The sequence below is a fragment of the Symphalangus syndactylus genome, chromosome 11 (assembly GCF_028878055.3).
Source record: "Symphalangus syndactylus isolate Jambi chromosome 11, NHGRI_mSymSyn1-v2.1_pri, whole genome shotgun sequence".
In the NCBI taxonomy this organism is placed as follows: Eukaryota; Metazoa; Chordata; class Mammalia; order Primates; family Hylobatidae; genus Symphalangus; species Symphalangus syndactylus.
In genome coordinates, this window is record NC_072433.2 from 49,756,326 (window position 1) to 49,885,239 (window position 128,914).

General features: G+C 43.4%; 3 protein-coding genes, 1 non-coding gene and 1 pseudogene across 4 annotated transcripts; 2 read left to right on the forward strand and 3 right to left on the reverse strand.

The window, feature by feature from the left end:
* The first annotated feature begins 25,447 nt into the window (after positions 1–25,447).
* On the forward strand, positions 25,448–27,557 carry LOC129492803 (proline-rich protein 23D1-like). Its single transcript, XM_055298108.2, is given in 4 exon segments — positions 25,448–25,560; positions 26,322–26,383; positions 26,629–26,696; positions 26,925–27,557. Coding segments are annotated over 4 exon segments (840 nt in total). The 5' UTR covers positions 25,448–25,483.
* A 6,016-nt stretch (positions 27,558–33,573) lies between these two features.
* On the reverse strand, positions 33,574–34,637 carry LOC129492805 (protein FAM90A5-like; the record flags this gene model as incomplete). Its single annotated transcript, XM_055298109.2, has 1 exon — positions 33,574–34,637. A coding segment is annotated over one exon (957 nt), but the record flags the coding sequence as incomplete, so codon positions are not given.
* A 6,191-nt stretch (positions 34,638–40,828) lies between these two features.
* Positions 40,829–115,376, reverse strand: LOC129492625 (golgin subfamily A member 2-like). Its single transcript, XM_055297866.2, is given in 18 exon segments — positions 40,829–40,997; positions 42,603–42,752; positions 43,223–43,585; positions 43,637–43,764; positions 43,850–43,951; positions 44,032–44,139; positions 44,227–44,330; positions 44,362–44,458; positions 44,715–44,789; positions 45,272–45,378; positions 45,459–45,708; positions 46,237–46,325; positions 46,328–46,558; positions 46,933–47,020; positions 47,202–47,309; positions 49,332–49,448; positions 51,264–51,498; positions 115,238–115,376. Coding segments are annotated over 15 exon segments (2,166 nt in total). The 5' UTR covers positions 47,307–47,309; positions 49,332–49,448; positions 51,264–51,498; positions 115,238–115,376.
* Positions 87,117–87,222, reverse strand: LOC129457854 (U6 spliceosomal RNA). Its single transcript, XR_008649407.1, has one exon. It is a non-coding gene; the product is annotated as a U6 spliceosomal RNA (small nuclear RNA).
* Positions 107,711–121,563, forward strand: LOC129492626 (golgin subfamily A member 2-like; annotated as a pseudogene).
* The last annotated feature ends 7,351 nt before the right edge of the window (positions 121,564–128,914 follow it).

Here is a 128,914-nt window from a genome sequence, read left to right on the forward strand (position 1 = left end):
CGTGATCCGCCCACCTCGGCCTCCCAAAGTGCTGGGATTGCAAGCGTGAGCCACCTTAGCACACACGGAATTCACTGGCCAGAAGATACTGAGGCAAATAGTTTTGTAAGAGTGAAAAATGATACATTTATATAGCTAAGAATAGAACTAGCAATTATAGTACCTAAAATAAAATTATAAGGACTATAAAACTTTATCCTTTAGGGTATACTGCTGGGATTAGAAAGAAAAACTACTTATAATTTATGGTCTTAACAGTTCTGAGATTTCCATGAGTGTTTTTTCTTTTTCACTTCTTAAACTTGCTTCGGCCAACCTTACTATGGCACTTGGAGATTCCATTTTATAGTGGAAATATACCATGTAACCATGATCCATGTTCAGTGTCTCAGTAACAAATATTCCTTGTTAACACATATTACCAAAATACAGCTTCTTGTGAAAAATAAATTTGAGTCTAAGTATCTCAGAGTATAGCAACAGGAAATGCAAGAAAATGCGGTCCACTATATGTGGATTGAGGTGTTTTATCAGTCAAGTGAGAGTCGGTAGACTTGGCTTAAAAGCACCATGTCATAAAACACAATAGCCAAGTAAATCTGTGTAGGCAGGTTATATATAGACAAAGCATAGCATAGACTATTGCAAAAATATAATGAGAAAAAGGGATGCTTTCTTTAAGGTCATTTATCAACAGCCCTTAAGCTCGATCTATAGAGAAATTAAAGTGCTGAAGTGAGACAATTACCTGGAAAGACTGGCTAATAAAAGTTTAATTTTTTAAGTTATTCCAGCTTTATCTATTTTGGTTGTTTACATTCAGATCACTGAATAATCACCCAATTGCCCAGGTAGCTTTGAGTTATAAATGAGCATAAGTTGTTTACCCAGGGCAAAAATAAATGAGTTTTCCACTGTAAGACGGAGCTAGGAAATCAGAAACGGAGTTCATCAGAACTAAACGTCCTAAAAAGCTTGATGCAGAAATAGTCAAAGTTACAGTGGCACACGAGTAGAAGTGATGTAAAAAAACATCTAAAATGAGAGAAAAAAGATTAATCTCGTGGTGAAATTTCAGTATTTGTGGAGTCTGAATGGAAGAGATATTTTTGTTCTCTTAAAAAAAAATGTTTTTGTAAGCCCCTGAATTTCCAAGCAGGCAATTTAAACCAGTCTTGATGAGAGGGCAATAATTTAAAAACAAAAATAGGAGCAGAATTAGAATAGATTAATAATAATATGAACTAGACCTGTGACCTCTAATATTTGCATTTCCTGCTCTTAAAATTTTTGATCTTGATTCCTTAACCATCTCAAAGAAATTCTGAAGAAAAAATGGTAAATGAAGGAAAAGCTATTCACAACACATATTCTCTGAGGCTGTCTGTTGATTATAGTCTTATATTCTTTATCTGGGTGGAATATGCCTCATCAGTATAATGTCCATGTATTTCATTTCTGACCTCAAATTTTTTTTCACATAGTCTGATAAACGTTTATTCCTTACAAAGAGCCATGATACATTTTATGCCATTAAATTCTAACAACACCTCTATGAGATGTCAAAGTGGTTATTAAACCTATCAAGTAGTATACAAAGAGTTAGCAAAACAGAGGTCAGCCTGAGTTTGAAGCCAGGTTCTGCCTCTTACTAACTGTGGAAGTTTGAGAAGTTACTTAACCGCTTGATGCCTCAGTTTACTCATATATAAAGTGGGGACAAAAAATATTCCCTCCATCAAAGGGTTGTTGTGAGATTTGAGTTAATGCTTGTAAAGTACCTGGAGCCATGCCTGGAACATAGTAGGTGCTAAATAACTAGAAGTTGTTAGTACTCTATTTAGAGTTAGATCTAATTTTGAAATCTCAATTCTATGTGTCTTGTAGCTGTGTGCCCTGGGAAAATCCCTTCATTTATTTGATGGCTTCTTTCATATTTGGATAATTTGGAGATTTAAAAAAATCAAAAAGAAATTTCACAGGGATGTCATGAAGACTTAATGGGATAAACTGTATCACAGTTCTTTGTAATGTACAAGGAATAAAAGTTGACTTAGATGGCTAAGAAGTTTTGGTGCCAGAAATCAACTGTATGTATATAATACTAACCTACTTGGACACCAATGTTCACTGACTTTCTGACTCTGGGAGTACATTCCAGATTTGTTTTGTAATAAAGGAAAGTAAAATTGATCCTTAACCCATCAAGGCTAACCTGTACTTACCATGGAAAATGACAAAGTTAAAAATTACACTTCTGGCAAAAGTTACATGTTAACAATAGCTTTTCTTTTCAGTATGAGCATCATTCTCAGTTATGTGATAGTATTGTAATCAAAGGTTCAGAAAAGCAAATGAAATACTATAAAATGTCAACTGTAAAATTAATTTTGGTGGAACGAATTGGCGAAGTGGAAATGACAAATTGGTTGGGAATAAGATCATCCTAATAATTAGCCATCAGAAAATGGTCTCACTGAGCAAAATAAAGGTCACATGGGGGTCAGCTGCTAAGGTTCTGAATTATGAATCAGAAAGTGGATAATATACAGAAATCAATGGAGAAACTAAAGACTTTAAGCCATGCAACATAATCAACGATGAATTACACTTATATAAACACATTCTTCAAGTCTCCAAATACATGGCAATCGTGACAAATGAGGCAAAAGTAGGTGGAAGGTTGAGGAGGGAAGAAAATTGGCTTTACATGTGGTGATGGGGCAATTTTAAAAGTCCCTCTTCTGATATGGCTTTTAAATATACCAAACAGGAAATGAAGATCTTATCCTGAATTCAATGGCATTTCCCTCAAACGGCAAGTGATTTCTCCAAGATTGTGTCTAGACAAAGGAATCCATGACTGGGTGTGGCGGTACCTGGGCACGTCCTTGTTCATCATTCCTTTTGTTCAGGGGCTCTGACGAGGTTGTCCTTCTGGCTCCTGAAGTGTCAAGGATGGTTTTGCACAGTAGTCAGTAAATCAGTGTTTAATGAATGAATCTTCATACATGTCTTACTCAGTCAATTATTAAAATCTTGACAGAAAAAAATAATCTTCTATTTGTTTATATTCTTCACAGTATATATGGTATAATAAATGTAAACATAGACAAGTGTTAAAAATTTAATCGGAAGAGTTTTTATTTGTATTTTTGAGAAATTATGGTATTAATACACACTGTTGATCCGTTATTGACTAGGAAAATTGTAAATTAAGATCATTTATATCAATTATAAGAAATAAAGCAAACAGTAAAAATTAAAAAAAAAACTAGACAGAAGCATTCTGAACAACTTCTTCCTGATGTATGCATTCAATACACAGAGCTGAACCTTTCTATTGATTGAGCAGTTCGGAAACACTCTGAAGAATCTGCAAGTGGACATTTGGAGTGCTTTGAGGCCCATGGTGAAAAAGGATATATCTTCCCACAAAAACTACACAGAAGAATTTTGCGAAATTTCTTTCTGATGTGTGTATTCATCTCACAGAGTTAAAGCTTTCTCTAGGTTCAGGAGGATGGAAACAGTCTTTTTCTAGAATCTGCAAGTGGATAATTAAGATTATTTCATCCAATGCGGGTTATGAAATATCTTCACGTAAAAATTGGACAGAAGCATTCTGAACAACTTCTTTATGATGTATGCCTTAAATACACAGAGCTGAACCTTTCTATTGCTTGAGCAGTTTGGAAACACACTGTTTGAAGAATCTGCAAGTGGACATTTCGAGTGCTTTCAGGCCTATGGTGAAAAAGGATCTATCTTCTCACAAAAACTACACAGAAGCATTCTGCGAAATTTCTTTCTGATGTGTGTATTCATATCACAGAGTTAAAGCTTTCTCTAGGTTCAGCAGGTTTGAAACAGTGTTTTTCTAGAATCCGCAAGTGGATATTTGAGATTATTTCATCCAATGCGGGTTATGAAATATCTTCACATGAAAATTAGATGGAAGCATTCTGAAGAACGTCTTTCTGATGTATGCATTCAATACACAGAGCTGAAACTTTCTATTGCTTCAGTAGTTTGGAAACACACTGTTTGAAGAATCTGCAAGTGGACATTTGGAGTGCTTTGAGGCCTATGGTGAAAAAGGATATATCTTCCCACAAAAACTACACAGAGGCATTCTGCGAAATTTCTTTCTGATGTGTTTATTCAACTCATAGAATTAAAGCTTTCTCTAGGTTCAGCAGGTTTGAAACAGTCTTTTTCTAAAATCCGCAAGTGGATATTTGAGATTATTTCATCCAATGCGGGCTATGAAATATATTCACATAAAAACTAGACAGAAGCATTCTGAAGAATTTCTTTCTGATGTATGCATTGAATACACAGAGCTGAAACTTTCTATTGATTGAGCAGTTTGGAAACACTCTCTTTGAAGAATCTGCAGTTGGACATTTGGAGTGCTTTGAGTCCTATGGTGAAAAAGGATATATCTTCCCACACAAACTACGCAGAAGCATTCTGCGAAATTTCTTTCTGATGTGTTTATTCATCTCAGAGAGTTAAAACTTTCTATAGGTTCGGCAGGTTTTAAACAGTGTTTTTCTAGAATTGGCAAGTGGATATTTGAGATTATTTCGTCCAATGCGTGTAATGAAATATCTTCACATAAAAACTAGACATAATCATTCTGAACAAATTCTTTCTGATCTGTGCATTCAACACACAGAGTTGAACCTTTGTTTTGATTGAACAATTTTGAAACACTCTGAAGATTCTGCAAATGGACTTTTGGAGTGCTTTGAGGCTTATGGAGAAAAAGGATATATCTCCCCATAAAAACTACACAGAAGAATTCTTAGAAATTTCTTTCTGATGTGTGCGTTCATCTCACCGAGTTGAAATTATCTCTAGGTTGAACATTTTTGAAACAGTTTTTATGTAGAATCTGCATGTGGATATTTGAGATTATTTCATCCAATGCGGTTAATGAAATGTTTTCACATAAAAACTTGACAGAAGCATTCTGAACAAATTATTTCTGATCTGTGCTTTCAACACAGAGTTGAACCTTTCTTTTGATTGAGCAGTTTTGAAACACTATCTTCGCAGAATCTGCCAACGGACATTTAGAGTGCTTTGAGGCCTATGGTGAATAGGATATATCTTCCCATATAAATTACACAGTACCATTCTGTGAAATTTCTTTTTGATATGTACGTTCATCTCACAGAGATGAAGCTTTCTTTTCATTGAGCAGGTTTGAAACAGTCTTTTTGTAGAATCTGCAAGTGGATATTTGAGATTATTTCTTCCAATGCGGGTAATGAAATATCTTCACATAAAAACTAGTCAGAAGCATTCTGAACCACTTCTTTGTGCTCTATGCATTCAATACACAGAGTCGAACCTTTCTTTTGATTGAGTAGTTTTGAAACCCTCTGAAGAAACTACAAGATATTTGCAATGATTTGAGGCCTACCGTGGAAAAGAAATCATCTTCCCATGAAAACTACAGAGAAGCATTCTGCGAAATTTCTTTGCGATGTGTGCATTAATCTCACGGATTTGAAGCTTTTTTTTGGTTGAGCAGATTAAAAATTGTCTTTTTGTAGAATCTGCAAGTGGATATTTGAGATTATTTCATCCAATGCGGGTAATGAAATATCTTCACATAAAAACTAGACAGAAGCATTCTAAACAAATTATTTCTGATCTGGGCATTCAACACACAGGGTTGAACCTGTCTTTTGATTGAACAGTTTTGAAAAACTCTGTTTGAAGATTCTGCAAATGGAAATTTACTGTGCTTTGAGGCCTATGGTGAAAAAGGAACTATCTTCCCATAAAAACTACACAGAAGCATTCTGCGAAATTTCTTTCTGATGGGTTCATTCATCTCACAGAGTTCAAGCTTTCTCTAGGTTGAACACATTTGAAACAGTCTTTATGTAGAATCTGCAAGCGGATATTTGAGATTATTTCATCCAATGCGGGTAATTAAATATCTTCAAATAAAAACTAGACAGAAGCATCCTGAAAAAATTCTTTCTGATTGGTGCATTCAACACATAGAGTGGAAACTTTGTTTTAATTGAACAGTTATGAAACACTTTGAAGCATCTGCAAATAGACATTTGGGGTGCTTTGAGGCTTATGGTGAAAAAGGATATATCTCCCCATAAAAACTACACAGAAGATTCTGCGAAATTTCTTTGTGATGTGTGCGTTCATCTCACAGAGTTGAAGCTTTCTTTTGGTTGAGCAGGTTTGAAACTGTCTTTTTGTAGAATCTGCAAGTGAATATTTGAGATTATTTTGTCCAATGTGGGTAATGAAATATCTTCACATAAAAACTAGACAGAAGCATTCTCAATAACTTCTTTCTGAACTGTGCATTCAACACACAGTGGTGAGACTTTCTTTTGATTGAACAGTTTTGAAACACTCTGAAGAATCTGCAAATGGATATTTGGAGTGCTTTGAGGCCTATGGTTTAAAAGGATATATCTTCCTATAAAAGCTACACAGAAGCATTCTGTGAAATTACTCTCTGATGGGTGCGTTCATCTCACAGGGCTGAAACTTTGTCTAGGTTGAGCACATTTGAAATTGTCTTTATGTAGAATCTGCAAGTGGATATTAGAGATTATTTCATCCAATGTGGGTAATGTAGTATCCTCACATAAAAAATTGACAGAAGCATTCTGAACAAATCCTTTCTGATCTGTGCATTCAACAAACAGAGTTGAAACTTTCTTTTGATTGAACAGTTTTGAAACACTGAAGAATCTGCAAATGGATATTTGGAGTGCCTTGAGGCCTATGGTGAATAGGATACATCTTCCCATAAAAACATCACAGAAGCATTCTGCGAAATTTCTTTGTTGTGTGCGTTAATCTGACAGAGTTGAAGCTTTCTCTTGTTTGAGCAGGTTTGAAACTGTCTTTTTGTAGAATCTGCAAGTGGATAATTGAGATTATTTCATCCAAATTGGGTAATGAAATATCTTCACAAAAAAACTATACAGAAGCATTCTGAACAACTACTGTCTGATCCATTCTATCAACACAGAGAGTTGAAACTTTCTTTTGATTAAGCAGTTTTGGAATACTCGGAAGAATCTGCAAATGGATATTTGGGGTGATATGAGGCCTATGGTGAAAAAGGATATACCTCCCCATTAAAACTACACAGAATTCTGCGAAATTTCTTTGTGATGTGTGCGTTCATCTCACAGAGTTGAAGCTTTCTTTTGGTTGAGCAGGTTTGAAACTGTCTTTTTGTAGAATCTGCAAGTGGGTATTTGAGATTATTTCGTCCAATGCGAGTAATGAAATATCTTCACATAAAAACTAGACAGAAGCATTCTGAACAACAGCTTTCTGATCTGTGCATTCAACACACAGAGGTGAACCTTTCTTTTGATTCAACAGTTTTGAAACACTCTGTTTGAAGAATCTGCAAATTCATATTTGGAGTGCTTTGAGTCCTATGATTAAAAAGGATACATCTTCCCATAAAAACTACACAGAAGCATTCTGTGAAACTTCTTTCTGATGTGTGCGTTCATCTCGCAGAGCTGAAACTTTCTCTAGGTTGAGCAGATTACAAACAGTCTTTATGTAGTATCTGCAAGTGGATATTTGAGATTATTTCGTCCAATGCGGGTTAATAAAATATCTTCACATAAAAACTAGACAGAAGTATTCTGAACAAATTCTTTCTGATCTGTGCATTCAACACAGATAGTTGAACCTTTCTTTTGATGGAGCAGTTTTGAAACACTGTTTAAGAATCTGCAAATGGATATTTGGAGTGCTTTGACGCCTATGGTGAATAAGATATATCTTCCCATAAAAACTACACAGAAGTATTCTGCGAAATTTCTTTGTGATGTGTGCATTCATCTCAGAGAGTTGAAGCTTTCTCCAAATTGAGCAGGTTTGAGACAGTCTTTTTGAAGCATCTGCAAGTGCATATTTGAGATTATTTCGTCCAATGCAGTTAATGAAATATCTTCACATAAAAACTAGTCAGAAGCATTCTGAACAACTTCTTTCTAATCCATGCATTCAACACACAGAGTTGAACCTTTCTTTTCATTGAGCAGTTTTGAAACACTCTTTCTGAAGAAACTACACGTGGATATTTGGAGTGCTTTGAGGCCTACGGTGGAAAAGATAATATCTTCAAGTAAAAACTACACAGAAGCATTGTGCGAAATTTCTATGTGATGTGTGCGTTCATCTCACAGAGTTGAAACTTTCTTTTGGTTGAGCAGATTGGAAATTGTCTTTTCATAGAATCTGCAATTGGATATTTGAGATTATTTCATCCAAACTGGGTAATGAAATATCTTCACATAAAAACTAGACAGAAGCATTCCGAACAAATATTTTCTGATGTATGCATTCAACACACAGAGTTGAAATTTTGTTTTGATTGAACAGTTGTGAAGCACTCTGTTTGGAGAAACTGCAAATGGACTTTTGGAGTGCTTTGATGCCTAATGGTGAAAAATGATATATCTCTCCATAAAAATTACACGGAAGCATTCTGCGAAAAATTTCTTTGTGATGGGTTCGTTCATCTCACAGATTTGAAGCTTTCTCTAGGTTGAGGAGATTTGACACAGTCTTTTTATAGGATCTGCAAGTGGATATTTGAGGATCATTTCATCCAGAATGAGGAATGAAATATCTTCGCATAAAAACTAGACAGAAGTGTTCTGAGCAAAATCTTTCTGATCTGTGCATTCAATATACAGAGTTGAACCTTTCTTTTGATTGAGCAGTTTTGAAACCCTCTGTTTGAAGGATCCGTCAATGGACATTTGGATTGCTTCGAGGCCTATGGTGAAAAAGTTTTTATCTTCCCATAAAAACTACACAGAAGCATTCTGTGAAATTTCTTTCTGTTGTGTGCGTTCATCTCACAGAGTTGAAGCTTTCTCTAGGTCTAGCAGATTTGAAACAGTCTTTAGGTAGTCTCTGTAAGTGGATATTTGTGATTATTTCATCCAATGTGGGTAATGAAATATCTTCACAGAAAAACTACACAGAAGCATTCTGAAGAAATACTTTCTGATCTGTGCATTCAACACACAGAGTTGAAACTTTCTTTTGATTGAGCAGCTTAGAAACACACTGCTTGAAGAATCTGCAAATGGACATTTGGAGTGCTTTGAGGCCTTTGGAGAAAAAGGATATATCTTCCCATAAAAACTACAATGAAGCATTCTGCGAAATTTCTTCGTGATTTGTTCATTCATCTCACAGAGCTGAAGCTTTCTTTTGGTTGAGAAGATTTGAAACAGTCTTTTTGTAGAATTTGCAAGTGGATACTTGAGATTATTTCATCCAATGCGGTTTATGATATATATTCACATAAAAACTAGACAGAAGCCTTCTGAACAAATTCTTTCTGATCTGTGCATTCAACACACAGAGTTGAATCTTTCTTTTGATTGAGCAGTTTTGAAATACTCTGAAGAATTTCCAAATGGACATTTGGTGTGCTTTGAGGCCTATGGTGAAAAAGGATATGTCATCCCATAAAAACTACACAGAAACATTCTGTGAAATTTCCTTGTGATATGTGTGTTCGTCTCAAAGAGATGAAGCTTTCTCTAGGTTGAGCAGATTTGAAAGTGTCTTTTTCTAGAATCTGAAAGTGGATATTTGAGATCATTTCATCCAAAGCGGGTAATGAAATATCTTTACATAAAAACTAGGCAGAAGCATTCTGAACAACTTATTTCTGATCTCTGCATACAACACACGGAGTTGAACCTTTCTTTTGATTGTGCAGTTTTGAAACTCTCTGTTTGAAGAATCTGCGAGTGGACATTTGGAGGACATTGAGGCCTATGGTGAAAAATGATATATCTTTCCATAAAAACTACACAGATGAATTCTGCGAAATTTCTTAGCGATGTGTGCGTTCATCTCACAGAGCTGAAGCTTTCTCTAGGTTGAGCAGGTTAGAAATTGCCTTTTTGTAGAATCTGTAAGTGGATATTTGAGATTATTTCATCCAATGCGGGTAATGAAATATCTTCACAAAAAAACTAGACAGAAGCATTCTAAACAAATTATTTCTGATACGTGCATTCAACACACAGAGTTGAACCTTTCTTTGGATTGAGCAGTTTTGAAACACTGTGTTTGAAGAATCTGCAAATGGACATTTGGAGTGCTTTCAGGCCTATGGTGAAAAAGTGTATATGTTCCCATAAAAACCACGCAGAAGCATTCTGTGAAATTTCTTTTTGATGTGTGCATTCATCTCACAGAATTGAAGCTTTCCTTTGTTTGAGCGAGTTTGAAACAGTCTTTTTATGGAATATGCAAGTGGATATTTGAGATTATTTTGTCCAACGTGGGTAATGAAATATCTTCACATAAAAACCAGACAGAAGCATTCTAAACAAATTATTTCTGATCTGTGCATTCAAAACACAGAGTTGAAACTTTCTTTGGTTTGAGCAGTTTTGAAACAGTCTGTTTGAAGAATCTGCAAATGGACATTTGGAGTGCTTTGAGGCCTTTGGTGAAAAAGGATATATCTTCCCATAAAAATTACACTGAAGTAATCTGCAAAATTTCTTCGTGATTTGTTCATTCATCTCACAGAGCTGAAGCTTTCATTTGGTTGAGGAGATTTGAAACAGTCTTTTTGTAGAATTTGCAAGTGAATACTTGAGATTATTTTGTCCAATGCGGGTAATGAAATATCTTCACATAAAAACTACACAGAAGTATCCTGAGCAACTTCTTTCTGATGTATGCATTCAACACACAGAGTTGAAATTTTCTTTTGATTGAGTAGGTTTGAAACACTCTGAAGAATCTGCAAATGGACATTTGGATTGCTTTGAAGCCTATGGTGAAAAAGGATATATCTTCCCATAAAAACTACAAAGAGAGCATTGTGCGAAATTTCTTAGTGATGTGTGCATTCATCTCACAAAGTTGAAACTTTCTTTTTGTTGAGAAGATTTGATACTTCTTGAAGTATATACAAGTGGATAGTTTATTTTATTTCGTACAATGCGGGTAATGAAATACCATCACATAAAAACTAGACAGAGGCATTCTGAACAAATTCTTTCTGATCTGCGCATTCAACACACTGAGTTGAACCTCTCTTTTGAATGAGTAGTTTTGAAACACTCTGTCTGAAGAAACTGCAAGTGGAAATTTGGAGTGCTTTGAGGCCTATGGTGAAAAAGGAAATATCTTCCTGTAAAAACTACACAAAAGCATTCTGTGAAATTTCTTTGTGATGTGTGCATTCATCTCACAGAGTTGAAGCTTTCTTTTCCATGAGAATATTTGAAAAAGTCTTTTTGTAGTATCTGCAAGTGGATATTTGAGATTATTTCATCCAGTGCTTGTAACGAAATATCTTCACATGAAAATTAGACAGAAGCATTGTGAACAAATTCTTTCTGATCTGTGCATTCAACACACAGAGTTGAACCTTTCTTTTGATTGAGCAGTTTTGATACACTCTGTGTGAAGAATCTGCAAATGGATATTTAGAGTGCCTTGAGGCTTATGGTGAAAAAGGATATATCTTACAAAAAAACTACACAGAAGAATTCTGTGAAATTTCTTTGTGATATCTGTGTTCATCTCACAGAGCTGAAGCTTTCCCTAGGTAGAGCAGGTTTGAAACAGTCTTTTTGTAGAATCTGCAAGTGGATATTTGAGATTATTTCATCCAATGCGGGTAGTGAAATATCTTCACATAAAAACTAGACAGAAGCATTTTGAACAACTACTTTCTGATCTGTGCATTCAGTACACAGATTTGAACCTTTCTTTTGATTGAGCAGTTTTGAAGCACTCTGTCTGAAGAAACTACATGTGGACATTTGGAGTGCTTTCAGGCCTATGGTGAAAAAGGAAATATCTTTCCGTAAAAACTACACAGAAGCATTCTGACAAATTTCTTTGTTATGTGTGTATTCCTCTCACAGAGTTGAAGCTTTCTTTTTACTGAGAAGATTTGAAAGTCTTTTTGTAGAATATGCAAGTGGATATTTGAGATTATTTCCTCCAATGTGGGCAATGAAATATCTTCACATAAAAACTAGACAGAAGCATTCTGAACACATTCTTTCTGATCTGTGCATTCAACACACAGAGTTGAACCTTTCTTTTGATTGAGCAGTTATGAAACACACTTTTTGTAGAATCCGCAAGTGGACATTTGGAGCGATTTGAGGTCTATGGTGAAAAACGATATATCTTCCGATAAAATCTACACAGAATCATTCTGTGAAACTTTTTTCTGATGTTTGCATTCATCTCACATTGTTGAAACTTTCTTTTGATTCAGCAGTTTTGAAACACTCTTTTTGTAGAATTTGTAGACATTTGGAGCGCTTTGTGGCCTAAGGTAAAAAACGAAATATCTCCCAATAAAAACTACACAGAAGCATTCTGTGAAACTACCTTTTGATCTTTGCATTCATCTCACAAAGTTGAACCTTTCTTAAGATTGAGCAGTTTTGAAACACTTTTTGTAGAATCTGCAAGTGGACATTTGGAGCACTTTGAGGCATATGCTCAAAAAATGATACATCTTCCGATAAGAACTACACAGAAGCATTCTGTGAAACTTATTTCTGATCTGTGAATTCATCTGACAGAGTTGAACCTTTCTTTTGATTCAGCAGTTTTGAAACACTCTTTTTGTAGAATCTTCAAGTGGCCATATGGTGCGCTTTGTGGCCTATGGTGAAAAATGAAATATCTTCCGATGAAAGCTAGGCAGTAGCATTCTGTGAAACTTCTTTCTGATCTGTGCATTCATCTCACTGAGGTGAACATTTCTTTTGATTGAGCAGTTTTGAAACACTCTTTGTAGAATCTGCAAGTGGACGTTTGGAGCGCATTTCAGCCTATGGTAAAAGACAAAATATCCTCCCAGTAAAACTATGCAGAATCATTCTGTGAAACTTCTTTCTGATCTGTTCATTCATCTCAGAGAGTTGAACATTTCTTTTGATTGAGCAGTTTTGAAACATTATTTTTGTAGAATCTGCAAGTAGACATTTTGAGTGCTTTGAGGCCTACAGTGAAAAATGAAATATCTTAACCTAAAAACTACACAGAAGCATTCTGTGAAACTTCTTTCTCATGTGTGCATTCATCTCAAAGAGTTGAACCATTCTTTTGGTTGAGCAGTTTTGAAACACGCTTTTAGTAGAATGTGCAAGTGGACATTTGGAATGCTTTGAGGCCTGTGTTGAAAAACGAAATATATTCCCATAAAAACTACACAGAAGCATTCTGTGAAGCTGCTTTCAGATCTGTGCATTCATCTCAAAGTGTTGAACCTTTCTTTTGATTGAGCAGTTTTGAAACACTCTTTTATTAGAATGTGCAAGTGGATATTTGGAGGGCTTTGAGGCCTATGGTGAAAAACGAAATATATCCCCATAAAAACTACACTGAAGCATTCTGTGAAACTTCTTCATGATCTGTGGATTCATCTCACAGATTGGGAACTTTCCTTTGACACACCAGTTTTGAAAAACTCTTTTTGTAGAATCTGCATGTGGATGTTTTAAGCGCTTTGAGGCCTGCGGTGAAAAATGAAATATCTTCCCATAAAAACTACACAGAACCATTCTGTGAAACTTCTTTCTGATCTGTGCATTCATCTCAGAGAGTTGAAATTTCTTTCGATTGAGAGTTTTAAAACATTCTTTTTGTACTATCTGCAAGTAGACATTCTGAGCGCTTTCAGGCCTATAGTTGAAAACAAAATATCTCCCCGTAAAAACTAAACAGAATCACTCTGTGAACCTTTTTTCTGATCTGTGCATGCATCTCACAGTGTTGAACCTTTCTTTTGATTTAGCAGTTTTGAAATACTCTGCTTGTAGAATCTACAATTTCTCGTTTGGAGCACTTTGAGGCCTATGGTGAAAAACGAAATATCCTCCTATCAAAACTACACAGAAGCATTCTGTGAAACTTCTTTCTGACCAGTGCATTCATCTCAAAAAGTTGAATATTTTGATTGAGGAGTTTTGGAACACTCTTTTTGTAGGATCTGCAAGTTGACATTCGGAGTGCTTTGAGGCCTATGCTGAAAAACGAAATATCTTCCAATGAAAGCTACACAGAAGCATTCTGTGAAACTTCTTTCACATTTGTGCATTCAGCTGACAGAGTTGAAATTTTCTTTTGATTGAGCAGTTTTGTAACACAGCTTTTGTAGAATCTGCAAGTGGACGTTTGAAGCACTTTGAGGCCTATGGTGACAAATGAAATATCTTCCCATAAAAACTACACAGACGCATTCGTGAAACATCTTTCTGATGTGTGCATTCATCTAAAGAGTTGCACCTTTCTTTTGATTGAGCAGATTTGAAACACTCTTTTTGTGGAATCTGCTAGTGGATCGTTGAAGGGCTTTGAGGCCTTTTGTAAAAAAATAGATAACTTCCCATAAAAACTACACAGAAGCATTCTGTGAAACTTCTTTTTGGTCTGTGCATTCATCTCACAGAGTTGAACCCTTCTTTTGATTGAGCACTTTTGAAACACTCTTTTCGTAGAATCTGTAATTTGAATTTTGGGGTGCTTTAAGGCCTATGGTGAAAAACGAAATATCTTCCCTTAAAAACTACATAGAAACATTCTGTGAAACTTGTTCCTGATCTGTGCATTCATCTCAGAGATTTGAACCTTTCTTTTGATTGATCAGTTTTGAAACACTCTTTATGCAGAATCTGCCATTGGACATTTGGAGTGCTTTGTGACCTATGGTGAAAAACGAAATATCTTCCCATAAAAGCTAGATAGAAGCATTCTGTGATACTTCTTTCTGACCTGTGCATTCATCTAACAGAGTTGAACATTTTTTTTGATTAAGCAGTTTTCAAACACACCTTTCGTAGAATCTGCAAGTGGACGTTTGGAGGGCTTTGAGGCCTATGGTGAAAAATGAAATATCTTTCCATAAAAACTACACAGAAGCATTATGTGAAACTTCTTTCTCATCTGTGCATTCATCTCATGGAGTTTAACCTTTCTTTTGGTTGAGGAATTTTGCTACACTCTTTTTGTAGGATCTGCAAGTGGACATTTTGAATGCTTTGAGGCCTTTCATGAAAAACGAAATTTCTTCCCATAAAAACTACACCGAAGCAATCTGTGAAACTTCTTTCTGATCTGTGCATTCATCCCACAGAGTTGAAACTTTCTTTAGAGTGAGCAGTTTTGAAACACTCTTTTTGTAGAATCTGCACCTGGACATTTTCAGCGCTTTGAGGACTATGGTGAAAAACAATATATCTTCCGAAAAAACTACACAGAAGCATTCTTTGAAACTTCTTTCTGATCTGTGTATTCTTCTCAAAGAGTTGAAACTGTCTTTTGATTGAGCTATTTTGAAACACACTTTTTGTAGAATCTGCAAGTGGACATTTGGAGCGCTTTGTGGCCTATGATGAAAAACGAAATATCTTCATATAAAAACTACACAGAAGCATTATGTGAAACTTCTTTCTGCTCTGTGGATTCATCTCACAGGTTTGAACCTTTCTTTTCATTGAGCAGTTTTGAAACACTGTTTTTGAAGAAAATGCAAGTGGATGTTTGGAGCACTTTGAGGTCTATGGTGAAAAATGAAATATCTTCCCATAAAAACTACACAGAAGCATTCTGTGAAACATCTTTCTGATCTGTGCATTCATCTCACAGATTTGAACCTTTTTTTTTTGTGGAACTCATAATCTTTTTTTTGAAACTGCAAGTGCACGTTTGAAGTGCTTTGAGGCCTATGGTGAAAAACTATATATCTTCTGATAAAAACCACCAAGAAGCATTTTGTGAAACTTCTCTCTGATGTGTGCATTCATCTCACAGAGCTGAACCTTTCTTTTGACTGAGCAGTTTTGAAACACCCTTTTTGTAGAGTCTGCAAGTGGAGATTTGGAGCACATTGAGGCCTGTGGTGGAAAATGAAATATGCTCCCAGAGAAACTACACAGAAGCATTCTGTGAAAATTCCTCCTGATCTGTGCATTCATCTCACAGATTTGAACCTTTCTTTTGATTGAGAAGTTTTGAAACACTCTTTTTGTATAATCTGCAAGTTGAAATTTAAAGCACTTTGGCGTCTATGGTGAAATCAAAATATCTTCCCATAAAACATACACAGAAGCATTCTGTGAAATTTCTCTCTGATCTGTGCATTCATCTCACAGAGTTGAAGCTTTCTTTTGATGGAGCAGTTTTGAAACACTCTTTTTTTATAATCTGCAAGTAGACATTCTGAGCGCTTTGAGGCCCATATTGAAAAATGAAGTATCTTCCCCTTAAAACTACAAAGATGTATTCTGTGAAACCTCTTTCTGATGAGTGCATATATCTCACAGAGCTGGACCTTTCTTTTGATTGAGCAGTTTTGAAGCCCTCTTTTTGCAGAATCTGCCAGTGGACATTATGATCGCTTTAAGGACTATGGTGAAAAAGGTAATAGCTTCCCATAAAAACTACAACAGAAGCATTCTGTGAAACTTCTTTCTGATCTATGCATTCATCTCACAGAGTTGAACCTTTCTTTTGATGGAGCAGTTTTGAAACTCTTTTTTTAGAATCTGCAAGTAGACATTTGGAGGGCTTGGAGGCATATAGTGAAAAACGAAATATCTTCCCCTAAAAACTACACAAAAGTATTGTGGGAATCTCCTTTCTGATCTGTGCATTGATCTCACAGAGTTGAAACTTTCTTTTGATTGAGCAGTTTTGAAATACTCTTTTTGTAGAATCTGCAATTGGACTTTTGGATCACTTTGAGGCCTATGGTGAAAAACAAAATATCCTCCCATAAAAACTAAACAGAAGCATTCTGTGAAACTTCTTTCTGATCTGTGCATTCATCTAACAGAGTTGAACCTTTCTTTTGATTGAGCAGTTTTGAAACACTTTTTGTAGAATCTGCAAGTGGACATTTCGAGAGCTTTGAGGCCTATGGTGAAAAATGAAATGTTTTCCCATAAAAACTACACAGAATCATTCTGTGAAACTTCTTTCTGATCTGTGCGTTCATCTCACCGAGTTGAACCTTTCTTTTGATTGAGCAGTTTTGAAACTCTGTTTTTGTAAAATCTGCAATTGGAAATTTGTAGCGCTCTGAGGCCTATGGTGAAAAACGAAATATCTTCCCATAAAAACTACACAGAAACATTTTGTGAAACTTCTTTCTGATCTGTGCTTTCATCTCACGGAGTTGAACCTTTCTTTTTTGAGCAGTTTTGAAACAATCTTTTTGCAGAATCTGCAAGTGGACATTTGGAGCACTTTGAGGCCTATGGTGAAAAACTGAATATCTTCCCATAAAAACTACACGGAAGCATTCTGTGAAACTTCTCCCTAATCTGTGCATTCATCTAACAGAGTTGAACCTTTCTTTTGATTGAGAATTTTTGAAACACTCTTTTCATAGTATCTGCAAGTGGACATTTCGGGCATTTTGAGGCCTATGGTGAAAAAGGAAACATCTTCCCATAAAAACTGCACAAAAACATTCTGTGAAACTACATTCTGATCTGTGCATTCAACTCACAGAGTTGGACCTTTCTTTTGATTGAGCAGTGCTGAAACAGTCTTTTGGTAGAATCTGCAAGTGGATATTTGGAAAGATTTGAGGCCTATGGTGAAAAACGAAATATCTTCCAATAAAAACTATACAGAGTCATTCTTTGAAACCACATGCTGATTAGTGGATTCATCTCAAAGAGTTGAACCTTTCTTTTGATTGAGCAGTTTTGAAACAAGCTTTTTGGTGAATCTGCAAGTGGACAGTTGGAGCGCTTTGAGGCCTATGGTGAAAAATGAATTATCATCAAATAAAAACTATGCAGATCCATTCTGTGAATTTTCTTTCTGATCTGTGCATTCATCTCACAGAGTTGAACCTTTCTTTTGGTTCAGAAACTTTGAAATACTCTTTTTGTAGAATCTGCAAGTGGACATTTGGAACACTTCGAGGCCTACGGTGAAAAACGAAAGGTCATCCCATGAAAACTAGACATAAGCATTTGGGTAACTTCTTTCTCATCCGTGCATTCAGCTCATTGAGTGGTAACTTTCTTTTGATTGAGCAGTTTTGAAACACTGTTTTTGTAGAATCTGCAAGTGGATGTTTGGAGCGCTTTGAGTCCTATGGTGAAAAATGAAAAATCTTCCAATAAAAACTACACAGAAGCATTCTGTGGAACTAATTTCTGATTTGTGCATTTATCTCACAGAGTTGAACACTTCTTTTCACTGAGCAGTATTCAAACACTCTTTTTATAGAATCTGCAATTGGACATTTGGAGCGCTTTGAGGCCTATGGTGAAAAACGAAATATCTTCCAATACAAATTACACAGAAGCATTCTGTAAAACTTCTTTCTGATCTGTGCATTCATCTCACGGAGTTGAAACTTTCTTTTGATTGAGGAGTTTTGAAACACTCTGTAGAATCTGCAAGTGGACATTCTGAGAGCTTTGAGGCCTATAGTGAAAAATGAAATATCTTCCAATAAAAACTACACAGAGGCATTCTTTGAAACTACCTTCTGATCTGTGCATTCATCTGACAGAGTTGAATCTTTCTTTTGATTGAGTACTTTTGAAACACTCTTTTTGGAGAATCTGCAAGTGGACATTTGGAGCCCTTTGAGGCCTATGGTGAAAAACCCAGTATCGTCCCATAAAAATTACGCAGATCCATTCTGTGAAAGTTCTTTCTGATCTGTGCATTAATCTCACAGAGTTGAACCTTTGTTTTGATGGAGCAGTTTTGAAACACTCTTTTTGTAGAATCTGCAAATGGACAATTGGAGCACATGGAGGCCTATGGTGAAAAACGAAATATCTTCCAACAAAAACAACCCAGAAGCACACTGCGAAACTACTTTCAGATCTGTTCATACATCTCACACAGTTGAACTCTTCTTTTGATTGAGCAGTTTTGAAACATTGTCTTTGGAGAATCTGCAAGTGGACATTTTGAGCACTTTGAGGCCTATAGTGAAAAACAAAATATTGTCCCATAAAACCTACACAGAAGCATTCTGAGAAACTTCTTTCTGATCTGTGAATTCATCTCAGAGAGTTGAAGTTTTCTTTTGATTGAGCAGTTTTGAAACACTCTTTTCGTAGAATAGGCAAGGGTACGTTTGGAGTGCTTTGAGGCCTATGGTGAAAAACCAAATATCTTCGCATAAAAACTAAACAGAAGCATTCTGTGAAACTTCTTTCTGATCTGTGCATTCATCTCACAGAGTTGAACCTTTCTTTTGATTGAGCATTTTGAAACACTCTTTTCGTAGATCCACAAGTGGACTTTTGGAGCACCTGGAGGCCTATGTTGAAAAACGAAGCATCTTCCCAAAAAAACTACACAGAAGCATTATGTGAAACTTCATTCTCATCTGTGCATTCATCTCTGAGAGGTGAATCTTACTATTGAATGAGCAGGTTTGAAACACTTTTTTAGTAGAATCTGCAAGTGGACATTTGGAGCGCTTTTAGGCCTGTGGTGAAATCGAAATATCTTCCCATAAAAACTACACAGAAGCATTCTGTGAAACTTCTTTCTGATCTGTGCATTCATCTCACAGAGTTGAATCTTTTGTTTGATTGAGCAGCATTGAAACACTCTTTTTGTAGAATCTGCAAGTGGACATTTGGAGACCTTTGAGGCCTATGGTGAAAAACGGAATACCTTCCCATAAAAACTACACAGAAGCATTCTGTGAAACTTCTTTCTCATCTGTACATTCATATCACAGATTTGAATCTTTCTTATGATGGAGCAGTTTAGAAACAGTCTTTTTTTAGTATATGCAAGTGGACGTTTGGAGTGCTTTGAGGCATTTGGTAAAAAATGAAATATCTTCAAATAAAAACTACACAGAAGCATTCTGTGAAACTTCCTTCTGATCCGTGCATTCATTTCACAAAGTTGAAACTTTCTTTTGATTCAGCAGTGTTGAAACACTCTTTTTGGAATATCGGCAAGTGGGCATTTGGAGCACTTTGACTCCTATGGTGAAAAAACAAATATCTTCCCATAAAAATTACACACAAACATTCTGTGAAACTTCTTTCTGATCTGGGCATTCATCTCACAGAGTTGAACATTTCTTTTGATTGAGCAGTTTTGAAGCACACTTTTTGTAGACTCTGCAAGTGGCCATTTGGAGCACTTTGAGGCCTGTGGTGAAGAACGAAATATCTTCCCGTAAACACTACACAGAAGCATTCTGTGAAACTTCTTTCTGATCTGTGCATTCATCTCACAGCTTTTAACCTTTCTTTTGATTGAGCAGTTTTGAAACACTCTTTTTGTAGAATCTGCAAGTGGAAATTTGGAGCACTTTGAGGCCTATGGTGAAAAACGAAATTTCTTCCCATAGAAACTACACAGAAGCATTCTGAGACACTTCTTTGGGATGTGTGCATTCATCTCACAGAGTTGAAACTTTCTTTTGATTGAGTAGTTTTGAAATACGCTTTTTTTAGAATCTGCAAGTAGACATTTGGAGAGCTTCATGGTCTATTGTGGAAAAGGAAATATCTTCACATAGAAACTAGACAGAAGAATTCTGAGGAACTTCTTTGTGGTGTGTACATTCATCTCACAGAGTTGAAACTTTCTTTAGATTGAGCTGTTTTGAAACACTCTTTTTGTAGAATCTGCAAGTGGACATTTGTAGCACTTTGAGGCCTATTGTGGAAAAGGAAAAAAACTTCACATAAAAGCTATAGAGAAGCATAGAGAGAGTGTGTTTTCTCCTAATTTTTAGATTTGTTTCTCACCTTTTTTTTGGGAGGAATTGAGCTGTGGACTAGAGCTTTTGTGGAGTGGGTTAAAGTGTGCCTCTTGTGGGCAGGACTTCAAAATGTGTCACCACTGTGTCACGCCTGCCCACTTATATGTCTCAATTTTTCTCTCCAGAGGTCTAAGTGCCTCCTCAAGTTTTTTAAGAGAAAAATACTTGAAAATATGGAAACAATGCAACCTGTTGCCGAAAAAGGTAATATGTTGTACAAGATCTAGTTTTATTTATGCTGCTCTAACTCTTAGAATTCCTTCTGCACTCTTCGGCATGTGGGCAGAAATTCCACCCCTTTCTTCGAGTCCCTGCCTTCTTCAAGAGTTTTTTTATTTTTGCCACACAGCCCGTGTCCCCTAATTCTAACTTCCAACAAAAATATTTGTCTCCATCCATCCTTGGAGTTGTCAGATCAAGGATGTTCATGCCAGGTTTCTCAATGAGCCATTACACAGATATAGCAGGGAAATGGGAGTAATATCAAAGACACCTTGTATAAACCATTGGATGACCCCAGCCCTTGTCTCTGCCCATGAACAGCTCCCAGGGCAGAGAGTCAGGCAGCCCTGCTCTTGTATCCCTCAGCAAACTCTTGAGATTTTGTTCCTAGAGCCTCCCACAGTGGGAATAGGAAAATTCGTCTCATGACATCCCACTTTTCATTCAAATGAGTAATTGCGTTATGACACAGAGAAGGACACAGCATTGCTCCCCTTACTATAGCCTAGCAGATAAAGCACCAGCAAACTAAAACACCCAAACTTCTCAGTCACCATGCAAGCCCTTTTATATCAGATGCAATGGACTTTTCCACAAGCAAAACGAATGTTCTGACCAGTGGGCACCTTTGCTTTGACTCTAGGGCTTGGATATATTGTGCATCAACAAATCTCAGTACTGAATATAAACAAAAAGGAGAAGTGGTCCCAGGAAATATACTGAGATGACTTTGAGCTTTTACCAAACTGCACAACCCCCAATCACAGAACTTACTGAAGCCAATTAAATTGGCTAATTCCTGGGTGTAAGTGAAACATCATAATGTTTAAAAATCTGTCCAACTGTTTTTACGTTAAAGCCAGGTTTTATGTCAATTCCCGTGTGAGGATGAGGAGACATCAATTCAAGCCCATGACAATCTGCAAGGAGAGTCAGAGGCGGTGTCCAGGCAAGACTCACATTATTTATATTTTAACCTATTTAATTAAATATGTAATGTTCTCCAAACTTTAGATGTCATTTGCTGTAATCCTGACCCACTAAGATGTAATATTTGTGCTGTAATATTGTATTGTATTTGACAAATGCATAGTGGCAGATCTCTGGCATTAAAACATCACACAGAATGCTTCTCTTATTCGAGCTCCTCTTTCCTCCATATACAGGGAATCAACAGACTATCTTATATGGACTTTGGACTTTGATTCTTTATTTCCATCCTCTTTCATAAAAGAAAAAGAAAAAGAAAAAAAGAAAGAAAAAGAAAAAAGATACCGTGCTCCATTTGCATTTGATCTTCCAAAAGGAAGGTACCGATAAAACCGGAATGTCACTCCGGGGACTGTTGTGGGGTTGGGGGAGGGTGGAGGGACAGCATTAGGAGATATACCTAATGCTAAATGACGAGTTAATGGGTGCAGGAAATCAACATGGCACATGGATACATATGTAACAAACCTGCACATTGTGCACATGTACCCTAAAACCTAAAGTATAATAAAAAAATTAATTAATTAATTAAAAAAAAAAACGGAATTTCAGCGATTCAGACGCAGGTCAACCGCTAAACAGTGAAGGCCAAGAGTCCAGCGCTGCAAGCCCATAGCCAGCAGAGGGCAATGGAACTAGCTTTCTGGTCGTGCGGGGCGCATGCGCATGCTGCTTGCTGAAGCAGGGCCAGATCTCCAGGGAAGAAGGGAACTTCCCTTCCTCAGGCCAGGGAGGAGGAGGCGCAGGTCTGGCTTTGGGGCAAATCGGGCTGCATCCATCTTAAGGAAAACGCTCCTGTTCACAGCCCTACCTGCTAAGGAGTGAGATTCCATGCGCGTCTCCCGGATATTTTTTTGAAACAGCACTAAAGACTTCATTTTCTGGGCTGTTCCTACGTGTTTTCTTCTGCATGGTCTGTTGGGACATATTAGCAAGAATTATTTTACAAATATATGTATTCCTTAGGGATTTTCATTGATAACCATAGCAGGCTGTAATGTGTCTTCCTCGCAACCTCTGTCAGGATTGATTATGAGGAGAAACACAAGAAGAATTGTGAGGAAGATCTACAGAATATGGGGACCCTGCAGAGGAGGGAGTATGTGGCCCGAGCACGGCGGCGCAGTGTCGCGCAGCTCGCGAGAAAGGAGCCCCTGCAGGCAAACCCGGCACTCTGCATCCCTGCATTTTCACATTGTGAGGGACTCATCTTTCCTACAGTGTCAAAGTCACTGATAAATAGTGAGACAATGAAAGGGAGGGGCACTAATGCATCCTTAAATTGTTGCTATTAAAACGGCAAGAGCCACGTCTTTGATTTTACCATAACACTGCAGATTTAAAAGTGATTTTCATTACACATGCAACGGGAAAGCTACACTTTTGTGAAAAATAGTTTCCACTCCAATGAAAACATATTGCTTAAATATTTCTTCAAAAATAAGTTATTATTCTGTGTTACAGGATATATCCTGAGACTTTTATGCTGCAAATTTATTAATTTATCTATTAAAACATTTTGTTCATAATCAAAGCTATTATAAAGTTAGAATATTTATTTGGCGAGTCCCTCATATTTTTATTCTTGTACTGGTTTGCAGTCCATAGGTTTTCAGCTAGACGTGACACACAGAAACTCACAATGAGGGGCCTTTCTCTTTCTTGACTGTAAAATATACATACTCCAGAATCATCAATAGAGGCTATTTCTTCAATATCTCAACCTGAACCCCTCAGCCAGAAAGAATGTAGGCAATTAATCCAATGTTATAACTGCATCTGATATTCAGCCCATTACCTGCTGTTCTCCTCAGAAATTATCCAAGCCCCCAAAGCAGAGAGTTCTCTGGATAAAGGCACTAATGTTCCCCTTGGAGGCTTTTAAGACATTGGCAAAATTAAAGGAATCTTCCAGTTTTCCTTTTATTCATCTACATGATTTATCTAACTGGAGAGGAAAGCTTCAATGTGAAAGGCATTTGCTAATTAGATTCAATTTTTTTTTTAACATTTAAGGGAAACAGGGTCTATACTTCACCTAATAAAACTGACGGAATTATCAGCTAAATGCAAAGAGAATCCACAAACAAATTTATACAAGTTCTAGAGAGAGAAGGAAGCCCTGAGCTCAGGGGCCTGTTAGAGATGGCACGCTCAGTAATGGTGCACACTCACAGATTTTCCTTCCAGTTCAATTCTGGTGATTACTGGATTACTGTTTTCTCCCAATACCATCTATTATTCTTTATATTGCCAAATAATTTTTAATCTTAAAATGACTAATTCTGGGTTCAGGCATATGGTGTCTGGCCACCTGCAAGAAGTTTAGGTGACTTTGCCAATAAAAATAATGGATTTGTAATTAATAAGTACTGTTGAAAGCAAAACTTGCATTATAATTCTGAATTTAGTCCACAGGGGATACAGGCAAGAAATAAATTAACAGACAGATTAATACACAATGATATATTAGAAATTAAGTAAAGGTTCTTTTTGTATTTTCCCCAGCTTGTCTTATAATATTTGCTTCTTATGTTTGGAGAACTTTCCCCAGGAGATTCATTTTAAAACTTAATTCACTTAAAATACGTATTTTTTTATTTAAAAATACTGTCAGCCCTCCACATCCATAGGTTCCACCTTCATGGATTCAACTAATCTTAAATAGAAAATATTCGCAAAACATTTGCACAAGTTTCTTCAAAGAAACCTTAAATTTTCCATGCATCACATTCTATTTGAGTTCATATAAATGACGTGACGTCTGGGCATTGCATTAGGTATTGTAAGTAATCTAGAGATCATTTAAATTATATAAATTAATGTGAATATATTATATCCAAATTCTACACCATTTTATACAAGGGACTTGAGTATATACAAATTGTGGCATCTTTAAAGTTTTCTAGACTCAATCTTCTATGTTTGCTAAGAAACGACGTACACATGAACTTTACAGAAAATAACTGTCCTACCAAATTACTGAACAGACTACAATAGAAAGTAAATATCTATCGCTAGTTTAGAGTACTGTTATTTTATATCACAATTATATGGTGAATAAGAGTAGAGATCTTAACTTTGATTGAACTAGGCTAATTCTGACAGGGTCACACTCATATTGATTGAGTTTTGATAAAACCACTCCCATGCTGGCCCCTCATGTTGTTTAATCAGCACCGCTAGCTAATCGCTTTCATCCATTTTGACAAATCCCATGGCTCCACCTCTTATAAGACCCTTGGAGGATTTCCCCAAGGGCCCACTCTACCAAAGCACCATTTGGCCGGTCCCAGGCCAGGGCACACTCTTCCATGCTCTGGCTGTGCCGTGCTAGGGGCTGATAATTTTTCTCCAGGTAAAGTAAAATATCAAGGCATAAACTATATAGATTTACAGAAAATAGGCCAAAGATTGAGATTTTTTTGACACAAGCAAGTCCAGAGAACGTTTACTATGTATGGTTACCGGCGCCCAAGAAGCCCCAGGGATTCCCAGACAGAACCACAGAATGACAATGAAGGAGAGACCAGGTATGTCGGAGTATGTGGCTACTTTTGGTTGCCAGGAGGTTGACATGTGACTGTGTGTGACTCTGTGTGTGTGTGTGTGTGAATGTATGCTAAAGGGCCAAACTAGGGAAGAGAAGACACCCTGGCCTGCCATGACATTGAATGTTATAAATTTAGAACACATTGGGGAGACATGAGACCCACAGTGGAGGCCACAGGATGGAGCCAGAATAGGGGGTTTCTGGAACCTGTCAGGGGGCTCATCTCATGTTTCTTCCCATCGTTAATCTCTGTCCTCTGGGTAAATAGAAGTTGCCTCTTGTGTGGAGACAGGTAAACTGTGGGCATGATCTAAATTTTTTCCTTGTGCTCACTAGAAAATGGAACATTTCGTGTCATTTATCACTCCATTCACACTGTAACTGCACAGACACAGGGGTTAGATACCTGGAAAATCAGCGTCTTCTCCTAAAGTCCTCGGGCCAAATTAGATGTCCCTCCTTCTCATGTGGATGAGCTCCTGAAAAAGCAAACTGTTTCCTGTGATCACCATCTCTTATCACCCACATGCACCAATAGGAAAAGTCTCAAGAAAAGGAGAGGGTGGGAGATGAGTGTTAGGACTTTCTGGATGCAGGTAGGATTTGGAGCTGAACACAAGTGCATGTGATTTTGGGCCACAGCAACAATGTGTGCAGGGTGACTAATGAAGTTTGGGGCTTGTGAGAATTGGACTTTGTGTCACTATGTGGAAGATTGATGGGTCCCTTTCTGTCCTGCAGTTTGGCTACCACACAAATGAATCCACCCAAACGTCGCCAAGTGGAGCAGGGTCCCAGTACAGGTAAGGCACATTCCCCAATGTTTCTTAAGATTCCCATGCCTGGAAGTCAATGTCATGTCTCGTGATACCATAAATGGAGAGAGTGCTTTCTGCAGGATGAGTGGAAAGTCATGCTTGAGTGTTGGGGGCTGGTGTCCTGAGGCTGGCCAGTGCTGGGTGGTGGATTTCTGAAGGTCACATTCTGAAATGCAAGAGACTCTGTCTGGAAGAGAGCCTTAACCTCCCTCACTGTGGTCTCTCTGCAGGTGCAAAAATACCCTCAATTTCAGGAGCTCCACACCTGAATTCATGCCAGTCCCTGGAACCTCCCCAGGTAAGTTTCTGTGTCCTGGCATAGCAAAGATTGGACAGTGCTGCACAATCTTCAGGCTCAAGGGACATCCAGCAGATGTATATTTAGGTGGGTTGGAATGACAACCAATTCTGGGAGGGAGTTTGTATTTTAAAGTTGTAAAGGATGAAGCTCCTAGCATCTCCCTCCCCATGAGCATCATTTGAAGCCTTTTTGGAGGGCAGAATACTGAGGACTGTCTTTCCACAGGAGCAGCAGGATTCTGGCACTGAGGAGCTCATCATTGTCCTGGAACAAGGGACAGAAGTGAGGCTTAGCCTGGAAGAGGGCATCCTCATCCTGGCCCCAGAGAGAGCGCTGCAGCTGACCCTGGAGAACACAGTCCTTGTGATTGTCCCTGGGCATGTCCTGAGGTCACAAGATGGCCTCCAGTCCCCTGTGTAGATCCAGTACATCGTGCCTTCCGTTGATGACTTCAGCTTAGAGTTCCATGCTCAAGATGGAGACATCTCAGACATGAGAAGAGAAAATGTGGCTTTTTCACCTGCAGAAGAAAGGGAGGCAGCACCCCTGTATCATCAGCCCTTGATGATACCCCCAGCAAACCACATGGCTGGGATCAGCCCCTCTTTCCTAGTAACCCCATTGTGCATTCCACGCTGTCTCTCAGCCTTCCCCCAACGCTACCCTCTACCACCCACACCTAGTCCCGTGGGACGCCCTAGACAAGCTGACTGAAGTTTCATCCTTCATGGTATGGAGCTCTTGTGCACCTCCTCCCTCAGACCTATGCCCCCTTCACCAAGTCCTTGTCCCCAGGTCTATCACAGGGTTCACCATAGGCCTCCCAGCAGGGCACGGAGATGTTTCTTTAGGAAGTGATTTAACCCAAGAGTGACCCCCTGCATTAATAGGTCAGAGATTGTCCAAGTCCTTAGTCAGTGCATTCTCTGAAATGTGGAGAGAAAGTAATTCCAAGGACCGCTTGCTTCCCCTTTGCTGTTTCCCATCATCACCCACTGTCTTCAACAGCGGAGGGTCCCAGATGCTGCAGGGAGGGGGAGAACTGCAGGGAGTTCAAATAAAACATTCACATTTCACTTCACACACACTGTCCCTTAGACTTTCTCTTCCTATTTAACCAGATACATCCAACCACACTCAATCGAATCCCTGACTGCTCCATGTGAGAGTTCTGCTTCCAGCATGACGTGGCCTGAAAATTCATCTCAAGATAGTTGCTCACTCCCGGGGCTAACACCGCCCCTTGAATGCTGATGTCCTTTTAGTCATTGGTCTGATGCCACAATAAATAATTCCTAAGGCTGGTGCTCTATTTCTGCCCTGAGACTCTCCCCTTTTTCTCCAAGATGTGCCCCATCCGTTGTCTTAATCCAGGTTCCCTACACTCCCCAGGCCATTGCTTTTGAATAAATCTTGACGTAATTGAATGAAGTAGTGGTGACTGCTGTGCTTGCTTCCAACTGAGACACTCTTCTGCTCTCACTCATCACGTTTCCATTCACATTTGCTTTTGTTTAGTTTTGCTTTCCATTGTTTGGGTTTATTATTCATGTACTTATGAAATAACTGCCACATTTCTGACAGTTTTCTTGGCAAATTTGGGGCTTTTCCTGTGCTCCTCCTTCCAAGTCCTCGGTGGGGTCACTGTTTGCACCTCTGGGCCCTGGGATTGGTCTGGCTTGGCAAATGATTGAACAGAGCTTGGCTCTGTGTGTTGGGATGGGCACCTGCGCTTGCTCACAGCTGCTCCCCGGCTCTCCCAGTCGTGCCTGGGTGTCCCTGTGTCTCTGGAGTGTCTAGGAAGTCCAGCAGTCCTCTTGAGGGCCCAGCACCTCTTTGTTGGCCTGCATGTCCCAGCCTGTACGTCTATGGCCAGCTAGAGCTACCACTACCTTTTCCTGGTCAACCTGGGAGCCCAGGCCTGAGTCCGGGAGGCAGGGGAGATGCGGGGATAATGTCCTGGCCTCCCGGAGCCCAACTCCAGTAGGCGGGGAGTGCTCATGACCCTGCAGGGAGTGCAAGGTGTTTGCCTTTGACTTGCCTGAGCCTCTAAAACCTCACATGTCCCGTGGAGGTGGGTGCAGCTTCCTCCTACTCTGGCCTTGCAGGCCTGGGAAGGGCGTCCTTGGTCCCTTGAACCCTCACAGCATTTTCTCTTCTACTGAGGTTTCAGAAACTGCCTTTCCCCTCTGGGAAAGAGGACAGGCACCCTTGCAGGTTTGATTCTCCTCAGGGTTTTGGACCTCGGCTGAGGTGGAAACTGCCTTTATCCACATGAAAGGCCCAGCCAGGGCAACCTCACCAGCCTGGGCCTCCGGGTAGTTTCTGAGTCTGGTCGCTGGAGAGGCCACTTCTCTGAGGCCAAAGACAGCAGCCTCTGGGAAGGCCATTCTCCTCTGTGTCCTCAGGGTGTCAGGACCCACCTGTGTCCAGGAAGTCCCCACTGGGACTAGACTGTCCTTGGTGCAGCCCTCCAAGAGCTGCCCAGAGGCAGATGTGGTGCACTGGGCCTAAGGAAGCAGTGGTAGCGGGGGCCAGGGAGGACCCAGACTCTAGGGCAAGGGAGTGTCTAACCTGGGTACAGCTGGACCCCATTCAGGGAGTGGCACTCCAGGGTTCTGTTGCAGGTGGAGCTGGGGCCAACTCAGGATCAAGTCCCTCTCCTTCCACCTCCAGGACTCACCCAGGGGCAGGTGGGAGCTCCAGGTTCTCCTCCTCCTGCATGTGTTTTCTCTTGCTTTATTTCTGTGAGTCGAGAAATTGGGGCTGTCCTTCATATTAGTGAATTTCGACACTAATCATCATGACTTGTTGTGGAAAAGAGTCATATTCTGCAAAATATTTGAAGATATTTATTCTGAGCCAAATATGATTGACTATGTCGTGTGACACAGCCCTCAGGAGGTCCTGAGAACATGTGTCCAAGGTGATCAGGGTGCAGCTTGGTTTTATACATTTTAGGGAGACATGAGTTCAACTAAGTGCACTTAAGAAATACATTGATTTGATCCAGAAAGGTGGGACAACTTGAAGGAGGGGGACTTCCAGCTTATAGGTAGATTTAAAAATTATCTGGTTGATAATTGGAGGAGTTTATCTAAGACCAGGGATCTATTGAAAGGAAATGTTTAGATTAAGAAAGAGAGTTGGGGAGGCCAAGTTTTATTGTGCAGAGGAGACCTTCAGATAGTAGACTTGAGAGGCAGTAGGTTGTAAAATGTTTCTTATTGGATTTAAAAGGGAGCCTGGCACTTTGTTGATTATCTCCTGTGTCTGGAAAGAAAGAAAGAAGAAAAAAATTGGGGAGCCTTAACCTCCCTCACTGTGGTCTCACCACAGATGCAGAAACACCCTTACTTCAAAGAGTTCCTCACATGAATTCATTCCAGGCTTGGAACCACCCCAGGTAACTTCCTATGTTCTTGGATAGCAAAGATTGGACTGTGTTGCACAATCTCCAGGCCACGAGACACATCCAGTGGTGGTGCGTTCAGCAGGGACAGCATGACTGCCGCTTCTGTGAGGGAATTTATATTTTAAAGTTGTAGAGGGTGAAGCTGCTCCATCTCCCTCCCCAGGAGCATCGTTTTCAGCCTTTTTTGAAGGCAGTGGACTGAGGGCTGTCTTTCCACAGCAGCAGCAGAATTCCAGCACAGAGGTGTTCATCATCGTGGTCCTGGAACAAGGGACAGAACTCACACTGAACCTGGAAGAGTATGTCCTCATCCTGTCCCCACAAACAGCCCTGTGCTGACCCTGGATAACAGGGTACTTATGATTGTGCCTGAGCATGTCCTGAGGTCACTTGATGGCCTGCAGTTCCCTGTGCAGATAGATTACATCTAGCCCTCTGTTGATGACTTCACCTTGGAGTTCCATGTTCAAGACAGAGACATCTCAGGCATGAAAGAGACAATGTGCCTAACTCACCTGCAGAAGAGGGGGAGGCAACACCCCTATATCAACAGCCCTTGATGAGATCCCAAGAAAACCATGTTGCTTGGCTCAGCCCTTCTCTTTCAATAATCCTATTGTGCATTTCATACTTTCTCCTGTGTGCCCTACCCTCTACCAACCACACCTAATCCAGTGGGATTTCCTAGACCAGCCAATCTGAGCTTCAGCCTGTATAATACAGAGCCCTTGCCCAACTCCTCCCTCAGACCTATGCACCCTTCACCAAGTCCAGCACTCAGATCTGTCAAAGGGTTCACCATAGTTCTCCTAACAGAGCACGAAGATTACTTTTCAAGAAGGGATGTAGCCAAGATCCACCACTTACATTGATAGATCAGAGATTGGCCAAGTCCTTAGTCAGTGCATGCCCTAAAGTGTGGAGGGAGAGTAATTCCAGGAACCTCTAGCTTCCCCTTTGCTGTCTCCCATCATGATCCATTGTGCTCACTAGCAGAGGAGCCCAGATGCTGAAGGGAGAGGAAGAACTGCAAGGTGTTTAACTAAAGTGCTCCCATTTCACTTAGCACACAATGTCCCTTAGAATTTCTATTGCATATTCAACCACTTAAATCCAACCACACTCAATCGAATCCCTTACTCATCAACGTGAGGGTTCTGCTTTCAGCATGCTTTCAGTAGCCTGAAAATTCACCGGAAGACCTCTGCTCACTCCCAGTGCTAACACAGCCACTTGACTGCTGGTGTCCATGTAGTCATTGGTCTGATGTCTGGATAATAATTCCTAAGGTTGATACTCTATGTATACCCTGAGACTTTCACCATTTTCTCCATGCTGTGAGCCAGTCCTTGCCTTTGCTCAGGTTCCCCACACTCCCCAGGCCAATACTTTTCAATAAATATTGAAATTATAGAATGAAATAGTGGAGACTGCTGTGACTGCTTCCAAGGGAAACACACTTCTGCTCCGGCTTATCGAGTTTACATTCCCACTTGCCTTTCCAAAGTTTTGTTTTCAAATTTTTTGGTTTGTATTTCATATACCTATAGAATAAATGTCATGATTTTGGCAGCATGTTTTTTGAAAATTCAGGGCAATAACTTTGACGAGGACAGACTAGTTTCTGTCTCCTTTATATAGAAAAAAAGGCAATCAAACTGGTGATATCAAACTTGTTGGATAAAATAGTAACAAGCCATGTCAGGTGTGTAGACTGAGATGCTACTGTGACTAGAACCACAAAGGAAAGGCTCCTGCACAAGTTATCTTGTGAGGAGAGACCTAAATGTAAATTTAAAAAATAGTTACAGTAGTGTATCCCTGCAGATACATCTAAAAAATAATGACAACCACATAACACAAGTGAGCGTCTATGTTCCTTGGAAGGGAAGAGACAGGGAGGAGTCGGAATGCTGAACCTGCAAACACTGGGGCATTTTCTCATGTGGCCCAAGTGACCCCATGGTCTTCTTGAGCTTTGGAACCAGTCGCGTCCCCCTTGACACTGCACCCGACTCCCAGTTTCTCAATCTTGCTGGCCCTCCGGCGACCTCCCGTTGGATGAATTGCACCCGCCCAAACTCGATTCCCCTTTGATTTGCGCTTCATTAATTATTCATAATTCAGGTTGGACCCCCTGCTTGCGACCCCCTGTGGCCGTTCTCCGAGCTTTCCGGTCACATCCTTTCCTTCCACGCTCTTTGGTTCATTGTGGTCATGCTCCTTCTGCTGTCAGAGGAGCAGAGAGTTGATCTTATTGATTCTGGATACCGATACTTTCTAGGTGATCTGGATAATCAAGATAACGACCCTCGACAGTGGCCGAAAGGGAGCAGCCATCTGGTGTGTCTCAGAGAATCCCGCTCAGTTCCCAGGGCTCCTAGATGGGGAATCTTGGTCAGAGTTATTCCCAGGTCAGAGAATGGAGGTAGCCCGTGCACGATGGGATATCCCTGCCTAGATCTTTCACTGAGTCTCTACCTCAGCTGCTCTTAGGATCAGGGGGAGAACCACGGGAAAGGCCCGGTGTCAGACATCCGGAAAGACCACGGGATGAATATTTTACCTCTGAAGTACATCCCAAATCTGGGAGTTAACTTCAGCTTTGCTGGGGTCTATGTGGGGAGTGAAACTGTGCCTGGCTTATATGCACATCCGGAAGCCACTTCCTGGTGGCCGTCCCATTTGGAACCACACACTTGGCGTCGGCGGTTGAGCCAAATGGGGACTCGCGGTGCGAGCAACGCTCCCCACGTGTTAGCGTGCGTGAGATTCGGTTGGTGGAATTTTACTAGGTGCGTGCCGGTAGAGTGGGGCTGAGGTTTTCTTGCTCCCGTGGATGTGTAAGAAGTCAGAGGTCCTGCCCCGCCCAGCGGTCCCCTCAGTCAACTCTGTTTCGGGGACATAACGATTTGGATTGCTAACAAGTCGGGAAATTCTCAAGCCCTTGGAAAATCAGTTCAACACAGACACGGAATGAGAGTCAAAAGACAACATGTCATGTTTTTGAGAATTTTATTCACTTCAAAACAAATTAAACACACATATTTACAAAGGCATTCCAGAGCCCAGTTTTCGAGGCTGAGGAAGGACTCCGAGAGCGCTTTGCGCAGCACGCTTCCCAGCTTCCCAAACACTGCTCTCTGGGCGGGGCACAGCGGAAGGGCTTCACCTCTCAGGGTTCCCGAACTTTTCCCTTATTCAGTCATCTAGAGAGCAAATACACAGTCATTCCCCAGTTTCCTACTGACGTCCCAGCGGAAGTCTGACCCCTGCGCGTCGCCCAGTTTCTTAGGCAACGAATCACTGGCACGGAAGCTTTTCCTGGCGCGTTTCCGGGGAGCCAGGCGAACTACAATGTCCCTCACCAGAATTCAATGAGGCAGAGTCCCCGCATCTGCTCCCTGCCTGACCTGAGCTCCCACATCCGCAGAAGCGCCACAGCCACAGCCAGGGAGCTTCGGAGTCACCGCACAGAGTTCGCTCGCCTCTCTGCGCTCCTGGGTCCTACAGTCCCCTCCCAGTCACGGGAGCTGGAGGCCAAGGAGCCCCTGCCACCTGCAGTCTCACTCCAGGTCAGAATCGCTGTCCTCTGAGGAGGAGGAAACCTGAAGGTCCTCATAGAGGACACTCGTGGGGAAACGAACACAGGGACCCTCAGACTTCTCTGAGACATGAGGGCTCTGAGCGAGGAAGGCTCCCGGCTTCTCAGGAGAGTGAAATGAGGGAGCTGTCAGGAGGCTGGAGCTCCACCATCCGTTTTCCAGTCTCCGGAAGAGCACTCTGAGAGGCCGGGTCCCATCATGGCTGGCCGCTGGGTGATGGGACATGGTGCAGGCCTGGGCAGTAGGCAGGCAAGGTCTGCTGTGCGGAGGCTGCCGGTCGATGCTGGGCACCTGGGCGGGTGTCCTCCTGCCCATCTGGGGCGACGTACTTGGTCCAAGGTCGGTTACGGCTGGCGCAGGTTGGAGAGTCTCCGGGGCCCCCAGCTCACCTCCCTGGATGGCGTTTTCGGGGATCTGGAAGGGACCCAGTCTCGGTATCTTGGGGAAGTTCAGGCAAGCCTGAATCGGAGCCTGGACAGGCCTCTTGGCTCCTGGCCTGAAGCTGAGATTGGAGCCTAGGCCCAAGCTGTGCGTGGCGGCTGGTGGGCAGGGCTGTGAGGTCAGCGCGGGACATTTGTCTTGTGCCTGGGGGCTGGTGACCTGGAGCAGGCCGTGGGTTTTGGAGGCACCCTGGGGAACTTCTCGGCAGCCACCCTCCTGGCTGCTGTCTGTCGGCTTCCCCACGAGGAGAGGCCCCGGACCCCGGTGCCTGACTGCAGGCTGAGGGATGTCGGCCGCAGCCCCTGTCTGTCGTTCCTTTGGTCCAAGACCTGAGGAGGAGCTCAGACTGGCGTTTCTGAGGGGAGATAGTGAAGCCGAGACGGAGCCCCTGTCAGACATTTTGGTAGCTGAGCAATCAGTGAGGACAGGGTCCACGCGTGGCCTCTTACTGGTTGTGTGGAGCGGCACTGGCCTGCTTGCAACCTGAAAGACAGGAAACCACACACGTTACAAGTTCCTCTGCATGGAGCCGACACGAAAATCAGCCACATCCAAAGACGAGGGGCACGCGCCATGAAATTCTCAATACAGAATCGACAGGCGGTCCTTGGAAGTAGGGACAGACCCTCCACCTGAGTGCTGATCAGGACAAGACTCATGAAAGATGTGCTCTCGAGCTATGTGTAGCTGATCCGAGCACACCATTGTTCGAAAGAACAATGTCTTGGGCATTAACTGGATCAAAGCACCTCCACTCAGCCAAACTACAGCTCCCCAGGGTCCCTCCAGGTCCCCCTTCAATCCGTCATGCTCCCCTCAAAACAACGGCCTCTCCTGGGAGCCCCTGCCCAACCTGTCCAAGGGCCGGGCCCTGGTTCCTCCAGCCCCCCTCACACTGCAGGTATCGTAGCATCCTCAGGATCGGGAACACACACTCAGCTGGTGGGACCAGAGGTGGCCTTTGCCCAGTGTTGCCCCTCTCTCAGGACAGGGGTTTGCAAATCAGTGGAGCCCCTGAAGCCCCCTTCCATACAAATGCTCAAGGCACCTGGTTTGTAAAACCCACAGGCAGAACTACTCCAGGTGAAGCAAGGAAGGGTCTGAGTGCAGCGCCCCCCCACCCCCACCCCCCAACAGGCTGACAGCCACAGGGCACGCAGCACAGCCAGAGCATCTGAGAACCACAGTCTGGGGGCCCTGCCTGACTTCTTTACTGCCTTACTTTCGCTTCCTTCCTTCCTTCATTTTTAAAAAATGTTTTAACTTTTATTTTATTTTTTTGAGACAAGGTTTCACTCCTCTTCCCCAGGCTGGAGTGCAATGGCATGATCTCGGCTCACTGCAACCTCTGCCTGCTGGGCAAGAAATTCTCCTGCCGCAGCCTCCCAAGTAGCTGAGACCCCAGGTGAATGCCCCCACACACAGCTAACTTTTTTGTATTTTTTTCTGTAGAGACGGGGTTTCACCATCTTGCCCAGGCTGGTGTCAAACTCCTGAGTTACAGTGATCCACCTACCTCGGCCTTCCAAAGTGCTAGGATTACAGGTGTGAGCCACTGAGCCCCTTCATTTATTTTATTCTTGAGACAGGGTCTCACTCTGTCACTCAGACTAGACTGCAGTGGCGTGATCATAGCTCACTGCTGCCTTGACCTCCCAGTCTCAAACAATCCTCCCACCTCAGCCTCCTGAGTATCTGGGACTACAGGTGTACAGCTAATTTTTTTTGTTTGTTTTTTTAGAGGCGGGGGTCTCACTTATGTTGCCCAGGCTGGTCTCGAACTCCTGGGCTCAAGTGATCCTCCTGCCTCAGCCTCCCAAAGTGTTGGGGTAACAGGCATGAGACATCACACCTGGCCTTTAAACACTTTATAAGAAAGCCCCAGTCAACCCAGCTATACCAGAACTTGGGCACCAAGGTTCCCCTCACTGGCTCACCACACCACTCAGCAACCCGTCTCCACACACTTTTCTCCAGTTCAATGGTGGACAGGCTGATGTCTGACCTCCAGGGCCTGCCTGCACGCCCCAGCCAATCAGTCATCACATAGGCAAGGCCCTGTATCACCCTCAACTTGGAAGAGGAGGCTCAAACTGTTTTACAAAGACCCTCCTATGAAATCTCCCTGAAATCCAAGACCATGGGAAGGGCACTTATGAAAAAGCTTCTGGCCAGTGCTGGCAAGGAAGTTAGGCAGGGGGGCTTGGCTGGGTGAGTCTAACTCTCTCAATGGCCTTCCCCGCCAAGCCCTACACACAGATACGAGCAAACTGTGCTAGCGACCTACACACACAATCCCACACATGGGATTCCCGGGCCCATCCATAAGCCCTTTTCTGCTCCATGTGTCCGAAGCCTTCCCTGGACACTCACTTCGACTGTGGTGGGGCCGGGTGCAGTGGCTTACGCCTGTAATCCCGGCACTTTGGGAGGCCGAGGTGAGCGGATCACTTGAGGCTAGGAGTTCAAGACTATCCTGGCCAACATAGTGGAACCTAGCCTCTACTAAAAATACTAAAATTAGCTGGGTGTGGTTGCACACGCCTGTATTCCCAACTACTCAGGAGGCTTAGGCATTAGAATCCATTGAACCCAGGAGGCGGAGTTTGCAGTGAGCCCAGATCACACCACTGCATTCCAGCCTGGGTGACAGAGTGTAACTCCGTCTTAATAAAAAAGCCTGTGGTGAATTTGAGGGTCTCTGTCCATTGCTCTGGGCTCCCATCTGAGCCCCAACTCTCCCCTGCGGGTTTGCAATTTCAAGCAAGCTCTGTCCGTGCTGCAGCTGCCAGAAGACACCCTTTCCTGGGACTTAAGGAGGGGTTTCCTCCTGTCCTAGAGGACACCTCCTTGGACTCCAGTGGAGCAGCCTGACAAAGCTGAGGCATCTTCCATATGGAGTAATGGTCACACAGTACCCACGGGTTCCTGGGGACTGAATGTTCAGCTTGGGGGCCCTTAGCAGTATCTATGGAGAAAAGCATAGTTCCAGTCCGTATAGCAGTTTCCAGGCTGCCAAGCTGGGGAAGGCTGGCCAGAGAGCCAGAGGCTGCCAATCAAGCCACAAAAGCTGCAGTCAGCCATCCCTTCCAGAATGCCAAGAGTCCTGACAAATCCTTCTCCTTGGGCCTCTCGAAGTGACCCCCGGTCCCTCTGTCCCATGAGACCAATCCTGTCCCAGGCTCAGGCACATTTACAACTACCAGGATAGCAGCTGCGCTCCACCTCCCAAGCCCAAAGCTAAGATCCCTTCACCCTGCCCCTCAGCCAGCCTCTGAGAAGGCAGGTGAGCCTGCCAAGTCCTCCCCCGAGAACTCCTGGCAGCAGGGCTCCTGTCCTCCCTCACCCCTCCTGAAACAGAAAGCTGATGGCTGCTGTCATTCCATTTGAAGAACCTTCACAGCAGTCCCAGATCCAGAGAGAAGAGGAAGAGTGTACGCACAGGCACACACACACAGTTAAAGGCAGCTAGCTGTGGGAGCTGGGACAGTCGGAAGCACCGGGTCTCATTGGTAATCTCCTCTCTGTCCCCAGGGCGGTGGAGATGGCAGCAGGGATGGGAGGGAGCCTTATACTTTCTCCTTGCTCTCTCCTGGGCTGAGAGAGGCACACAGCCGCCTCTGTCCACTGGCAGGCTGTGGCCAGCACAAAGAGCTAGCCCCTTCCTCATCTCTCCCCTGGCTTTGTTCCCCAAGATGCAAGGTCAGGCGACATACAGGGACAGAGGAAACACCCCAACCCTACCGCCAAAACAAGCCCAGGACTCTGGGCCATGACTCCTCAGTGGGCAGCCCGGCCTGGCTCCCTCTGCTGGTGACCACGCCCACATAAGCATGCCTCACAGATGTCTCTGGGAGAAGCCCCTTGCTCTCCCACAAATCCCTGGCTTCCGTGTCCCAACCCCCACTGCAGGAGAGTTGAGTCCAGAGCAGAGCTGACAGGCTTCCATGGGAAGGGGTGAAAGGAGGAAGGGCTTTCATCAAAGAGGTAACATCAAAACCAGGCAACTTGTGAAGCTGTCAGGGGCCGGGAAATCTGGAAAAAGGTGTCTAAAAATGAACACCTGGGCTGGGCGGGGTGGCTCACACCTGTAATCCCAGCACTTCGGGAGGCTGAGGTGGGTGGATCACAAGGTCAAGAGATCGAGACCATCCTGGCCAACATGGTGAAACCCAGTCTCCACTAAAAAAAATACAAAAAAATTAGCTGAGCGTGGTGGCACACTCCTGTAGTCCCAGCTACTCAGGAGGGTGAGGCAGGAGAATCACTTGAACCTGGGAGGTGGAGGTTGCAGTGAGCCAAGATCGCGCCACTGAACTCCAGCCTGGTGACAGAGCAAGACTCAGTCTCAGAAAACAACAAAAACAAAAAACAAACAAACAAAGGAAAACCCTGAAGCCAGGAAAAGGCTCTGGTGGCTGAGTCGCTCGCCACCACACCACAGGACACATGCCCTGTTCAAAGGCCTGGAACCCAAGAAGTCTCCTCCAGGGAGCTGTCTCTCCAGATGGGCCCTTAAGGTCGAGGATGGCACAGATGGGATGGGAGACGCCTTCCTGGAGTGAAATGGGGAGGGCTCCCCAGAGGTGGCATGCTAAGCAGGCCTCGGGCACTGATACCTTCCTTCCTGCCATCACCGCCAGTGACATACCCCCGACCTCTAGTCCAACTGCAGCCGGCCAAGCACATCCTGCTCAGCACCCATTCCTGCCACCACCCTCCAGCTCATCAAGGAAACTCCCTCTACCCTCCCCGCGCCCTGCCCTCCCCGCATGACAGCCCTCCCCTTTCCAGGTCTGCTCACTCCCAATGTTTCAATCTTGTCCTTGACCACCAAGGCCACAGCTGGTGACCCAGGGCCTCATGGATTCACTCCTCAGCCTTGACCGAAGAATCCAGGAGCCGTCTGAGCTTCCATTTCCATCCCCACCGCCCTGTCCCTTTTCCCAACGTGCTCTGGTGAACAAAGTTGCAAGGATCCTCCAAGTGTGCCAAGCTCCCACTCTCACAGACTCTCCTGTCCTGTTCCCTGCCCCAGCCACACTGACCGCACCCTCTGCCCAGCCCTTGCTGCCCCAGGCTGTCCATGGCCTACCTGGCCCCACAGAGGCAGGGGGCACAGGGCAGCCTCCTTGGTCAAATACCACCAGCAGGCTGATGTCCCCAAACATATCCACCAGGCCAGTCCTTTCTGAACTCCAGACCACACATACCATTGCCTACTCCACACCCCTAACTTGGATGTATCTCAGGCAGCTCCACTGACATAACCCAATAACCTGGCTTCCCCCCAAACCAGGGCCTCCCTCAGTTCCCCACACATCAGTGAAAAGCATCACTACATGCTTGCCCACCTGCCCAGGCCAGAGATAAGTGGAGCTCACTGTGACTCCCTCACTGCCTGTCCCCACAACAGCCAATCCACCCGAAGTCCGTGAGTTCTATTCCAAAAGTGCCTGTAAATCTCCATCCTTGTCTGCATCTCTACAGCCGCTGGGCCTGCCCAAGCCACCGCCACTCACACAGGGATTCATGACAGCCTCCTAAGCACCTCTACCTCACCCCAGTTCTGTGGTCCAGCCCCTTCCTGCCTGCGAATGGGACAGCCCACCTTGTAAACACATGGCTCCAACTCTCTTATTTTCCTGGTTGGAACACTGTAGTGATTTCTTGCTGCATTTAGACCAAAGCTCTGCCTAGAATGTTCTTACCTCCTCTCTCCAAAGGCTCCTCTAGGACTCTGCCTTGAGGTGATCTCCCCGAGAGGTTGTCCCTGACCATTCTGTTCAAGTCGGTTCCCTGACTTTTCTCACCCTCTCCTTCTCTAACACATGTCCCATTTTTGTCTGACATTGATTACCTGTCTTCACCACCTCACTGTAAATGCCTGTTTCATGCACCAAAGTTTCATTCACATTGTGCCCATTATAGCACCGACACACAGAAAATAAACAGGTTAAATGAATGAATCAACAGTCATTTCCAAGCCCAAATGGGTCATTTCCCTGGTTTCCAGGTTTACAAAACATTTGGAGGAGGGATGCTTAAAAGGGCAAGTTTTAAAAAAATCTCTGTAGACACACAGACCTCTGTCAGACAGCCTGGTGGCTGGCTCCCCTTCCTCCAGGAAGGTTGTGCTGCCAGCATGGCCAGTGACCAGGTTAGGAAGTAAAGGAGAAGGGCCTGCCATTGCTGCTGCAGCTCTGGGCTCAGGGAGCAGGTGCATAGCAGAGGCAGGGCCAAGGGCAACTCGTGATTACCTGGTGCCTGCCCAGCCACGGGGAGCCTCAGGTCCTTGCTTTGCAGGCCTCTAGCAGTGGGAGAGAAAAGTGGACTGTCCTTGCATCTGAGCCAGGAGTGTGGGATTAGCACTAAGGATGTCTTTGGTCAAACGCAGAGCCAAACCATCCAGACCAGGTTCATGAAGGAGCTCTCCATGCTCTTGGGAAATGCTCTGGCTCCCACAAGGTCTTGGGCATCTGAAAGAGATGCCAACAACCTCTGCCCATCTTCCTGGCCCCACAGGTACCAATTCCATGAGGGCCCCAGAGTGCTGCTCTCCCCAAGAGGTGATTTACCTCTTCCTCCCACTCTGGGCAGTCCTACTCAGCTCCACCCAAGGGACCTGGCTGTCCCCAACACACACACTCCAGGCCTGTGCCTCACCTTCATGTAGGTGTCCAAGGCAGAATGGACATGGTGGGCAGCCGCCCAGTGGACAGCATGGTGGTATAGGGGAAGGTGGCTGTCACCACGCGGCTGGATGCCTGGAAGTCAAATTCCTGGTAGATGTGGATGAGCTCAGGGGAGGGAGATTCCTCACCTTCACTCAGGAGGCTGCCCACGACACAAGGGCACTAGTCAAGAGGAACCGGGGAAAGGAAGGCATGTGCATGAGAGCTGATCAAAGGAAGGAGGCCCTAAGACCTCCTACCTCCTGGGTCTGTCCAGATTAGGCCTGAAAGAACCATCAGCTCTGACAAGCCATGCAGACCTGGATACCAGGACACAGCTGGCTGTTTTCCTACTGGAACCCACCTATGCCCCGCCCGTGGCATCCTACTGCAGGACTCTCAGCCATTCCTTCATTTATTCCTTCCACAAACATGCCACACCCTCTGGAGAACCAGGGATTCTAGTGAGGGGTTAGACTCATTCTTTGCCCTCCAGGAGGCCAGGAGAAGGAAGGACAGAGAGGACCTCTGAACCATCACCCTCCACGTGTCCACTGACAGCACCAATGAGGAGGCGCTTCCACCTCCCAGTGAGACCCTCTGTCAGCCCCACTCCCCATGGCTACCAGCAGGACTGTAGCATGGCTGATCCTGCAGCCTGGGCCCAGCACATCCCTATTAGCTCATGTTCCTCCTGTCTCCTGAAGAAGAGCAGGCTTCACGGGCACAGAAATTATGGCAGGAAAGGGAGCAAAACGGAGGAGTAGGAATAAAGAGCTCAGAACCCTGCAAGGTGCTGCCTGAGGAAAGCAGGAATGTATGTGTGCACATTTACACACGTCCTTGCAGGGTCACGACCTGGCAAGTGGCTGTGGAGGGGCTGCAGGAGGCACCTGTCAGGACATGGGATCGGGATCGCTGACCTCAGGGCTGCTGATGAATTTCTGTGAAGAGATCATCCTCCCATCCCCCAGGGAGGTCAGCGACCATCCCCAGAGCCTCTAGATTTCTCCAAACCACAACCCACCAGGGAACGACCCATTTCCTAAGTCCCTTCCTGGCTGAAAGTCGAGACTGCTGGCTCCCTCCAAGTCTCTAGGCTGCTAGTACCTGCACTTCTCACTCTGCTCCCTCCAGACCTAACTTCCCTCCTCTGGCTCCCAGAAACCCCAGCCAGGCAGGGCTCCTGTGTGAGCCTCCAGCACTTCCTAGGATGGACCCAAGGCCACAAGGCCCAGCACTCACTTCTCCTCCTGGCATCAGGGACCCACTTTGTCTCACCTGCTACCTGTTTCCCATGTCAGCTTTCCAGGTGCCCAAGTCTGTTCCAGCCTTCCGGCTGGACCCTCAGGGGATATAATCCTGAATCCAGGAGGTTCAACACAGACCTCATACCCTCAATCCTGGGTTTCGCTCACTCTAAAGGCTTGTTTCTCCCCTATCAAGGGCCTACTGACCCCTAAGTTTATTAAGTTTTACTTTTTAAAAAACTTTTTTTGCCAGAAGTTCATGTTCATAAGGATGAGCCCCAGGTTTAAACAGGCTACTCCCTCCACCTCCACTTACTCCCTCCCCAGCCCCCCGCTCAGCACTGTGACTTCATCATCCCCTCCTCACCTCTGCACTCCCATTATGGCCCTTTCCACGCCCTCTCCGAGATCCCCGGGGGATTCTCAGCCCTGAATGGCCTCCTCTACTCCCAGCCACCCCAGCCCTTCCTTTTAGTCACAGTTTGCCTTGGATGTGGTCACATACTCCAGGCTGTCACCTGAGCAGACCCCAGTGGTCACCCTCAGCTGTCTGCAGCTCTGGACCCCTTGCCGCCCCCTTGAATCCTATGGCATCCAAACCTGCCTCAGAGGTTTCGTGGTCGTCGGAAGCGGTGAAAAGTCCATATCCTTTCCAAGGGACTCTTTTCCTGGAAAGCCCCTGGAGATTGGCTGGCTCATCCTGTGAAGCCAGCTCTGGCCACTAGGAGCGGGGCCATGAGGTCAGCCTGGAGGGAGCCTGTGGGGCACCTGCACTCTGGAGGAAGGGACAGAACAGGCCACCAGGCACAGGCAGGTGAGGGAGGCAGGGGGATGGGACTGAAGTCACCTGGGCTGGATGGAAGTCAGTGCCCTTGGGTGCTGGCACCCTGCCTTCCCAGGCACCGAGAGATCAGGCTTCTGAGCCTGTTGGCCATTAGGGCCAGACTGTCCCCAATGGGTGCCATTCCACCTGTGGAATCCCCCAGGTGTCACCAGGCAGCATGCAGGTAACAGGCCTGGAAGGTCCCCAGCAGCCCAGCTCAGACATTCTGGGGTCCCCATTCAGTGGCACAAACCACAGGACCCAGTGAGGGAAACAGGATATGCCAGGTCAAGAAGTATGGCTAAATCCATTTACTCTAAGGGTAAAGGGGTGACTGGAAAGGGGTAGGAGGGACATGGTGGGGGCGGGGCCTCCAGCCCCCCTTCTCCTGGCTTTGCTGAAGGCAACTGGCTTTCCGATGAGGGTAATTTTACCTCATGGTTCTTGTCAGCCTGGTAGAAAAACAGAATGCAGGGGATGCTGCCCAAGCCTGGGCGCTCCTGAGCGTTCTGCATCTCACCAAACAGCTGCATGATCTGCAGTGCAGTGGGGTTGTCGCGGGGAGAACCCTCCCCGGCCTCTCCTTGTGCAGGCTCCACGCTGCCGGTGAGGCTCACCTGGCAAAGATGTTTGGAGAGAGGGAGGAGGGCTCTGAGCACACTGCCAGCCTCCCTTGCTCTTGCCTGCTCACCCCGCCTGAGGGCACTACTCACCACCCTGCTTGTCGGCAGCCCTGAGCTCCGGGGGGCTGGGGCCCCTGGAGCTGGCTCATGAGCAGCTGCCAGGAATCTGCCATGGCCCTCGTTCCTGTTGCCCACAAGCCGCAACACCAGCTCCTGCAGCTCCAGCAGCTTCACCTGGAGGAAAGGGTGTTCAGCTGCCATGCCTGAACCCACACCCAGCCCACAGCCACCCCCCAGGTGGAGAAGCTCCACGCCCTGCCTTGATCTCCTCCTTGTCCTGGGCTAGCCTGTGGATGTGCTCCTCCTCCTCTCGGTGCTGCTCCTTCAGCGCTGCCCCCTGGCTGAGAGAGGGCGGTGTAGTCTCCTGCCAGAGGACAGGGCTCAGATGCTGGGTTCCTTTCACCCGCTGGGCAGCTCCCCCTGCTGTGCCCTGGCCTCCACCTCACCGATGGTGTCTGTCTCTCCAGAGAGCTGGATGCAGCGATGTTCCAGCTCCTCCACCCGCTCCTTCAGGTCCACCTTTTCCTGCGTCAGCTGCATAAAGCAGCTCTGGAGCCAAAAGAATGGGGTCACATCTCGGCAGCGAACTGCCTCGCTCCTACCCTTCTTGGCCCATGCCAGGAGAGACTCACTCACCTGCAGTTTCTCCATGGCCCCCTGCAGGGCCCGGTGGGTCTCCCCACACACAGAATCGATCCCAGTCCCTGGGGCTGGGGCTGCTGCTTCTGGCTGCTTCTGGGCTGGCACCTTCTGGGCTGGCACCTGGCTCACCTGTTGGCATGGGCCCAGAAGCAGGCTCCTTCAGCTGCCCACGGAGCCGAGCCTGCTCCCCGTCTGCACTGGCTACAGCTGATGTTAAAAATGCCACCTGCAGGCAAGAGGTGTGCATTCTTCTTGGGGGATACACAGGACCAACGGGGCAGGGAGGTGGAGAGGAGCCCTTCGCTTGGGGCCTCAGAGTGTGCACCTGTTGGTCACAGGTCAAATGATATCTGAACACTGGCTCCCCAGGAAAGGGGTGAGGGTCCAGATAAATAAGAAAGCAGGAAACCAAAAGCATAAGAGGGTCTGGGAAGGACCACAGAGGGAGGGGGCAAAGATGGGGCAGGGGGAGTCAGGCTCACCATGGACTCCTGGCTTTCCAGGTCCTGCAGGATGCTCGGCATGGGCCAAGGTGCCTCCTCCTCCTTCTCCTCCTTCTCCTTCTTCTTCTTCTTCTTCTCCTTCTCCTCCTCCTCCTCCTCCTCCTCCCCTCCCCTCCTTCTCCCCCTGCCCCCATCCAGTCTATCTCCTATGGTGCATAGCCAGAGGGGTCCTCATGCAACCCAACAAGGGAATTAGGGTGGGCCCACCTCTGCCTCAACCCTCACTGGATAACCTGGGCCAGTCCCTCCCCAGAGGGGAATGAGCAGCTGTAATTTATTATTATTATTTTTTTAGAACCAAAGTCTTGCTATGTTGCCCAGGCTCAGTCCCACTACCGTGTGGCAGGGGAGTTCTGACCTGCTTCATTTCTGACCTGGGCCAGTTCACCCATCCTTAGGCCACCTGGTGGCCCCTCTACTCCCAGGAGGTCACCGTTTTGATGCCAAACTTAACTCAGAAACCCGGTCGGCATAGTGTCCAGCTGTTCTAAACTCCTCAATCCTATGCTGCTAACAGTCCCCCCTTCCTCCTGGGCTCCCTCCTCTTCCTCTGAGTGGTCCCCCATACCTTCCCCAGGGAGAGTCATGAGGCTCAGCTGGGCCTGTAGCTGCTGGTTCTCTGGCTGGCAGCTTCCAGGTGCTCCTAAGGGGCCAGGAAAGAGAGTTGAAGGCACAGAGGCTGCCAAGTCATCCCCCTCGGGCCACGCCCTCAGCAACTCCCACAACTGGGCCCCCCCAACTCTTGGTGGGCCATCTCGGCCATCGCTTCCTGCTGCTGCAGCTGGTCCATGAGCTGGGTCTGCAGCAGTAACTGTCTGTGCAGTGTCTCCATCTCAGAGCTCAGCTGCTGACAGGCAGCCACGTACTGCTGCAGGTGACCCAGGGACTGGTCTTGCTGCTGCTGCACACTCTGAGGCTCTTGGCTTTTCACCTCTACCTGCAGGAAGACCTGGGCGAGAGGGCAGGTGGTGGCCTGCTTCCAGATTCTGGGACCATGAATAGGGTAGCGAGGGCACTGCAAGGCTCTGTCTCCTGCCCAGGCCTGTGGCCCCTTGCTCCAGGCCTAAGTGACTGCCTAGAGCCCCATGCCTCTTTCCCTGCATGAAATCTCATACTCTTCTTCCCACCACTTAAACTGTAGGCCACAGAATGCTGGAAAAGCAGAAGGAGCGAGCCATCATCTCCTAAGTGTCCAGCATGCCTAATGCTCTCCATGTATTATCTCATCTAATCCTTGGCACCTCTGCAAAGAAGATGCTAACTTCATTGCAGCTGGAGAGCCCAGAACTTGGTGTCTGCCTCCCATGGCACCGGGAGGGGTGAAGTCAGGTTAGAAAAATCATCCCCACCTCCCCACAGCCATTGGAGCAGGGCTCTGGTTCACAGGTGCCTTCAGAAGTGCCATTTCACGCGAAGGTTACACCACCCCATTTGACAGGCGGGAAAACAAAGGCCCAAAGGGCTAGGGAGGAGGGCTGGCTCCCCAGGTGGGGCCGTGCACCAGCTTTATGAAGCAACTCTGCAGCTCGGCCAGCTCTTCCTTGACCTCACGGGTCTGGGAGAGCGTGTGGCTGACAGCAGTGTGGTCCCCATGGTCTGTAGGATTCGTCTGCACTCCTCCACTTGCTTCCCCAAGGGCTCAGCCACCCGCTCCAGCTCCTCCTGCTCCCAGTTCAGGTGACTCAAGCCCTCATTGTCCTGTACCTGGGCTTGGAGCTGTCCTGCCAGACTCTCCAGCTCCTCCCTCAGGTGCTCAGCCTCCTCTGGTAGCTGCTGCTCCACCTCGGAGGGCCTTGCTAGGGGTGCCAGGGCTGGGAGTTCAGCTGAGAAAAAAAGCAGACAATAAGGGCCTCTGGATTCTTAAAAAAAAATCTTCCTCTTGGTCCACAGCTCCTCTCAGGCTCCACAAACTTGGCCTCCCTGCTAATGATTCCCCACACCTGGATGGTAGGGAATCTTCCAAGCCTCTTAAAGATACAGACATTGTGTGGGTGGCTGACAATGGGCACTCCTCCCTCTTTGCTGACTGGGAAACTGAGGCTCATGGAGATTACCAGACTTGCCATCTCCTAGCACATACCTCTTTTCCTCTGCCTCAAAGTCCTTCCATCTACCCACCTCCCTAGGACATTCTAACCCACCACCCATGGCCCTCTGATGTCAGTCCTCCTCCCAGGTCACCCCAGTCTCAGCTTACTCATCTGTTTTCTCAATCCCACCAAGCTTGTCTCCATCTCCTGTAACCGATTCATAATACACTCCTTCTTCTCCCTCAGTGTGCGCATCTGCACAAAGCACAGGGATAAAGGGCCCTGGAGAGGGGGGCTGCTGGCTGGACAAGCTACCATCTCCCTCTCTGCCCCCCTCCTCCACAAAGCCCAGACCCATGACCACCTCTGGCTATACCCCTCCCATTTTACAGATGCCCAGAAAGATCTAAAGTGGGGCTGAAGTGTCAGGTCTCACTTGCTCCGACATCTGATTCATCCTCTGCTGCCACGTGACTCTCTCTCCTTTAAGAATCTCAGCAAATGTATCTCTCTCCAGTTGTATTTGTCTACATGCCTCCATTACCTGCAAGAATGGGCATAGAATTTAGGAAGGGCTGTCACTGGTCCTCACCTGCTCCTGGCCACCTGAGGTCATCTTCCTTCCACATCCCTCCCTCTGCAAAGCCTCACTGCCCCAGGTGTGCTTCCACCTGTGCCCGCTCCTCCATGGCCTGTCATAACTGCTGGTTAGCATCAGGGGCTTCACACCAGCTTGAAAACTGGATGGTGAAGCACAAGAAGTTCAGGTCTGGGGACCCCGGGCTGTTCCACACAGTGCCCCTTAAAAGGGCTAGGGCTAGGGTTAATGTACAACCTGTCAATAAAGATCTCTACTGTCAAGTTACTTTGCTTTAGAAATAAAAACTTAAATAATTTTTTAAAAATCTCAGGCTTGGCATAGTGGCTCATGCCTGTAATGTCAACATTTTGGGAAGCTGAGGTGGGTGGATCACTTGAGCTCAGGAGTTCAAGATCAGACTGGCCAAAATGGTGAAACCCCATCTCTACTAAAAATACAAAAATTAGCCAGGTGTGGTGGCGGGCGCCTGTAATCCCAGCTACTCAGGAAGCTGAGACAGAAGAATTGCTTGAACTTGTGAAGTGGAGGTTGCAGTGAGCTGAGATCACACCACTACACCCCAGCCTGGGTGAGAGAGGGAGACTTTGTCTCTAAGAAACAAAGCCCCAAATTCCATATGTCTGCTCTTAAAGTTATTCCCAAATTACCTCTAACCTTTAAGATATGTCTCACTTTCTCCAAGATAATAAAAGATGTGGGTGAAGGGAAAAAGCCCAATCAATCAAGCAGGTGAAGAAGCAGACATAAACAGGCAGAAGGGAAATGGTAGCAACATAAAATAAGCCAGAGGCAAAGTATCCCCCAAACCAGAGGAGCCTCAGGGGCATGCCCAGCTGGAGAGAGCATCTGGAGAGGTATGGTGTGAGGGTGGGGCCCTCCTGGAGCTCCTGTCTTCTGGACTCCAGGGGCTTGGGTGAGGAGGCTCTTCCCTGAGTTGGCACTGTGGGTGTCAGGATATGCTTGGCAGAGGAAGGAAGGAGAACCTACAGGAGGCCAAAAGGGTAGAACAAGGGCAGGTGGACAAAGACAGAAGAGGCTTAGAGAGAGGCAAGAGATTCAGGGGAGGAGGAAGAGGTGGCTTCAGGGACATGAAATGTTGAAGGAGAACGGAGGAGATCAAGACCATGGCCTGTGCCTTCCAAACGGCTGCCTGCTGCCTTGCCGGGGGCAGAAACAAATAGATAGAACAGTCCCCTGAGTGGTGCAGTCACACAGGTGGAGTCACCTGACAATGCTGCTCTGAATACTCTCGTTGGACCCCTCTCCTCAGGCCCGGGATGTGGGCATAAATCTGGTAGAGCACCAGACCTCCACCTCCATTTCAAAAACCAGACTTTTGAGTAAGGGTTCGCTTCAACATAGGAGTCTCCAGCTAAAAAACAAGTCTGAAAGACACTGATCTTATCCAGTGTCATCTTACAGAGGAGTTAAAGAGGCCAAGGGGAAGAAGTGATTTTTCTGTGGTCACCCAGCACGCTGGCAGCAAAGATGAGCTCAAAAGTTAGATCTTCTCCCAACCTTGGTGCTTGGGGCTCTCCTCATCACAACCTTGGGCCCTTTCAGTCACTCAAAAAGAGACAGCCTGATGGCAAGTGGCTGTTCCCATTGGCCTGGCTTTCCCTTGAGACTGGGGATGAGGAAAATGAAACAGCAATTACCATTTCCTGGGTGTCCTGGGTCTTTATGGCAGGCCCTGTACTTGGCATTAACATAAAAATAATAACAAATCTCATTTAAGCTTCACAAGTGTAAGTCAAACAATACCACCTTTATTTTACAGATGTGAAAAGAGAGGCCCAAAGAGCTCAAGCAATTTGCCCTACATCATATCCCTAGCAGATGGAGAGGTAGGATTCAAATCCAGAATTCTTAACCAGGACCCAACAGTTCTTCCACAATCTTAACAAGTACTCTCTACTTTCCTTGGGCCCCCTGTCCCCAGGAGCCTGGCCAGCCAAGACTCACATCTTCAGGTGAGTGGCAACCACCAGAAGTGGTTGTCTCGGGGTTACTGCAATCTTTAATTTTCTTTTTCACTCCTGTAGGAACACCAGGGCTGTTCCTCCACTGATAGTCTCTCAACTGTGGAAAAGAAAAGCAGGAATACTCATGAGAAGTCCCTACAGTCATATCTGCCTTTACAGTTTTTACAAAACTTTCTTTTATGCCATCTGATTTATTGCCACAAACAACTGTACAAGGTGTTGTCTTAATGACTTAATGACTGAAAGGGATTGATACCACGGCTTAAAAAAGGGCAAAAATTGAACTTGAACTCTGTCTTCTGACCCCAAGCTCTGGGGTTTCACCACAAATCAGCAGCTGCCAGGGCCCAATACCAGAGGCAGAGGTAGAAAAACAGACACTAAGTAGGCAGGAACTGGGCACTGTGTGGTTTAGAGTCACACATTATCACACGTCTGTTAGTGTAGGAAGTGCGGCAGCACCTCTCAAACTTTTACATCAATGAGTCCTCATGGCAGAAGGCAGCCTTTCTGTTACAGCTGGGAATTGAACAGTAAGAGGACAACCTAAGCCTCTTTTCAGAGTGAATTTTGGTATACTCTTAGAAATCTATGGGACTGTCATCCCTAAGTCCATGAACGTTTTTTCTCTCTCAAGAGAATCAAGGGAAACTGATGCTTCAGAAAGATGCCCCATATTACCCTGTGGCACTCAAAGTCCCCTAGGTTGAGATATCAGGAAGATTCAAGTGTCAAGTTCAGTTTCCCAAGATGTGTTTCATGGTAAATAAGCAAATCTCACTGCAGGCGGGGTCTGGGCTGTTGAGGGGAGGGGCTCACTGACAAGACTTTGGTAGAGGGAACCCAGAGGCAGCTGGGGGCCCAGCCCAGTGAGACCAGTGGCATGAGCTCTGGCCACGGTCCTGCCATCAGACAGCACCTGGGGCTGGGTCCTTGGGCTGCCACCAGGCGCTTCTACCTTTTTCTTTGCTGCTGCCAATTTGCTCGTCGGGTTTCTTCCGACATGGCAGGGCGGGAAGGGAGGTCGGTTTGGGGCCACATCAGCTCTATCCCAGTTACCACTGTGGAATAAGTCCTGTCTGCCACCGGGCAGCTGTGAGACTGACCAGAGGAGGTGTAACCAGGGCCAACTAGAGCAGAGATGGGGGGACGTGGCCTCCATGCTCCAAGCCCATTGGTTGATGCGAAAGATGACAGAAAAAGGAAGCACAGCCAGGCAACAGGGCATCCAGGGGGATGTGAGACATCACAAGGAAAGCTGAGCAGGCAATTGCGGCCCCGCCCACTCTGGGAAGAGGGGCGGGGCCGCTGACTCCGAGAGAGGGCGAGGGGCGGGGCCGCCGGCTTCAGGGGGAGGAAAGGGGCGGGGCCGCCGGCTCTAAGGGTGGGGAGGGGAGGTGCCTCCTGCTCCAGGGGCAGAGGGGCAGGGGACTTTCTCTGGGTGAAGTCTAAGCTTCCTGGGCTACCCTCATGCTCTAAATCAGAGTTCCTTTACAGGTGGACCTGAGAGGTGACTCACCAACTCCTACCCTGGACCCTCCTGTGCCACTGAATCCCTGACCTGGGGGCCTCGGAACCTAGGGCTCAGGAAGTGGGTGAGGAACGGACTCAACAGTTTCTTTCCTGACTCCTCACAGCCCTGCCCCAGACTTTCCCTTCCCAGAAATCACCTCTAAGGACCCCTAGCCAATGTTCCAGACACACCCCCTCTCGGAACGTCCCATTCCTAGAGGGTCCCTACCATGATTCCGGGAGAGCGTCTACCCCCTTTCCAGCTAGATCCAGTCCCGGGCGCTCCTGCTTCCCAGCTCCTCCTCCTCCCGCACCCCACCACACCCCTTTCTTCTCAGAGCGGCCGTGGGTCCCATCAGGCTTTCCCCTCGGATCCTCTCCAGGATGAACCAGGACTTACCCGAGGTTACCAAGTGAACTTCTAGGAAAAGTCCAATGCTCAGATGCTAGATGTCTTCCAAAAATGAAGCAAATTGGTAACTTAGTAGCTGAGTCAAGTATTCCTGTTAGATGGTCAACATCAATTTTTTTTTATTTGAGTATTTTTAAGTGGCAACTCTAGTGTGTAAGAAAATGAATGCGACAGCTGAATTTGTAGAAAGCTGCTCTGACTCTCTTGGGCTCCGTCATAAGCCCTGAAACGAAATAAAAGTCTAGTGAATACAGGGAAGCCCCCTTCTTTTTCTCCATATTTACCCCTCACCTTAACCATAATTTCACATAATTAACCACATTGAAGGTGGCTGATAATAAAGTGAGAATGTACAAGATTCTCTTTAACCTTGAATTAGCAATCCAAAAATTAGGATTTGTTGCATTCCTAGAAGTAAGCTCAGGGTTCCTGAGCAGGTACTCAAGCAGACACAAAGACAAAACTTCCATTTTATTTCAGAAGAGCCTCCATAATCCCATGAGTCAGTTCCCTTAGTAAATTATCTTGTCTATCTATCTATGTGTCTCCTATTGGTACTGTTTCTTTGGAGAACCCTAATACATACACTCTTTTTTCCTGGCTCTTTGAGTATAAGATGATTGGCCAGGATTAAGAATGTAGCCTCCTCGAAGTTAGCAGTGAGCTGAGATAGCGCCACTGCACCCCAGCCTGGGTGAAAGAGGAGACTCTGTCAAAAAAAAAAAAAAAAAAAAAGAATGTAGCCTCCTGTAGCCACTAGCTCATTCGTTATTTAATGAGTCCCCCCACCCTCCCAGAGCACCACACTTTTTGTCCATTGATCATTTGCCTTGATATACTTGACAAATGTCATTGTCACGCATGAAACACCTCCATATACAATAGCGTGTATACTAAAAATAACTCTTCCTCCTCTTCCACTCAAAAAAGAAGAATTCTAACGGTTATAGATAAGGAACATTTTGAATCTGAGTTTACTTTTAAATTATATTAAACATTCACAAAGTGCAACACTTTATTTTTTATAACAGATTGTTTGTGAGGCACCCTTACCACAAAATAGGACAGTCCATTGTGTCCTGTCTAACCCAAAGATTAAAATAAAATCAATACATCTCAGCAAAAAGAACCATAGACAATGAATGCTGTTTGTCAGGAAGATACAAGTTCATACAAGGAAGTTTTTTTTCCTGATTATTTTACTCTAGGGTAAAATAATTTCCTCAACCAAAATCAGTTTCTCCTGGAATACAGTCTGTCGTGTTTAAGTCATGGCAGCTAAGCCAGGACTATATTCTTCACTACATCAAGCAAGATGAAGGAGCTCCAGAAATACTTTAAAGCAGGAATTTGAAGTTTGGATAGGATGGCTACCATTTAAGTCATATTCAAGCTGCTCCTTTATAAGGCTTGCAAGGCCCTTTGGAATCTGACTTCTGCATCCTTCCTTTCCAACCTCATTCCTCATCAGTTCCCCACTTCCCTCCTCTAACAACCTCCATCCATCCACATCATGCACTTCAGCTATTCTGAACTTCCCTCCTGAAACCAGTCACTCACAGAGCAACACTATTCAAATCCTGCCCCGACTTGTGTAACCCAAGGCAGGTTTCCAAACTCTCTATGTCCCAGTTTCCTCATCCTCATTCCTAAATTTGGAACAATAACATCCAAGTCACAGGGCCATTTGGAAGTAATAAGATATATCTTTCTACATTACTTTCTTCCTTCTAAATTTGTGGTTTCCAAATGCAACTTTCCATAGACCAATTACTTTAAATACATTTCATTATATAAGCCTCTTCCTCATGTTATATTATAGGCTCCCATTCCATCAAGGTTGAATATAATTCAGAGTTTGATAGTGTCTCAAGTTTATTAAAACAGGACTTAATTTTTACATAATACAGTCTTCTCTGAAAACCAGGCTCTTTTCAAATAGCTGTGTGTAGTCAGTGAGCCAGGCCTAGGAGCTAAGAACCACACAGGATGGATTATTGTCCTTAGGGCTGTTATATCTGCCTTGAGCCGCGAAGAATCCACAAACACTTGCCCAGCTGAGACACTATCCACCTTGCATCAAGGCCTTGCACATAGTAGGTACTCAAGAAATATTTTTTCTTAATTAGACCTGAGGTAATTTTACAAATCCTTCAATTGTCTTATGGTTTTTTTCATTCTCTTTAAAATCTGTGCTTCTCAAACTTTAATTGCATACAGTATGCATCACCTAAAAATCTTGCTAAAAAGCAGATTCTATTTCAGTGGTGCAGGGTGTAGCCTGAGATTCTGCATTCCTTACAAGCTCCTAAGTGATGTCTGTACTCTTGGTCCATGATACACACGATGAGTAGGAAAGTTATAAATCTTATTTCAAAACACGTTAGTGTTTATATCGTTGTCCTCCTGGAGCACCCTGTGCCTTCCCTAACTTAACCATACTATTTACAATCTTGTATTTATTTTTCTATATACCTTTCTAAACTATAATCTCTCTGGTGACAGGAACTAAATATACCTGGTTTCCTGTTGTATTCTCAGTGCCTAACAGATAATTAACACTCAGTAAATACTTATTGAATGTCAATTGACCAAATGAATGCATATATACCAAAGACATACTTTTATACACACCCTTGATCACATGCAAACACTCCCCTGCTACCTGTTCATAAAAATGTCACCATAGCTTTGGGAATTTTTCAAGGTCAGAGTAAAATTTATTATTATGATCATGGCTAACATTTATTGAGTACATTATGCATTCACTCACTGAGTCCGCACTACAGCCATATAAGGTAAAATTATTATAATTCCCATTTTATTTATTTAGTATGGTTTTTGACATTTTTAAGTTGACAAATAATAATTGTACATATTCATGGGGTACATAGTAGTGTTTTAATACATACAATGTGTAGAGATCAGATTGGGGAAATTAGGATATCCAACATCTCCAACAGCCATCATTTCTCTGTGTTGGGAGCATTTAATATCCTCCTTCTAGCTATTTGAAACACATATTATTGTTAACTATAGTCACCCTACTTTGGTATGGAACCCTAGCACTGATTTCCCCTATCTAGCTATAATTTTGTATCCTTTAACACAGGGATCCCCAACCTCCTGGCCATGACCAAGTCCCCGTCCATGGCCCGTTAGGAACCGACCACACAGCAGGAGGTGAGCAGGGGGCGGGTGAGTGAGTGAAGTTTCATCTATGTTCACAGCCACTCCCCATTGCCCGGATTCCCACCTGAGCTCTACCTCCTGTCAGATCAGCTGCAGCTTTAGATTCTGGTAGGAGTGTGATCCCTATTGTGAAATGCACATAGGAGGGGTCTAGCTTATGTGCTCTTTATGAGAATCTAACTAATGCCTGATGAGTTGAAGTGAAACAGTTTCATCCCAAAACCATCCCCATCCTCATCCAAGGAAAAATTGTCTTCCACAAAACCAGTGCCTGGTGCCAAAAAGGTTGAGGATCGCTGCTTTAACAAATCTCTCCCTCTCACTTCCTTCCCCATAATTTCCATTGTAAGGGTGGAAATAGAGGCACAGAAATGCCAACTACCTTATCCAAGTTGACATAGCTAGTAAATGCCACTGCTAGGAGTCAGGCTCCACAATCCATTCAACTAACGTCTACACCATGAAGATGAAGAAACTGAGTCATTCTGTGACTTAGTCAAATTCTTTAAACTTAATACTCTTTAAATCTGCAGAACAGAGATTAGATCCCATTCTAAAGAGTACCCTGCCGAATTCCATATCTAATTGTCACTCAGGCATTCTCAGATTCAGTTCTCTTCTTGAGCAACCCCACAGGTTTATGTCACGAAGTAACCTGTAATGTTGCTAAGATACAAATGTGAATGACAAACTCTGTCCAAGGCTGGTCCACCAGAACAAGATGCTGGCTGGTACAGGAAGGGCAACCAATGAGGAAGCCAACATCTCCATGAGCATGTAGCTTTACATTCCTCTCCTCTTGGTACACATTGAAATTCCAGAAAAATGGTGTGCCACAGTGGTATTCTTAAATTTGGAATTTGTAAATGTTGTCAGATATACCCCAGACAAATGTCAAGAACCCACTCTATGTTCCTGGGTGACATTCTCTCCTGTGGTCACTCACCTGAATTATAAACTTTTCCACAACTAAGGAAAAGCAGATATTATATGCATTTAAACATATTGACTATATTTACAGAGTGATAATACATAGCAATTTTTATGAAGGGAACAAAATAATACAACTACATAAGACACAAGTCGCTATGGTAACCATTTCTTGGCTTAAATTTAGAGAGGCAATGCCTTCCACTACTGAAAGATTCTCTCAGCTTTTAACAGCAAGTATTATGTATGATTTTATATATTGGGCCTGGTTTTTGTCTTGTACTAGATAAGTTTCAATGTTACCTTACGAAATAGGAAATGCTATATCATTTCATAAAATGAGTCATATTGGATATTTAATCATTAAATGGTCATCTCATTGGGTGGTGCATCCTCAATGACAAATAAAAATTATGACCAAATTTATCACCCAGAATGTTAACAGATGGTCATACGTAGCTTGAAACAACTGTGTGGTTCTATCGTCAATACTTTCAATTGTCTGTAAATGTTATTTATTTCCAGAAAACTATTTCCTAAATTAATAGAGAAAAGTTAACACATAAAACTCTGTATTTCACACCAAGATAATTTTTTAACCCACACTATTTTCTTACATATCATTGGCAGATCCCCTTCCTGCTTTCCCATTCAGTGATGGATGTATTATAACAAAAAAGGCTTTCCTAATCAGTGGCAAATACTTTCCAGATTTCCTGCAAACAGGAAAGATAGTTAATTTTGTTATACTTTAACAATGCTTCCTCCAACCACTTTTAGCCACTTGCTTGTTGCACTGGCCTGGAGAACTACAATTTCAGAACCACAATAACAGCAGTAATAATAATATCACCCATTAAGCTCTTGCTTAGTATCAGGTCTGGTTCTAAGCACTTCACATGGGACACCAAATATACAAACTTAGCACAACCAAGGGAATCTAGAGACAGTATGCATTTAAAGATCTCATATTTGTTTATAAAAAAGAGATAAGACTGGGCGTGGTGGCTCATGCCTGTAATCCCAGCACTTTGGGAGGCCAAGGCGGGGGGATCATGAGGTCAAGAGATCAAGACCGTCCTGGCCAACATGGTGAAACCCCGTCTCTACTAAAAATACAAAAACTAGCTGGGCATGGTGGCGCTTGCCTGTAGTCCCAGCTACTCGGGAGGCTGAGGCAAGAGAATCACTTGAACCTGGGAGGCAGAGGTTGCAGTGAGCTGAGAGCGTGCCACTGCACTCCAGCCTGGCAACCGAGCAAGACTCTGTCAAAAAAAAGTAAAAGTAAAAATAATAATAATAACATTTAGCATTGACTATAAAGGTTTCCCTTTTAATCCTTATAACAACCCTATGAGCTTGCTTGCTAATGGATACTTTGGATACTGTACAAATCAGCTTCCATGTCCTGTAAGTCCTCCCTGATTTGTACAGATTAAGAAACCCAGTCATTTTCTCTTAGGTGTCATAGTTTATGAAATGAAATAAACAATGCACTGAATGTAAATGTATTAATAAGATTCAAGAATAAATGGCTGCTACCAAATAAAGACAGAAAATTGGCAAGTGAAACATGTCATAAACATTCAATGCTCCAAATCACAAATGTGCAAGATGTCAACATTTCCTGTAATAATACATTAAAACATAATTTCTGCTTTTGTCTTTGCAGTATTCCTGGTGTTGTGCATTTATACTTTATGTAAGTGATGACATTATGAATACTCTATTTATACCTGAGGAAGCCTAGAACTTAAATATTTCGGCCGGGCGCGGTGGCTCACGCTTGTAATCCCAGCACTTTGGGAGGCCGAGGCGGGCGGATCACGAGGTCAGGAGATCGAGACCACAGTGAAACCCCGTCTCTACTAAAAAAGACAAAAAATTAGCCGGGCGTGGTGGCGGGCGCCTGTAGTCCCAGCTACTCGGAGAGGCTGAGGCAGGAGAATGGCGTGAACCCGGGAGGCGGAGCTTGCAGTGAGCCGAGATTGCGCCACTGCACTCCAGCCTGGGTGACAGAGAGAGACTCCGTCTCAAAAAAAAAAAAAAAAAAAAATATTTCATACACATCAGAGGAACATACTGCTGCCAGTTTTTACTGAGATCTCATTTTCTTTTTGTAAAAAGGTAGATGAGTAAATCATAGCAATAAAAAAGCGGCCAGGCACAGTGGCTCACACCTGTAATCCCAGCGCTTTGGGAGGCTGAGGCGGGTGGATCACGAGATCAGGAGTTTGAGACCAGCCTGGCCAACATGGTGAAACCTCGTGTCTACTAACAATACAAAAATTAGCTGAGTGTGGTGGCATGTGCCTGTAATACCAGCTACTTGGAAGGCTGAGGAAGGAGAATTGCTTGAACCTGGGAAGCGGAGGTTGCAGTGAGCCAAGATAGCACCATTGCACTCTAGCCTGGATGACAGACAGAGCAAGACTCTGTCTCCAAAAAAAGAAAAAAGCAACTTAAGTTAAAGGCTTTGCTTATGATTTAGATAGTTTGTTACATAATGCATTGGTGTATGAAAGGAAGTCAAATTATTTAACTGACTGGATTTTCTATTCGTCACAACTATTTCTGGTAAGCACCCCCACAAACTGTTTATACAGTATGAGTGAGAGGATATAATGAAAGAGCAATAAAATAAACTTATCACTGCACTTACTAAACACCTGAAGTGCCCCAATGTGAGGAACTTTCAGTGATAAATGATTTACTGTATCCACAGCATTTTCAAAATAGCTGATAGACTGTGTCACCTCACACTTAGACTATTATGGCACTTAGTTTTTCCTAATTCTTCTCCAGCCTTCAGTTTAAAAAGAAAATAGCTCTGTTTAACCCTGTGAAGAGGCAGACTGGGGATGGAATGGATTTTTTAGGCTTTTAAGTAGATAAAAATGGACACTCTTAATTATTCCATGTGTCTGTTTTACCTCAATCATTCCTCATACCCTATAAGCCCTGATAGTAAGGCCCATTCTGCCAAAAAGACATTATTTGAAGTCTTTTGTTCACAGGTAAATTGTTTTCTGCAGTCAAATCCCAAAGAGCTTTGCAAGATTTCAGCTAGTCAGGTGAGCCAAGAGTAACTACTACTTTCTATAAGTTCCAATAATCTTTCTGGCCCTATGGGAGCATTCAGTTTATGAGTTAGGCCTAAATACCCTAAGGAAATGGAAATGAGTAATTTTTTTATTTCACTAGTATTGGTTCAGATCACTCATTATGTTAATTCTAATAATTCTCCCTGGAGGCAGGGAAGAGGCAGCCTCATTAGTAATGCTGCCCAGACAAGGGCAAGAGGCTCTGCGGCCTGCGCAGGGACTGCCTGCCAGGCAGCTGGCATCTGACACCTGACCAGAGGCCCATGCGTTTTTGCTGAACACACTAGCCACTGACACTGCTGTTTAATTGGCTTAAATGAGCTTGTTTATTTTCCATTTTTCTGTTTATTGAAGTAGAAGTGGAAATCGGCCTTCAAAGACCAGCCTCTCAGCATCTCCTTCCTTGGCTCACCTGACCTTCAGGCAGTGCAGCTACCTGAACTGAGTTAAAAATGGACTGTCAAGCTGGCTTTCATTTCTCTTGCTCTGCCTGCAAATGTCCTCCCACTGGTCTGCTTCTCACACTTTTCATACCCCTCTGTTGTTGTTTCTTTAATGAGAGTTTTATGCCAGGACAGCTGAAACTGTGTTTCAAGACTGTAACCTGCAGATCCTTCTACAGGTGATCCTAGAGGACCTGGAAGCCAGCACCAGAATCTCTACTCTAGGCACAACCTCCCCTCCAGGCATCCCTAACCCACCCCAAGCTCACTGGGAATTCCCCCTCTGAACAGACCCGTGTCCTCTTAGCAAACCGCAGCAGGAAAACCGTCTTTTAGTCACTTTGGAAGAAAAAAATAAGATTTGGCTTCTTGCTAATGGCTTCTTGCTAATGGCTTCTTGCTAATGGGTTGTGAGGGCACAAGTTCTCTTTCCAGAACTCCTCTGCCCCTCCGAGTGTTCCTGGGCAAGACCACGCGGGAGATCTCACAGGGATTCTCTCCAGCAGAATACAACGCTCATTATCTTCCTTCCCTGAAACCTCTTCAAAACATCCCAAATCCAAGATCCTCCCCACAGGGCTCACCAGAAACTTCTGCCTCCAGGAATGACAACGGCTCCCAGTGATGCATGGATGGAAGAAGTACTAAGGTCCCACTCAAGGTTTTGCTTAGCTTCTTGGCCAACTCCCGCTCAATTCAAGCTCCCCACACTCTGGGGCAAGGTCTAATGAGAAAAGCGCCAGGCTCGCCCTTCCTGCAGAGAAAACGCTTTAGTCACACATGGAAGGGCAGGAAGGATGCGGGGAGCCAGGGAGTGCAAGGGGTGAATAAACGCTGGGGGGCCTTTGGTGAGGGAAGGAAAACTAGACCTGACCTGGCGTACAGGTAAGAAGGACCCAGAACCCTGGGAGGTGGAGTAGAGTTGACCAAGCTAGAGGCTGGAATAAGTGCATCAATGATGCCCAGTGCACGTTGCAACAGATTGAAGCCACGTGTTCAGGATGACACAGCAGAGCCTCGGGTTATGGAAACACGCACACATCGCTGGAAGCTTCCCGCTGCCTGCCGGTGGCAGCCTGGGTGTGCAAGCGCGCGCTCGGGAAGGGTCCGGTGGCACTGGAGCATCGGGGTCAGGCTTGGACCAGTCGGACCCACGGAATTGCGGTCACAGTGATCGGGGCCTATCCTGGAAACAGCAGGTGTCCGCCCTACCGCAGGCTCATCCTCAACACCCAGGGCAGCCTCGGGACCGCTGGAAGTGTCAGGGTTGAAAGGGTCCCGACTCGGGAGGGGAGAGGAGGGAAGGGGAGGGGAGGGGAGGGGAGGGGAGGGGAGGGGTGGGGAGGGCGGCGCAGGGCGCGGAGAGGGAGCTGGACCTGGAAAGTGCTCGCTGCCCCCACCCCCCACCCCGCCCCGGGAGACCTGCTGCAAGGTAGAGCCGGCGCTGGTGGGCGGAGTGAGCAGGGGCCGCGGGCTGCGGGGTCTGCAGGTCCCCGAGTCCCAGGAGAGGGGATCCTGAGGGAACTGCCCGTGTGTCCTAGCAGCGGGAATTCGACCCCGCGGACTCCCGGCAGGTGAGCGAAGCTGCGGCCTCGGCGCGGGCAGCGCGGCCGGGGCAGCTCCGCGGGGCCAGTGGCTTCCCAGTTTGCCATCTGTGGAGGGAGTTTCAGGTTGTGGCTGCAGCTGGAGGCGCAGCTCCCAGGGTTTGTCAACTTGCGCTGCAGAGGCCGATGCCTCCCCTTTGGAAAAGGAGCTCCTCCGCTCGTTCGCTCCCGACGCTGGCATTTTAGGAGCCTCTGCACTAACCTGCTTTACAAATCCGTCCCTTCTGGCCTCCTTTTTCCAGCGCCCAGGAAAGGCCGTTTCGCCCTGCGAGGGACACAGAGCCGTTGACCGTGGTTGCAACTGGCATTTGGCGCAGTTTCAGATTTGCTGGGCCGTGGCTGTCACCCAGGGAGCTGCTAAGGGGTGACTGTTCCCGCGGCCTTCCCTCTCCCCACAAAGGTCTGTGCCCTCGGTCTATGGGGTTGGCGGGCCTGCAACCTCCTCCCTTCTTCCATGTAGGGGGTGCCACAAAATCCATCTGAGGACACTCCTTTCCAGATTTCCTAACATCTTCTGTCCATGATAGAAACAAAAGTAGCAAAAGTACCATACCCGAGGGCTATCTCTCTAGTCTGGTGCCAATAGGCTCTGTGGGATGAAGCTCCTTATCTTACGTGATTGTGAGGAACACAGTTCTGCATATTTCAGCAAATGTATTTGTCCCTGGAATCAACATCACCCCTTCCCCCGAATTCCCAGGCATCCACGTGCCTCTGTTCCTCAGTCTCCCCTGACCCCAGGGAGCTGCTCATCTGATTTTTACCACTCCAAGTTCGTGTTGCCTTTCGGTAACTGCAATCATACACTAGGTAGTCTTTTGTATCTGATTTCTTTCTCGAAATGCAGTGGGATAATTTAGGAATCAGAGAGACCAAGGGGTTGAGGAGGATTTATTATTATTATTATTATTATTGTTATTATTATTATTATTATTTAGGTGCACCGGCCCAGTCAGATTAACATCTAAAAAGACTGAGCCCCAAACAAAGAGTCAGGTTACCTTTTAAGCATTTCGTGGGGTCCGGGGAGATCTGTGCAGGGGGAAGCATATTACAGAAGCGAGAAACAAAGACAGTTCTTCAACTGAGACATGCATTACATTATTTCTTACTTTTCAAGGAAAAACATGTTTTAAAACTTGAGTTTATCTGCCTAGTGACCTTGCAGCTGCACAGCTAGAGAAACAGGGTCTTCACAATGCCTGGGAAAGGGAGAGATAAGGCTCACTAGCCACAGACAGAAAAACAGAGAGTTAATTTTTAAAGGACTCCACCTCTTTTTCTTCCTCAGGGGGAATTGGGTTTTCTTACATACAACTGAGTTTTTGCTTACACATTCTTTAATTTCTTTTAATTCCTGTTTCAGCAGCCTAATGCTTTTGAGCTCCTTTTATGTTATTGCTTAAATCAGTGTGTTCATGCTTATTACTGAGTAGGATTTCAGTCGTGGATACACCCATTATTCATTTTTAGTGTGAGAAGGAAACTGTTAAACAGCAGCGGTGCTGGACTTGCTGTCACTGGCTATTTTATTTTATTTTGAGATGGAGTCTCACTCTGTCACCAGGCTGGAGTGGAGTGCAGTGGTGCAATCTCGGCTCACTGCAACCTCCGCCTCCTGGGTTCAAGCGATTCTCCTGCCTCTGCCTTCTGAATAGCTGGGATTACAGGTGCAACCACTGCACCTGGCTAATTTTTGTATTTTCAGTAGAGACGGGGTTTCACCATCTTGGCCAGGCTGGTCTTGAACTGCTGATCTCATGATCCACCCGCCTCGACCTCCCAAAGTGCTGGGATTACAGGTGTGAGCCACCGTGCCCGGCCGTCACTGGCTATTTTAAACAGCAGTTTCTAAGTGAACACACTGCTCTGCCACTAAAGACTGTAAGAGCATAGATAAATTGCCCAAGCATTTCGTGTTTTCCTCCTCTCCGGGTGATGTGGTTGATCACCTGATTTATAGGCCAGAACTCTAAAAGTCCCTGTCTTCAATATATATTGAACATGGAGTCCTTTTTCTTTGGAATGCATTTGTTTCATTTAGTTGTAACATGTTTAAAAATGACCTAAGTGACCTAAGTGCCGATGCAGGCGGAACACTTGAGGTTGGGAGTTTGAGACCACCCTGCCCAACGTGGTGAAACCCCGTCACTACTAAAAATACAAAAATTAGCCAGGCGTGGTGGTGGGTGCCTGTAATCCCAGCTACTCAGGAGGCTGAGGCAGGAGAATCGCTTGAACCTGGGAGGCAGAGGTTGCAGTGAGCTGAGATTGTGCCACTGCATTCCCGCCTGGGTGACAAGAGTGAAACTCCATCTTCAGAAAAAAAAAAAAAAAATGACCTAAGTGAATACATGAAGTGGAGAGGAAAGCGCAATAGGTGATGAGGTGGAACTGGCTTAGGGAGCCGCAGGGCGTGTGACTGTGTGTGGGGTGGCATCCTGCCAAGTGGTAGGGTTAATTTGAGGGGCAGGTGACCAAATGCAGAGATTTTCCGTTGGGCCAATCTAATTTTATTTCCCCAGGATTCTTTTGTTTTGCTTGGCTAAGAAAATCATCTCAGCCAGTTGTAAATATCCTCATGAACCTCAACGATCTTCTGTGCACAATTTTCAATCAAAGAACTTCAAGTTAAAATTGAGATCTACAGGTCACTCCAGTAAAGACTTTTGTAAAAAAGACACAAATTTGATAGATCTTTAATATAACTCGTCAAGCTCATGGACTCATTTAAGAACAATAGCAAAAATTTTTTATTTTACAATACATGTATTCCTACAGTTAAAAAGTAACAGCCTCTTAGTCCAAAAAAGAAGTTATAATGATTTTTATTCCAGAAGTAATGCACGTTTTCTGTAAAACAAAATTAGAAAACCCCCAGAAGCAAGTAGTCAAGAGAGAAAAAAAATCACCAGTAATCTAGGATAATCACAAGTAGATTTTTGATGCACGGTCCTTATAATTGTGTGTGTGTTTTGTGTACACATATAAATTTAAAGAAAAATGGTTATGTCCTATCCACTCTATTTATCTAAACCTTTATTTCATACATGAACTTTCCGTCATGAGATGCTAAATGATTCACTGTATTACTTAGCTAGTCAACAGCAAACTGACGTCAGCTGACTGAAACAAATCCTAGGAACAGGCAGGTGTGGTAGAGAGAAGTAACCAATGTTGATATCTTGGTGTGTTTTTTTCTATTTTAAAATTATTTTTTCTTTTATCTAAAAAGAAAACTCCATTTCCTACAGATTTTGACTACTGGGATTATGTTGTTTCTGAACTCAACCTCAACGAGGTAATATTTGAGGAATCAGCATACCCGAATGTGTTTAAATGCTGGAGAACTGTCTGTCCAAATCAAAGCAAATCGAACTTGGTTGCTCAAAAATCCTTGTGCAAATAGTTTGAGAGGAGACCTCAGAAATGCCTTGCGGAGGAGAATTTAGTAAAAAAAAAAAAAATGTTAATTGACTCTAACAAAATAGAAAGTCAGTCATCAATTTTAATAACTCTCTAGTGTTAGTAGTCTAAGGAGTGAGTGAGCCTCAGAATTAGAACCAGTTCATGCTATACTAAGAAATAAATATTTTCTTAAATGACAATATGGTGTTATTAGGTTACATTCAAATGAGGAAGACTCATATTGCTTCAATTATAATTATGATCATTAAGGCATTCACAATGAAAATACCTGGAATTGATTCACACAGATATTTACATTAGTTGCCAAACACTCACTCATTTGATAGTCAGCTGCATTAAAGAAAAAATATATATTATAAGGATTACCTTAACTTGATTACTAGAAACACATGCCAGGGTATTTCTGCTTTCATGAAACAAATAGCGAATAAAAAGTGTCCAGATTTTGGAAGGCCCAACACACTATGATATTGTAGTCAATAGAGAAAATAAGCCCGTGGCGTTTCCTTCTGTATCATAATTCTGTTGCATTTTAATTATTATTGTAATAAATCATTAAACAGTTGCTTTAGGTTTTGCTGTGATGGTAGAATTGACTTTCACATTGCTTTGCTGTCCCATGAACATGACCTCATCCCTCATCAGTGTAGCTCTAACCTTGAGATGTCTCTTCATTTCCTTTTTTTTTTTTTTGAGATGGAGTCTCACTCTGTTGCCCAGGCTGCAGTGCAGTGGCATGATCTTGGCTCACTGCAACCTCCACCTCCCAAGTCCAAGCAATTCTTCTGTCTCAGCCTCCTCAGTATCTGGGATTACCGGTGTGCACCACCACACCTGGCTAATTTTTGTATTTTTAGTAGAGACGGGGTTTCACCATGTTGGTCAGGCGGGTCTCAAACTCATGACTTTGTGATCCGCCTGCCTCGGCCTCCGAAAGTGCTGGGATTATAGGCCTGAACCACTGTGCCCAGCCCATTTCCTTTTAGTAACTAGAGTCTAAATCCCTCAGACACATTCTAGAATCCAATGCTCTATATGTATAATGGATTACAAGCTCTATTAGGATGTAATAAGGTTTTAGCCACATTCCCCACAGCACTTTAGGGTACTGCTGCTTCATGAGATTTTTTCTCTGAAGCAACCTTTCAAAGTCAGCCACAAAAGCTCTTATTCTAGATCATGCTGGCATCTGACCTTTGTAAACTTACAAGAAAAAATAGGAAAAACGGAGATGCTAAGGGAGACACAGTTATCTATTTCAAAAAGCAGCTCTACCCACAAGCTACAGAGACATCATGACCTATAAAGTTCAGAGCCGTGTTGATTCTAACAGTTACCCACAGCTATTATGATTTCCTCCCGTCACTAAAACTGTCATTGCTAAGATAATCGCTCCAGTTAGAGAAGGTAGAAGATTTAACAAGTAACTAATATCTAAAGGGCAGGGAAAAGAAGGGGTAGAGGGTGGTATGATCCCTGGCTTTTCACACTGTTAATATGCCAGGTGATAAAATGTCTCATTCACTTGGAAACTCTGTCACTAGTCAGGCACTCCTTACAGTGTTTGTTCTCATATGTGTCCTCATAGTTTTTTCTTTTAAATTGGCTCTGAGAAATGGCTAATGTACAATCTAATCATGTGATAATAAGTGTTAATGACAGTATTATCAGGTGATAACTGCGCTTCATTAACGCGCCTCATTATGATTCTCAGTCCCTTGTGGAAGATTGTGAAGAAAGGATCTTGGGTATTCCAGATTATATTTGACTGTAGCAGTTATGGAGCCCATATCTAGAGAGAAAGGAAGATATCAGAGACATCTTTAAGCTCTTTCTCTAACCTTTGCTTCCCCAAACCTAAACATCCATCAATCATTCCTTAAAATTCACCATATACCAGCCAGGTGCAGTGGCTCACAACTGTAATCCCAGCACTTTGGGAGGCCAAGGTGGGCAGATCACGAGGTCAAGAGATCAAGACCATGCTGGCCAACATGGTGAAACCCCATCTCTACTAAAAAAAAATACAAAAAAATTAGCGGGGCATGGTGGCATGCGCCTGTAATCCCAGCTACTCAGGAGGCTGAAGCAGGAAAATTGCTTGAACCTGAGAGGCAGAGGTTGCAGTGAGCCGAGATTGCGCCACTGCACCCCAGCCTGGCGACGAAGTGAGACTCCGTCTCAAAAAAAAAAAAAAAATTCACCATATACCTTCAGCATAATAAAAATAGTATAAGTCCTGATATGACAAATAATATGTATGATCATTTTAATTATAATTGCTGATATATTCTGGTATAAGTATGCAGGCATTTATGTCCAAAACATTACAACCTTAATTATCCATAAGCAGGTTCAAATCGTTTAGAGAGGATACATTTATGTAAAGGTTTGAACATGTTAAACTTTGGTTCAGCTATACTATTCTTAATATTAAGAGTAGTATTGTCAATCTATCACCCAGATTCCATTTCAATTATTTTTAATTTTTATATATCTACCCCATTCTGTGTAAATTTATAGAATGTTTTAATATTTGAGAGCACAAATCTACTGTCACAGTTATTTAATCTTTTGCAATTTTTTCTTATTATTTTATTTTTTAAATTGACATATAATAATTGTACATATTTACGGGGTATGTAGTGATGTTTGGATACATACAATGAATAGTTAAGAGATTAATTAGCATATGCATCATGTCAAACATTTATCATTTCTTTGTGATGGGAACATTCAATATACTCCTTCTAGCAATTTGAAACTGTATATTATTGTCAACTATAGTCATCTCATAGTGCTATAGAACACTAGACCTTATTTCTCCTGTCTAGCTGTAATTTTGTATTTTTTAACAAATCTCTCTTTATCCCTCTCTCACCCACCTCTCCAGCCTCTAGTATCCTCTGTTCTACTTTTTCCTTCCATGAGATCTTCTATTTTTCAGCTTCCACATACAGTGAGAACATGCACTATTTAACTTTCTGTTCTTAGCCTATTTTACTTAACATAATGTCCTCTGGATTCATCCTGGCTGCTTCTTATGATTTGTATTTGAAATATGTATGTGTGCACGTGTGTATGTGTGTACCTGTGTGTGCATTATGTAGCATATATTAGGTAAACAACTAAATAATTGTAAATAAGACTAAATCTTTTGGGGTACGTAGTGATGTTTGGATATATGCAATGAATAGTTATGTTACAAAATAAGCATAAGACATATCTGTCCCACACTTTTGTATCTTTAGCATTTTGAGAAATAGTGTTAATGTCAGGCCCAATACTTTGTTCAGTTGTAACTGAATCAGCAAAGATGTCATGATGCCATAATGGATCCACTCTAAAGATGATGTTAAATGGAATATATCATTATATTTGAAAAGTTAGGACTAGTTTGAGATTTATATTTAAGTTTCTGAGTATCTGTGCTTACATTCTTATATCTAATAAACTTATATCTAAAGAACTTAACATTCTTAAGGCCTAGGGCAAGAATAATAATAAAAACCTATATAGTACATGTTTAAATATTTAAAAGTTATAAATCATGTTAACAAACTGTTAAGTATGCTTTGTTCTCCCACTTTGACACATGTAGCTTCCTAATGAAATTCAAGTTTGAAGCTAGAATTCTTGGGCCCTCAAAGTCCAGTACCAGAATATAAGGGCATGGGGAGAGCTGGTCCCCCAACGTGGTCTCACACCATGACAGGCCTTGCGTGTACACATTTTGGGTACCTCTGTGGATATGTCCAAGCTCAGTCTACCACTGAACCTCTGGTAAACAGCTTTGCATTGGCCCACAGGGCCTCTAGTTGTGCGCTCTCTATACATGGCTCACCACGAAAGACAGAACTGGAGGAAAGAACCATGAACGCTGGAAGCCACATCCAAGCCCTTTGAAGAGAGAATTCTAAGTCTTTATGTTCCACAGCATTATCTAAAAGGTGGTAGGTGGGGGTGAGTAACTTATAAAGGAAAAAGTATAATTGACTCACAGTTCAGCATGGCTGGGGAGGCCTCAGGAAACTTTCAATCAAAGCAGAAGGCGAAGGGGAAGCAAGGCACCTTCTTCACAGAGTGGCAGGACAGAGTCAGTGAGTGCAAGCAGGGGAGATGCCAGATGCCCATAAAGCCATCAGATCTTGTGAGAACTCACTCACTATCACAAGAACAGCATGGGAGAAACCACCCCCATGATCTAATTACCTCCACCTGGTCCTGCTCTTGACATGTGGGATTATGGGAATTACCATTCGAGGTGAGATTTGTTTGGGGACACAGAGCCAAACCATATCAATGTCAAAGGATTTTCAGCTATGTTTTAAATTTGCCTCAGTATACAACTTTATGTTAACAACTGAGGATCAGGAATGAACACACAAAATTGATTTCCCTGGATTTTTCAAGGGAGAAATCTTGGTAAGAAAAGTGAGATGAGAAATGCAATCTTTGAAAGGCAGTACTCTGTACTAGGAAAGGCTTTTTGTAGTGGGGATCGATGGGTCTATATCCTGTATTCTATGCTTGAGATTTTTGACTTTGAGAATCAGTTTTCCTGTGAGGGCTAACAAAACCCGTCAATCTCCGTGGTCAGCAGGAAAAGCAGGAAATCCAATAAGGTAACACAGAGACCAATACACGCCTTCTATTAACATGCCAGATTATCAAGGCAAACCTAAGGCAAGAAAACAAATCAAAAGGCAGTAGTCACTTGATACTTAGTCTTGATTTAGCTTAATGAATCATAGGTTCCCTTTCTAGAAGGGAAACTATGACAATCCGATGGCATTGTAGAGTTCAATTTTGTGAGAAGCCCTGAGATGGTCAATTGCAAATGTGTCACCGTTTTAAAGACCTAGGTCACCCTTCAGGCAAATCATATATTATAAGCACATTTCAGATTTATCTAGAGCATAAAGCATAGCAATATAACAGCAAACATTTGTTAAGAGCTTACTATGTGCCAGGTATTATGCTAAGTACTTTATATGGATTTAATCGTAAGGACCATATTATTATCTACTTGTTAGCATGGGGAAAAGGAAGTTTATAGAGATTACATACTTGATGAAGGTCTGGAAGCTCATCAGAAATGGAGCTGGAATTTGAATCCACCCTTGTGTACATTATACTGCCTAATGACACAAAACTTAGCCTGTTTGATAGCTTTTTTAGGATTGTGCTAACATGACATCAAATTAAATTCTGATCTAGTCTAATTTAATTCAATATCTATGTATTGGACACTCTTCAATCTAACTGAACTAATATTTAGTGAGAGGTTAATATAAACTAGGCATTGGTGTATAGATTTGACAAGATGAAAATTTCACCTTCAAGGAGAACCCACAATTACTAGAAGAAAAAAACACATAAGTAACTGTAATATTGAGTGGTATATTCCAACCTAGTTTTAAACATTGTATTGGTGCTAAGGAAATTTGAAAAACAAACCAGACACAAAATCTGCCCACAAGTGCTTGTCATTTACTTGAAGAACTCAATTCTAACATAGTTTCATCAGGTAATTCAGGTAAATATTCACTCTAGGCCCAGATTTATGGCAACTGATAATTACTGATAATTTCTTTTTCTTTCTTCTTTTTTCTTTTCTTTTTTTTTTTTTTTTTTGAGACGGAGTCCCGCACTTTCACCCAGGCTGGAGTGCAGTGGCGCGATCTCGGCTCACTGCAGGCTCCGCCCCCCAGGGTTCACGCCATTCTCCTGCCTCAGCCTCCCGAGTAGCTGGGACTACAGGCGCCCGCCACTTCACCCAGCTAACTTTCTGTATTTTTTAGTAGAGGCGGGGTTTCACCGTGTTAGCCAGGATGGTCTCGATCTCCTGACCTCGTGATCCACCCGCCTCGGCCTCCCAAAGTGCTGGGATTACAGGCGTGAGCCACCGTGCCCGGCCAATTACTGATAATTTCTTTAGATTTGTTGATATTCTACTTGATGAAACATTCAACTTTTACTTTATGTAAATGTGGCCAAAAGTGTCAGAAAATAACCAATTGTGCTTTTTATAAAAAAAACAACGAACAATGCTTGACTAAAGCCACCACATAGAGTGACTGTCATTATGGATACGCTGTCTTTGAATTTTAAGGTATTAATTACAGAAGAGGAAACTCAGCCCTGAGAATTGCCTATTGGGTGGTTAATCATTTCTGTTAGTTACGTTTTGACTAATCATCCATCCATCCATCCATCCATCCATCCATCCATCCATCCATCCAGCTAATATCCCATCCCACTCCACAGGAATATGGTGGGCATCTTAATATTAGCTATAAGCTGAAGCTGGCTCATATATGCTTGTGAGGGAAGATTGTTAAATTTCTGAAAACTTTACATGCTTTCCATACAACCATTAAAAAACTAAATTTTACAAACTTAAATAAATTATATTACAAATAAAGTTAATAGATACACAAAACTCATCATTTCCTAATAATTTTACTATATCTTGGTATTATCTGTGCTCTTAAGGTTATTCACATTTACTGTATCTGTATGATGAAGTTACTGCAATAATGGTGTGCTACTTTGCATCTCTTTTCAACTCCACATTCTGTGATGTCATGTTAGTAGCTTGAAATGAACTGTAATGGGACTATTTATACCTTGGGAATTAGCAAACACATTTCAGTATATGTCATAGAGTAGAAATAGCTGGAGCAAGTGTTTTAAGTAATGGAGATCTTTGAAAGTACCACTTAGTTCTTTATTTATTTTGTAATGCATACTTTTTACTTTACTAAACATTTTAAATAAACCAAGTACATTTAATAATTTTAAAAAGTACATTATCTCTGGAGGTTTTATAATTTTTACAAAAACCCAGTCTGATACACAGCCATACTCTGTGTAGCAATCCCTTTAACTCTTAACTGTTTCTTCTGGCAGTTGTTTTAACATTTAGAAACAATATTCTTACATTGCTTTTATTTGAATTACCAATTCTGGACATTATATATTAATTTCCTATTACAATAAATGAAAACATTGCTCTTTCAAATTCCTTTCTTTTCTTCATATCGTCTTCCTAAAGTCAGTGACCTCAGTATTTTTAGTTAAATCTATCATTGCTCATCTTACTATTACTATATGTATTTTGGTAACGGTAGGTGCAACTAGTGTATGCCAAATTATTTTTCCATTTTATAAAGCATTTTTCCCTAAATTTAATAATTGATTCCTTGTATAATGTTTTTAGTTGCATAATTCTCTCTACCAATGTATGTTAGCCATTATCACTGTTGTTGTTTCGCTTATTGTTTTCCATATATCCTTAATTATATTGGAATGTTTAATCATATAATCTATTTTAACAATGAGTCCAATATATATTAGCCGTTATCACTGTTGTTGATTCTCTTATTGTTTTCCATATATCCTTAATTATATCGGAATGCTTTATCATATCATCTATTTTAACAATTCCTGAAGTCCTCCTTCCTGAAATCTTCCACCCTTCTCCAATTTGTGCTGGTTTCTCTCTAGCCTTGTTGCTGCACTGGTGTCATCCTAGGACATATTTACGCTTTGTGGTTGGAGCTATTATGTTGGGAAAACATGTCTTCCTCTTTCTTAGTTTAAGGCATTGCTTTACTATATTACATCTACCAGTAGTTTTCTAAGAAAGGGTATATAGGAGATAGATTTTATGAGACATCAAAATACTTCATTCTACCACATTTGATTCCAGAAATTGAAATTGAAATTATTTTCTTCTGGAATTTTGAAAGCACTTCTTTGTATTCTAGCAGCCTATGTTGTTATTAGAATATCTGTTGTCTGGTACCTTTGAATTTCACCTTCTTGTGTGTGTGTGTGTGTGTGTGTGTGTGTGTGTGTGTGTGTTTTAATTCAGTGAGCTGGACATTTATTGAGCATTTTCATTTTCCTTTAGTTTTATCATGGAAGAGTACCTTGAATTTATCTTCCAACCATGGTATTATTATTATTTTTTAATTTCAGGAACCATATTTTAAAATTTCTAAAGGGCTTTATAAGTCACTTTGTTGTAAATGACTCATGCTACATTTACTTATGTTTTACTCTATGTCCACTCTGAGAGTCTTTGTGTTATAATAGGTGATTTCTATACCATTTATTTATTAATATAATATATGGATAATTAAATTTGACCTTTTATTTTATATTATGTTCTTTACTTTTCATTCATTTTGCTAAACACTTGATGGGATTCTTCAATCTGCACATCATGCCTCTAAAAAATACTGCATGGTATTCAAGTTTGTTAATTTCATAATCTAATAACTCAATCTTCTTTTATTTCTCCGTACTTCTTCCACCAACCCTACAGTCTTGGAATAATACTGAATTTATGTTGTATATATTTAATAAATATTGTTTACTTGACATTCCACTGTGAGTTTGCTATATAGAGACTGTCAGGAATCTAATTTATTTAATTTCCTCAAGTACACAGCGTTATTAGACATTATAAAAATATTTACTGAATAAATCAATGGTAGGATTACCTCAGCCAGAGAATAGTACCTATTGCTCCAAATTAAATTTCATTTGTGTAATATATGGTGGAAATACATTAGAAAACCCTACCTCTTGGGCTGTAACATTATGATCTAGGAGAAACGTAGTTGTAGGCCCTTCTTGAGTTATATTTTTTTGAAAGGAGATGCTATTCTCACTTACCATCATACTATTATTTTTCTCTGGGAATACTTCTCCGATTTATAATAGAGGTCAGTGAGGGAAAATAGTCTTTCCCTTACAGAAATTTATTTTATGATCAAAATCGATAGAGCCTATCTGTTCAATAAAAACAAGATGCCTACAAAAAAAAACCCAAAAGAAATCCATTACACAATTTTTCATTCTTATTACTAGATTTCTTTCAAACAGGAGATGGTTAAATAACACAGCTTAAAATATATCCTAAGACTTCCCAATTTAGTCCTATTTTGCTTTTTTTTTCAGGCTCTCTTTAATTAGCCTGATGGAGCGAATTTGAAATCGTAAGTGTCATAGGAGCCTGAGCCAAGTTCCCAGCTCATCAATGTCTCAGTATTTCTGAATTTCTCACAATGTTCTTTAAGTGTAATACAGCTCTGTATATCAAACTTTTTAGAAAGAAGAGATTTAACACAGTTCAGATTTCGATTTTAGTGGATTCAAAATAATGTGCTGTGTAGAGTTTATTGAGGCTTTTTACGTGAAACTGATTAGCACTTGTAACTAGGTAAATACTTAGCAATGTTCTACACAATTATCTCCAGGATTGATCTAGAGAATTTCACTTGTCTATCCTTTTCTTCTTTCATATTTCCTTCCTTCATGTTTTAATGAGAAGAGACCAGTTAACCCTTGACTCAGTCGTTGACAACGTTTCCTTCACTTTTCCTTGTTTTCCGGAGACTGGGTGTAGTTTGACTGAGTAATAAGGCAAAACAAGGAAGTTGGCAAGGAGGTAAGAGTAAGGTGAGTGGGTTGCATGTATGCCAGTCCTCAAAAGACACATCAATAGCTTGTGCCAGGCCGGGCATACCATTTATTATGGATTTAAATGGACATTACAGTCTCGGGATTGCCATCTGGTTCTAACACTAGACCATAAGGGCTTTGAGAAGATCATATAGCCAATCACCCTGTCTGCCTTCCTTCCTTCCCTGCAAACATCACTGTGTGCCAGACACCATTCTAGTGAACAAAACAGATGGAAGGATACTGACAAAGACAACATACACATTAGATAATTTATAAGTCTAGTGTCTTAGAAAGTAATAGGTACTGTGGAGAAAAGTAAAGCTGAGAAGGGCATAGGGAATGCTGGAAGCAGGGAGTGAGACCATAGGCTTTGTCCAAATCCACTGAATCAGAACATCCAAAGATGTGAGGAGCAGGTATCTAAATTATAAACAAGCTCCCCAAAGGATCATGATACCTTCTAAAGTGTGAGAAACACTGATGTAAATAAAATTCCTACTGCTGCACTGCATCTCAGAAGTAGAGGAAGCACATTCTTCTCCAAAAGTTTCATAACATTTTTGTTCATTGAGGCTATTTTTCTCTATTTGAGTTTCCTTTGAACATATACTAAAGTCTTCTTAGCATCCACATGCTTATTTCCATGGCCCCCTGCTAATGGGAGGGCATACTGGGTTTTAAACTGTTGAAGCAAATATATTCTTTTTTTGCTCTAGAGAGCCTGGTCCTTTTTTGAATGATCCCTAACTTTGAAATTGCTAGTATTTTGTTACAGGTCTTGAGGAGCTAAACAAATAAGTGAGAGGCATCTTGACACAGTGAAAAAAGTTCTTAAGTTGGGTTCAGAAAACCTGAGTTTGAATTTATGTTACTACTAACTACTTGTATAGCCTTTCTGGGCCTCCATTTTTCATTGGCAAAAACTGGAGTAATGCATAAATCCCAGGACTGCTGGAAGGATTAAATACAATAACATGTAAAATCTGCTAGCACAGTATCTCGCACATATGACATGCTCAACAAATGCTAGTTCATATAATATGATGTGACATGGTATTATGCTTCATCCAAGGACCAGTATACATGACTCAGTTAGTGAAGTTTTCTATGCCTGTAGGAGGAATCCTATATGAGAGCATTTATTATCAACGATATTGGTAGAAATTTTACACTTACTGGGAAATTTGGATACTGTATTTGCTGGAGATAATTATACCAACAAAATGCCAAGACCCCTGGAGCAATATGCCTCAACAGAGTATCAGTACACTTTAATAATTCTTCTCATAAAGTAAAGGTCTGCTTCAAAAGATAACCTTAAGACTCTATATCGTTGATTCTGTTAGTTTCTAAGATAGAAAAGAAAATGTTGCTCAGTTGTATGGGTAGGTAGTTGAAGAGGCTGATGTATGTGTGTGGGAAGGGATGAGACATTTCTCAGGATTCTGGTTTTAAAGTTTTATTAAATATGTGAAGAACCAGAGGAAGATCACAATGCTGACTGTGAGAATACAACTGTTCTGTGTGGACTTACTTTTTTAAGCCTGAGAGGCTGTTAGCAACTCGGGGTTCTGCCCTGGAAAGCAGCAGGTTTACTGTTATGGGATCCTGTTGGTCTCTGGCTGCCAGAGTCTGTGTGACAGCAGACTGAAATTGATCTCCATTCTTGCAGACCATGATGAGCCTTACTGGCTCGAGCCAGGACTTCTCAAGAACATGGGATGGACACCCTCTCTTGCTCCTTCTCATAATTCAGGAAATATACTTGTCCCTGGGGCAGAACATTGGCTTACATGTGGGGCAAGAATATGAAATGTTCGCCTTCCAAACCAACAGAACCTTCATGTGACTATGACTATCCAGCTACAGCACTCACGTTTCCATGCTACAAATCACTAAGCTTGGCACCCTCATGTCAGACTAAGAAGACAAAGAGTTTATAATGTGAGGACAATTTACAAATTGTTTCTTTAACAAAGAAGAGTCTCACAGGGTATTTAATAAAACATCGTATTATTCCCTTTTCTTACATACTATTTTTACATAAAGTCGAGCCAGCAAATCTCTTTTAAAATTAGTCTTTATTTATTAAACATATCCTTAATCCTTTTCAATGAGAGAGAAGTAAACTTTAAATGATCAGAAGTGGGAAATGAAATGAATTAGTACAATTCTAGGAGAATACATTATTCCTGAATCCAATAATTTCACAAGCATCATTATTGCATTTTCCACAGCCCATTAGTAAGACAGTAGTGTACATTCAGATTTGGTTTTTAATCACTCCTTGGGAGAAATGTTGTTACAGTTGGGATCTTTTTTGAAAAATTTGCCTATGGGGCGAGAATATAAACTTATAAACAGTCACAGAACCAATCTGTCTGAAGGCATTTTTTCTATAAAAGATGATAGTCCTAGGAACTTGTTGGCAAGATGGCTGCATAGGAACAGCTCCAGTCTGCAGCTCCCAGTGAGATTGACGCAGAAGGAGGGTGATTTCTGCATTTCCAACTGAGGTACCCAGTTCATCTCATTGGGACTGACCAGACAGTGGCTGCAGCCCACAGAGAGTGAGCTGAAGCAGGGTGGGGCATCGCCTCACCCAGGAAGCACAGAGGATCAGGATTTCCTATTCCTAGCCAAGAGAAGCCATGAGAGACTGTACTGGAAGGAACAGTGCACTCCCGCCCAGATACTGCACTTTTTCCACAGTCTTTGCAACTGGCAGACCAGGTGATTCCTTCCAGTGCCTGGCTTGCTGGGTCCCACCCCCATGGAGTCCAGCAAGCTAAGATCCACTGGCTTGAAATTCTGGCTGCAAGCACAGCAGTCTGAGGTCCACCTGGGATGCTCGAACTTGGTAGGGGAAGGGTGCATGCCATTGCTGAGGCTTGAGTAGGCAATTTTACCTTCACAGTGTAAACAAAGCTTCAGGGAAGTTCGAACTGGGTGGAGCCCACCACAGCCCAGCAAGGCCACTGAGGCCAGTCTGCCTGTCTAGGCAGGGCATCTCTGATTAAAAAGGCAGCAGCCCCAGCCAGGGACTTATAGATAAAACCCCATCTCCCTGGGACAGAGCACCTGGGGGAAGGGGTGGCTGTGGGTGCAGCCTCAGCAGACTTAAACAGCCCTGCCTCACAGCTCTTAAGAGAGCAGTGGATCTCCCAGCACAGCATTCGAGCTCTGATAAGGGACAGGCTGCCTCCTCAAGTGGGTCCCAGACACCCATGTATCCTGACTGGGAGATGCCTCCCAGTAGGGGCCAAGAGACACCTCATACAGGAGAAGTCTTGCTGGCATCTGGCAGGTGTCCCTCTGGGATGAAGCTTCCAGAGGAAGGAACAGGCAGCAATCTTTGCTGTTCTGCAGCATCCACTGGTGATACTCAGGCAAACAGAGTCTGGAGTGGACCTCCAGCAAACTCCAGCAGACCTGCAGAAGAGGGGCCTGACTGTTAGAAGGAAAACTAACAAACAGAAAGGAATAGTAGCAACATTGACAAAATAGATGTGCACTCAGAGACCCCATCTGAAGATCACCAACATCCAAAACCAAAGGTAGATAAATCCAGGAAGATGGGGAGAAACCAGTGCAAAAATGCTGAAAACTCCAAAAATCAGAATGCCTCTTCTCCTCCAAAGGATCACAACTCCTCGCCAGCGAGGGAACAAAACTGGATGGAGAATGAGTTTGACGAATTGACAGAAGTAGGCTTCAGAAGGTGAGTAATAACAAACTCCTGTGAGCTAAAGGAGCATATTGTAACCCAATGCAAGGAAGCTAAGAACATTGAAAAAAGGTTAGATGAATTTCTAACTAGAATAATCAGTTTGGAGAAGAACATAAATGACCTGATGGAGCTGAAAAACACAGCATGAGAACTTCATGAAGCACACACAAGTATCAATAGCCGAATCAATCAAATGGAAGAAAAGATATCAGAGATTGAAGGTCAATTCAATGAAATAAAGCAAGAAGACAAGATTACAGAAAAAAGAGTGAAAACAAATGAAGAAAGCCTCCAAGAAATACGGGATGATGTGAAAAGGCCAAATCTATGTGTGATTGGTGTACCTGAAAGTGACGGGGAGAATGGAACTAAGTTGGAAAACACTCTTCAGGGTATTATCAGGAGAACTTCCCCAACCTAACAAGGCAGGCCAACATTCAAATTCAGGAAATACAGAAAACACCACAGAGATATTCCTCAAGAAGAGGACACCAAGACACAAAATCATCAGATTCATCAAGGTTGAAATAAAGGAAAAATTGTTAAGGGCAGCCAGAGAGAAAGGTGAGGTTATGCACAAAGGGAAGCCCATCAGACTAACAGTGGATCTCTCAGCAGGAATCCTACAAGCCAGAAGAGAGTGGGAGCCAATATTCAACATTCTTAAAGAAAACAATTTTCAATCCAGAATTTCATATGCAGCCAAACTAAGCTTCATAAGTGAAGGAGAAATAAAATCCTTTACAGACAAGCAAATGCTGAGAGATTTTGTCACTACCAGGCCTGCCTTACAAGAGTCCCTGAAGGAAGCACTAAACATGGAAAGGAACAACTGGTACCAGCCACTGAAAAAACATGCCAAATTGTAAAGACCATCAATGCTGTGAAGAAACTGCATCAACTAACAGGCAAACTAACCAGCTAGCATCATAATGACAGGATCAGATTCACAATATTAACCGTAAAGGTAAACGGGCTAAATGTCCCAATTAAAAGACACAGACTGGCAAATTGGATAAAGAGTCAAGACCCATTGGTATGCTGTATTCAGGAGACACATCTCATAGGCTCAAAATAAAGGGATGAAGGAATATTTACCAAGCAAATAGAAAGCCAAAGAAAAGCAGGGTTTGCAATCATGGTTTCTGATAAAACAGACTTTAAACTAACAAAGATCAAAAGAGACAAAGAAGGCCAGTACATAATGGTAAAGGGATCAATGCAACCAGAAGAGCTAACTATCCTAAATATATATGCACCCAATACAGGAGCACCCAAATTCATAAAGCAAGTTCTTAGAGACCTACAAAGAAACTTAGACTCCCACACAATAATAGTGGGAGAATTTAACACCCCACTGTCAGTACTAGACAGATCGATGAGATAGAAAATTAATAAGGATATCCAGGAATTGAACTCAGCTCTGCACCAAGCAGATCTAATAGACATCTATAGAACTCTCCACCCCAAATCAACAGAATATGCATTCTTCTCACTACCACATCACACTTATTCTAAAATTGACCACATAATTGGAAGTAAAACACTCCTCAGCAAATGCAAAAGAACGGAAATCATAACAAAGAGTTTCTCAGACCACAGTGCAATCAAATTAGAACTCAGAATTAAGAAACTCATTCAAAACCACACAACTACATGGAAACTGAATAACCTGCTCCTGAATGACTACTGGGTAAATAATAATATGAAGGCAGAAATAAAGATGTTCTTTGAAACCAGTAAGAACAAAGACACAATGTAGTAGAATATCTGGGATGCAGCTAAAGCAGTGTTTAGAGGGAAATTTATAGCACTAAGTGCCCACAGGAGAAAGCAGGAAAGATCTAAACTCGATACCAAACATCACAATTAAAAGAATTAGAGAAGTAAGAGCAAACAAATTCAAAAGCTAGCAGAAGATAAGAAATAACTACAATCAGAGCTGACCTGAAGGAGAATAGAGACATGAAAAATCCTTCAAAAAATCTATGAATCCAGGAGGTATTTGTTGAAAAGATTAACAAAATAAATAGACCGCTAGCCAGACTAATAAACAAGAAAAGAGAGAACAATCAAGTAGACACAATAAAAAAATGATAAAGGGGATATCACCACCGATCCCACAGAAATACAAATTACCATCAGAGAATACTATAAATACCTCTATGCAAATAAACTAGAAAATCTAGAAGAAATGGATAAATTCCTGGACACATACACCCTCCCAAGACTAAACCAGGAAGAAGTTGAATTCCTGAATAAACCAATAACAAGTTCTGAAATTGAGGCAGTAATTAATAAAAAGCCTACCAACCAATGAAAGTCCAGGACCAGATGGATTCACAGCCGCATTCTACCAGAGGTACAAAGAGGAGCTGGTACCATTCCTTCTGAAACTATTCCAAACAATAGAAAAAGAGGGAATCCTCTCTAACTCATTTTATGATGCCAGCATTATCCTGATCCCAAAACCGGGCAGAGACACAGCAAGAAAGGAAAATTTTAGGCCAATATCCCTGAAGAACGTCAATGCAAAAATCCTCAACAAAAAACCGGCAAACTGAGTCCAGCAGCATGTCAAAAAGCTTATCCACCACGATAAAGTTGGCTTCATCCCTGGGATGCAAGGCTGGTTCAACATATGTAAATCAATAAATATAATCCATCACATAAACAGAACCAATGACAAAAACCACATGATTATCTCAATAGATGCAGAAAAGGCATTCAACACAACTCAATCCTTCATGCTAAAAACTCTCAATAAACTAGGTATTGATGGAATGCATCTCAAAATAATAAGAGCTATTTATGACAAACCCACAGCCAATATCATACTGAATGAGCAAAAATTGGAAACATTCCCTTTGAAAACTGACATAAGACAAGGTGCCCTCTCTCAGCACTCCTATTCAACATAGTATTGGAAGTTCTGGCCAGGGCAATCAGGCAAGAGAAAGAAATAGCGAGTGTTTAATTAGGAAAAGAGGAAGTCAAATAGTCTCTGTTTGCAGGTGACATGATTGTATATTTAGGAAACCCCATCATCTCAGCCCCAAATCTCCTTAAGCTGATAAGCAACTTCAGCAAAGTTTCAGGATGCAAAATCAAAGTGCAAAAATAGCAAGCATTCTTAAACATCAATAACAGACAAATAGCCAAATCATGAATGAACTCCCATTCACTATTGCTACAAAAAGAATAAAATACCTAGGAATACAACTTATAAGGGATGTGAAGGACGTCTTCAAGGAGAACTACAAACCACTGCTCAAGGAAATAAGAGAGGACACAAACAAATGGAAAAGCATTCCATGCTCCTGGATAGGAAGAATCAGTATCGTGAAAATGGTCATACTGCCCAAAGTAATTCATAGATTCAATGCTATCCCCATCAGGGTACCATTGACTTTCTTCACAGAATTGGAAAAAAACTACTTTAAATTTCATATGGAACCAAAAAAGAGCCCGCATAGCCAAGACAATCATAAGTAAAAAGAACAAAGTTGGAGGCATCATGCTACCCAACTTCAAACTATACTACAAGGCTACAGTAACAGAAACAGCATGGTACTGGTACCAAAACAGATATACAGATGAATGGAACCAAATAGAGGTCTCAGAAATAACACTACACATCTGCAACCATCATCTTTGACAAACCTGACAAAAACAAGCAATGGGCAAAAGATTCCCTATTTAATAAATGGTGTTGGGAAAACCCGCTAGCCACATGCAGAAAGCTGAAACTGGATCCTTTCCTTACACCTTATACAAAAATTAACCCAAGATGGATTAAAAACTTAAACATAAGACCTAAAACCATAAAAACCCAAGAAGAAAACATAGGCAATACCATTCAGGACATAGGGACGGGCAAAGACTTCATGACTAAAACACCAAAAGCAATGGCAACCAAAGCTAAAATAGACAAATGGGATCTAATTAATCTGAAGAGCTTCTGAACAGCAAAAGAAACTATCATCAGAATGAACAGGCAACCTACAGAATGGGAGAAAATTTTTGCAATCTATCCATCTGACAAAGGGCTAATATCCAGAATCTACAAAGAACTTAAACAAATTTACAAGAAAAAAACAACCCCATCAAAAACTGGGTGAAGGATATGAATAGACCCTTCTCAAAAGAAGACATTTATGCAGCCAACAAACATATGAAAAAATGCTCATCATCACTGGTCATTAGAAAAATGCAAATCAAGCCACAATGAGATACAATCTCATGCCAGTTACAATGGCGATCATTAACAAGTCAGGAAAAAACAGATGCTGGAGAGGATGTGGAGAAATAGAAGTGCTTTTACACTGTTGGTAGGAGTGTAAATTAGTTCAACCACTGTGGAAGACAGTGTGGCTATTCCTCAAGGATCTAGAACTAGAAATACCATTTGACCCAGCAATCCCATTACTGAGTATATACCAAAAAGATCATGAATCATTCAACTACAAAGACACACGCACATGTATGTTTATTACAGCACTGTCCACAACAGCAAAGACTTGGAACCAACCCAAATGCCTATCAATGATAGACTGGATAAAAAAAGTGTGGCATATATACACCATGGAACACTATACAGCCATAAAAAAGGATGAGTTCATGACCTTGGCAGAGACATGGATGAACCTGGAAACCATTATTCTCAGCAAACTATCACAAGAAGAGAAAACCAAACACCACATATTCTCACTCATAAGTGGGAGTTGAACAATGAGAACACATGGACACAGGGAGGGGAACATCACACACCGGTGCCTGCAGGGTGGTGGGAGGCTAGGGAAGGGATAGAATTAGGAGGAATATCTAATGTAGATGACAGGTTGATGGGTGCAGCAAACCACCACGGCACATGTGTACCTATGTAACAAATCTCACCATTCTGCACATGTACCCCAGGAATTAAAGTATAATAATAATTTAAAAAAAGATTATAGTCCTATTCAGTAGAGCAATTTACTTAAAATGTATACAGGATAAAGCACTATGGGAGGGGTAAAGGGAAGGAGGGGAAAAACCACCAACATAAGCTGAGGTCTGACTTTACACTTGACAGGCCCTCAGACTCACTGGGGAGGGCCATGCATGAATAGTTCACAATTAAATGGTAAAGCAAGGCAGCGTTGGAGGATTTCCTGCCAGAGAAATTGTGGAGGCAGAGTTTTGGAAACGGATGACAGCCAGCCAGATCAGTTTCTTGGTGTAGTAGGAGTTAAAAATACATCTTCCTGAGGCATTTGGGCGTGGTTGAAAACTAAAGGTGAATGGACTCAAGCAGGTGGAAAGTGCTGTGAGCTTTATGGACTTGGCATAGCAACACCTCTAAGGACTTTCAGATCCTAAATGCCATGGTGGGAGTTTTCCTCAAGCTGTGCTTAACCCTTCTGAGTCTCTTAGGAGACTGACACAGTCCCTTTATATACCTAAGTGGGCATCGTTTTCTCTGTAACTAAAGCCAAATTCATATCAATGATGAACTGAACAGTACAATGACTGTTTCTCTGCTGAATACTACCAACAGGGTGAAATGAATCACTCTGAGTCTAACTCATGAAAGCAAGCATTCTGGGAGAAATGATTCCCATTTCCTTTCATCCTACCCCTAACGGCAAGTGTGCAAATCCCTACATAGCAACCAAATGTGTGCTCTTTAAAAATAAATTAACCTTAATTACTCTGAAAGTCAAACTGAAACCTCACCGACTTCACCTCTTATTAAAAGAAGTTGCCCTAGACCAAATCTGGAAGAAATGCTTCATTTTCCTTGACTGTAGAGTCAATAACAGAAGATCTATTATTAGATGCATTTCAGAGATTGTTAGAAGTTAAAAAAAATCTATAGAGCACACAGTATCCAAACAAATTCAGGATTCAGTGGTTCTAACACCTGTGGGTATTAGAAGATTGCTACTGAGCATAGCCTTCAACAAGGTAAGACACAAAAACCTTTTTTTCAAGTTGTTCAAAGTTTGTTTCTCTTGGCATATCTAGCTATATCTTAGAGCTCAGTGATGAAAACCACTGAACTAAAATACATTGTCAGCTGGAGTCATGCATGGGGCTCCCTGACACCATGTGAAGCTATGCATCTTTCTTGTGTGACTTAGCCGTTTCCTATAGAGGTTGATGGCCATTGCAAGACACTATGGAATCATGCCAGGCAGCCCATCCTGAATGATCTAAAGAGGTACCATTAACCCCCTCTTGGCTCTTCCTAGTCACTAGCTCTCAGGGAAGAGCCTGGTGTTTCATTAGATAGCTAGGCCATCTTGCCTGATGTTTTTGATTACAGCCTTTATTTTTTATTTATATCCTATAATTTTAATAATATTTGAGATGGTTTTGAGACTCTTTAGGTCCTTATAAAGATGATTCTTTCTTAAAAGAGTAGGCAGTAACCCTTTTCCTTTCAAACTTGATGTTTCTTACCTTGACCTTGACTCAGAAAAAAGGCCAGAGATTGTTGTAATGTAAGGGAACATGCTGCAACATCATTCTGAAATAACAAAACCAGGTGACAATGCTTATAGTCATTAGCAACTGAAACTAATAAAAAGTTCTTTGTAATAAGCCACCTACACTAACATAAAACTTTTAACAGAGAAGGTGTTAATATATGCTTTGTTATTGCTTGGAATTTGGAAGTCTTTTTATAATTTTTTTTCCAGGCATGATTTCTACTATAAAGGAAATAGCCCTTTCCAATTTGCATTCATGTAGTACTTACTGCAGCATATAGTAAAAAATGTAGAACTTTCCTGTATTTAAATGAAAATTCCTTCATTTCTCCAAATGAAGAAAACCAAAGGGGATTCACATTTTAATTGAAATGAAAATATATATTACAGTTTAGAAAAAAGTTATCCTCAAATAAATTTCATCGCCAAGTTCTAGACATTTTACTTTGCTCACAAAATTTTGTGTCAACATAAGAGATCCGAAAGACACAAAAGCAAAGAGAAAGAGAAAATATATGTCAGAAATTGCTGAAAGAAAAATCCACATTTCACATATGGTTACGTGAAAAAACACTTATTCACCCCTGTGGGCCATTGAAACCAATTGTTGAGAACAGGACCTTGTCTTGGTAAAAGGAAAATATATATTCCACAGTTTAGGTAGAAGCTGAAAATGATAAACAATGTGTCCGGGGAAGAAGTGGGAGAAATTTTGTTGCTTCCATATGAATATGTCCATGCCATACAGATTGTGGGCCTTGGGGGTGGTGCAGAAGGAAAGAAATTCATCTGCTATCAGGGGTCCAGCAGCACCCAGGGTCAGAGCCAAGGTCTCCCTCTAAAGATGTTTCTTGACGTACATGATGATGAATATGTTGACTTTATGAACTCTGCTTTTTGGGGAGCATGACAAATGCAGTATTCCTCTGTGTACTCATCCCTCAGTTTCTGGAAATTTTACATCCAGAGATTAATGATCCATCACATAATCTACCAGGCCAATGGATTTATTTTTCAAAAGACTTGCTAGATGATCCTGATTTAAGTCATTCACCTAAAATTCCGATTCACAGCCTCAGTTTGATCATTAAGCTATTACCACTGCATCCCCAAATGGGTTTGCTGGTCATCTCCATAGTGAAGCCCAGTAAGATTCTTTCCTTTTCATTGCTTTTTTGTCTAGCAACACCTCTGACTGTCCTAACTAGGCCCACGAGAGGCCTACCTCTAGCAATAATGCTCAGTGAGCATGCTCAAAAAAGGATGTGTCTCTTCCATGGAAACCTGTGACACTTCAAATGCTTACCAACCTATATTAGATTACCATATTACTATATTAGAAGATTAGACTTATAAGTGATTTTTAGTATATTAGGATGATTAGTAACATATTAATATCTTCATGGTATATTCGATTATTCATTCAGCAATTTTTGAATACCTACTATTTGTTAGACATTCTTTTAGTCCTGTGAACAAAACCATTAACAAAACAGACACAAATCTTTGTGAATGTGGAAGGTTACATTCTATTAGGGGAAAACAAAATAAACCATAACCGTAATAAATAAGTAAATTAACTAAATGCTATGGAAACAAAAGTAGAACAGGACAGGTAAATCGGTCATGCTGGAGGGGTGGTTATAGGAGGTAGATGACAGTTTTAAATAAGGTAATCACCACTGAGAAATTGAGTTTTGAGCAAAGGCTGAAGAGGATGAGGGAGATACCCTGAGGGACAGAAAATCCAAGTAGAGGGAACAGCCCCTGCAAAGATCTTAAGGCAGAGAACTACTTGGCATATTCAACAAACAGCAAGGAGGCTCTACAGCTGGAGCAGAGGGAGCTAGGTGAGGCTGATGGAAGATGAGGTCAGGAACTAGAAAAGAACAAAATCTATTTCTTACAATTCTGGAGGCTGGAAGTCCAAGATCAATTGGGGTCAGCCAATTCAGTTGCAGTTGAGGGCTCTCTTCCCGGCATGCAGGTGGATGCCTTCTTGCTGTGTTCTCCTGTGGTCATTCCTTGGTCTGTTGGAGTGGAAAGCAAAGCAGAAAGCTCTGGTCTCATTCTCTCTACTTATAAGAACTCTAAGACTGTCTTATCAGGGCTCCACCCTATAACCTCATTTATCTTTCATTACTTCATTAACGCTTCTATCTCCAAATAAAGTCACACTGGGGATCAGGGATTAAATCTATGAATTTGGTGGTGGTGAGGGGGTGGGGGGAGAACAAGCACAACTTAGTCTATGGCAGGGTCTGTACTGTGATTCTTCTTAAAACCGGGATCTATTTATTGAATTATTGAATATAAATTTTCTTTATCTGTAGGATAACGCTCTGACTAGTAATTATTTAGTAGTGATAGATCTATTTCTGGAATAGCTGTGTGCTGTATTATTCTCATTTTAAGATGAAATAAACAATAATTTTAATGATGAAGGCAGATGTCTAAAATTAGCCTTGGGGGACTGACTGCTACTGTGTAGGGTGTCATCAGCAAATCTTATTAACAATTTAGAAGGTGCTTAAAATAATAAGTTAAATCTATTCTACTATGAGCTCTAGGATAGAAAGAACTGTTTTCAAGTATACTAATTTCCTTTATTGAACACACATTATATGATACTACTATTCCAAACTAGCTCATAATAACAATTTAACTAAAACTACCATATTCTTTGCTTTATAATATAGTCAAAATAAAGTCAGGTCACTAAGCCAGGAACGTTAGGAGGAAAAAGAGTATTGTTGATCCCTATTTAGGGATCTGAAATAAAACCATCTTTACCTCACCTAATTTATGTCTATATGACTTTCTAAACAACAGATTAGTTTTAGTAAATTTAGGGAAGTAGGTTGCCAATACAATAAGAGGGAAAATAAGAGTAAACGGTATTTTTGATCCAATACATGTGGTAATGACCGTACTCTTTATTAATCTACTTGAGTCAGACACATAAATTGTGACTTTAATGGCACATTTGGAATATGAGCTGCCAAAATCAGATGCTTTTGATAGCATTCTGGAAAAGAAGAAAGTACAGAAGCTTCGGGCTCAACCCCTTTTTGGTGATTAAAGCCATTACTCCAGAGGGACAATAGGAATGTAGGAGGTCATGCCTAGCAGAGTCTGGACTAGAATTTGAGACCAAGTCTTTTGTTTTTTAAGTAAATTTTAAGTTTATTTTAAAATTTAAAGTATTTTTTTTCATTTTTTTAAATTTTACTTTCAGTTCTGGGATACATGTACAGAACATGCAGGTTTGTTACACAGGTATTCATGTGCCATGGTGGTTTGCTGCACCTGTCAACCCGTCATTTAGGTTTTAAGCCCTGTATGCATTAGGAATTTGTACTAATGCTCTCCCTCCCCTTGCTTCCATCCTCTGACAGGCCCCAGTGTGTGATGTTCCCCTCCCTGTTTCCACGTGTTCTCATTGTTCAAAAACATATGGAACACTTCACAAATTTTTTGTCATCCTTGGGCAAAGGCCATGCTAATCTTCACTGTATTGTTCCAATTTTAGTATATGTGCTGCCAAAGCGAGCACCAGACTGGGTCTTTTTAAGTTGTATCAAACTTCTCACATGTACCACCCCACTGGAGATTTGGATTATATCCAAAATATACTGCCATGTTCTCGACCTAATAAAACATTGCTAAGAAAGGATTACCTGAGATATTTCTTGACTAAAAGTATTTAAAAATCCATAGAAGTACTCTTCAAAGAATATGAGAAGTAGCCTTTCTTGTCCTAAAAACTGTGTAGGCACAATGCTAAAAATTGCTATATTGAAATTTTAAGAAACTTATAGTAACAAAAGTTATCATTTTTAAGTGTAAAGAATTTTCGGCAGGGTGTGGTGACTCATGCCTGCAATCCCAGCACTTTGGGAGGCTGAGGTGGGTGGATCCCGAGGTCAGGAGATCAAAACCATCCTGGCCAACATGGTGAAACCCTGTCTCTACTAAAAATACCAAAAATTAGCCAGCATGGTGGCATGCACCTGTAATCCCAGCTCCCCGGGAGGCTGAGGCAAGAGAATCGCTTTAACCCGGGAGGTGGAAGTCGCAGTGAGCCAGGATTGTGCTACTGCACTCCAGCTTAGGCAACAGAACGAGACTCCGTCTCAAAAAAAAAAAAAAAGAAGAAAAAAAGAAAAAAGAATTTTCCTGGAAGAGTATCTTCTGTTTTCTTTACTAGTTCCATTCCTCCATTTTAACTATTTTGCTTTACATTTCTTTCTTGAATTTGTGAAATGTTACTTCCTTCTCTCACTAGCCCTAAAGAGTTTACTCTTACTAACCAGGTACCATGATTAGTGCAGGTGAGAAAACCATGTGTGCCTATGCACATGTCTTCAGCAAGGAATTGGTGAATCATCATTATTTTCTTTTGAAACTTATAGAAATACAAGAATATACCTGCGTACCATATTTTTAAAACCATACTGCAATCATTTCCTACTTCTAAGTAGCATGTGATGTGAAACAGCTGAAATGTTTCAAAACACCACGTACATGAAATGCTTACATTTTCTATCGAGTTTGATAAATAGCCTGAGACCTTGGGAAAGTCAGAATGTTTTCCAATGTGTCTGATATGTCGAGTGCTGTCATATTCATGTGGTTGCATGGTCAAATTGAGTGTGAGAAATGGCTTGGTTTTCTCATACAGAATGGTAGAGTCAAAACATTGTGTAACTTATTAAGACATGGTATATACTAAATGTATACATACACACATATACATCTATATGCACACACCACTATACATATACACATAAATATAAATCTGTACACACATAACAATATATATAACCTACTATGTATAAACAAGGATACTAAATTCTATGAGAGCTACAAAGACAATTAAGACAGTGCCCTGGAGAAGACGGCATGTAAATGTTTAAATAACATTGGTTAGAAAATGTTCAGGCGTATGACAATAGGCCAGAAGACTTTAGATGATTTTAACGAAGTTCTAGAAAGGGTAAGGAGACAAGAAGGTCAATGTTATCAAACAACAAAGAAACCCTCCAAACAAAACAAAACAAAACAAAATCCACTGCGTCTCCTTCACAACTTGTTTCCTGGGACTGGGTAAGGACAACCTCTAGGAGACATGAACACAAACAGGGCTGCCTGGAATCAATTCCTGCTCTACCCTTACTAACTAGAGACCAGGGAAAACTACTTACCTTCACTGTGCCGGTTTCTTCATTTGTAGAATGGAGTTGATCATCGTGGATACTTAACGGTATTGTCATGAGGATGAAGTGGGTAATTACATGTAAAATGCTCCAAAGCATGGAAGCCACGCACATCTTAGAAGGTCAGCCTAGGCCTAAACACAGGGATGGGATCACTTGGTGTCAGGAGAGGGAAAGAAGTGCTTTCTCTTGCTATTCCCAAGGTCAGTACATTTTCCAGCTTTAAAGTCTATAAAAAATAAAGTGAGAAATACTACATTGGTTCAACCTCAAGCTTACAACTTCAAAGTTAAAAAGTCCTAGAAAGTTTGAGTCCAATGAATCTCATAATAGTTATGTCACAGAGGCCCCCTGTGTGCTTTATTGGAGTTAATAATAACAACTTAATTATTTTCCAAATCAAATTATGAGGAACAGATGAGTTAACATTGTTTTGTAGACTTTTTCACTTCCTGATATTTGGGTCAGGAAAAAGAAAACACCTGCATTTATGTTGCTTTCCTCCTGCCCCCATCCCCAGCCCTTCTCTGAGGACAGCAATGCTCCTTCTCAGGTTAGTTGTGATCTCTGAGTGTACAAACTGCTTCCTGGGCTGGTGGGCACTTTCAGGAGCAGCCTTTAGGTTATTGCAGCAAAACACCATGAGATTTTATTTTTTTAAACTGATGTACTTTATAAGTAGCTGTCATAAGCATTATAAAAATTCTACTCTTTTAAGATGTAGACATCTCAGAGCGCTTTCTTTTCAAGATTTTTCTACAGAGTACTTTGAAAAAACACAACAAAAACAACCACAAAACCCTTTCAGTGATTTCCAGATAAGTAATTCCACTAATGTTTGTGTTTGGGTCTTTGACGCTGTGTCACTAAACTGGAAATTATTTTCTCCTTCAAAGATGCTAGAGTTGTTTGTCGTTAATTTTTCAGTTTTATTCCTCTCTCTCCTTAACATGTCAGACTGAAACAATAGATGTTTTATGCCTTTATGATATTGAAAAGGCATCAATAGTTTCTTTCCCTAGTGGACCTATCTTGTTTTCATTGATTAATATTTCCCCCAGGGAGTCCAATGAGGGTAGGAAAGGATTGTAGAGGGACTGGCCAGGCCTAAGCAACAGTGCAGGTAAGCTTGCCTGAAAGATCAAGTTGAGCCTTACACTATTCTAGAATGGGGCACTCAGTAATTAAGAACTGCAGGAATTAGGGGAAGAGCCTTTGCATTGTTAAAAGACTGAGTCACCTGAAAAGACAGAAATTGACTTTTGTAGTAAACAAGTTACATTTCTGTGCACCCAGGTCGACTGCAAACTGTTGACACCTTTGATTTATTTTTTTGTTTGAAGTCTCTTGATTGCTAGGGAGGCTGAAAGTAAGGGGAAATTACTGCTTCCAGGAAAGGGAAATTATTTTTCTCAACCAGTCACTGATGTGGATTGGTGGAAAAATGCCCACCTACCTCACCTTTTGAGTGATAACTCTGAGGTGAGTGTTCTATACCAATTCCTGGTGCTCCAATTGCCTATGGTGGAAACTGGCATGATCATGCCCTCTTAATTGGCTTCCTTCCTTTCCTTGCCTCTTTTCTCTACCCTACCAGGGTTTTCCTGTAGCACCTCCCAAGTAAACTATTGGCACATAAATCTTGTCTCAGAGTTGGCTTCTGGAGGAACCCAGACTAAAGCAACTCAATCCACCAAAATACTTGGAGAAGAAGAAAGCATTTTATGTCGGAAGTTAGAAAATGGCAATGTTCCCAAGTTTTCTTCTTTCTCTCCAAGAAGACCACCGATGGGTACAGATGGAAAAAAATCGATAGCATCAAAGTTTAATTTTTCCCTAGGTGCTACTGAAGAATAATTGACAAACAAAAATTGTATACATTTATGGTATACAGTGTGATGGTTTGATATACATATGCATCATGAAATAATCATCGCAATCAAGCTAATTCATATATCTATTACCTCATATATTGGCCCCCCCTTTTTTATTATACTTTAAGTTCTGGGGTACACGTGCAGAACGTGCAGTTTTGTTACATAGGTATACACGTGCCATGGTGGTTTGCTGCACCCATCAACCCCATCAACCCATCACCTACATTAGGTATTTCTCCTAACGGTATCCCATCCCCAGCCCCCCACCCCCTGACAGGCCCCGGTGTGTGATGTTCCCCTCCCTGTGTCCATGTGTTTTCACTGTTAAACTCCCATTTACGAGTAAGAACATGTGGTGTTTGGTTTTCTGTTCTTGTGATAGTTTCCTGAGAATGATGGCTTCCAGCTTCATCCATGTCCCTGCAAAAGACATTAACTTATCCTTTTTTATGGCTGCATAGTATTCCATGGTGTATATGTGCCATATTTTCTTTATCCAGTCTATTATTAGTGGACATTTGGGATGGTTCCAAGACTTTGCTATTGTGAATAGTGCCGCAATAAACATATGTGTGCATGTGTCTTTATAGTTGAATGATTTATAATCTTTTGGATATATACTCAGTAATGGGATTGCTGGATCAAATGGTATTTCTAGTTCTAGATCCTTGAGGAATCACCACACTGTCTTCCACAGTGGTTGAACTAATTTACACTCCCACCAACAGTGTAAAAGTGTTCCTATTTCTCCACGTCCTCTCCAGCATCTGTTGTTTTCTGACTTTTTGATGATCGCCATTCTAACTTTGCCTTCCTTTTTGTGTTGATAATACTTAAGATCTACTTTCTTAGCAAATTTCAAGTGTGCGTTACTATTAGCCATGCTGTATATTAGGTCTCTAGAATTTATTAATCTTATAACTGAAAACTTATGCCCTTAGGCTAACATCTTCTCATTTCCCACACCCCTAGTCTCTAATAACCATCATTCTAATATCTGTTTTTACCACATGTAAGTGAGTTCATGCAGTATATGTCTTTCTGCATCTGGCTATTTCACTTAGCATAATGTCCTTCAGGTTCATCCATGTTGTCTCAGCGGGCAGGATCTCCTTCTTTTTAAGGTGGAATAATATTCCATTGTATACATACATAACATCCTATTCATCTGTCACCAGACACTTAGGTTGATTCCATATCTTGGTTATTGTGTATAATGCTACAATGAGCACGGGAGTGCAGACATTTCTTCAACACACTGATTTCATTTCCTTTGGGTATATACCCAGTAGTGGAATTGCTGGATCCTATGGTATTTCTATTTTCAGTTTTTTGAGAAAACTACTGTTTTCTTCATGCTATTTTCTGTAATGGCTACACCAATTTATATTGCCACTGACAATGTGGAAGGGCTCCCCTTTCTCCATATCCTTCTCAACACTTATCTTTTGAATTTTTGGTAATAGCCAACCTAACATGTGTGAGGTAATATCTCACTGTGGTTTTGACTTTCATTTCTCTGATGATTAGTGATATTGATCATCGTTTCATATACCCGTTTGCCATTTGTATGTCTTCTTTAGGAATATGTCTACTCAGGTCCTTTGCCCATTTTTGAATTGGGTTGTTCTATTGCCATAGAGTTGTATTCCTAAGATAGTTTAGATAGTAACTACTTATCAGATAGAGGATGTGCACATAAATATTGCATTCCATATGTCTTTTCATTTTGTTGATTGCTTTCTTTGTTGTGTAGAAACTTTTTAGTTTGATGCAGTTCCATTTGTTTATTTTTGCTTTTGTTGCCTGTGATTTTGGTATGATAACCAAACAAGTCATTGCCAAGACGAATGTCATGGAGTTTTTCCCATGTTTTCTTCAAGGAGTTTTATGGGTTTCAGGTCTTACACTTGTCTTTAATCCATTTTGAATTGTTTTTTGTGTATGGCATGACATAAAGATCCAATATCATTTCTTTGCATATGGATATCCAGTTGTCCCACCATTTATTGAAAAGACTATCCTTTCCTTATTGGGTATTTTTGGTGCCTCTGCCAAAAATTTGTTACCATAGGTGGGATTATTTCTGGGCTCTCTATTTTGTTCTATTGGTCTATACTTCTATGTTTATGCTAGTGCCACACTGTTTTGATTCCTATAGCTTTGAATTATAATTTGAAATCAGGAAGTGTGATGCCTCCAGCTTTGTTCTTCCTTTTCAATATTGTTTTAGCTATTCAGGGTCTTTGTGGTTCCATATGAATTTTAGGATTTTTTTACATTTCTGTGAAAAATGCAATTAGAACTTTGATAGGGATTGCATTGACTCTGTAGATCACTTTGGGTAGTATTTAACAATATTAATTCTTCCAATCCATGAACTCAGTATATCTTGTCTTTTTTTGCACCTCAGAATTTCTTTTACTCTTTAACATAAACCATTTATTGGTTTTGTTTTTGTTTGCTTGTTTAGATTCAGGGGGTACATGTGCAGGTTTTTTATATGAAATATATTGCATAATGTTGAGGTTTGGGCTTGGTATCCCATCACTCAAATAGTGAACATAGTACCCAGTAGGTAGTTTTTCAACCCTTGATCCTACTCGCTTAAGCCTTTTGGAGTCTCCATTGTCTATTTTTTCCATGCTTATGTCCATGTGTACTTAATGTTTAGCTCCCACTTATAAGTGAGAACGTGGGATATTTGGTTTTCTGTTTCTGCGTTAACTCACGTAGGATAATGGCTCCCAACTGCATCCACATTGCTGTAAAGGTCATGATTTTGTCATAAACACAGTGTATCTTTCCATTTGTCTTCTTAAATTTTTTAAAATTAATATCTTATAGTTTTCACTGTACAGTTCTTTTACTTGGTTAAATATATTCATAAGTATTTTATTATTTTTGATGCGATTGTAAATGGGATTCATTATGAGCTGTAACCATTCTAATTCTCTCCCTTTGGTACAAAAGGGGTGATTTCTCTTTAGAGTCATTCAGCTTTTTCCTTCCGTGCCTAGCTGGCTGAGATATGCTTCAGGCTGCCTGCCCTGCCATCATCTAGGAAACTCATTTTGCTGCCTCTGTCCCTGCTAGTGTGTCTATTGCCTTGAATGACAGCTGGACACCAGCAGTACCTTCAGGGATTTGTGTGGCTGGGAGCACAGGTCGCTGCATACTTCTGCCCCAGGCAGACTGTCGTGTGTGCGTGAGGTGTGCAGCTCCTGTTTTCTGCAGCCAGGCCCACCACCACTCGGGAAATTGTCACTGATGCTGTGAAAACTAGAGATGTATTCCTCTGCTCCTGAGTCAAAGAGTTAAGGGTCTCACAGCCCTCACCTGCTCTCCCAGCTCTGAGAAACCTGGTATCTGGCAGGCAGAGTATCACCTGCGTGTTTTTAGGCTGAGATTGGCTGTAGTATCTTCACAGATTTGGATAAATTTCATTCCCTCTACCTCTCCCTGAGGTTCCTGCTCTTTGGCCTCAAGCATAGCATGAAAACATTGTTTGAAAGGCACTGATGGCTTCATGTGATGGTGGTTGGTCATATGGCTTCACTAGTTATTGATACTGTTGCAGCACAAAGAATATTGTGACATTTCACTATTATATACGTGATGTCATTAAATTGGACAACTTTGTCTTCTTTCAAGAGATAAAGAAAAAAGGTTTCCTTCTTTTGGAACTACAGGTGGGTGGGGATGAGGAGGGGCATGCTCTTCTCTCCTTATTATACTTATGTCTCAACCACTCCTTATTGATTCTCTCACCTCACATCCCCTAGGAAACTTTATAGGCTGCTGCACATCAATCCAGGACTTCCCCTTTTGGAGTCCTAGGCAAGGAAGCAATCTCCTAGTGCTGCCTAATACTCAGGATTTGGAGTGTTAGCAGGATATGAGCAGATAGCCAAGGGCGTGACAGAAGCCACAGGGTTGCTATTGGGTCCTCTAGTGGACTGGGGGGCAGGTGGAGTAAGTAGGCAGACTGAGGCCCCAAAGGGTCTGGGAAGATAAGGGTATGGGTGTACTAGGGCACCAAGCAAGGCATGGCCCCAAGTAGGAAGATGCCATGGGAATGAAAGAAAATTCATTGTAGAGTGTTGAGACTACAAGGCACTCTAGCAAATAGCAGCTGTATTTCCTGCCCAGGTCCTAAACAAGTTGAAAAATAGAAGAGAAATGAGAAAGGCCAAAAATGTCACTTTCATTTCTGATAGACTGAGAAGACCACCTTCCCTGCCATATAAGAAGTCTGGCTACCCTGAGGACTCCATGCTGGAAAGCCCATATGGAAAAATCACATACGGATAGAGAGAGAGGCTGCAGGTGCCCAGTTCAGACGTGTCGGTGAGTGAGACTGCAGGTGATTCCAGTCCCAGATACTATTTGACTGCATGCAGAATCACTGAGCCAAGCCCTTTCCATATTTTTAACCTGTAGAAATGATAAGTCATGTTAAATAATTATTTTAAGCCATCGAATTTTGTTATTTTTAGCTACACAGAAATGGGTACCCAAATCCTACTTTCTCATTTTGAAAACAAATTGGTTATCATCATTTATTGGATAAAACATTTTGCAGTTGGTATTAGCAAGCCCTATCTTTGTGTGTGTGCCTGTGTGTAGGTGAGTGTTTATTTTTCACTTTAGTGCATGTTTGTGAATTATTATCATATGTTTTGTAGGCTAGCTAACAAATAACATCCATGAAAGGCTTGAAATCCTGCATTTCTAACAAGCTCCCAGGAGATGCTGATGCTACCCAGCCAGGGACCACATTTTGAACAGTTAGGCACTAAACTCTATTGTTTCAAATACCAGCTGGTGGGCCGCATGTCTCCTGGTAGACCGTAGGTTGTGGTTGGGATAATGAACTCTCGCTGCCTCACTAGACTGCATTACAGAATTTAAAATTGGATCAGAACCTCCTGTAACAAAATGCCAGCCCAAATGCACTAGTGGGCTTTTCAGGCCCTTCTTCCTTTGGTTCTATCTGTTCTGTTGCTGCTAACCCTTGTGCCAGGCCACATGATAGAGAATGTTTTTCCAATGTAACATGGCCTTGAATTGTGGCCAATATGTTCTTCTGTTTTTGTAGGTTGGATAGATTTAAAATGAATAGAAGGGTTTATGCTTATTGAAGTTTATTTTAAGCCCTTTTGATAATTAATAGAAATTTCCACCAGATAAAAGATTTTAGGAAACTACAATTAAGTTTGCCATAATCCTTATTATTGAGGAAGCAGTATGTTACCAATATTTAAGTAGCCAATAAGCACAATGTTAGGTTTATGCATCTTTATCAATTGAAACAACGTATCTTGAAGTGTCCCATCCATGCCTTTCAGAATCCCCTGCTAACCTGTCAATCTTCTGAGCATCCCTGAACTCACCCTGGGTGTCCACATGACTACCTTTCCTACTTAGCTCATTGTTGTCCCTAAAGTTTTCTCCTTCCCCTTTTTGCAAAAAACCTTCCCATATTGTATTTCAGTGTGCAACGGTGGTGAGTTGTGTTCAATCAGCCTCTTGGTTGCACCAAAGTATTTTTTCTGTCATGAAGAGGCTGTATTCCTGTCCCATAGACCCCCAGTAATCCCCTTATGCCTGCACCTCTGACCAACTTGCCTCTCAGGGCACCAGTTTTCCAGGGGTAAAGTTCCCCTTCTTTCCATCCACAGCTTTTCAGCCCAACCACAGAGCCTCATGGAGTTTGGGGTGAAAGATCAGGACACCCACATGGCCCATTTTGGCCACCAGGTGACAGACAAGGATAACATTAAGCCTGGGCTGACTTGAACTTGAGGGAGGGAAGAGGCTTTCCTTTTAGTGGACACTGACTGGTGCATAATGTTTCCCCGACAGTCTGAAAGCATTTTTTGAGCACAGGCTGCATGCTTGTCTCTGTTCCCAAAGTGGGTATCCAGGATTACTGTTTAGACTTAATAGTTATTTTTTAACAACTTTATGGTAAAATAACTTACAATTAAATTTACCCACCACTCCCACTTTTTTTTGAGACAAAGTCTTATTCTGTCACCCAGGCTGGAATGCAGTGGCACGACCACAGCTCACTTCGGCCTCCACCTGCTGGACTCAAGTTATCCCTCACTTCAGCCTCCCAACTAGCTGGGAGCACAGGCGCACACCACCACGGCTGGCTAACTTTTAAAAAATTTTCTTTTGTAGGGACGAAGTCTCACTATGTTGCCCAGCTGGTCTCCAACTTCTGGAATCAATCAATCCTCCCATCTTGGCCTCCCAAACTGGTGGGATTACAGGGAGGCGTGAGCCCCCATGCTCGGCCTAAACTCACCCATTTTATGTGTACAATTTAATCACTTTGAGTAAATGTGTAAGACATGCAAACACCATCACAAGTTTTAGAATGTTTCTATCACCCCAAAAATTCCCACACGCCCTTTTGCAGTGAGTCATTGTCCTGATCCACACTTCTAGGCAACCACCAAATTGCTTTTTGTTGCTATAGTTTCCCTTTTCTAGAATATAAATGAAATAATATAAATTATAAAATAGTAATACTAATTACATAAATAAAATAATTTGTGATTGGCTCTGTCAATCATGTTCTTGAGATTCAACCAGTAGTTCTTTTTTTTTCTTGAGATGGAGTCTTACTCTGTCACTCAGGCTGGAGTGTAACGGCATGATCTCAGCTCACTGCAAACTCCACTTCCTGGGTTCAAGCAATTCTCCTGCCTTAGCCTCCAGGGTAGCTGGGATTCCAGGCACCTACCAGCGCATCTGGCTAACTTTTGTATTTTTAGTAAAGACGGGGTTTCGCCATGTTGGCCAGGCTGGTTTCAAACTCCTGACCTCAGGTGATCCGCCCGCCTCAGCCTCCCAAAGTGCTGGGATTATGGGCATGAGCCACTGCGCCCAGCCCAGTAGTTCTTTTCCTTTATCGCTGAGTGGTATTCCAGGTATGGATGTGCCATCTTTCCTTTTCTTTAGAGACAGGGCCTTGCTATGTTGCTGAGGCTGGTCTTGAACTCCTGGGCTTAAACAATGCTCCTGCCTCAGCCTCCCAGAATTCTGGGATTATAGACGTAAGCCACTGTGCCTGGCCAATATACCCCCATTTTTTCCATTCATCAGTTGATGCACATTTGAGTGACTTCCATTTTTGGGGTATTTTTATAAAGCTGCCTTGAACATTTTCAGACAGTCTTTCATTTCTTTGGGGTAGACACCTGAATAGACACTCACCATATGGCGCCATTGCTGGGTCATGTGGCGAGTGTGTGTTTAACTTTTAAAGAAAATACCTCTTATTTAAAGATCTACACTAGGCCAGGTGGGGTGGCTCATGCCTGCAATCCCAGCACTTTGGGAGGCTGACGTAGGCAGATAGCTTGAGACCAGGAGTTTTATACCAGCCTGGCCAACATGGAGAAACCCTGTCTCTACAAAAAATATAAAAATTAGCTGGGCGTGGTGGCACATGCCTGTAATCTCAGCTTCTTGGGAGGCTGAGGCACAAGAATTGCTTGAACCTGGGAGGCAGAGGTTGGAGTGAGCCAAGATGGTGCCACTGCTCTCCAGCCTGGGCAACAGAGCAGACTGTGTCTCAAAACAAATAAATAAATAAAGACCTACACTAGCCAATAAGTAAATAGAATTTTTTCTTTAAAAATGTCAAACTATTTTCCAAAATGACTGTATGATTTTTGCATCCCCATCAGCCACCTATGAGGGTTCCAGATGCTTCCTATTGTCACCAACATTTGCTCTCGTGGGCCTTAAATCTGATTTTTTTTGGTTTTGTTTTTTTCTAGAATCGGGATCTGGCTCTGTTGCCAAGGCTAGAGTGCAGTGGCATGATCAGAGCTCACTGTAACCTTAAACTCCTGGGCTCAAAGGAATCCTTCCACCTCAGCATCCTGAGTAGCTAGGACTGCCAGCACTTTTAAAAATTTTGTAGAGATGGGATATCATTATGTTGCCCAGGCTGGTCTTGAACTCCTGGGCTCAAGTGATCTTCTAGCCTGGGCCTCCCAAATTGCTAGGATTACAGGTGTGAGCCATCATGACTGAATTATTTTTAACGGGCATTTAGTGGCATCTCATTGCAATTGGTTCATTGGGCTTCTAGCCTCTGCTTTAGACTTGTTTTCTCTCTCTGTGACTCTCTATCTCTCTAAATATACTATATATGTAACACTTCTCACACACACAGAGAACTGTGCTCCTGAGACGACTCTTTCTTCATTTTGCATTTTTTTGTTTGTTATTTGTTTGGTTTTTTGAGACAGGCTAGTTTTTATTACCCAGGCTGGAGTGCAGTGGCAGGATCATGGCTCACTGCAGCCTTGACTTCCTGGGCTCAGGTAATCCTCCCACCTCAGACTCCTGAGTAGCTGGAACTACAGGCATGCACCACCAGCCCAGCTAAAAAAAAAAAAAAAATCTGTAGAGACAGGTTCTCACTATGTTACCCAGGCTGGTCTTGAACTCTGGGCTCAAGTGATCCTTCTGCCTCGGCCTCCCAAAGTGCTGGGATTACAGGCGTGAGCCACAATGCCTGGCCTTCATTTAACATTTTTATGATTCCCTCAGTCGTCGTCAATGCCAAGACCTCTGAAAGATAGCACAGTAAGTGGTGGAGTACATGGGGATGTTCACCCCAGCAGTCATACACAGCAGCCCAGGGATTTGGAAGAAGTTGCCCTGTTAACATAAAGGAGCTTTGTCACTGGATTCTGAGCTGGGAGGAGCTGGGAACCTCTTAGCACCCACAGCCCGGGTATTAATTAGGGCATGAGAACTAAGGGCAGAGATAGTATCTACCAAGGCAAGAGGCTGGGAGGATGGCTGGGGCCACAGCCATGTTGGATGGGAGACACTGAATCAACAACAGGCTGTGCTGTTGGGTGGAGTTCAAGAGCAACTTCTTGGGGAGACTGGAAGGAGAGAAAGTAGAGACGTCAAAGGTGGATGACTTTAGCTTTGCTAGAAATAAGAACAGAAGGGCCAGGCGTGGTGGTTCACACCTGTAATCCTAGCACTTAGGGAGGTGGAGGCAGGAGGATTGCTTGAGCCCGGCTAATTATTTGTACTTTTAGTAGAGATGGGCTTCCCCCATGTTAGCCAGGCTGTCTTGAACACCTAACCTCAAGTGTTCTGCTGGCCTCGAACTCCCAAAGTGCTGGTTTACAGGCGTAAAAGCCATCGCACCATGCCACTTTGCGTGTATTTCTAATTAACCCCTCACTCCATTCCCAGCCCTTGCCAAACAATGATCTCTTCCAGAGTGACATGTAAATGTGATTAAACAAGTATATAAATTTTTGAATCTGATTTCTTTCACTAAGTGTTACACATTTGAGATTCATCCAGATTGTTGTGGGTATTGGTAGTTCTTTTTATTTCTGAGTATCATTTCATTGCACAGATGCACCACAATTTATCTATTTACCAGTTGAAAGGCATTTGAGTTGTTTCCGGTTTTTGATATTATGAATAAACTCATTATGTATTATTTGCTTATAGTTTTGTATATGGACATAATATGTTCATTTCTCCAGGATAAATGCCTAGCATTAAAATTGCTGTGTCTTATGCTAAAGCGTGTTTAATTTTTAAGAAACTTAGCTGGGTGTGGTGGCAAGTGCCTGTAGTCTCAGCTACTCTAGAGGCTAAGGCATGAGGAAGCTTGAGCCCAGGAGGTCAAGGCTGGATTCAGCTGTGATCACACCACTGCACTCCAGCCTGTGTGACAGAGCAAGACCCTATCCCAATAATATTATTACTAATAATAAACAATTTTATAAGAAACTGCTAAAATGTTTTTCAAAATGGCTGTTCCATTTTGTATTCCACCAGCAATGTTTGAGTGTTCCAGGTGCACTATATCCTGGCCAGAACTTGGTGCTCTCATCATTTTTTTTTTTTTTTTTTTTTGAGATGGAGTCTCACTCTGTCGCCCAGGCTGTTGTGCAGTGGTGTAATCTCCACTCACTGCAGCCTCCGCCTCCCAGGTTCAAGCAATTCTTCTGCCTTGGCCTCCTGAGTAGCTGCAATTACAGGTGTCCGCCACCCCGCCTGGCTAATTTTTATATTTTTAGTAGAGACAGGGTTTCACCATGTTGGCCTGGCTGGTCTCAAACTCCTGACCTCAGGTGATCCAGCTGCCTTGGACTCCCAAAGTGCTGGGATTACAGGTGTGAGCCACTGCGCCTGGCTGGTGCTCTCATTTTTTAACCTTTTTTAAAATTTAGGGTCTTTTAACTGAACGTAATGATATCTCATTGTGGCTTTAATTTCTCCAATGACACCTGATGTTCAAAATCTTATTATGAGTTTTGCCATCCTTGTATCTTCTTTGTTGAACTCTATACTCAAATCTGTTGCCTATGTATTTTTATAAAATTATTTGTTTCCTTATTATTGAGCTCAAGAGGTCTTTATGTATTCTGGATACAAGCCCTTTATTAGATATGTGTTTTGCCATGGAAATGTTTTCTCCAAGTTTCTGGTTTGTGTTTTTATTCTAACAGTATCTTTTGGAGAAAAAATTTTAAATTATGATAATGTCTAATTTATCATAATTTTATGGATCATATTTTTGGTGTCATGTCCCAGAAATTTTTGTCTAAGTTAAGATCACAAAGATTTTTATTGTAGGTTCTCTTCTATGTGTTTTATAGTTTTATATTTATGAATACAATCTATTTTAGTTTTGGTATATGATACAAGATATGAATTAAAACTTTTTTTATATATACAGATGTCTAACTGTTCCATCACCATTTGTTAAAAACCTATACTTTCTCTATTGAATTTCATTTTGCATTTTTGTGAAGAATTAATTGCCTATGTATAGTTACTGTATTTCTAGTATTTATTCTATTGCATTAACCTACATGTCTGTCTTTTCACCAGAATTACACTCTGTTATAATAAATCCTGAAGTCAGAAAGTAGGAGTCTTCTAAATTTGTTCTTTCGGAAGTATTTTGGCTTTTTTATTCTTATGAATTTTCATGTGAATTTAGAAACAGCTTGTGGATTTCAAAAGAAAATGTCTGCTTGGATTTGAATGGAATTGTGTTGCATCCAGATCACTTTGAGGAAATTTGTATCTTAATTCTATTGAATTTTCCAACAATAGACATGATGTAGCTCTCTATTCAGCACTTCTTTGATTTTTTTAAATAGAGATTTACAGTTTTTGGCACAGAATCTGGATATGTTTTGTTAGATTTATAGCTAAGCATTTTATGTTTTTGATGCTGTTTTAAAATTTTAATTTCCAACTGTTCATTGCTGCCATACAGAAATAAAATAGAAATACAGAAATACAGTATACAAAATAAACTTGACCTTGTTTCTTTCACTCTTGATAGTATTGCTTATTAGTTCTACTAAGTTTTTGTTAAGTTCTTTGAGATTTTTCTCCACAAGCAATCATGCTAACTAAAAATAAAAACAATTTTGGTTTTATTCAATTTATTCCGATCTAGATGCCTTTATTGTATTTTTTTCCTTTTACTGCACTAACAAGGACCTCAAGCAAAATCTTGAATATAAGTGGTGAGAGAGGACATCCTTGCTTTGTTCTCGCATTCAGAGGGAAAGCATTCAGTCTTTCCTTACTAACTGAGAAGTTAGCTGGAAGTGTTTCAGAGATGCTAACTATCAAGTTGAGGAAGTTCTCCACTATCCCTCTATGCTGAGAGATTTTATCATGAGTGGATATTAAATTTTGTCAAACATTTTTTCTACATCTTGTGAGATGATTATATGGTTTTCTGCTTTCATTTGTTAATACAGTAAATTACATCTATTGATTTTAAAATGTTCAAGCAGATTTACATTTCCTGATATATTTAATCATAGCATGTTATCTTCTTTTTATTCCTGAATTCAACTTGATCATATTTTGAGGATTTTCACATCAATTTCAATACTATGTCTCCTATTTTATGAGGAATATTATTGGGAGTTTCCTTTCCTTGCTTTCTTTCTTGTAGTATCTTTGTCTGGTTTGGGTGTCAGTAGAGTGCTGGCCTTATTGAATGATTTTCACACAGTGTTCCCTTCTCTTGTATTTTCTGGAATCGTTTGTGTAGAATTGGTTTTCATTCTTTTTAGCTTAATTTACAATATCATATCCTTGGAAAGACTTTCCTAGCATTCCAATCTAAATTCGATTCCCTCTGCTATGATCTCTTTTAGTGTCTTTTTTTTCTTTGTAGGTTTTATTGCGATTTATAATTATAAATATATAAATGTGTTTTAGGCTTATTCCTGTAATGCTTTCATCTTGTTCCAAGAGTCCAGTCCCATTTCTTTGTTCATCATGATATACTCATTGCTTAGCACAGTATCTGATACGTAATAAATATTGCCTGAATAAATAAATGAATATCTAGGGTTTAACAAATGTTATTATTTATTATTCATCGTTACAGTTGTAAGCATTATACCTATAATTGCTTACTATGTATGTGAGTAACTTTACGATAGAGACAAGGAAAGCACTTAACACACAACCTTAATGGATAGTAAAACAACATAATATTGTAATATAACTAGATAATCACTTAGTAGTTGTAGAGTTAGAATTACCATAAATTACTTTAATCCTGATAAAAATGCTTTTGTGCTTTGTCATGTGTTTTGAAAGAAAAACACAAAATTTTTTAAAATGTTAGATCTCACATTTAGCCTTAGCATGAAAAAAATAATTTAGTAGAAATGAGATTTTAGTTATTTAGCTTTCAAAAATTAAATATGACAAATTTAAACAAAGAATTTATGTTATGTAATACTGTCAATATTTTCTAACTCTTTTTTCAAATAAAATCTACTAAATATACTTTGGTAATGCAAATAGCAAATTGGTTATAACAGGAAACTGCAGAGCCTAAGGTCCAAATCTGGGGGCACTGGAGTAGCCTTATCTGCAGAGGCACACAAAGGAGAAAGATGACAGAAGTGTTTACAATTCTAGTGGCTTCCATTTCAAATAATTTTTCAACTTGTTCCCAGGTAAACAGCTGCTGGAAGTTCTCTTTTGCAGCAGCATTAGCGGTTTTGGAGGGTAGAAGAGAAGTGATGCCTATGGTTAGCTAATTGAACACGATCTAGAAATGTGACATTAAGTTTAGCCCACAGCTAAACAATTTTACAATTTTAAGTTCAGCCTAAATGTTTCTTTGTACATAGTGCAATGTAAATTAATTAGACGTGTAAACAGGCTGTCACCTACTCTTGTACCAATCACTGAGTTTCAGCCAATCCAAGGCAGCCAACTTCGAAAACTATGTTTAAGTAAAAGGCAAATGCCAAGCTGGAAGCAATCCTACTGTTTCTGTACTTCACTTCCGTTTTCTGCATATTTTCCTTTTTTCTGTCCATAAATCTTTGACCATCTAGTGCTGGACTCTCTCTGAATCTATTCTGTTTCAGGGACTGTGCCATTAGTGAATTGTTCTTTGCTTAATTAAACTCTGTAAAATTTAATGTGTCTACATTTTATCTTTTAGCAGAAGAGCTCATGACTATGTTGAAAATAAAGCAAAAAACCCAAAATCTAAATGAAAGCCAAAGTAACTTTCCCTTGCCAGCTGAGTTTCATTCATTCATTGTTTTTCAACAAACATAGAGGGCATAATATATAGGGGATAGAGATTAAATGGGGATCCCAATACATGTAGCACTTGTCTTCAAGGAGCTTTCAATATAATGAAAAAATATGAACAACATACAAGAGATAACAGCAAATGACGTTAAGTCCTTTGATATGGGATGTGCAGGGATTACGGTCATACAAACTGGAGGAATATTCACCTAGGTAGGGAGTGGTTATTTGGGAAAAGGTTTCCTATTTAAGCTGATGTTTGAAAGATGCACAGGAACTAAGTATACAAAAGGAGGTGAGGAGGGGAATGAGTGTTATGAGCAGACACGTCAACACTGTTAACAACAACCAGTATTTTGGGGGCATATCCTAAATGAAAGGTACTATGCTAAGAATTTCACATGAGTAGTTGTAATCTCATTTGATCTTTACAATGACCCTATGACTTGAGTGTTATTTTTCCAAATTTAGGAATGAGGATGAGGAAACTGGGACACGTAATATTTGGAAACCTGCCTCAGGTTACACAGTTGGAGCCAGGATTTGAAAAGTGTTGCTCTGTGAGTGGCTGGTTTCAGGAAGGAAGTTCAGAATAGCTGAAGTGCATGATGTGGATGAATGGAGGTTGTCAGAGGAAGGAAGAGGGGAAATGATGAGAAATGATGTTGGTAAGGAAGGATGTAGAGGTCAGATTCCAAAGGGCCTTGCAAGCTTCATAAGGGAGAAACTTAAATATCACTTAAATGGTAGCCATCCTATCCGCACTTTAAATTCCTGCTTCAAAAGTATTTCTGGTGCTCCTTCCTCCTACTTGATGTAGTGAAGAATATAGTCCTGGCTCAGCTGCTATGACTTAAACATGACACAATGTATTCCAGTACAAACTGATTTTGGTTGAGTTTTTACACCCTAGAGTAAAATAATCAGAAAAAACTTCCTTATATGAACTTATATCTTCCTGACAAACAGCATTCCTTGACTATGGTTCTTTTTGCTGAAGTATATTTCTTTCATTTTAATCTTTGAGTTAGACAGGACACAATGGACTGTCCTATTTTGTGGTAAGGGTGCCTCACAAACAATCTGTTATAAAAAATAAAGTGTTGCACGTTGTGAATGTTTTAATATAATTTAAAAAGTAAACTCAGATTTAAAATTTTCCTTATATATAACCATTATATTAGAATTCTTCTCTTTTGAGTGGAAGGGGAAGAAGAGTTATTTTTAATGCACATACTATTGGCTATGGAGGTGTTTCATGCATGACAATGACATTTGTCAAGTATATCAAGACAAATGATCAATTGATAAAAAGTGTGGTTCTCTGGGAGGGTGGGGGGGACCCATTTAAATAAGGAATGAGCTAGTGGTTACAGGAGGCTACATTCTTTTTTTGTTGTTTTTTTGATGAAGTCTCGCTCTTTCACCCATGCTGGAGTGCGGTGGTGCGATCGCAACTCATTAAGACCTACCAGGAGGCTACATTCTTAACCCTAGCAAATCACCTTATACTCAAAGAGCCAGGAAAAAGAGTATATGTACTAGGGGTTCTCCAAAGAAACAGTACTAATAGAGGAGAGAGAGAGGGAGAGACAGAGAGACAGATAAATAGATAGATAATATACAGATAGATAGGTAATAGATAGATGAATGATCAATATATGATAGATAGATGAATGACAGATGATAGATATAGATAGATAAATGATAGATGAATGATTGATACATGATAGATGAATGATCAATATATGATAGATGATAAATAGATGAATGATAGATGATCGATAGATGAATAATAGATGATAGATGATTGATATGATAGATGATAGATGAATGATTATGATAGATGATAGATAGGTGATAGATGAATGGTAGATGGATGACAGATGAATGATAGATGATAGATGAATGATAGATGACAGATAGATGGATGATCAATATATGATAGATCATAGATGAATGATCGATATATGATAATAGATGATAAATAGATGGATTATAGACAGATGAATGATAGATGAATTATCGATATATGATAGATGGATAACAGATGACAGATAGATAGATGATAGATAGATGAAAGATCGATAGATAGATGAGATGAGATGATTTATGATGGGAATTAACGCATGGGATTATGGAGGCTATTCTGAAATAAAATGGAAGTTTTGTCTTTGTGTCTGCTTGAGTACCTGCTCAGGAACTCTGACCTTGGTTCTAGAAATGCAACAAATTCTAATTTTTGGATTGCTAATTCAGGATTAAAGAGAATCCCGTACATTCCCACTTTATTATCAACCACCTTAAATGTGGAAAAAGGAACCTGTGAAATTATGGTTGAGGTGAGGGGTAAATATGGAAAAAAAGAAGGGCGCTTCCCTGTTATTTAGTTCCAGGGCTTATGAAGGAGCCCAAGAGTCAAAGCAGCTTTCTACAAATTCAGCTGTCACATTCATTTTCTCACACAGTAGAGTTGCCACTTAAAAATACTAAAATAAAAAAAAAATCAATGTTGACCATCTAACAGGAATAGTTGACTCAGCTACTAAGTTACCAATTTGCTTCATTTTTGGAAGACATCCAGCATCTGAGAATTGGACTTTTCCTTGAAGTTCATTTGGTACCTTCGGGTAAGTCCTGGTTCATCTGCAGAGGAGCCAAGGGGAAAGCCTGATGGGACCCATGGCAGCTCTGAGAGGAAAGGGGTGTTGTGGGGTGCAGGAGGAGGAGGAGCTGGGAAGCAAGAGAGCCCGGGACTGGATCCAGCTGGAAAGGGGGAGGATGTGCTCCCAGAATCAGGGTAGCTACCCTCTAGGAATGGGGTGTTCCGAGAGGTAGGCGTCTGGAACATTGGCTAGGGGTCCTTGGAGGTGATTTCTGGGAAGGGAAGGTCTGGGGCAGGGCTGTGAGGAGTCAGGAAAGAAACTGTTGAGTCCGTTCCTCACCCACCTCCTGAGCCCTAGGTTCCGAGGCTCCCATGTCAGGGGGTTCAGTGGAGCAGGAGGGTCCAGGGAAGGAGTCGGTGAGTTGCCTCTCAGGTCCGCCTGTAAAGGAACTCTGACTCAGAGCGTCAGGGTGGCCCGGGAAGCTGCTGCGCCCACCCAGGGAAAGCCCGTCCCGCCCAATTGCCCATGGATCCGGTGGCCCCGCCCCTTCCGTCCTCCTGGAGACGGCAGCCCCGCCCCTTCCCTCTCCCTGGAGCCAGTGGCCCTGGCCCTCTTCCCAGAGTGGGCGGGGCAGCAATTGCCTGCTCAGCTTTCCTTGTGACGCCTCACAACCCCCTGGACATGCTGCTGCCTGGCCACGCCTCCTTCTCTGTCATCTCTCTCATCAACCAATGGGCTTGGAGGATGGCAGCCACCCCCCCATTCTGCGCTGTTACGCTTCCTCTTGGTCAGTCGCACAGCTGCGGGTGGCCGACAGGACTTGTTCCCCAGTGGTAAACCGCAATCTAGCTGATGTGGCCCCAACCCCACATTCCTTCCCTCCCTGCAATGTTGGAAGAAACCCTACAGAGAAAATTGGCGGCTGCGAAGAAAAAGGTACTAGCACCAGGTGGTGGCCCCCCGCCCCCAGCCCCAGAACCCCTCTGATGGCAGGACTGCGGCCAGAGCTCATGCCACTCCCGAGGCTTACTGGGCTGGGCCCCCAGGTGCCACTGGGCTCCCCCCATCAAAGTCTTTTCAGTCAGCCCCTCCCCTCAACAGCCCAGACCCTGCCTGGAGTGAGATTTGCTTATTTACCATGAAACAGATCTTGGGAAAATGAACTTGACAGCTTGAATCTTCCTCATATCTCAACCTGGGGGGCTTTGAGTGCCACAGGGTAATACGGAGCATCTTTCTGAAGCATCAGTTTCCCTTGATTCTCTTCAGAGAGAAAAAACATTAATGGACTAAGGGATGACTGTCTCATAGATTTCTAAGAGTATACCAGACTTCTCTCTGAAATGAGGCTTGGGCTGTCCTCTTTCTGTTCAGTTCCTAGATGTAACAGAAAGGCTGCCTTCTGCCATGAGGACGCACGGGAAAAGAGTAACAGTAAAAGAAAATTTTTTTTTTTTTAACCTTGCTCTGGAAGGGATGGGGTGTCTGAAGCCCATTCCTTTGGCCTTGGCTATTTGGACAGTGTTGTTTTATAACTGTGATTGAAATGAGCTTGCTAGGTAGAGGAAAACTTGTTCTTTTCTTTGTTTTTTTTTAAACCGCTGCCTTGCCACATTCTGGACCTTAGCTTTTACTTTTCTTGGAGTGAATAAATGTAGTACTTATTATTATTTTTAAATTTTTGCCTCAGTTTCCCCGTTTGATGATTTTTATGAAAGAAGTTTAGTAGAAAGCATTGCTATTACTTAGTTTTGCCTGAAGAGACAAGTTTTTTTTTTTACACAAAGATTGATATTTAAGCAGAGCTATTAGCTGAGTGTTAATTTGTCTAGCTACTATTGCCTCTATAGTTGATTGAATACTTCTAACAAGGAGAGGTAAGAGACAAGGGAGTATTAGGAAACATTTTGGTATGGCTAAAACTACTGCTATTAAAGTTTTGAACCCTCCAAAAAATGAAAACTAGCCTCCAAAGAGAGAATCTGGAGACTGCTCTTTCCAAGTTTGAACTCGAATGTGGGCTAATTTTTTTATTTTTGTAGTTATTTTTATAACTGCTTTTTTATTGTTTTTGATTTTCAGGCAACAATTAGTTAGACTGAATGTTTTACGTACTCCTCCTTCGTGGGCTAGGAGGTAGTCTAAAGTTAATCTGTTCTGATAGCGTTTTTTATTTTTGTGGTTTGCTGGGCTAGTAAACTTAATGCATTTGCCGTCTTATTAGTGATGATTGTAAGTACTGACTGCAACCTTATAATGTGGTTAAGCATGTAAATAGGACTGCAGTATCCCTATGACTTATTTTGTGCCCAGGTAGCTGGCCTATAGTATGGAATTTTTTTTTAGGATGCCAATTTGTGCTTTTTAATTTTTAATTTTTATATTTCTTTTTATATCTGTATTTTTTTTCAACTTTGTTATAGATAAAATACCCTAAAGTTTCTCTCTGTTGCAGTGGGAGTAGGAAGAAAGACAGTCTAATTGTTCCAAGCACACAGGCTGCTGTTCACTTAGCTGGCAACTGTTGATATGCCCATGGCCCACAGATCTAATAAAGACCAGGGGGTGCTTGCCAGGTATTTGGAGCTCCCAAATACTTGCAAACACTTCCAAATACTTGCTAAGAATTTGGATATTAAGTGTGGTTTAGAGAAAAGGAGCAGGAGAATGGATTTGGATGGGGTGTTTTGTAGTTATCTCTGTCCCGCTACAAAGTTTTGTTTAATGTTTTATTATAATACTGCTGTTTTAAGCAGGTTAGTTCTCCTACCGGGTCTGTAAAAACTTTTCCCCAGTGAGCAACACAGTATCTTTTAATAATGGAAGTTTTTAAGAGCCAGACGCTTGAACTTGTGGGCATCAGTTTGGGGAAAGAGTCAGTTAAAGTTATCTTGAGGCATTAACTCTTCTGCTTCCCAAGGCCATTGGTTTCCCATGTTAGTCCCTTTACAAACATAACATGAGGAAATGCCTAGGCTGCCGGTAATGTTTTCAGCCAGCTGAGCAAATAGGTTTTTGGTTAAAGGAGGAGGCTCTGGAACTTCTGGTTTACATGTTCAAAGAATGACTTAAGTACTTGGAATTGCTGCTGGGCTGACTGCTTGGTTTGAGTCCTCTTTATAATATATAAAGCTATTTTAGCTTTTTGACTGTAGCTTTGTAATGTCATGGAGTAACCTGTAGTCCATATAGGTAGATCTGGCTTTAAGATGGTAAGTTTTATAGGATTGTAAGTGCCTGTCTTACAATTCGGTTTTGCTGGTATTTTGATGAGCAAGATTGGCTCTGGCCTCAGTGATGATCTGTCAGTGAACTGCGTTGTGCAGTTCCAGCAAACTATTGCTAGGGCCTTGGAGGGACAAACAGGGTGCGTATATATAATTTTGTACTGGCAGTTTGTATAGTACCCTGCAGGACCAGAGATTGTGAGATAGGTTGTGTTCATGGATTTTAACTGACAAATATTAAAGTATATGGATATAGCCCCCCCGCCACCGGGGAAGAGAGGCTTGGGTTTGACTTATAAGACTTCCTTCCTTTGACTTGGTATGAATTTTAAACCAAGTCCCAGGTAAAGACTTAGGGTTATAGCATATATAAGGCTGGCCATTTCCTGGGTTATTAATTGAATAGGTGGTCTGATTGTGAGTACAAGTTTCTAAGCGAGTCCCTGTACACTTATAATACATATAGTATAATAGGGTTTTAGTTATACTGTTCCCTGACCAAGCAGTATATGTACAGTGGGGACACCCTTCTATAGGTGTTTTTTTTTAGTATGGTTAAGGGGGGTAACAGCAGCAAAACAATGTACAGCATACTTATATTTAGTAAGGACAAAGGAGGTCGGACAAGATTACTGTATGGGGCCGATCCCACATGGGTCTTAGAGAAGTTGGGTTTTACTTTTTAACTTAAACAGAGTTACTAGGTTTAAAGGGGTATACTGGATCTGTTAGACTTATAGGCATTTTTTTCCATACCCAGTCATGGACCTCTTGCATGGCTATTTTTAAAGCCTGCATTTTTTTTTGAAAGTTAATTCCTCTAGTTCTTAGAGATTGCCTTTAATTTGATTTATGATTTGGGGGTGGCCAACCGAACCAAATTTTATAGGGCAAATACCCAGTTTGTTTGGCGGGGGTGTACCTGACTCGGAGGAGGATCACAGGTAAAACCTGATATTATTATAGATCAATTTCCTGGCAATAATTTTTTAGTAGCTGCTTGAGTGTCCGGTTCATTTGTTCCACTTTTCCTGAACTTTGTGGCCGATAGGCTGCGTGTAATTTCTATTTTATTTTTAACAGTTTTGTTAAATTTTACACTATTTTCGATATAAATACTGGCCCATTGTCTGACTTTAAAGTTAGAGGGAGTTCAAACTTGGAGATAATGTCTTTTAGCAGTACTTCAGTCACTTCTTGTGCTTTTTCTGTCCTGTTGGGGAAAAGCCTCAACCTGCACTAGCATGTACTGATAACCTCCGGCATGGGGCAATTTTATGAAGTTTATAAGCAAGTTTTCATAAAGCATGGCTCTTTCTCCTGTTTAGTGTCTCAGAGGAGGGGTTTCCCCCACTTTGTAACTTCACATTAGCCATTCTTCAACTTAGCCATTAGTGAGAAATTGGAATCCAGATATGGCAGAATCCTGTTGCCTTTAACTTTTAATGTGACTATGGGCTTCTGGAAGCCTAATGAGAAGGTGCTCAGTCTGTCTCTAGTCTTTATATTTTTTAGCCCCTGCCAGCCCCGATTAGATTAGTATTGGTGTTTTTTTAGGGTGCGACACCTTTTAGCTGGTGACTTTTTTATACCACAGCCTTTACTACTCTCTTTATTACCTTCTGGACATTTATTTTTTTAGTGTCCTTTTTTTGCATCTCACACATTGATCTTTTTTTTAACCTTGTCCGGCTCTCAAATCCTTGTTTAATTTGACCTCTTTCATGTCTATGCCCATGTTCGTGTCCTCTCACATTGTTAATTTCTCTTTTTATAAGAGCTGTTGCCAACAGATTGGCCTTTTTCTTAAGCCTTTAATTTACATTTTTTTTTTTCTTTTTGAGTTCTTCTTCTCCTGCGGCTGGCTGGTGGGGCTGGACAATTGCACAGGCACTGCCCCCACACACTGATGTCTATTTTTTCTATTTTTTTCCGTTTTTTTTTTTTTTTTTTTACTTTTTCCTTTCCTTTTTTACACTTACTTTTATTTTTTTCTTTTCTTTGCTCTTCTCCTGGCACTGGTTCCTGCCCCCTCTTTTTCTACATAGAATTGGGCTGGGGAGACGGACTTAACCCTTGGAGTGCCTAGCTTGTTGCTTTTGCTCTTTCCCATTTTGTTCCCTTGTTACAGTTAACATATACCTTGGTGGCCACTTTTATAAGTTGAGTGGCTTTCATGTCTGCAGCTTCCGCTTGATGTTACCCTGGGCTTGCCTGACAAATGCTGTGTTCACCACGTGCTGATTTTTGGCAGCCTTAGGGTCAAATGAGGTGTAAAGCCAGAATGTTTTACAGTCTTTTATAAAACTAACTTGGGCTTTTGTTAGCTCTCTGAAGCACTTTTGAAGTTTTCCTTATATTAATTGTTTTCTTTTTACCAGCTCTTCGCCCCTGTAAAAGCGACCTCTCTGTACCTCTGCAGGTGCTGAAGCTGGGTCCTAATTGGGGTCTGCTTCTGGGAACCGGCCTTGAGCATATGCTTGAGCATTCACTGCGTCTGCTGGTGCATGGGCTTCTAGCCAGCGAAGAGCTGCTTGGGTCATTCTCTGGCACTCTTTAATGTTAAACAACGTTAGCAAAAGCTGCCTGCAGTTTGGCCAGGTTGGATTATGTGTCAGAAAGATGGATTGCATGAGATTTATAAGAGCTTGGGGCTTCTCCGTGATGGTGTGTGGTGTTAGTTTAGTAGATTAGTGGTTGAAAAGGGCTGATAGATGAAAGTCCGTTGCCCCCCTACCCAGATGTCGCCCTGGTCGTTATAATAGATGGGTCTTCGCGTCTCCCTGAGAGGCATTTGTATAGCTTGAGCACAATCAGATTTGGGACGGCCTGCTTGACTATTTTGACTTCCTTCCTTAGTCTCTTGAGGCTCCAGTCTTTCCATTTGGGGTGAGACTTGGGGCATGCTGGCTCCTGAATCTGGATCCTGGGGAGCTGGATCTGTTGGCCTCGGTAAAGGGGGGTAGGCTGGGACATGTGGAAGGAGAATTTTTGTTCCCTCTGGTGGCTCCTATAAACTAGCTTCTTTTGCTTTTTCTGGGACTTTTCCTTTAACTCTGTGTCTGCGAATGAAGCTGTTTTTATTTTATTTTTGGCTTTTTGTAATAAGCCATTAAACAGGACTGGATTTATGTCTGTTTTGTTTACATTATATTCAACCATGAGTCAATTTAAAGGAATTTGGTCTGGGTACCCTGGCTGTCCTCCCACCCCTGTCACCACCTTAAATATATGCCTAATTGTTTTTTAGTTTACAGTGCCTTTGGTCAGCTATTTAATACTAAAACAGTGTTATTTTAATTTATGGAGAGTTTTTAACTTTTGGGGGTTAACTCTGTAATTTTCTGTAAAACTTTTTAAAAAGTTTTTGAATATATATTTTATTGGAGTAGGTTTTGATGACTTTTTTCCCCATTTTCTCCCAGTTATGGTGCTGCACATTTACTTTTGTACAGTAATTTTTCTTCTCATTTTGGCCGACTATGCTGTCTCCTATTTTGGGAGTTTTCAGACTCCAAAGCTGCTTGGCTTTGGAGAGTTTTTTATTTTTCTTATAACTTTGAGTTGTAGGGTAGCTCCTATTAGTCATATGTAGATTGTTATTAGTCTTATTTGGCCCCATAATTTTCTTGGAGCATACAGTTTACATTAAGAGATTTGTGATTTCTTATTTTGTGGCTGATAAGCCTAATTAGGCCCCTCCATTTACACACTTTTATATACTTTTAGTTCTTGTGTTTGTACCTGGGGTGGCAAGCCACTTTTGTTACCTCTAGTTTTGCAGTTGGGGTGGCGAGCCACTTTTGCCACCTCTAGTTTTCTAGTTGGGGTGGTGAGCCACTCTCCCCACCTTCAGTTTTCTAGCCGACTTAGTGAGCTACTTTCGTGTCCTGTGTCAGCTGAGGTGTGAGTTTTATCTGAATTGATGAGCCACTCCTGTTGCCCCCAGGCCCTCTGGGTTGGACTATTTGGCACACCCCAGGAGGCGATTAGGCTTCCCTTCTGTCCCCATGGGACAGCTCCTGCCTTGGGCCCCCAAAACCTTACCGTGGTTCCTGAAGTGCTCTGTTTCTGAAATTGTCCTGTAGTTCTTTTCAGGTTTTGTTGTGCTGCTGAGTAGGGGGCACCGGGTCAGGGGAGAGCTTATTTCCCTTCCAGGCTGAAGATTTTCTGGCAGCACCTGGGGTCACAGGTTCCCCTGGCCCAGGGCTCCAGACCCCAGAGGCAAAGGAGACAGTAAGCCTGCCGTCTCTGGTCCCTTCATGGTTGCCAAAAATGTTGTGGTAAACTGAGGAATGGAGAGACCAATATGGAGTACAGGAAGATTGTTGTTTATTTTAGGTACACACCGGCTCAGTGGATTTATATTTAGAAAGCTGAGCATTGAACAAAGACAGAGCGGGGTTTTTATAAGCAGCCTTACAGAAGCAAAACAAAAGCAGTTAATTATACAGTCATAGGTCGTGTAATCTATAGCATAACATAATTTGTGACCTTGTATAGTTGGTGACCTTGTAGCTGCATTGAAAGAAAAACAAGAACTGGCTAAATATAGACATTTGTAAAACATAATAATGCTTAAGAAGCCTGGGAAAAGAGTAACAGTAAAACAATCTTTTTTTTTTTTTTTTTAACCTTGCTCTGGAAGGGGTGGGGTGTCTGGAGCTCATTCCTCTGGCCTTGGCTGTTTGGACAGTGTTATAACTGTCCTTGAAGTGAGCTTGCTAGGTAGAGGAAAACTTGTTCTTTTTTTTTTTTTTAACCCTTGTCTTGTCACATTCTGGGACTTAGCTTTTACTTTTCTTGAAGTAAATAAACGTAGTACTTATTATTATTTTTAAATTTTTGCCTCAGTAAAAACTGTAGAGTCGGATGTGACTGTAGGGACTTCTCATGAGAATTCCTGCTCTTCTTTTCCACAGATAAGAAACTATCAGTGGAGGAACAGCCTTGGTGTTCCTACAGGAGCGAAAGAGAAAATTAAAAATAGCAGTAACCCTGAGACAACCACTTCTGGTGGTTGCCACTCACCTGGGTATGTGAGTCTTGGCTGGCTAGGCTCCTGGGGACAGGGGGCCCAAGGGCAGTAAAGGGTAGTTGTTTAGATTGTGGAAGAACTGTTGGGTCCTGGTTAAGAATTCTGTGTTTGAATCCTACCTCTCCAGCTGCTAAGGATATGATGTAGGGCAAATTGCTGGAGCTCTTTGGGCCTCTCTTTTCACATGTGTAAAATAGGGGTGGAATTGTTTGACCTACACTTGTGAAGCTTAAATGAGATTTGTTATTGTTGTTTTTATGTTAATGCCAAGCACAGGGCCTGCTATAAACACCCAAGGCACCCAGGAAATGATAGTTGCTGTTTCGTTTTCCTCATCCCCAGTCTCAAGGGGGAGCCAGGCCAATGAGAACCGCCACTTGCCATCAGGCTGTCTCTTTTGGAGTCACCGAAAGGGCCCCAGGATGTGGTGAGGAGAGCCCCAGGCACTAAAATTAGGAGAAGATCTAACTTTTGATCTCATCTTTGCCTCTAGCATGCTGGGTGACCTCAGAAAAGTCACTTCTTCCCCTGGGCCTCAGTTACCTCCTCTGTAAGATGACATTGGATAAGATCAGTGTGTTTCAAACTTGTTTTTTAGCGGGAGTCCCCTTTGTTGAAGTGAACCCTTACTCAAAAGTCTGGTTTTTAAAATGGAATTGGAGGTCTGGTGCTCTGCCAGATTCATCCCCACATCCTGGGCCTGAGGAAAGGGGTCCAATGAGAGTATTTTTTTTTTTTTTTTGAGACGGAGTCTTGCTCTGTCGCCCAGACTGGAGTGCAATGGTGCGATATCTGCTCATTGCAGGCTCCGCCTCCCGGGTTCACGCCATTCTCCTGCCTCAGCGTCCCGAGTAGCTGGGACTACAGGCGCCCGCCACTACGCCTGGCTAATTTTTTGTATTTTTAGTAGAGACGGGGTTTCACTGCGTTAGCCAGGATGGTCTCGATCTGACCTTGTGATCCGCCCACCTCAGCCTCCCAAAGTGCTGGGATTACAGGCGTGAGCCACCGCGCCCGGCCCCAATGAGAGTATTTAGAGCAGCATCGGTCAGGTAACTCCATCGTGTGTGACTGCATCTCTCAGGGGACTTTTCCATCTATTTGTTTCTGCCCCTGGCAAGGCAGCAGGCAGCCGTTTTGAAGGCCAGACCATGGTCTTGATCTCCTCCGCTCTTCTTCAGCATTTCGTTTCCCTGAAGCCACCTCTTCCTCCTCCTCTGACTCTCTTGCCTCTCTGTAAGCCACTTCTGTCTTTCTCCCCCTGCCCTTGTTCTACCCTTTTCACCTCCTGTAGATTCAGGACATTCTGAATGTCCTGGTGTCTGACCTTAACCATTCCGGTGGGGTAGCACTCCCCACATTGGACAAGTGGAAGGTGAGGCAGTGCCAAGACCCCTCTCTGACTTGCTCTCTCCAGCTGGGCATGCCCCTGAGGCTCCTCTGGTTTGGGAGATACTTTGCCTCTGGCTTATTTTATGTTGCTGCCATTTCCCTTCTGCCTGTTTATGTCTGCTTCTTCACCTATTTGATTGATTGGGTTTTTTTTCTTCACCCACATCTTTTATTATCTTGGAGAAAGTGAGACATATCTTAAAGGTTAGAGGTAATTTGAGAATAACTTTAAGAGCAGGCATATGGAATTTGGGGCTTTTTTTCTTAGAGACAAAGTCTCCCTCTCTCGCCCAGGCTAGAGTGTAGTGGTGTGATCTCAGCTCACTGCAACCTCCACTTCACAAGTTCAAGCAATTCTCCTGTCTCAGCCTCCTGAGTAGCTGGGATTACAGGCGCCCGCCACCACACCTGGCTAATTTTTGTATTTTTAGTAGAGATGGGGTTTCACCATTTTGGCCAGTCTGATCTTGAACTCCTGAGCTCAGGTGATCCACCCACCTCAGCTTCCCAAAGTGTTGACATTGCAGGCATGAGCCACCATACCCAGCCTGAGATCTTTTAAAAATTATTTAAGTTTTTATGTCTAAAGCAAAGTAACTTGACAGTAGAGATCTTTATTGACAGAGTTGTACACTGAGCCTAGCCCTAGCCCTTTGAAGGGCACTGTGTGGAACAGCCCGGGGTCCCCAGACCTGAACTTCTCACTCTTCACCATCCAGTTTTCAAGCCAGTGTGAATCCCCTGATGCTAACCAGCAGTTACGGCAGGCCATGGAGGAGTGGGCATAGCTGGAAGCACACCTGGGGCCATGAGGCTTTGCAGAGGGAGGGATGTGGAAGGAAGATGACCTCAGGTGGCCAGGAGCAGGTGAGGACCAGTGACAGCCCTTCCTAACTTCTGTACCCATTCTTGTAGGTAGTGGAGGCATGTAGACAAATACAGCTGGAAAGTGATACATTTGCTGAGATTCTTAAAGGAGAGAGAGCCATGTGGCAGCAGAGGATGAATCAGACCTGACCCTTCAGCACACACCTTAGATCTTTCTGGGCATCTGTAAAGTGGGACGGGTATTGCCAGAGGTGGTCATGGGTCTGGGCTTTGTGGAGGAGGGGGGCAGAGAGGGAGATGGTAGCTTGTCCAGCCAGCAGCCCCCCTCTCCAGGGCCCTTTCCCCCTGTGCTTTGTGCAGATGCGCACACTGAGGGAGAAGAAGGAGTGTATTATGAATCGGTTACAGGAGCTAGAGACAAGCTTGGTGGAATTGAGAAAACAGATGAGTAAGCCGAAGCTGGGGTGACCTGGGAGGAGGACTGACATCAGAGGGCCCTCAGGGTGGGTTAGAATGCCCCAGGGAGTTGGGTAGATGGAAGGACTTTGAGGCAGAGGAAAAGAGGTATGTGCCAGGAGATGGCAAGTCTAGTAATTTCCATGAGCCTCAGTTTCCCAGTCAGCAAAGAGGGAGGAGTGCCCATTGTCAACCACCCACAGTTGTCTGTATCTGTAAGTGGCTTGGAAGATTCCCTACCATCCAGGCGTGGGGAATCATTAGCAGGGAGGCCAAGTTTGTGGAGCCTGAGAGGAGCTGTGGACCAAGAGAAAGATTTTTTTTTTAAGAATCCAGAGGCCCTTATTGTCTGCTTTTTTTCTCAGCTGAACCCCCAGCCCTGCAACCCCCAGCAGGCCCTCCGAGGTGGAGCAGCAGCTACAAGAGGAGGTTGAGCACCTGAGGGAGGAGCTGGAGAGTCTGGCAGGACAGCTCCAAGCCCAGGTACAGGACAATGAGGGCTTGAGTTGCCTGAACTGGGAGCAGGAGGAGAGGCTGCTGGAGCTGGAGCGGGTGGCTGAGCTCTGGGGGAAGCAAGTGGAGGAGTGCAGACGAATCCTGCAGACCATGGAGACCAGACCGCTGTCAGCCACACGCTCTCCCAGACCCGTGAGGTCAAGGAAGAGCTGGCCGAGCTGCAGAGTTGCTTCATAAAGCTGGTGCACGGCCCCATCTGGGGAGCCAGCCCTCCTCCCTAGCTCTTTGGGCCTTTGTTTTCCCACCTGTCAAATGGGATGGTGTAGCCCTCACGTGAAATGGCACTTCTGAAGGCACCTGTGAGCCAGAGCCCTGCTCCAATGGCTGTGGGGAGGTGGGGATGATTTTTCTAACCTGACTTCACCCCTCCCGGTGCCATGGGAGGCAGACACCAAGTTCTGGGCTCTCCAGCTGCAATGAAGTTAGCATCTTCTTCACAGAGGTGCCAAGGATTAGATGAGATAATACGTGGAGAGCATTAGGCATGTTGGACACTTAACAGATGATGGCTCGCTCCTTCTGCCTTTCCACCAGTCTGTGGCCTACAGTTTAAGTGGTTGGAAGAAGAGTGTGAGATTTCATGCAGGGAAGGAGGCATGGGGCTCTAGGCAGTCACTTAGGCCTGGAGCAAGGGGCCACAGGCCTGGGCAGGAGACAGAGCCTTGCAGTGCCCTTGCTACCCTATTCATGGGCCCAGAATCTGGAAGCAGGCAACCACCTGCCCTCTCGCCCAGGTCTTCCTGCAGGTAGAGATGAAGAGCCAAGAGGCTCAGAGCCTGCAGCAGCAGAGAGACCAGTCCCTGGGTCCCCTGCAGCAGAACGTGGCCACCTGTCAGCAGCCAAGCTCTGAGATGGAGACACTGCACAGACAGTTACTGCTGCAGACCCAGCTCATGGACCAGCTGCAGCAGCAGGAAGCTTAGGGCAAAGCGATGGCCGATATGGCCCACCAAGAGTTGCGGGAGACCCAGGTGTGGGAGTTGCTGAGGGCGGGGCCCGAGGGGGACGACCTGGCAGCCTCTGTGCCTTCAACTTCCTTTCCTGGCCCCTTAGGAGCACTTGGAAACTGCCAGCCAGCAGAACCAGCAGCTACAGGCCCAGCTGAGCCTCATGACTCTCCCTGGGGAAGGTACAGGAGACCACTCAGAGGAAGAGGAGGGAGCCCAGGAGGAAGGGGGGACTGTTAGCAGCATAGGATTGAGGAGTTTAGAACAGCTGGACACTATGCCGACCGGGTTTCTGACTTAAGTTTGGCATCAAAACGGTGACCTCCTGGGAGTAGAGGGGCCACCAGGTGGCCTAAGGATGGGTGAACTGGCCCAGGTCAGAAATGAAGCAGGTCAGAACTCCCCTGCCAGGCGGTAGTGGAACTGAGCTTGGACAACATAGTGAGACTTTGGTTCTCAAAAAATAAAAATAAAAATAAATTACAGCTGCTCATTCCCCTCTGGGGAGGGACTGAACCAGGGTTATACGGTGACGGTTGAGGCAGAGGTGGGCCCACCCTACTTCCCTTGTTGGGTGGCATGAGGACCCCTCTGGCTATGCACCATAGGAGATAGACTGGATGAGGGGGCGGGGGGAGAAGGCAGAGAGGAGAAAGAGGAGGAGGAGGAGAAGGAGAAGAAGAAGAAGGAGAAGAAGAAGAAGGAGGAGGAGGAGAAGGAGGAGAAGGAGGAGGAGTTGCCTTGGCCCATGTGGAGCATCCTGCAGGACCTGGAAAGCCAGGAGTCCATGGTTAGCCTACTCCCCCTGCCCCACCTTTGCCCCTCCCTCTTTGTTCCCTCTCAGACCCTCTTATGCTTTTGGTTTCCTGCTTTCTTATTTATCTGGACCCTCACCCCTTTCCTGGGACCCAGTGTTCAGATACCATTTGACCTGTGACCAACAGGTGCACACTCTGAGGCCCCAAGCGAAGGGCTCCTGTCCACCTCCCTGCCCCATTGGTCCTATGTATCCCCCAAGAAGAATGCACACCTCTTGCCTGCAAGTGGCATTTTTAACATCAGCTGTAGCCAGGGCAGACGGGGAGCAGGCTCGGCTCCGTGGGCAGCTGAAGGAGCAAAGGCTGTGCTGCCGGCGCCTGGCTCACCTGCTGGCCTGGGTCCAGAAGCAGCCAGAGGCAGCAGCCCCAGCCCCAGGGACTGGGATCGATTCTGTGTGTGGGGAGACCCACCGGGCCCTGCAGGGGGCCATGGAAAAACTACAGGTGAGTGAGTCTTTCCTGGCATGGGCCAAGAAGGGTAGGAGCGAGGCAGTTCGCTGCCAAGATGTGACCCCATTCTTTTGGCTCCAGAGCTGCTTTATGCAGCTGACGCAGGAAAAGGTGGACCTGAAGGAGCGGGTGGAGGAGCTGGAACATCGCTGCATCGAGCTCTCTGGAGAGACAGACACCATCGGTGAGGCGGAGGCCAGGGCACAGCAGGGGGAGCTGCCCAACAGCTGAAGGGAACCCAGCATCTGAGCCCTGTCCTCTGGCAGGAGACTACACCGCCCTCTCTCAGCCAGGGGGCAGCGCTGGAGGAGCAGCACCGAGAGGAGGAGGAGCACATCCACAGGCTAGCCCAGGACAAGGAGGAGATGAAGGCAGGGTGTGGAGCTTCTCCACCCGGGGGGTGGCTGTGGGCTGGGTGTGGGTTCAGGCATGGAAGCTGAACACCCTTTCCTCTAGGTGAAGCTGCTGGAGCTGCAGGAGCTGGTGTTGCGGCTTGTGGGTGCCAGGACTGAGGGCCATGGCAGATTCTTGGCAGCTGCCCAGAGCCCCGCTCATGAGCCAGCTCCAGGGGCCCCAGCCCCCCGGAGCTCAGGGCTGCTGACAAGCAGGGTGGTGAGTAGTGCCCTCAGGCGGGGTGAGCAGGCAAGAGCAAGGGAGGCTGGCAGTGTGCTCAGAGCCCTCCTCCCTCTCTCCAAACATCTTTGCCAGGTGAGCCTCGCCGGCAGCGTGGAGCCTGCACAAGGAGAAGCCAGGGAGTGTTCTCCCCGCAACAACCCCACTGCACAGCAGATCATGCAGCTGTTTGGTGAGATGCAGAACGCTCAGGAGCGCCCAGGCTTGGGCAGCATCCCCTGCATTCTGTTTTTCTACCAGGCTGACAAGAACCACGAGGTGAAGATCACCCTCATCTGAAAGCCAGTTGCCTTCAGCAAAGCCAGGAGAAGGGGGGTGGGAGGCTCCGCCCCCACCATGTCCCTCCCACCCCTTTGCAGTCACCCCTTTACCCTTAGAGTAAATGGATTTAGCCATACTGCTTGACCTGGCATAACCTGTTTCCCTCACTGGGTCCTGGGGTTTGTGCCACTGAATGGGGACCCCAGAATGTCTCAGCATGTTGAGCTGGGCTGCTGGGGACCTTCCAGGCCTGTTACCTGCATGCTGCCTGGTGACACCTGGGGGATTCCACAGGTGGAATGGCACCCATGGGGGACAGTCTGGCCCTAATGGCCAACAGGCTCAGAAGCCTGATCTCTCGGTGCCTGGGAAGGCAGGGTGCCAGCACCCAAGGGCACTGACTTCCATCCAGCCCAGGTGACTTCAGTCCCATCCCCCTGCCTCGCTCACCTGCCTATGTCTGGTGGCCTGTTCTGTCCTTCCCTCCAGAGTGCAGGTGCCCCACAGGCTCGCTCCAGGCTGACCTCATGGCCCCGCTCCTAGTGGCCAGAGCTGGCTTCACAGGATGAGCCAGCTAAGCTCCAGGGGCTTTCCTGGAACAGAGTCCCTTGGAAAGGATATGGACTTTTCACCGCTACCGACGACCACGAAACCTCTGAGGCAGGTTTGGATGCCATAGGATTCAAGGGGGCGGCAAGTGGTCCAGAGCTGCAGACAGCTAAGGGCGACCACTGGGGTCTGCTCAGGCGACAGCCTGGAGCAGGTGACCACTTCCAAGGCAAACTGCGATGAAAAGAAAGGGCTGGGTTAGCCAAAATAGAGGAGGCTGAGTGCCGAGAATCCCCAGGGGATCTCGGAGAGGGCGTGGAAAGGGCCATAATGGGAGGGCAGGTGAGGAGGGGATGATGAAGTCACAGTGCTGAGCGGGGGGCTGGGGAGGGAGTAAGTGGAGGTGGAGGGAGTAGCCTGTTTAAACCTGGGGCTCATCCCTATGAACATGAACTTCTGGCCAAAAAAAAATTTTTTTTAAAGAAAAACTTAATAAACTTAGGGGTCAGTAGGCCCTTGATAGGGGAGAAACAAGCCTTTAAAGTGAGCGAAACCCAGGATTGAGGGTACGAGGTCTGTGCTGAATCTCCTGGATTCAGGATTATATCCCCTGAGGGCCCAGCCGGAAGGCTGGAACAGACTTGGGCACCTGGAAAGCTGACATGGGAAACAGGTAGCAGGTGAGACAAAGTGGGTCCCTGATGCCAGGAGGAGAAGTGAGTGCTGGGCCTTGTGGCCTTGGGTCCATCCCAGGAAGTGCTGGAGGCTCACACAGGAGCCCTGCCTGGCTGGGGTTTCTGGGAGCCAGAGGAGGGAAATTAGGTCTGGAGGGAGCAGAGTGGGAAGCGCAGGTACTAGCAGCCTAGAAACTTGGAGGGAGCCAGCAGTCTCGGCTTTTAGCCAGGAAGGGACTTAGGAAGTGGATAGTTTCCTGGATGGGTCGGAGTTTGGAGAAGTCTAGATACTCGGGATGGTCACTGACCTCCCTGAGGGGTGTGGAGGATGATCTCTTCACAGAAATTCATCAGCAGCCCTGAGGTCAGCGATCCCCATCCCATGTCCTGACAGGTGCCTCCTGCAGCCCCTCCACAGCCACTTGCCAGGTCCTGACCCTGCAAGCACTTGTGTAAACACACACACATATGTTCCTTCTTTCCTCAGGCAGCACTTTGCGGGGTTCTGAGCTCTGTATTCCCACTCCTCCATTTTGCTGACTTTCCTGCCATAATTTCTCTGCCCGTGAAGCCTGCTCTTCTTCAGGAGATAGGAGGAACATGAGCTAATAGGGATGTGCTGGGCCCAGGCTGCAGGATCAGTCACACTGCAGTCCTGCCCTGGGGAGTGGGGCTGACAGAGGGTCTCATTGGGAGGTGGAAGCGCCTCCTCAGTGGTGCTGTCAGTGGACATGTGGAGGGTGATGGTTCAGAGGTCCTCTCTGTCCTTCCTTCTCCTGGCCTCCTGGAGGGAAAGAACGAGTTTAATCCCTCACTAGAATCCCTGTTTCTCCAGAGGCTGTGGCATGTTTGTGGAAGGAATAAATGAAGGAATGGCTGAGAGTCCTGCAGTAGGATGCCACGGGCGGGGGCACAGGTGGGTTCCAGTAGGAAAACGGCCAGCTGTGTCCTGGTATCCGGGTCTGCATGGCTTGTCAGAGCTGATAGTTCTCTCCGGCCTAATCTGGACAGACCCAGGAGGAAGGAGATTTCAGGGCCTCCTTCCTTTGATCAGCTCTCATGCACATGCTTTCCTTTCCCCAGTTCCTCTTGACTAGTGCCCTTGTGTTGTGGGCAGCCTCCTGAGTGAAGGTGAGGAATCTCCCCCCCCCGAGCTCATCCACATCTACCAGGAATTTGACTTCTAGGTGTTCTCCTTCCAGGCACCCAGCCACGTGGTGGCAGCCACCTTCCCCTATACCACCATGCTGTCCACTGGGCGGCTGCCCACCATGTCCATTCTGCCTTGGACACCTACATCAAGGTGAGGCACAGGTCTGGAGTGTGTGTGTTGGGGACAGCAAGGTCCCTTGGGTGGAGCTGAGTAGGACTGCCCAGAGTGGGAGGAAGAGGTAAACCACCTCTTGCGGAGAGCAGCACTCTGGGGCCCTCATGGAATTGGTACCTGTGGAGCCAGGAAGATGGGCAGAGGTTGTTGGCATCTCTTTCAGATGCCCAAGACCTTGTGGGAGCCAGAGCATCTCCCAAGAGCATGGAGAGCTCCTTCATGAACCTGGTCTGGTTGGTTTGGCTCTGGCTTTGACCAAAGACATCCTTAGTGCTAATCCCACACTCCTGGCTCAGATGGAAGGACAGTCCACTTTTCTCTCCCACTGCTAGAGGCCTGCAAAGCAAGGACCTGAGGCTCCCCATGGCTGGGAAGGCCCCAGGTAATCACGAGTTGCCCTTGGCCCTGCCTCTGGTATGCACCTGCTCCCTGAGCCCAGAGCTGCGGCAGCAATGGAAGGCCCTTCTCTTTTACTTCCTAACCTGGTCACTGGCCATGCTGGCAGCACAACCTTCCTGGAGGAAGGGGAGCCAGCCACCAGGCTGTCTGACAGAGGTCTGTGTGTCTACAGAGATTTTTTTAAAACTTGCCCTTTTAAACATCCCTCCTCCTCTAAATGTTTTGTAAACCTGGAAACCAGGGAAATGACCCATTTGGGCTTGGAAATGACTGTTGATTCATTCATTTAACCTGTTTATTTTCTGTATGCTAGCTGCTATAATGGGCACAATGTGAATGAAACTTTGGTGCACGAAACAGGCATTTACAGTGAGGTGGTGAAGACAGGTAATCAATGTCAGACAAAAATGGGACATGTGCTAGAGAAGGAGAGAGTGAGAAAAGTCAGGGAACCGACTTGAACAGAATGGTCAGGGACAACCTCTCGGGGAGATCACCTCAAGGCAGAGTCCTAGAGGAGACTTTGGAGAAGAGGTAAGAACATTCTAGGCAGAGCTTTGGTCTAAATGCAGCAGGCAGTTACTGCTGTGTTCCAACCAGAAAATAACACAGTTGGAGCCATGTATGTGCAAGGTGGGCTGTCCCATTCCCAGGCAGGAAGGGGCTGGACCACAGAACTGGGGTGAGGTAGAGGTGCTTAGGAGGCTGTCATGAATCCCTGTGTGAGTGGCGGTGGCTTGGGCAGGCCCAGCGGCTGTAGAGATGCAGACAAGGATGGAGATTTACAGGCACTTTTGGAATAGAACTCACGGACATCGGGTGGATTGGCTGTTGTGGGGACAGGCAGTGAGGGAGTCACAGTGAGCTCCACTTATCTCTGGCCTGGGCAGGTGGGCAAGCATGTAGTGATGCTTTTCACTGATGTGTGGGGAACTGAGGGAGGCCCTGGTTTGGGGGGAAGCCAGGTTATTGGGTTATGTCAGTGGAGCTGCCTGAGATACATCCAAGTTAGGGGTGTGGAGTAGGCAATGGTATGTGTGGTCTGGAGTTCAGAAAGGACTGGCCTGGTGGATATGTTTGGGGACATCAGCCTGCTGGTGGTATTTGACCAGGGAGGCTGCCCTGTGCCCCCTGCCTCTGTGGGGCCAGGTAGGCCATGGACAGCCTGGGGCAGCAAGGGCTGGGCAGAGGCCGTGCTCAGTGTGGTTGGGGTCAGGGAACAGGACAGGAGAGTCTGTGAGAGTGGGAGCTTGGCACACTTGGAGGATCCTTGCAATTTTGTTCACCAGAGCAGGATGGGAAAAGGGACAGGGTGGTGCGGATGGAAATGGGAGCTCAGATGGCTACTGGATTCTTCCATCAAGGCTGAGGGGTGAATCCATGAGGCCCTGGGTCACCAGCTGTGGCCATGGTGGTCAAGTACAGAATTGAAGCATTGGGAGTGAGCAGACCTGGAAAGGGGAGGGCTGTCATTCGGGGAGGGCAGGCCACAGGGAGGATAGAGGGAGTTTCCTTGATGAGCTGGATGGTGGTGGCAGGAATGGGTGCTGGGCAGGATGGGCTTGACTGGCTGAGGTTGGACTGGAGATGGGGGGCATGTCACTGGCGGTGATGGCAGGAAGGAAAATACCAGTGCCCAAGGCCTGCTTAGCATGCCACCTCTGGGGAGCCCTCCCCATTTCACTCCAGGAAGGCGTCTCCCGTCCCATCTGTGCCATTCTCAACCTTAAGGGCCCATCTGGAGAGACAGCTCCCTGGAGGAGACATCTTGGGTTCTAGGCCTTTGAACAGGGCATGTGTCCTGTGGTGTGGTGGCGAGCGACTCAGCCACCAGAGCCTTTTCCCGGCTTCAGGGTTTTCCTTTATTTGCTTGTTTTTTCTTTTTGTTGTTTTTTGAGATGGAGTCTCGCTCTGTCACCAGGCTGGAGTGCAGTGGCGCGATCTTGGCTCACTGCAACCTCCACCTCCCAGGTTCAAGTGATTCTCCTGCCTCACCCTCCTGAGTAGCTGGGACTACAGGAGTGTGCCACCACGCCCAGCTAATTTTTTTGTATATTTTTTAGTAGAGATGGGGTTTCACCATGTTGACCAGGATGGTCTCGATCTCTTGACCTCGTTATCCACCCGCCTTAGCCTCCCAAAGTGCTGGGATTACAGGTGTGAGCTACCACGCACAGCCCAGGGGTTTATTTTTAGACACCTTTGTCCAAATTTCCCAGCCCCTGACAGCTTCACAAGTTGCCCATCAGCTCTGCTCTGGACACAACTCTCCTGCAGTGGGGGTTGGGACACGGAAGCTAGAGACTAGGGGGAGAGCAAGGGGCTTCTCCCAGAGACATCTGTGAGGCATGCTTATGTGGGCGTGGTCACCAGCAGAGGGAGCCAGGCCGGGCTGCCCACTGAGGAGGCATGGCCCAGAGTCCTGGGCTTGTTTTGGCAGTAGGGTTGGGGTGTTTCCTCTGTCCCTGTATGTCGCCTGACCTTGCATCTTGGGGAACAAAGCCAGGGGAGAGATGAGGAAGGTGCTAGCTCTTTGTGCTGGCCACAGCCTGCCAGTGGACAGAAGCGGCTGTGTGCCTCTCTCAGCCCAGGAGAGAGCAAGGAGAAAGTGTAAGGCTCCCTCCCATCCCTGCTGCCATCTCCACCGCCCTGGGGACAGAGAGGAGATTACCAATGAGACCCGGTGCTTCCGACTGTCCCAGCTCCCACAGCTAGCTGCCTTTAACTGTGTGTGTGTGCCCGTGCGTACACTCTTCCTCTTCTCTCTGGATCTGAGACTGCTGTGAAGGTTCTTCAAATGGAATGACAGCAGCCATCAGCTTTCTGTTTCAGGAGGGGTGAGGGAGGACAGGAGCCCTGCTGCCAGGAGTTCTCGGGGGAGGACTTGGCAGGCTCACCTGCCTTCTCAGAGGCTGGCTGAGGGGCAAGGTGAAGGGATCTTAGCTTTGGGTTTGGGAGGTGGAGAGCAGCTGCTATCCTGGTAGTTGTAAATGTGCCTGAGCCTGGGACAGGATTGGTCTCATGGGACAGAGGGACCCGGGGGTCACTGCGAGAGGCCCAAGGAGAAGGATTTGTCAGGACTCTTGGCATTCTGGAAGGGATGGCTGACTGCAGCTTTTGTGGCTTGATTGGCAGCCTCTGGCTCTCTGGCCAGCCTTCCCCAGCTTGGCAGCCTGGAAACTGCTATAGGGACCAGAACTATGCTTTTCTCCATAGAAACTGCTAAGGGCCCCCAAGCTGAACATTCAGTCCCCAGGAACCCGTGGGTACTGTGTGATCATCACTCCATATGGAAGATGCCTCAGCTTTGTCAGGCTGCTCCACTGGAGTCCAAGGAGGTGTCCTCTAGGACAGGAGGAAACCCCTCCTTAAGTCCCAGGAAAGGGTGTCTTCTGGCAGCTGCAGCACGGACAGAGCTTGCTTGAAATTGCAAACCTGCAGGGGAGAGTTGGGGCTCAGATGGGAGCCCAGGAGTTCGAGACCAGCCTGGGCAATGTAAGTGAGACCCCGCCTCTAAAAAAACAAACAAAAAAATTTAGCTGTACACCTGTAGTCCCAGATACTCAGGAGGCTGAGGTGGGAGGATTGTTTGAGCCTGGGAGGTCAAGGCAGCAGTGAGCTATGATCACGCCACTGTACTCTAGCCTGAGTGACAGAGTGAGACCCTGTCTCAAGAATAAAATAAATGAAGGGGCTCAGTGGCTCACACCTGTAATCCTAGCACTTTGGAAGGCCGAGGTAGGTGGATCACTCTACCTCAGGAGTTTGACACCAGCCTGGGCAACATGGTGAAACCCCGTCTCTACAGAAAAAAAATACAAAAAAAGTTAGCTGGGTGTCGGGGCTTGCACCTGGGGTCTCAGCTACTTGGGAGGCTGAGGTAGGAGAATTTCTTGCCCAGCAGTCAGAGGTTGCAGTGAGCCGAGATCATGCCATTGCACTCCAGCCTGGGGAGGAGGAGTGAAACCCTGTCTCAAAAAAATAAAATAAAAGTTAAAATATTTTTTAAAAATGAAGGAAGGAAGGAAGCGAAAGTAAGGCAGTAAATAAGTCAGGCAGGGCCCCCAGACTGTGGTTCTCAGATGCTCTGGCTGTGCTGAGTGCCCTGTGGCTGTCAGCCTGTTGGGGGGTGGGGGTGGGGGGGCGCTGCACTCAGACCCTTCCTTGCTTCACCTGGAGTAGTTCTGCCTGTGGGTTTTACAAACCAGGTGCCTTGAGCATTTGTATGGAAGGGGGCTTCAGGGGCTCCACTGATTTGCAAACCTCTGTCCTGAGAGAGGGCAACACGGGGCAAAGGCCACCTCTGGTCCCACCAGCTGAGTGTGTGTTCCCGATCCTGAGGATGCTACGATACCTGCAGTGTGAGGGGGGCTGGAGGAACCAGGGCCCGGCCCTTGGGCAGGTTGGGCAGGGGCTCCCA